Source organism: Mesocricetus auratus, unplaced genomic scaffold (genome assembly GCF_017639785.1).
Source record: "Mesocricetus auratus isolate SY011 unplaced genomic scaffold, BCM_Maur_2.0 Super-Scaffold_100024, whole genome shotgun sequence".
NCBI classification, from domain to species: domain Eukaryota; kingdom Metazoa; phylum Chordata; class Mammalia; order Rodentia; family Cricetidae; genus Mesocricetus; species Mesocricetus auratus.
The window spans coordinates 99,907-235,489 of record NW_024429205.1 but is presented as its reverse complement, the minus strand read 5'-3'; the positions used below and the strand labels follow the sequence as shown (position 1 = coordinate 235,489).

Sequence of the window (135,583 nt, the reverse complement as noted above, 5' to 3'; positions counted from 1 at the left end):
AAGCAGGGGGCATCCTACACCATCATCCTCAGTGCATCCACGTGCCTATGAAATGAGTTCTTCATGACTTAAGTAAGCAACAACTCCTTTCCACCCAATAGCCCTGATGGACTTTCTGTCCATCACAGGTGGGAGGGGGGGTTACACCAGGCTAACACAGACAAGAAGCATGAGTGCTGACGGAGGTCCTTGAAGGACCAGTGGGAGGCGGCAATGTGGTTTTGACCACCAGGAAGATGAAGGCAATTGTGGCAGCTCTTTGCTTCTGGAAGTGCATTTACTCCTTGTGACAGCTATGGGGTAGATGTCACTCTTCTTCCTTTCAATGTATTGATTTATTTATCCAATCACTCTTCATTCACTCTTCATTCATTCATCATTCATTCATTCGCTGACCACAGGCTTTTCTCAAGCTCACTAAACATCCTGCTACTCAGACCTCCGAGTTCTGAGATTATAGGCATGGGTCATAGCACTTACTTCCTGTGGTGCTGGGGATTGATCCCAGGTATTGACACGAAATTAACAAGCACTGTACCACCTGAGCTACATTACCAGCCGGTGACATTACTCTTTTGTTTTTTTTTTTTTATGGATGACGAACCTAAAACACAGCTTAATAATTTGCCCAGGGCCACAAAAAATAGGGAAATTAGGAAACAAGCGACTGACCCCAGAGCCCAAGTCATTATCCAGCTCTGTTGTAGCTGCTTCCTTCTGCTAGAGAATTCTCCAAGGTGGCAGAGAAGGAGCACACAACACAAAGACAGTCCCGAGTACCCTGTGGCACAGAGCAGCAACGTTGACATACTTGTTTGTTGAACTCACGGCCTCTTTTTGTGTTTCTAAGTTTAAATAAGTTGTAAGATTGTATGATGACAAGGGTGTAAAGTCCTGGCTCCCATTCCTCTTCAATGGAGACAGACACTGGAACTTGGGCAGTTAACGGCTTTGCCCACAGTTACAGGGGCAGAACAGCAGTGCAATCTATCCCATCATTCTGCCTCCTTGCTGGATGTGGTAGGAAGGCGGTACCCCAAATAAGTACATGTTTTAATTTCTGAAACCTAGATGTTGTATTGCATGCTAAACATTTTGCAGTGTGGTCAAGGTTATAGATCTTAAGATTGTCCTACTGGGTTAGTAGAACTGCAGGAGCTCCCCAAAGCAGAGAATGCAGGCCGTGGTATAGCACATGCATGAGAACTTGGATCCCCCCTCAGACACTCTGAAAAAAAAAAGACCCAAGAAGCAGAGAACTGTGACTGGTGTCAGAGAGGTTTAGCAAGATGGGTCAGAGGGGTTTGGAGTGAGTGACTTTCACTGAGCTGTGGTTGCAGAGCTCACTGGGAAAGCATGAGAGGTAACTGGGCAGCCTGTAGGAATGGAAAAGACCAGCCCTCAGTTACAAAGTGGACTTCAGTCCTACAACCATTCAGATGGAATTCAGCCAGAGACCAATGACCTTAGAAGTAGACCATCTCCAGAGCTTCCCCACAGGAGTGCAGACCTGTGAGAGTCTAAGCAGGGGATCCCATTGCCCCTGGACTTCTGACCCCCAGAAATAAAAATGCCGTCACAGTTGTGCCTGGATTCAACCTGCTAAACATGTGGTAATGTGCTAAGGCAGCAAATAGGAAATGGAAACATCCCTTGCTGGTGCTCGGCACAGGGCAGGTGACTGGCAGGACCCGAAGGCCACAGGCGCTTGGCAGGACCTGATCTAAAAATATCTCTTTCCTTGGCCTGCCAAACCCGCTGATATTTCCACTGTTAGAGCCACATCTTGAAAGTAAGGCATTTTCTCTAAAGGTCTTGATGCTAAACTCAGGCACAATCCGAGGTGAGGGCCTGTGAGACGGTGCAGTAAAAGGAGATCATTGCCAAGTCTGAAGGCTTGAGTTTGATCCCTGGAACTTACATGGTGGAAGGAGAGAAATGACTTTTGCAAGTTGCCCTCTTACCTACACACACACACACACACACACACACACACACACACACACACACACACACACACAGAGAGAGAGAGAGACAGAGACAGAGACAGAGAGACAGAGACAGAGAGACAGAGACAGAGAGACAGAGAGACAGAGAGAGAATTTGGAATGGCTTCAGCCTTTGAACCTCCAAGCCTACACCCAGTGATGCATCTCTTCTAACAAGGTTACACCCCTTAATCTTTCCCAAACAGTTTCACCAGTTGGGAACCAAGCATCCAAACATATAAGCCCACGGGGGACATTCTCCTTTAAACTGCCACAAGATGCAATACAAAAATTAAAAAAAAAATCTGAGGTGAAAGGGAATAGCACACTAACAGTATTATTTATTTTGGAGCTGTCTGGCCCATAGTCTGGGCCTGCAGCCCCCGTGCCAATGTCAGTCACTGTCCTCAATAGACCAGCTAATCACACAAGTGACGGTGATAAAGAGAGGACAAAAGTTATCCAATGTGGCCACACAAGGAAGAGGGGCAGAGGTTCGATGGTCTCCCCAAGTCCATCTTTGGGGTCCTTACCTGAGGGTTACATTTAAGTGGAAGGCTAGGTGTCTGCACAGCTAAGAAGTGCTGGTCGAGGTGTGCTCCTGCCCATTACTGACCACTCAGACTCTAGGTGATCTTTCAGAACTGGCTGAAATCTCTTCCTGAGAGACAACTTCCCGTACGGCTGGCACTGGGACCCCAGCATTCTCTTTCTCCCAATGGGAGATTCGGACTTCTTGGGGCTCGTTGTTTCAGTAGGGTGATAAGCAAAGGGTCTGTCTTTAGAACACCTTGATCCTGCCGGGGTGGAGGTGTTTCCCAGCACAGAGGACGGGCCAGGCTGATTGAGGACTTCCTCCAGAGGGAAGTGGGAAGGCCCTGAGCAGAATGCAGGGACCAAAGGCCACCAGTGGTAGTGACAGGAAAGATAGAAACGCAACCTCTGTTATGATTTTATCTGGAGCTGCCATTGCCACCACAGCACATCTGAAAAGAAAGCAGACTTGCTTTGGGGCAACAGCACGTCCTGGAGAGCCAGTGATGAACAGTGTAAATCTCTCCAAAAGCCTGGCAAATCCAGTGAGAGAAAGCCAAGAACCGTGCATTGAAACCATGAGCTAAAGTCCGTACCTTCTAAGTTCTTCAGGTCAGGTTTGCCGCAGCAACAAGAATATTAGCAAAGCAATCAATACATGTTGCTTTTAAAAGATATACTATGCAGCCCGCAAGGCACACGTGTAAGTCAAATATGGAGCCAGTTAGATCTAGAATTAAAGAGGTTGATGAGAGTAAATAATGGAGGTAAAACCACCAAGAAGATGATGAAGCTGCTTCGAGTCTAATGCTTTCACCACAGCTGCTCAGTGTCAGACTACATCAGCCCAGTTTGCATAAGCCTACTGTGTCAGATGCCGTTATTTGTGGGGGTCCCCGTAAACACCAAAGCAGCAGAGAAATGACCCACCCGGGGCAAGAAGGAAATGTGGTTCAGCACAATTTAGCCAGTGTTGGTTCTAACTTGTAGAGTCTGACACCAGGCAGGTTACTTTAGACATGTTTAAGTGCAGACCAATTTTGGGGAAAGGTTTCCTGGTGACAATTATCTTAATAAAGCTTAAGGCGTGGTGACATCTTGCAAAATCCATGTGACCTCTTCTGTAAGAGTGGGTTCTATATGTAGCTTAATGGCTCAAAGTACATGTGGCATCTCCCCTAAGGATGGGTTCTATTGACTAAGAAATGAAGCTGAAGACACAGGTCTAGGAAGGAAGAATTTGAGATAAACAATACTCTGGGGGATTCAGGCATGGTCTGGCCCTACAGATAGCACAGATCACCAAGTTAATAACAACGTCCACTCGGCCCCTGGGTAGAAAACAGGTACAAGTCCCTCCTGTTGAAGAGGCTGCCTATGTGGATAACACCCCTGGCCTCTCTAGTGCCCTCTATAGTCCTTCTCTTTCTACGCTTTGGGAATTGAGGGACAAAGCAGTGTAAGCTCCGGTGACTGGGAAGGCTGGAACCTGGGGTTTACAGTAAGCAGTTTGGTCTGCAGCCCCTGTTCCTCATCAAAGCTGGTTAGGAGACCTTTGGAGTCACAGGCAGTTAATGGCTGGGTGGAGGGGGGGGTCATTTCCTTCAGGGGTGTAGCCCTTGGCAATTTCCCCATATCCCAGTAACCACACCCCATGCCTCATGCAAGTTAACACTAATTAAATTCAGAAGACAAAACAAAGGAGTGTGAAAGTCAGAGGGGTACTTGTTGGGGGTGAGGGGTGACAGGGATATGTAGGATGGAAGATCCCAAATCACTGTGTGCTTGCTTAAAGTTGTCAGAGCATAAAAAATCAAACACACACAACAATCTGCAATCAGGCTCCATTTTGTGCCAAACATGCACACACACACCAGGCTCAAATGCACACACACACACACACACACACACCAGGTTCAAATGCACACACACACATAGGCACACACACACATAGGCTCACACACAGGCACACACACACACACATATGAAAGTTATTTTACTTACACACTGCACACACTGAAACAAGAAATTAAGACAAGGCGTCAAGGGTGGGTGATCAGCAATGGCTAAAGTACTTGGCATCCAATCCTGAGGACCTGAGCTCCATTCTCAGTGCCTATGTGAAAAGCCCGAGCGGGGAGAAGTGCAGACAGGCATATCACTAGGCAGAGGCCAGCAAGCCCAGCCTACTGCTTGAGTCCCAGGTCCCACTGTTGCACAAAACAAGATGAATGGCTGCCGAAGAAAAACACAATCTCGAGGTTGACTTCCGGTTTCCACCCACATGCTCTGGCACCTATGTACACGAGTGTCCCAGCCCTATGCCCCCAGATCGCTGGATGTCATAATCTGGGGAAGGACTATTGACCTAGGTTTGAGAGTGTCAGGAGGTGCATCCTTGAAATTATATGCAACTATACACGAGTGTTTCCTTTGAAAAGAAAATCCATCAGTTTTATTAACGTTCTCAGCAGATTGGAGATCGAAAAGGTGGGGGGGGGGGCTGAATGACTGATTTAGGCTCATGAATAACTTTGGTCCAGAGAAGCCATGCCATGGACTAATGGATAGAAGACAGTGACCAGGGGCTATGGAGAATAACTTGTGGGGGGTGTGTATGGATCCTTTCTAGAATATCATTGATGTGGGGAGAGCATGGTTAGGCAAGGGGAGATGTCTTAAGATGAGGGAGACTTGGGCATGTTGAAGCAAAAAGAAGAGGAAAGGATGCTTGGAGGGAGGGAGGGAGAGAGGAAGGGAGGGACAGATTGAGATTAAGCAAGGAAACTCTCCCTTAGAGCCAACATGAAGGAGCCCAGAAAGTAAAGCAAGACTTAAAAATCGAGAGGAGTTTCCCTCCCCTAGGAGTAAAGCTGGAGAGCTTTTCCCATCCGTCCTTCCCGTCTCAAGCCCACTGTGGGTCAGGCTCCACCCAGAAACCCACTGTTGCCACTGAACAGGGCCGGTGCACTGTGGAGCACCCTGGCTAATCTTGGTTGTCACCTTGACTGAAACAGGAATCTACTAGGGAGCGGGCTGCTGTGACCTCCTGTGAGGTCCTTTCTTCATCAGGTGAATTGGAGCAGGAAGCCCCATCCTAATGTGGGTGGTGCCTTCTGGTGGCAGCCCAGATAAAAACAGGATGTGGAATATGGAAATTTGGCTTTCTGCCTGCTTGCCTTCCCTCTTGTTGGCAAGCCCACCTATCCTGTTGCTGTGGCATTCTTTCACTGACGTTAGAACCAGCATCTTCAGGGCCATTAGCTCTTTAGGAATCTTTCAGGCTTTCAGGGACAGATTGGGACTCCTGAGCTTTCCGACCTTGTGAGCAGAGGAACCAGCATGTTCTTTGCCTCTAGGATGTGAGACAGCCATTGTTAGACTTAAACTACCTGTGTGTATCAGGGAAGGAGATCTAATGGATCCACTCTAAATACACATCCCTTATCTTGGCTTTATTCTCCCAGAGAATCCTAAATTCTGCAGCACCTCTCACACATCCGTCAGCCTGTCTCCATCCAGCAGACGGATGGTAGCTACCCCTTGGCGTTCTCTAAGCAAGACTTCTCCTTAAGCTCCTGGTATGGGTTTTTTCCTGCTAGCATGGTCATCCCCTCATGCCCTGTGTCCCAGCCATATTTGGGGGACATTTCGAATAGCCAAGAATGTAGTGACCATTGCTTGCTGAGACAGAAATCCAAAGTGCTCCTTGAAATCCTTCCAGGATAGTTGTACTCAACTCTGTATCATCTACTAGTTATTTAATGAGGAAGTGCTACCCTGAGTCTGGGACCAGGACAAACATGGAGAGGTGCACTTCCTTCCCTCACAGCACCTAAATTCCTGCAGGGGAGACAGGCTTTTCTTTTTTCTTTTTTTAGGTTTTTCGAGAAAGGGGTTCTCTGTGGCTTTGGAGCCTGCCCCGGAACTAGCTCTTGTAGACCAGGCTGGTCTCCAACTCAGAGATCCTCCTGTCTCTGCCTCCCAAGTGCTGGAATTAAAGGTGTGCACCACCACCGCCCAGTTGGGAGACAGGCTTTAAATACATAGGCTGTGATGACTGACTGGATGACATTAAGATGCTGCACTGGGGATGCAGCTCAGGCGGGAGAGGGCCTGCTTAGCATGCAGTAAGCCCTGGTGTCAGCTCAGTACTGCAGAAACTAAGTACGGTGACGCAGGAGACAGCTAGGTGTAGATCAGTCTGGAATACATGAGGTGCTCTCTCAAGGCAAATAAAGAAAGACAAAGAAATGATACTGTATGGCCTGTATCTTGGGCAGTGCCAGAATTTGGCTATGTTTTTTAAATGGAAAAGGTGCACACATTTCAATATTACTCATATTACACCTTTTTGCTAATGTTTGTAAGCACTAAGGTTCGCTGAAAATCAGTTGTCAGAATTAGACTTGGGGACTTTTATTCTATAAGAAAAAATGAATTTGGTTTTATAATCAGTTTATGGGAGGCTTTGTCTGAACTGAGAAAAGCAGAATGAGTTAACCTGAGTTAGGTACTAAATAATTAAGCTCTCTCTCTCTCTCTCTCTCTCTCTCTCTCTCTCTCTCTCTCTCTCTACACACACACACACACACACACACACACACACACACACACACACACTGGGAAACTAGTAACAAGGAACTAGAGATGGAGTCCCATTCACTCAGCCAGCATAGAGGAGTCACCTGGGTGCCAATCTTGCAAGAAAACTTAGAAATGAAATGATTTTGTGGTAGTTTGAATAAGGGTCTCTTCCTCCCTCCCTCCCTCCCTCCCTCCCTCCCTCCCTCCCTCCCTCCCTCCCTCCCTCCCTCCTTTCCTCCCTCTCTCTCTGTCTCATGCTTTTGGATCAGATGTAAACTCTCAGCTCCTGCTCCAGCACCTGCCTGCCTGCCTGCTGCTATGCTCCCCGCCATGATGGTCATAGAGCTCTAATTTAAATGCTTTCTTCTGTAAGTTGTTTTGCTCATGGTGTCTCCTCACAGAAATAGAAAAGTAACTAAGACAGTGAGCGAAGGTTTGGAGGATAAAGGCTATTTCATTGAGGTCTGTTGTTACAGCCACATCCTGGCACCAGTCTTGTCTTCAATGAAAACTGTAGCCTCTTGTTCCTTGGCACACAGAGGTGGGGCAGCTTCCTTACGGGGCTTCCCACACTTTTCTCTAAGGCAGTCAAACAGGGTGCAGAACTTTCTTACATCCATGAGCCTCCAAGACCTTAACCCTGACACCGACTGCAGTATGTTTTGGAGTGACACAGCCTGATCCTTTACAGAAAACCCAAGCAAAGCAGGGAGATGTGTTAGCTACCTTTCTCTTGCTGTGATAAAACTCATGACCAACATAACTTCTGGAAGACTTTACCTATGCTTAGGGTTCCAGAGAGCCATCACACCAGGGAATGGGCAACAGACAGCAGATATGACCGAACCAACAGCTGAGGATTCATTTTGCAAACCATAGCAGGGAGCAGAGAGCAAACTAGGAATGTCATCCTTCAGTGGCATACTTCCCCCAGAAAGGGCACACTCCCTGACCTGTCCAAACCAGCTAGGGACCAAGTATTCAAACATCCTAGACTGTGAGAGTTATTTCTCATTCAGACTGCCACAGAGATAATGAACTCTAAACAGCTTCTACAAGCATAACACACATTTGATGAATTCTGGGAATGTACCCAGTGGACTTGATGGACAATATGGGCAACAGCTTTTATGCTGGCTTCTTTCCTAAAGAGCACATTGATGACATTCCTCAGGATGAAGTTCCTAAGGTGAGACTTGAACAATAAATCAGATGATCCAGAGGTATTTGAGTGGAAGGGTGACGAAGGGCAGCTTAGGCAGAGTGAATTGCATAGTCTTGGGAATATAGAAGGAATGGCCCTGTCTACAGGGGAAGACTCCCAACAAGGAGACTGAGATAACAGCACTGTAGTCGTAGATTCTGTAAGGATGAAGTAGTGCCAAACTGTGAGTGGGGTTCTCCAGGTTGAGTAGTGGTAGTGTTTACATCATAACATACTTAGGAAGGCTAACACATCATTTCTTGTGCTGTGGTTGTACCTGTTGACTACCAACAAATCTGGGGACCTGTCCAACTTAAGAGTCTCTTGGGGATAAGGAGATGGCTCAGTGAGTAAAGTGTATGTCATGTAATCGTGAGGACTTGAGTTTGATCTCCAGCACACATGTAAAAGACAAGGCATTTTGGTATGTGCTTGGAATCCCAGCAGTGGGGAGGTGGATACAGAAAAATCTGTGCGGTTCACTGGCCAGTCAGCCTAGTCTAGTGAACATCAGATCTCAGTGGGAGACCCTGTCTCAAAAAACACAAGTGCTCCTGCACATAGGTGAATGCACTCCTTGCTCCACACCAAGAGTCTCCTGGGCCAGGTATGGTGGAGCACACCCTAATGCCAGTAGTTGGGAAGCAGAAGGCAGGAAAATTGTACTGGGTTTGAGGCCAGCCTGGTTTACATAATGTGGTGGTTTGAAAGAAAATGGCCCCCAAAGGGAGTGTCACTACTAGGAGGTGTTGCCTTGTTGGAGGAAGTGTGTCACAGTGTGTGTGTGGGTGTGGGTGTGTAGGATGTGTGGGGGTTGAGGTCTTTTTTGCTCAAGCTTCCCTTAGTGTGACTGTCAGTTGACTTCCTGATGCCTGCAAGATGTAGAACTCTCAGCTTCCAGCATCATGTCTGCCTATACAATGCTATGCTCCCCATCATGATGATAATGGACTGAACCTCTGAAGCTGTAAATGAGCCACCCAATTAAATGTTTCTTTCTAAGAGTTGCCATGGTCATGGTGTCTCTTCACAGCAATGAAAACCCAAACTGAGACACATAGTGAGTTCCAGGACAGTCAGGCTACACAGCAAGATGCTGATTTTGTTTTTCTGTTTTTGTTTGTTTGTCTCTCCTGGTAAAAGTGGAAACCATATACTCACTCTACTGGACTCCCTTGCAGCTAGAATGCTGGCTATTCCTGGATAAGTGATAGGCAGCCCAGTCATCTGGTTCTGCTGGAGATCTTGAGACTCAACCAACATAACCTAATATTTCCCTTCCTTCTCAGCATAGCTAAACTGGATTATACTGTTGGCAACCAAGAGTTTGGACAAATACAGGAAGGCCAATTAAGGAAATCGATTTTTAAAAAGCAGGAAAGGAGGCAGGATGGGAGCTTGGGCGTGTTCTCCAAAGTCTGAGAAGGAAATCTCTTCAGCATGGGTATTAATTAACCCACCCTAGGGTTTTTTTTTTGGCCAGGGCTGAGGTACAATAATAGGACTTTGAGTTATGTGAGAGCTTGAAGTGCTACTTCATATCGAAGATTGGGCTGTGGCAACACACAGATGAGACGGTAGCAAGGTGAACACAGGATGTTAGTCATATTTACTGCGTCTCCTCAGACTTCCAGTCATCTTCATATGGAAGGGTGCTGCTTTGTGAACCAGAAGTCTTAGGTTGTTAATGATGTGCCCTTGCATATGGAGTTCTTTTGCTTCTCCGACCCTAGGTTTCTTCACCAATTTAGTGTGGGTAACACATGGTTCTGTTTGATACAGTACCTGTGAAAAGCTTTCAGAAACTATGAAGTAATTCCTCCTACCATCTCTGTAGCTCCAAAACTGACAGAAAGAAAAAAAAATGACCCCCACCACAACAAAGGAAAAATAAGAATGCTTTTAAATAAGATTAATGTCAACGGGGACTGAAGAGATGGCTCAGTGGATAAGAATGCCTGTGACTCAAACACGAGAATCTGAGTTCAAATCCGCAGAACCCATGTAAAAAGCTAGGTATGGCCTCATATGTGCCTGTAACCTCAGCACTGTGGGGGTTAGAGACAAGAGCTGCCTGCTAGTCTGTCTCCAGGTTCAGGTAGAGAGTGATGGAGCAGGACACCCTGTATTTTTCTCTGCTCTACACATATGCACATACACAGGTATGTGCACTTTTACACACCGTGTCCACATTAGACCACACACAAAAACTCCTTTCTTTCTCCCTCTCTCTCCCTCCCTCCCCCTCTGTGTGTGCTTGTGTGTATGTGTGTGTGTGCATGTGCGTGTGTGTATGTGTGTGTGTGTGTTCAGATGGAGCTATAGCTTGTGAGCAAAAATTTTTTAAAAATTTAAAAAAAGAAACAGCAATCGATAAATAAACATAACACAGAAGTCAGGATTCTTAGGGTTGCAAATGACTCAAATCTCATGCATCAGTTTCCAAGGTAACACACATGCAATTTAGTCCCAGAGCGTCAGGCACCACAGGGGTTAAAGAGTTTGCTTTTGCTGCTGCCCATTCTCAGATAAACGCTGCCTTCTTTCTGCCTTGGTAGGTGCAGCAACTCCAGCTCTTTCTCAAGCTCGGTTTGGAGCATGTGAAGGGCATAGCTGCACCTCAGAAATCCCTGTGAAGAGCCTCTTGGCTCAACCCAAACGGCATTCTCACTTCTGATTGAGGGAAAGTGACGGCCTAATTGGACAGTTCTGAGTCACGTGTCCACATCTGGAGCCAATCGATGACTTAACCACTTGGGTTAGGAGTAGTGTGGTCAAAGCAAGGTCAAACATCCATTAGTGGTTGCTAACACATGACGTCTATGATGTCTTAAAGAAACAAAGTAGACTCACCAGGGACAGTCAGGGAATCACTCTTTAAAGCCAGCAAGAGGGACAGAGGGTAAAAGCGCTTGCCAGCAAGCCTGATGACCCAGTCTGTTCCCTGGAACCCACATGGTGGAAGGAGAGAACCAAGTGTCTCAAGTTGTCCTCTGAAACCCCCCAAACTATCTTCTAACTCCCATACGCAAGCTCCCCATCCACAAAATAAGCAAATAAATGAAAATTTAAAAAGAAAACCAGAAAGGGGGCTGAGAACTGCTGTAGAAGCAGCAAGCTCCACCTTATTTACTGTCCTGGGAGAGGCTTCATTGGAGGGGCCTTCAGGAGTTCCTGCTCTTCGGAGACCATCTGTGGAGACCTTCACAGGCTACAGCCTTCTAACTTGCCATGGCTCTCCCACATCTGTTTCTTCCTTTGATCTAAATTTAATACTCCTATGAGTCAGAAAAGTTAAGTAACTTGCTTAAAGTCACACAGCCAAGCAGAGTTTCCAGACTCCCCAGCTTTTACACAGAGGAATGGGTTCACTGGCTGGATCCTGGGTTTGCAGAGATGGCATGGAAGGTTAGGAGAAGTTCAGGCTTGTAAATAGGAGGATTATGAAGACAGTCTTGTCTCTCTGTGCAAGGTCTCAAAAGGTCCATCGTTGCACCGATACAGGTGGGCCCAGAAACTCATGGGAGGACCCATGTGGTGATGGGAACAAGGGAACCTGACTCTTTAGGGGCCATTCAGCCTGCATGTTAGTTATTAACTTGCTGTATTGTTCACTGGTAGATTGCGTGTGGCAGAAATCCAGGCCATGCTTTTCCCTGCAACAACCCAGACTGCTGGTTTTAGACACTTCTCAGGCATGTTCACCTGCACATAGGACTGTGCACACATACATGGGTGTGGGCTGGGAAGGAATGTGTCAGGGAAAGAGGAACATGTACACATGCTCACACACATGTACATGCGCACACTCAGGTGTGGGCTGGGAAGGAGTGTGACAGGGAAAGAGTTGTCAGAAGCATTAGCTCCCATGACCAACTGTGACCCCTTCATCCCCCTAGTTGGGAAAAACTATGCCTTATTTAACAAGTATCTTTGAAGCTGCTTGCTATGTGTTCTTGGCCCTAGAACAGTGGTTCTCAACCTTCCTAATGCTGCCACCCTTTAACACACTTTCTCATGCTGTGGTGACCCCCAAATATATAATTATTTCATTGCTACTTCCTAACTATAATATTGCTACTGTTATTAATTGTAAATATCTGACATGCAGGATACCGGATATGCAACCCCTGTGAATGGGAATGGGTCGTTCATCACCCAAAGGGGTCTTGACTCACAAGTAGAGAAAGGCTGCCCTACGGGCATAAAGGAAATGATCATGTTTAGGGTGTCACTCTGGTGGAGACAAATAAGTAACTGGAAAATAAAATCATGTTAAATGGTGATGAATAGTATTACAAACAAGACAAAACGCAACAACAACCGTAGGTTGCACCTGCTGGAGGCAAGGTCAGAAGGCCCTAGAGAGGGACCAGTTCCCATGGCCAGATTCCTCAGGAGTGGGAAAGTGTTAGCAGCTGTAACTTGAGAGCAGTCTCTATCTGAAGGACTTTGGAGACCTGCCCTTTGCCCCTGATTCAATCACAAAGCAAAGCAGATGTTGTCTTAATAGTTTCCCAGTCCAGTGGCCAAGAGAAAACAAACGATGTCATACATGTGGTTGTGTTTAAAGACAGGGTTATAACACATGCTCCAGAGCACTGATTGCTGTTGGAGCAAAATGAATTCTATCTGTGATCTTGGCAGTTTGTTGGGTGAACTGTAAATGAGGACCCTGTTAAGCTCAGCCAGGTCTGTCAGAGGATGCCAGCATGCACGATGCTTTCCTTTTTCCCTACCAGGCCCCAGCCTGCCAGGGTGTTTCAAAATATCAAGGTGCATTTGAGCATGGTGGCGCATGCCTTTAACCCCAGCACTCAGGAGGCAGAGGCCAACCTGGTGTACAGAGCAAGTTCTAGGATAGCTAGGGCTACATAGAGAAAGCCTGTCTCAAATAAACAAGCAAACAAAAACAGAATGGTTCATAAAATGGTTAACTGTATCACCTAAAGGAGTGAGCTTTTAAAAAACTAAACTGGCCACTTGAGGCCCATGAGCTATGCTCAGTCCGATGAGCTTCAAACGGTCCATGGCATCCATAGCTATGAACATAGAGAGAATGTGGTGCTGAAGATTAGGCTCTGCTGACTGAATCATCCACCCGGCCCCAGTATCAATGCTTTTTAATTGCAATTGGTCCATATCCAGTCTCTCGGATGGAGACTAAATTAACCCAATGAGACATAGCGCACATAAAAATGCACTCGTCCACGCCATGCTCCTTATCCATGCCTGAGAGCTGGTGAATCTATGCTTTACCAGACCAGGCAGTACCTCCGGCTTCACTTGGAAGATCCAAGACATGGTAGAGTCTTCTCAAATAGACTTCCTACTGTGTCAGGCTTCATACTGGTGATTCATAGGGGGCCAGGGTGGGAGGTGTTGAGGATGGGAGCTGATTTTAGCTCTGCTTTGGGGATTCCTGAGTTCTCTTTTATGGAAGCTGGAGAGACTGAGGGAGAACAGAGCAAGCCAAGTCCATCTAAAAGAGCTCAGTCAGGGGTGCTAGGAAGACGTCTAAGTGGGCTAGAGCACTTGCTTTACAAGCAGAAAGGCCTGGATTTGAATCTCAACACCCACATAAAAAGCTGGGCATGTGCCAGCAAGATGGCTCACTGGTTAGAGATGTTTGCCACCAAGCCTGATCCCTAGGGACACATGTAGTAGAAGAGAACCAACTCCCATAAGTTATCTTCTGACCTCTACATGGGTACCTTGAGCACATACGTGCATGCTTGCACATCACACACACACACACACACACACACACACTCAAGAAATGAAAGAATTCACTCAGATGGAGAGGTGTGGGTAGTACATTCCTGGAAGTTATAGCACCAGGAAGGCAAAGACAGGAGAATTCCTAGTTTGGGGCCAGCCTGAGTTTGAGGTCAGCTTTACTAGATAGCAAGACCTTGTCTGAGAAATAAGAAGAAGGGCTGGGAATGTGGTGATAGACTCCATCAGATAGGGCATTTGACCAGTATGCCACAGGGTCCCCTGTCCAGCGATACCAATAAACAAAATACATATATAGATACACTCATGTATGGAAGGGCTGACTCAGTGTAAAGAATCAGTCTGAGGACACTACTATAGGATCACCAAACCTTAGGTGGCTTTCTTCCCCACCAACTACAGGCTTAAGGGGACAGGGTCTTGTATGCTTGTTGAAAGAAAGGAGCTAGGACAAGCACAGCCATCTGGGCATGAGCCAGATTACAGATCTGCCACTCACTGGACGTTTAGATGTTGTGGGGCTTTGCTTCCTTATGTGTGCAACGGGTACATTACAGAGTTGTCCTACGGAAGGGAGGCACAAAGCCAGTAGAGATGTTAGGGGGCCTCCACACTGTTCTCTCCCCAGAGCTTCACGATTCCTTCCCTTCTCTGGTTGCTGCTCACAACTGTCTGCCCTCCAGCCAGTTCCCACCGTGTCGTCTGATCCCAATCTTTCACCTTCTTCCCCAGGTCAGGTATTTTTCAGGGCCACACTGGCTCTGCAGCTGTAAATCCAAGCTAATGGTAAGAGAACGCTTGGATCTCAGGCTGTTCCATGTCACTGTAGATGCCTCTAGATAATTCTCAAGAAACGTTAAAAGAGAACTCTGCTCAGCCACTGGGGAGACAGCTCAGTGTGTAAGAGCACCGGCCATGCAAGCATAAGGACTTGAATTTATATTCTCTGCACCCACATAAAAAGACAGGCACGGCTGCATGTGCCTGTAGCCTTAGGGCTGTGGAGGATAGACACAGGAAGATGGCTGGAGCTTGGCTTCCAGCCTAGCTTTAGATTTAGTGTCAGATCCTGGCTCAAGTGAGTAACACAGAGTGATGGAGCAGGAACCTGACCCCAACCCGGATACCAGCTCCTTTCTTGTGTCGGGAAGTGGTTCCCTAGTCCTTTTCTGGCTAACCCATCTTAAACTACGGTCATAGCAAGGGCCCTCAGCAGTATTTTGCCTAATAACTTCATTTGTTAGTGGTGGGAAAAAACAGAGATGGGAGTGATTTACCCCAAAGTTACGGAATTAGGAGTTGCAGGGCCAGGGTCAGCACCTCACCTCCTGGTCTCTGGGTGAGTCTTGTGTACAGGACTCACCTGTCCGACTCAAGCCTCCCAAGAATTATTCTTCCATGTTTTATTTTTGTGTATTAGTCTTTTGCTTGTATGTGTGTGTGTGTGTGCCCCATGTATGTGCTAAGTACCTGCAGAAGGCATCAGATCCCCTGAACTGGAGCTACTGATGGTAATTGCCTTGTGGGTGCTGGAAACTGAACCCAGGTCCTCTGGAAGAGTAGTTCATAACCATGGGGGAGTCATCTCTCTAGCCCCATCATTCTTAATTATACTTTCTGTCTATCTAGGACTAGATCAATCCTATCCAACAGATCTTCTGCTATGATGGAATGGCTTGGAAATGTGTTGATTAATATGGTAACTTTAAACTCCATGTAGCCACTGATCACTTGAAATATGTTTAGTGCAAAGCTACTTAATTTTTAATAACTTTCTCTTTTTAAGATAGAATCTCATACAGCCTAGGATGGCCTTTATCTCACTATGTAGCCAAGGCTGGCCTTCTTAGTGCTAGGCTTAGAAGTATGTACCACCTCCTATGACTTTACATTTATAGAGCTACATGTGGATCATAATTACTGTACTGGACAGGGAAACTCCAAAGATCAGAAGTCATTCTGATTCTACAATCCCAATGAGTATATGTTGTATGAGTAGATAACTCTTAAAATTAATTTATTGACTTTTATTTTATATGTACAAGCATTTTATCTGTACCATGCATGCAGTGCATGCAGAGGTCAAAAGAGAACATTGGATCCTTACAACAGGATTACAGGTTATTGTTAGCAGTCATTCGTGTGCTGGAAACGGACCTCAGGTCTTCTGCAAAAGCAATCAGCATTGTCAACTGCTGTGCCATCTCTTCAAATCCTATTTTTCTTGCTTGTATGTGCATGTTTACGTGTGCATGTAGGTGTATGCACATGAGTGTGAGGTCAGAGGTCAATTAGTGGTGTAACTCCTCTGGAGATATCCATCTGTTTTGTTTCGTTTTGTTTGTTTTTGGACAGAGTCTTTGTAGTGGTTTGAAAGAAAATGCCCCCCAAGAGGAGTGACACTATTAGGAGGTGTGGCTTTGCTAAAGTAGGTGTGGCCTTGTTGGAGAAAGTGTGTCACCATGGAGGCGGGCTCTCAGGTCTCATATATGGTCTAGCCACGTAAGGTTCCTATTGCCTGCGAGTCAAGATGTAAGAACTCTCAGTTGCCCCTCCAGCATCATATCTGCCTGTATGTTGCCCTGTCTCTCCATGACAATAATGGACTAAACCCATTGTGATCTGGGCAGCCTTCTTTTGGGACACTTGCAGCCATGCCTTCCCACTAAGCAAAGGGAGAGGTTTTTCCACTGAACTCCCACATTCCAATACCTGACTCAGGCTGAACAAAAGGTAAACAAAAAGGTAAACAGATGAGAAACAGGAAGAAGATGAGAGAGAGGCAATGCCATTTCAATAACAATACCAACAAAGTCCAGTCCCTAGAACTCACGAGATGGAAGGAGAGAACCAATTCTCAAAGTTGTCCTCTGACCTCCACATTTGTGTGGTGATAGGCATGCAAGCTCTGCCCTGCACGTTCCCCAAAATAAAAGAAAATATTTGAAAAGCTGCCCTTAGCTTTTCACACCCACGTCATAGCATGTGCACACCTGTGTCCATACACCACTCATAAAAACACCACACACACACATACATTAATAATGATAAAGCACAATGTTTATAAAAGAATGGAGTTGGAGGGCTCAAAGCTCCAATTCCAAAGCTTGCTGCAAAAGAGCAAGAGTGAGGGTGGGCAGCAGGGGTGAGGAGAGTGGGCAGCAACCTAACAGGTACATCAAGAATTCATAAAGAAATCCCCTCACTTCTGGTGCTCACTGTGACAGGTACCCAAGGAGAACTGTGAAACGCTGTCTTGTGAAGGCTACGGCACACATAAACTCAACCGAGGCTGCATAGACGTATACAAGATCAATCTAGTTAAAAATTCCAGCACGGAGGGAGGAGGGGCTTCCAGGGTCCACCACCAGCTGAGGAGCTGTTGGCACTCGGTGACTGCTAGGGTAGGGAGTCACTTTTCTTTGGGGGTGGCTACTGATATGTTGCCCATGTCCCAGTGAAGGACCCCATACCCAGGCATGCTTGAGCAACACTGACTTGACTCTGGGTTATTAGGAGAAATGAAGACATGATTTTGGAGGGAGGTGTGTTAGTGGGCCTAAGGGAGTTGTACAGAAGCATTGGGGGTGGATATAATCTAGATACATTTTAACATATATGAAATTTTCAAGTCATAACTAAATGTCTTTAAAGGGAGATGAAGATGATTTATTCTGGCTTAGTTTCAGAGATTTCAATGGAAGGAAAGGCAGAATATCACATCATCCAGGAAGCAGAGCAAGAGGGACAGGAATCGGCATATGACAGGACTCTTCTAGGGACAGAAAGGGGCAACAGGCTTCTGATGGAAGGACATCTTAGAGACGCACCTGCAGTCCTGTGTGTGCTAGGTAATCTCTGTACATGCAGCTATATCCCCAGCCCCCGATTACTTGGTAGTCTTTGTGAAGAATTTTCATGGGTAGTTCTTGTGTTTCAGAAGCTGGACACGTCTTTGATACATCAAGGTAGAGCCTGGCCTCTGTAAGTCCTGAATGGGGTTGAATTGCTCTGTCTGGGTTACCCACATTCAAATACATCCCTTGAATGGAATCCAGCTATCAGGCCAGCAAGATGGCTCAGTGGATAAAGGCACTTGCCACTAGGCCTGACAACCTTAGTTTGATCCTTGGGAAACCAACTTCTGTAAGTTGTCCTCTTAACTTCTCATCGTGACACACACACACACACACACACACACACACACACACACACATACTAAATTAATTGATTAATTATATAAATATATGTAATGTTTAAGAGAAGTCAGTGGCATCTGGGATCATCTCTGGGCATCCTTTCCCCAGTGGACACTGCTGCAGGAACTTGAGCTAGGAGGGGCCGTGGTCCCCCACTCTGCTTGAATTCTCTGACCTTTACTTTCTTGTTAAATGGGGATAATGCTGACTTCTCAGATTGGAGATCACCAAATGCCAAACCCTTGTAAGGTGCCTGCTGTCATCCTCCACCACTCTCTGGTGAGTGGCCCCTGCCACTCATTCGGACTCACTGCCGCTGCTTGCTGGAAGATCCAGGCTGTGCAAGGCAAGCACTTTTACCAGCTTAGTCATCTTGCCAGCTCTAGAACTGACTTCTACAGCCCAATTTCCCTCTTATTTCTACTGCCTTCTTCTGCTCCCTTAATCCCTTTGAAAGCAAAGGGGAAAATGCCTCCAAAGAGAGCGCCCTGTACTGCTCTTACAAAACAAAACACCTAAATAAGCAAGCAGCACCATTCTTCACCAACAGCTTGCTTTTGTGTTCCCAGCTGTTACTCATTAACTGCTAGGAGGCTCCTGAGTCACCACCCCGCCCTAAGCCTGGGGATGTGATGAGGATGGTGGTTGTGCCTTTATGGTCCCTTCCTTCATTCAGCCATATGGCTCCTTCAGTTCTTTGTAGAGACTAAAGACTGGGCACTGTGCAGCCCAGGACCCTGAGATAAGATCCAGATACACATCTGTAATTCCAGTCAGAGGCAGCCCCATATCTCAGGGAGACCCAGACTTGAGAGACTGGGACAGAGGGATCAAGGATCATCCTGTAGCCAAGCAGGGTGGGTAGATGCTCTGGTGTGGGGGTAGGGTGGGCAGGCTGCTGGATTGAGGTGTCCTCACCCTGGATGGCCTTGCCTCTGCATAGCAGAGCTTGCCAGTAAGTGGTCAGTGCCTCCTCCAAGCTCTGGCCTCTGAACCTGCACAGAACTCTGACCACTTGGATGGCTCATTACATTCCAGGAGGGCTGAGGTCTCCAAGCATCTTTGTGGCTGATGAGGAGAGAGAGTTAGAGGTCCTATGGGACCCCTGGGGCGCTGTTCAGGTGGTAGGGGAGAGCCCAGTCAACAAGGCCCAAAGCCTCTGATCTAGATCAGAACTCTCTTGTTTGTTTATGGCATTCCTTTGTGCCTGCAGTCATCCCACTGGGACCAGTCATCCACTCCCCTGGTCCTTGGAGATCCCTTGTGGCCTTATCTGCCCAGCAACAGGCCCTCATTAACTTGTAGTCTTTCTGGCCTCAGGCAGGGATGAGTGATGGGTGCAGGTGGCTTTGGGAATACCCTATTTGTCTGGCTGCTATCCAGCTGGGCTACTCTCTCACCTGTCCAGTAGAATTCAGAGACCAGGGATGCCTCAAGCCTTCTTCCTGCTTTCAGGGACATTTAGGGGGAACAACTTGCAGCTCACAGCAGGCCTTCCTCCCATCCATCCTCTACTCTGCCACCAAAGCTATGGGGTCACTGTGAGCTGGATCTACATAGCCTCCTTTGTCTAGCTACAAATGGTTTTCTGCTCGTTTGTTTTTATGTGCGCACACAAGTGTCTTCCCTCGTCACTTCTCCATGTTATTCTTTTATTTGAAGACAGAGACGCTCTTTCACTGAACCTGGAGCCCAGTGACTCTGCTAGACTGACTTGGCTAGCAAACCCCAGGAATCTACCCGCCCCTACCCCTGTCTGGGTTACAGTTGTGTGCCTTCACGCCTGGGTTTTTATGAGTACACTGGAGACCCAAACTTAGGTCTTCATGTTTGCCCAGCAAGCACTCCACAGGCAGCATTGTCTCTCCAGCCCCCATGCTTGAGAGTTGAGCATCATTGGCTGTGTCCTTGTAGTAATAGCTGGCGCAAGCTAGTCTATCTCAGCCCTGGCCTCTTCCCATCGCTATGTTACCTGCCCGGAGCCTGCATGCATTTGAGGTTTCCCCTCTAGCTGTCAAGGAAGGAAGAGGTAAGTATATGAGTGCATGCACAGATAGGCTCATGAATGTGTGGGTGGACGGGAAGATGGGCTACTGAGCGGTGGTCCGGAGGAGTGGGTAAGCATGAATGGGAGAATATCTGGCGTCAATCTCCGCTCTCAGGCCTGTTGGGACATTCGTGTTCTGAGCAGGGTAGAATCAGGACATGCACCTCTGCGTGAGCATCTCCGTGAAAGCACCCGGCGCCATGGCGGCAGCTGTGACCCTCGGAGCAGGAAGCTTCCCTGGTCTCCACACTTAGGCAGGAAGGAGTGCTGTGCCTGTGTGGGGGTGGAGGGTGATAAGAGAGAGAGAGAGAGAGACAAAGACAGCAGGAGCAGAGGGAAGTGGGAATGGGGCAGAGGCGTGCTGCTTAGCAACCACAGAAGAAAATTTAGAGAAGTGACAGGACCGTTTGCCTAGTGCCTCAAAGGGAGATTTTTTTAAAAAGGCCCACACACCTACACTTGCTGATCTCACTGCAGTGATTGGAGGGGAGTTACTAAGTATCATGGGGCTGTCCTGGTCATCATCATCAAGGGACCTGACCAGCCACTCTTTGGGCTCAGGAAATGTGTCCTCAGCAGCTTGGGAAGGGAACAGTCTCCAGGCCCCTCTAGGCAAGGACTGGAACCTTGCAAGCTAGATGCAAAGATAGCACTTGGTCTGAGCTATCTTTTTCTCTGATGTCAAAACTGGAAGCCTGGGAGGCACCTGGGAACTTCCCTCCCCACTCATGTCGTCTTTTCTCCCAGACCCCACTCAATGCCCCACCTCTGCTCCTTCCTCCCCAGTGAGATTCCTCTTTTGCTTTTCTTTCCTAATTTGATTTTCTCTGGCTCAGAATCAAGATCAAAGGAGGAAATTCTTTCCAGTCTTTTAGGAGTGATCCCCAGAGGCTCCCACTGCAGAGGCATACATAATTACCATAATTATTCTAAAAGCCATCTCTGTTGGTTCACTCGCCCACTTCTCCATCTCTCCTACAGGCTTGAGGGAGAGAGGACAGTGGGGGGAGGGGGCTCGGGAAGTGGGTCTGAGGCTGCAGCTGGACCAGCATACATTGTGTTCTCATAGTCAAACTGGAGCAGGCATGCTCCCTCCAGGTACACCAGAGAGCGGCGGGGGTGTGGGCAGCACCTACTCCTGGCACGTAAATGCATGGAACCTTCTAGAGGGGAAGTTGCTCCCTTTATAATTTGTTTCTGATCATCTTATTTCAGTATGTCTGAAGCCAGTGCTAGATATGACATTGACAGCTTCCTGCAAACTGCTAACTTTACTTTTAATGGCAGCAGCAATATTCCCCAGGCTTAGAGCAAGCAAAAAACAAAACAAAACACAAAAAAAGTAGATACACTTTAATAGAAGAGCTCACCCCCGACCCCTTCCTCAGCAGCTTCGCCACCAATTGGGAAACTGGGTGTTCTATCTATCTATCTATCTATCTATCTATCTATCTATCTATCTATTGGCTCAGTGGTTAAGAGCACTGGCTGCTCTCACAGAGGTCCTGAGTTCAATTCCCAGCAACCACATGGTGGCTCACGCTGAACTTTTTTTTTTTTAAATATATTTTCTTGGCATAGAACTCAGGTCCTCATGTGCGTGTGGCAAGCGTGTTACCTCCTGAGCTAATTCCCCAGTCCATTGCATGTATATTTTGTAATGTATTAAAGAGGCTTGTCATTGCAGCCTGCTTCTTAATAGACAAAGGAAAACAATGAACAGGAAGCGTGGAGAAAAGCCCAGATTGTTAATCCCTGATCAAGGCTTTCACTAGCATGCCCAGGAAAGGTTTCTGTTGGTCCGATTGGCCTACAGTTGACATGGGGAGTCTCGGGGTGTGAGGGGTGGGGGAAGTGTCCCTCAGATGACAGGTGGTTATTTTGCAGGGTGGTGAATGGAACCCAGGGCTTCCAGAATGCTCAACAACTCTTACCACTGAACAAACACCCCTGAGATTTGGGTGATGGTGTTTGGAACTTCAAAGGTTGCACCAATGTACACTTTGGGGGCGCAAGGCAGGAAGGCCAGTGGCTGCAAAGACTGTCTTAATGGTAGCCATAGCTGATGATTCCTCAGACATGGGCATCTAGTGGGAGGGACCCATCCCTGGCTATGGGACCGGTGGCCATCTGGGCCTTTCTCTCCATGTACACTCTGGTCCATCTGCAGTGATGTATGGGTCTGGGCAGTGAGAGAGGCACAGAGCCTTTTTGCTGGTAATTCCAGGGTTTGGAAATTTCCTGCTGGCTTTGAACCTAAAAGATTGAGACATTTGTCTCCCAAGGCATTTTTGTTAACACAGGAGGGAGTCAACAGTGAGGGGGATGAAAGGGGGCAAGAGGAGGAGGAGAGGGAGAGAGAAACCCAATTCTGATGGTATCGCCTCCTTCCCTGGATCCAGCTGTGCCTGAAGCTAAACTCTCTACTCACTCCCTTCAGAACTACTTCAGAGCCAGTGAATTCTCCTTTCATGCAATCCCGTTAGGTTTGGTATTCCAGAACCACAAGGGGCTTAACTGATGAAATGACTCAGTGAAAATCCTTGGCCCTGGTGACAGAGAGAACCCAGAGGCCTAGGCATAGTGGTGCTCATGATCCTGTCTCAGAGGTGGAGGGAGGAGGACCAAAGAGTTCGAGGACACCCTCAACTATGTATCCAGCTGTGAGGCCTAGTTTGGGCCAGAGACCTTGTCTCAAAAGTCCAAAGCAAAACAGAACCCAGAAATAGCTCTAGGGGCCTGCTCTACTGACACAGGAAAGTGGCAATGCCTACACATGGAAATGCTACCACAATCACAAGAAGTACCGTATGACAGTGCTCATCCACCAGGTGCAGGCTGCACTTACTTAATCTGCAACAACCCCATCATAGAAGTCTGTCTTCATCAGTGTCTTAGAGGTGAGGAAATTGAATCCCAAGGATCCTCTGCGAACCCTTGTTGTCCAGGACACTTCTGGGGCACTAATACTAACTAATCCCAACCATCAGTCATTGCATTTGTCTTTCTTTCTCTCCTTCTTTCCTCTTTCCTTCTCTCTCTCTCTCTCTCTCTCTCTCTCTCTCTCTCTTTCTTCCCTCCTTCCTTTCTTTTCTTTTGTTTTTTTGTTATTGTTGTTTTGAGACAGGACTCACAATATAGTTTGGGCTGGCTTCAAACTTGTGGTCCTTATGCTTCATCCTCCCCAGTGGTGGAATCTTAGAGATATGGGCCATTATCCAGGCAAGCGTTTGTGGTGAACAGGTAGACTGCTCACTGGCAAATGCAAAACTCTGATGAGGTATGTTTGGGGATGCTCACATAATGTGTGACAGGAAGGTCACCTTCAGCAACTGTGCAATACTCAGCCTACAGGACTATCAACATCCCTGGAAGATCCAGGCTCTGTCCAATGTTCCAAATGTAGGGCTGCACAGGAGACCCCAGGGTGAGGCAGGACACCCTGTTCATTAGCGGTATGACGTTAGATTTGTCCTTTCGTCTGCCCTCCAGTAAAGTGGAGACCCCAGCTTCCTTCGTCCCCCAGTTACGACAGGATTAAAAGGGAAGCTGATTTAGAAAGTAAAAAGAAGGGAATGTGGGAAGAGGCAGGAATCACTTTGCTCCCAGAGGTGATCAGGCATGTGTGGACAGATATAAACCACCCCCTCTACTTCCTCCCCACTCAGGGTTGGGAAGAGATAGACTGAATGGTGACCTGAAAGGAACCTTTCTGTCCCCAAAGGGAGAGAGATAAGGATTGCGAAGCAGAGAAGCTAGGCTGCTACAGGCGCTTGAGAGTTTATTTTTACCCTGTTATCTCGATCCTGAAATGTCAGGCTTGGAGCCGCCTCATGTTCCCCCAGTGTGGCAACACAGCCTGGAGACGGGCCTCTTCTCCTCTGCTTCCTTTGCCTTTCTGTGAGATTCCCAGCGCTGTGGTGATGGGAGGCATGGAAACGTTGCAAGAGAGAAGGAGGAGGCAGACCTTTTATTTGAGTTTCAAAACAGGCTCGCTTCCTCATAGGAACAGGGAGTGCAGAGCGGAGGCAATGTACGACAAGGTTTGTGAGTTGTATGTTACAAGGTGCACAAGCCCAACGGAAACCAGCTTATAATAAAGAACGCTGAAGTGGCTGAGCCCACTAAAACACCTTGCAATGGACCAGGCTTCAGGTGAGGCTGCATGCTGGCACTCGATGATGTTTCAGGACTCGGTGTTCTCTACCACTTAGCTTGGCCTTCTGTGTGCTTGGCTTATGCTCACAAGCCACTCTGTGCTCCCCCAAGACCCTACACAATTCTAGAACCTTCCCCCATGGTCACAAATAGCTGCAATGGTTCTAAGCATTGCATCTTTGTTCCCAAGGAAAAGAGAGGAGGCAGGGCCTCTTGGGTTGCCTTGGCCTCCGAGTGGGTTCTGTGCCCATCCCTCAGTCAGTTACTCTGGTGTCAAGGCAGCAAGTGAGAGATGCTTCTAAGTCACGCTGGCTCATTCCTGACGGTGGGGATGGATGCCAGGCTGCAGGCACGAGCCTGTCTTGTGGTTGATTCATGTTTTTAGTTCCATCAGTTCCTCCCAGAAAGCTTCAGAGGTTAGGAGTGATTATCCTTATTCAGAAATGTACTAGTGTTCCTTTCTTATCTTTTTGGACATAAGTTCACCTGGGAATCTCTGCTCCAAGCCTCCCAGGCCTGTGGCTGGAGAGGAGGTGGACTCAGTAAGTGCCTGCATTGTAAGCATGAGGACCCGAGTTTGGATTCCCAGAGTCATGTTTAAGAAGTCAGGCATGTTACTGCACATCCATAATCCCAAAGCTGGCAGAGAGCGGGCATGAAGGGGCAGAGAGGATTCTGGGGCTTACTGGCCAGGCAGTTGATGAACACTGTGTTCAGTGAGAGATCTCTAATTAAACACTTAAGATAGAGATAGATCAAGAAAGATACCCAGTGTTGACCTCTAACTTCTAAACACACACACACACACACACACACACACACACACACACACACACACACACACACACTTGTGCATGAGCACACAGAGATACCATATACATGTAAAAAAAGAGATTCCCAAATCTGTCTTCTCAAAATCTCATCCAGTCTACCAAATCTCCCCTGGGGAGACAGGTTAAAATGTCACATTCTTATTGGAGATGAAACCACACCCCTGGCCTGCCAGGCACATGACCCCTCACACAGGTTTAGTCACATAAGTGTCTTCGTATTCTTGCCCCCTGCCCTTCACACCTCGGGTCTCTCCATCTGCGCTTCTCCCCACCCAGAGGGTTCTTACCTCAAATCTCTGCGTGGCTGGCTTCACTTCAGAGTGAAGACTCTGTCAAAAGCCTTGTTCTTGGGCAAGGCTGGCATGTATGGTGCCATCATGTGCTATGATGGGCTGAGGATCTGTTTTGGATCATCGACTTCAGGAAGCAAGATTACACTTGACCTAGGCAACACTTAGCTTCTGAATGCTGGTTTTATGCCTGGCACGCTGTAAGTAGCCAATGTTTATCTTATCTGCAAGGCCTTATAAGAGTGTTCAGGGTAGGGTAAGTCCACCTGTTTCCTACAGTTTTAAATCCATGATTACTAAGATGATGGGTACAGAGACTAGAAAGATGGCTCGGTTGTTGAGTGCTTGTGGCTTGCTCTTCCAGAAGACTAGAGTTCAGTTCCCAGCCCCTACTGAGCAACTCACAACTCACATCCATCTACAGCTCCAGTTCCAGGGGATGTGACACCCTCTTCTGGCTTCTGAGTGTGTACCCACACAATCTTGCTCATGCACAGGTATACACATAAAATTTAAAGTTAATCCTTTCAGACTTAAAAAAAATCCAAAAGTGACCGTCACACTGAGTCAGAATGAGAAAATGTCCGGAAAGACAACAGGAAGAGTAGTTCAGCCTTCACATTGCAGACCCATAAGTGAAGGTCAAAGTCTCAGTGTGCTAGACACCCAGGTAGAGGCTCTGTTTTCTCTGTGGCCACACACTCATCCAGAGATGTACTAGCCTGTGGCTGTCCTCAGAGTAACTGGGTAAGAGTAAACACACCAGGCACAGCAGTCACCATTGGACTCTGTCCTCAGTAGGTGACTCATCACCTGGGGCAGCTCTAGGGGACACAGTCGCTCATTCTTTAGTCACCTAACCAATCCTCATCCCTCACCCAGGTTCCCCCGTATAAATTCCCCATCATTTGTAATATCTTTATTTTTATGTGATTATTTGATTAATATCCACCTTCCCCACTGGACTCCAGGCGTCTGAAGTGCAAGGACTGATCTTTCAGCCTCATGCTATACTGAATCACCCAGTGTCTTAGTCCGTGTTCTATTTCTGTGAAGTGATACCAAGACCATCACAACTTGTATAAAGGAAAGCTTTTAGCTGGGGCTTGCTTACACTTTCAGAAGTTTTAGTCCATTGTTATCATGGATGACAGCTTGGCAGCACACAGGCAGACATGGCACTTGAAAAGTCCCTGAAAGTTTTACATCTGGATTGGAAGGCAGAAGGAAGAGAGTGACACTGGGCTTGGCTTGGGCTTTTGAAACCTCAACATCCACTCCCAGTGACCTCCTTCCCCAAACAAGGCACACTTCTTAATCCTTCTCAAGGAGGGCTGCTCCCTGATAACCAAGCATTCAAATATATGAGCCTATGGGGGCCATTCCTGTTAAAACCACCACACCCACCCTTGTACCTAGCAGACTACGCCTCATAAGTACTTTGTGTATGTGTGGGTGGGTGTGTGGCTATGTGGGTGTTAGTGGAGGCTAGCTACAGGCTATCCTGGCCTCCAGTGATGCTCCTGTTCCCACCTCCCCAGCACTGAGACTGCAGCACATGCCACCACACCCAGCCTTTACACGGGTGCAGGGACCTGAATTCAGGTCCTCATACTTGTGTGGAGAGCACTTTGCCAATCAGCCATCTCTCCTGCCCCCATCATGAACACTTTTTGAATGAAAGAATGATGTGAATGGAGTCCAGAGGCAGCCAGCCTAACTCATCTGCCAGAGATAAAAGAGGCTGAAATTTTTCACTTTAAAATCAGAGCCTGACACATTGTCACCTCGAGGTCCTAGAGTAGCCTTTGGCACAGAGGAGAGAGCTATTAGATAAGGGGAATAAACAAATGAGCTAGCACTGTTCCTTCCCAGAGAGAAGGTGGGTAAGTTCATGGAAAAGGAGAATGACAGGAAGCTACAATGTGTGAATGAACCCAATCAAGTTCAAAGGTTCCATTCAGACTGAGCAGGCCTGGTTCTAGGGTCACTAAACCAAATGCCAGGAAATGGGGGAAGCTTCTAGCACAAGCTGAACTAGTTTTCAAGGGACAATGCGTCTTTGGACTTTGGTGCAGCAAGTTCTGGGTCAGATACCTAATGTTAAAGTGGGCCATGGCTCCTATGTCTATCACATAAGCTAAAAAACAAAAAAAAACAACACAAACAAAAACATGCAGGATAGGGTTGTGTCTACGAGATAACTTGGTCGCAGTCTTTGCTGCTAATTTGGGAGGATACTGAGATTTGGATTTTTTCTTCTCTGTTGTCACATTCTCCTTCCTAGGTGTACTGAGGGCAGTTTCCTTCCATCTTAAATCTCACCGAGATCCTTGGGTTTTGTCAACCCTTGTGGGTGATGAGATCACATCCATTCTTTAAGCACAAGTTGGAAACTGCATAGCCCCAATCCTGAAACATAGTGAGCACTAACAGTAAATCCCGGTGTGCAAACATGCCAGAGTCTCAAACCTCTCCAGCCAAAAGAGGTTCTGACCCCTGACCTGCAGAATCCCTTCCCAAATCAGAGGAAAGGGGGAGGGGTTTATTGAGTCCTAGGCTCTGGCTGGTTCCCAGGATGAGCTCATCAGTTATTCTTAGAGACCGGACTCAAATAAAACAAACTGTGCCTATAAATAGAGTGGGGATCCACTTGGTGTCACCAAAGGTCCTTTTTCATGGACAGACTCACTAAAACAACATTCTCAGGCTACCTGATTGATACTAAGTGGGGGAAGGATTGCATGTTTTCTTTTCAAGTGTGGTCCCGAAGGGGGAACAGCAGGCGAGCCAAACACTGGGTTTTAACCTGGTTCTGTTGTCTGGACTGGCATTCTCCCTACCCCCACCCCTGCCCCCATTCATACTGGCAGGGAAGAGGCACCTGAGAAGAGAGTTGTCACTCCTCCATCAACACCCCAGCAGGGCAGTTTGGGCAATTCCCTCTGGGAGTAGATCATGGTTCAGATTGTTTGACAGAGTGTTCTGGCCTTTTAGATGAGACTGCAAGCTTCCAATAGGAGCATTTCCTCCTTCCTTCCTCCATGCTGCCAAGCCCCAGAGAAGGCTTGGATTCCCATGGCAGACCGACCGTGGGTTATGAAGTGAAAGGACCTTCTCAAGCCTGGTATTTATGAACAGGGACAATACAGACCCCATCTTGTAGCTCTCATCTGACTTTGGATCTGACCACACTGAGGCCTGCTTGGTTGAGAAGCAGTCATGACCCATGTAGGGGCTGGAGTCACTTGGATTGACTGGGTATTCATCAGGCCATGGGGTGACAACACCAAGTGTTGAAATAACAAGAGCTATCTCTGACCCAGCCCAAGGACAAGCAATGTCAGACATTATTAAGAGCTGTATAAAAATCAATTTTGATTTTTCCCCCTAACCCCTATAAGCTAGGGACTAAAATTCTAAAATTACTAAATTCTAAAGTTGCTAAAATTCTTTCCATGGAGAGACACAAACAATATCTACCCTCCTTCAAAGGTTTCAGTGACAAACCGAGGCACAGTTCCACCAGAGTTCACTCTGAGGAACCAATGAGTTTATTAGGTGTCTACAGCGAGTTCCAGAACAGCTAGGGTTGTTACACAGAGAAACCCTATCTTGAAAAAACGAACAAACAAAAAATGTTTCCCTTGATTAGAGTTTCTGTGGTCATGATATCTCTTCAAAGCATAGAATCCCTACGACAGTGAGAGACCTTGTTGAAAGGGAATATGGTGTAGAATGGCAAAGCAGGACTGCAGCTAACTTCTTCTGGCCAGAAGAGCCCGGATCCTGTTCGAGGGAAGCCATCTTGAATATCCTTCCTTTTCCTCACTGTATAACCAACAGCTCTGGCCTGATATTGACAAAAGCAGGCTTTATGAAGTAGCGACTGTTATCCAAGAATGACTTCAGTTAAGAGTTGATTCAAAGAGTGGTGTGGTAGTTCAAGCCTGTAGTATCAGGACTCAGGAGGTTGAAGCAGGAGGATTGCAAGTTCAATGCCAGTCTAGGCTGCCTGGGAAACAAACAAAGAATACGGTTCAAAGACAAATCTCTAACCACTATGTCTGAAGACTTGCCTATTTCTAGCTACCCGCTGTTCACATTATCAGCACAAGCACTGACGACTCGCCAAGGGCCAAATGCTTTAAGGTATTTTCTGATTCAGTTCCAAGGTACCTTCTGGTGGGCCCTCCTATGATTGTCCTTACATAGGAGGACACTAAGGCCTGGGGGTATACCTTATATGAGGCTGTGGAGTCTGAAGCAGAACCCATTTTACTGGGTCTTAGAAGTCAAGACATAGACTTCTGAAGATGTGAGATTATTCCAAGGCAGGTTCAAGGAAAGCCTGTGCGGTTTTCCATGTCTTTCCCCAATGAAGATGTCTGAAAACTCTGTTTAGGTATTGATGAAAACTTTGTGTTAGTGAGAAATGAAGGCTTGTGAATCTGATGGCCTGGGTCAGCTAGGGTCTGAAATTCTGTTCCTCTCTCTCTCTCTCTCTCTCTCTCTCTCTCTCTCTCTCTCTCTCTCTCAGTTTTTTGAGGCAGCATTTCTCTGTGTAGCTCCCCACGATCCTGGAACTCACTATGTAGACCAGGCTGGCCTTGAACTCTCAGAGATCTGTCTGCTTCCGTCTCCCAAGTACTGGGATCAAAGGCGTGCGCCACCACCACCTGGCCCAAATATCAGTTTCTTAATGTGTACAAAGATGATAGTGATCCAGGCATGGTGGCACATGCCTATAGATCTAGCTGAGGCAGTAAGATCCTGGGTTCAAGGACAACCTGGGCTACAAAGTGAAAGCCTTTCTTAAATATTAGCACCCCAAAGACAGGAGTAGTAGTACATACTTGTAATCCCAGCACTGTGGAGGCAGAGACTGGCAGATCCCTGGAGCCCACTGATCAGCCAGACTCTTCTACTTGATAAGTTCCAGCCCACTAAGAGATCCTGTCTCAAAAACATTTTTAGGTGGGGTTTAACATGGCAGTGGCTGCTGGCACCAGTGGGACCATGAAGCAGCCATGAGGAGCCTGAGACAACCATGGAGGCTCCAAAGGGGAGACACAGTGGCTGAGCCCACAGTATCTCCAGAACTAAACAAACAAACAAACAAACAAACAAACAAAAGACAAATCTTATGGGAAGATGCATAACAGAGCCTCAGCTGAGAGCGGTGAAACTAGAGAGGTGGCGAAGGGTTAGCAAGGCTGCAGCAGACCAAGGAATATGCCGTGGGTGAGTAGGGCTGGTCCTCGGTGTTGTTTCTCGAGAACGGAGTGACACCATACACCAAACTCTTGCTCTATAGTTTTATTGGAGAAAACGGGAGGGGGGGTTGTAAGGGAGAGGCGTAAGGGCCTGCCTGCCTCTGCAGCGGAGTGGAGGGAAAGGGAAGGGGGACCAGGCAGAGCTTGCTTTTAAACGAGTGTACTCTGTAATACACTGCAGTTTGCAATGCCACTTTGATGAATAAATGTGATGGAGAAGTGGGAAAGATGGCAGAAAGGAACTCTACATGTACGCAGCAGAAAGAGGCAGGAGAAGAGACGTTGAAGGCTTCTGTGACACTGCTCCCAAAGAAACAGTCTAGACAGGAAGCCATTGAAGAGTGTCCTTGAAAACTGCTATGGGATGCTGCAGTGTAACTCTTCACAGTCGGTGGCTTCTGATGAGGGGAGAGGTGGGGAAGGACTCAGTTTTCTTTAAGGCGCTGACCACTAGGAGTTTGACCACTCTCCACTGAGCATATGCACAACACAAATTGGACTTGTTTTTTTTTCTTTTGGGGGAGGGCACAAGGGTGGGAGGGTGGACTTGGGAGGAAGCAAGCGTGCTCAGGTGCATTGTGTAAAGTTCCCAAATAATCAATAAAAATATTATATTGAAAGCAAAAGTGCATAACACATAAGGTTATCATCCTCTGGCTTACACACACACACACACACACACACACACACACACACACACACACCTCCCAACAACTAGTCCCTTTGATGAGTTCCTTCCCAGTTCTCACTATCACTAGATACAAAGTAAGAATGGGAAATAAACTTTGTGTTTGAAGCCTTGAGATTTTGGGGCTATTTGTTATCACAGTAGAGCATGGCCTATCCTTCCCACAACTCTGGTCACGTAAATGGAGGCCAGGCTGTTCCCAGGGACCCCAGGTAAGACATCTCCCACCACTGGTTAATGCTCCCTAAAGCCTACCCAACAGCACCAGACTGCACCCCCTCCCTGAGCTCCATATTCCTGACCACAACTTCAGAAGAAGACTTCTGCTTTATCTGAGGCTAGGCTGATTCCAGGGACAAAAGGTAAGACACTGCTGACAGCCAACTAGCACTCCCCAAAGTTGGCCCAACAACCCCCAGCTCACACCCTTTCCTGAACTCCGTATCCTAGCCCACAATCTCATCAAAAAAAAAAAAACATCTGCTGTACTAGAGCCACACTGTACAAGGGATCCCAGAGACCAAGCAAGTATCCAGAACCCCAGAGGCTACACGTTAGTCACCAATTATAACATGATAAATAAAAGACCCAAAGACTGATATTGGGGTTCAAGTTTCAAGCTGAAGATGAGAAAAGCAAAGCAGTTGACCACTAGCTTTTACACTACCTCAGACTGAAAGGCAACCTTGGCTCCTCCAAACCTCAGACTGCTGCCTCTGATCAGTGTGGCAAGAGCATTCTGAGACTTCAGTGTCTTCCTATCCTCATTGTGACTGGAGAGAGAATCTCAGGTGTTGAAGATAAGATAGAAGAAATAGATTCAAAGCTCAAAGAAAATATTAAATCTAAAGAAATCCTAATATAAGACATCCAGGAAATATGGGACATTATGAAAGTACTAAACCTAAGATAATAGGACTAGAAGAAGGAGAAGAATCCCAGCTCAAAGTCCAGAAAATATATTCAACAAAATCATAGAAGAAAAAATTCCTAACCTAAAGAAGGACATGTCTATAGAGGTATAAGAAGCTTATAGAACATCAAATAGACCTGACCGAGAAAAAAAATATTTCATGACTGCATAATAATCACAGCACTAAACATGCAGAACAAAGAAAGAATAACAGTGTAGAGACCACCTCGAATGCCTATTCCTGATAGTGAACTTGATGTCTATAACCATCCTGGAGCCTTCATCCAGTGACTGATGGAAGCAGAGGCAAACACCCACAGTTAAATACTGAACAGAACCCAAGGAACCCAGCGACACAGAGAGAGGAGCGAAGAGCAAATTGGCAAAGAATAACATCTATGCCCCAAATGCAAGAGTATATTGGTAAAAGAAACATTACTAAAGCTTAAATCATACATTGAACCTCACACATTAATTGTGAGAGACTTCAATACTCCACTGTCACCAATGGACTGGTAATCTAGAGAAATAATGGAGCTAACAGACATTATGACTCAAATGTACCTAACAGATATCTACAGAACATTTCAGCCAAACACAAAAGAATATACCTTCTTTTCAGTACCTCATGGAACATTCTCCAAAACCAACCATATACTCAGCCACAAAGCAAGTCTTAACAGATACAAGAAAATTGAAACAACCTCACGTCCCTTATCAGACCACCATGGATTAAAGCTTGATTTCAACAACAACAGAAACAACAGAAAGCCTACAAACTCATGGAAACTGAACAGCTCTTTACTAAACACCACCGGCTCAAGGAAGAAATTAAAAACTTCATAAAATTCAATGAAAATGAATGCACAACATACCCAAACTTATGGGACACAATGAAAGCTATGCTAAGAAGAATGTACATAGCACTCAGCAGGTACACAAAGAAACTAGAGAGATCTCATACTAGTGAACTAACAGCACACATGGAAGCTCTAGAACAAAAAGGAGCAAACTCACTTAGGAGGAATAAATGACAGGAAATAATCAAACTGAGGGTTGAAATTCATAAAATAGACACAAAGCAAACAATATAAAAATCATTGAAACAGAGAGTTGGTTTGATGTGGAATGCCCTTCTGTACACTGCAAATATGTGTTGCTTTTATTGGTTGATGAATAAATCTGTTTTGACCTATGGTAGGGCAGACTATTGCTAGGCGGGAAATCCAAACAGAGATAAAGGGAGAACAAAAGTGGGGTTGAGAAGAAATGACAGCAGCTGCCAGAGTAACACCATGAAGCCATGTGCTGATACACAGATTATTTTAAAATGGGTTAATTTATATGTAAGAGCTAGTCAGTGTTAAGCCTGAGCCATTGGCCAGAGGCTTATTAATATTAAGCCTCTGAGTGATTGTTTTATAAGTGACTGTGGGACTGGCAGGCAGGACAGAAAAGCACCTGCTACATTGGTTCTTTGAGAAAATCAGTAAGATAGACAAACCCTTACCCAAACTAACTAAAAGGCAGAGAAATAAAAATTATCAAAATCAGAAAGGAAAGGGGGATAACAGCAGGCACAGAGGAAATCCAAGGAATCATTACGTCACACTTAAAAAACCTGTGCTCCAAAAATTGGAAAAATCTACAAGAAATGCAAAGTTTTCTTGATAGATGTCACCACAGTTAAATCAAGATCAGATAAACAACTTAAATAGCTAAACCCCTAGTGAAATAGAAGCAGTCATTAAAAGTCTCCCAACCAAAAAAATGCCAGACTTGGTGGTTTTAGCACAGAATTCTACAGGACTTTCAAATAAGACCTAATACCAACACTACTCACATTATTCCAAAAAATAGAAACAGAAGGAAGATTGCCAAATTCATTTTATGAGGCCACAATTACCCCAATACCCAAACCGCACAAGGACTTAACAAAGAAGGAGAATTATAGACCAGTTTCCCTCATGGATATTGATGCAGTATATACAATAAAATACTGGCAAACTGAATCCAAGAACACATCAAAATGATCATCCACCATCACCAAGTAGGCTTCATCCAGAAATGCATGAAAGGTTCAGCATATGGAAATCTGTCAATGCAATTTACTATATAAACAAACTGAAAGAAAAAACTCACATGATCATCTCTCACTAGATTCTGAAAAAGTCTTTGACAAAATCCAGTACCCCTTCATTATAAAAGTCTTGGAGAGATCAACAGAAACATAGTAAAAGCAATATACAGCAACCCAATAGCCAACATCAATTTAAATGGAGAGAAACTCAAAACAATCTCACTAAAATTAGGAAAAAGACAAGGCTGTCACTCTCTCCATACCTATTCAATTGGTACTTGAAGTTTTAGCTAGAGCAATAAGACAACTAAAAGAAATCAAGGGGATACAAATAGGAAAGAAAGAAGTCAAAGTATTTTTGTTTGCAGATGATATGATAGCATACATAATAGACCACAAAAATTCTACCAGGGAACTCCTACAGCTGATAAACACCTTCATTAAAGTAGCTGGATATAAACTAAACTTAAAAAAAAGAAAAGAGAACCAGTAGTCCTCCTATATATACAAACAATAAGTGGGCTGAAAAAGAAATGAGGGAAGCAACACCCTTCACAATAGCTACAAATAATGTAAAATATCTTGGTGTAAATCTAACCAAGCAAGTGAAAGACCTGCATGACAAGAACTTTAAGTCTTTGATGAAAGAAATTGAAGAAGATATCAAAAGATGGAAAGATCGCTTGTGCTCTTGGATAGGTAGTGTTAACAGTAAAAAAATGTCCATCTTACCTAAAGCAGTCTACAGAATGAATGAAATTCCCATAAAGATTCCAACACAATTTTTACAGACCTTGAAAGAGCAATATTTTACTCCATATGGAAAAACAAAAAAAGCAGGAAAGTGAAAACAACCCTGTATAATAAAAGAACTTCTGGGGGTATCACCATGCCTGATTTCAAGCTGTACTGCAGAGCTTTGGTAATGAGAACAGCTTGTTGTTGTCATAAATATAGACAGGTGGATTAATGGGATCAAATCAAAGACCCTGACATAAATCCACACAACCATGGACACCTGATTTTTGATAAAGAAGCAAAAAATATACAATGGGAAAAATAGAGCATCTTCAATAATGAGTGCTGGTCTAACTGAATATCAGCATGTAGAAGAATGCAAATAGATCCAAGTGGATCAAAGACATCAAATAAAACCAGATACACTGAACCTGATGGAAGAGCAAGTGGGGAATAACCTTGAACACATTGGCACAGGAGACAACTTCCTAAGCAGAACACCAATAGCGCAGGAACTAAGATCAACAATTAATAAACGGGACCTCATGAAACTGAGAAGCTTCTGCAAGGCAAAGGGCACTGTCAATCAGACAGAATGACAGCTTACACAGTGAGAAGGTCTTCACCAATCCCACATCTGACAGAGAGCTAATTTCCAAAATATATAAAGAACTAAACAAACAAAATAATCCAATTTTTAAAAAATGGGGTACAGACCGAAACAGAGAATTATCAACAGAGGACTCTCAAATGACCAAGAAACACTTAAAGAAATGTTCAATAAGCTGGGTGATGGTGGGGCATGCCTTTAATCCCAGCACTCGGGAGACAGAGGCAGGGGCAGGGGCAGGGGCAGGGGCAGGGGCAGGGGCAGGGGCAGGGGCAGGGGCAGGGGCAGAGGCAGAGGCAGAGGCAGAGGCAGAGGCAGAGGCAGAGGCAGAGGCATCTCTGTGAGTTCAAGGTCAGCCTGGTCTACAAAACAAGTGGCAGGACTGCTGCACAGAGAAACGCTGTCTGAAAAAAAAAAGGAAAACAAGAGAAATGTTCAACATCCTTAGCCCTCAGGGAAAAGCAAATCAAAACAACTCAGACGTCCCATCTTATACCTGTCAGAATGGCCAAGAACCGAAACACAAGTGACAGCTCCTGATGGTTAGGATGTGGAGCTAGGGGGAACACTCCTCCACTGCTGGTGAGAGTGCATATGTGTACTGCTACTTTGTGAATCAGTATGACAGTTTCTCAGATAACTGGGAATCAGTCTACTGCAAGATCCAGCCATACCACTCTTGAGCATATACCCAAAAGATGCTCTATCATACCACAAAGACACTTGATCAATTATGTTCATGACAGCTTTATTTGTAATAGCCAGAAACTGAAAACAACCTATATGTCCTTCAACCAAAGAATGGATAAAGAAAATGTACATTTTCACAATGGAGTGTTACTCATTATTGTTAAAAAAATAACATCATGGAATTTGCAGGCTAATGGATGGAACTAGAAAAGATCGTCCTGAGTGAGGTAACCCAGACCCAGAAAGGCAAACACAGTATGCACTCACATATAGGTGGATATTAGCCGTAAAGAAAAGGATAACCAGGCTACAATCCACAGACCCAAAGAAGCTAAGCAACAGGTAGGGCTCAAGGGGGGGGGGACACATGAATCTTCCTGTGAAGGGAAATAGAATAGACATAACAGGTGGACAGGAGTGGGGAGGGTGGGTGGAGGGAAAGAACCTGGACGGGAGTGGGGTAGGCATGAGTATAGGAGGGATCAGATGGGGGAGGATGGAGGCAGAGAGTACTGGGAGAGACTATAGGAATCAGGTTCATCTCTGGGAAGAGCTAGAAACCTAGTGTGATAGAAATTCCCAGGAATCTATGAGGGTGATCCTAGCTAAGACTCCTTGTAATGGGGAGATAAAGAGCCTGAACCAGCCAGCTCCTGTAACAGGCAAGACTTCCAGTGGAGGAATTGGGACACCAGCAGGCATGAAATCTTTGACCTACAATTTGCCCTGCCTACCAGATATGCTGGAGTAAAGGTGTCAAAGAAATTTTGGGAGTGACCAACCAATGACTGGTCCAGCTTGAGACCCATATCATGAAAGGGAACCCTTCACACACATTGCCTGGTGGGCCAGGACCTAGAGGATGGACATCCCAGAGACCTAGTATAGAACTAAACATAACTGACAAAAAAAGTTAATAAAATGATTCCTAATGGAATTCTGCTATAATCGTAGATCAGTGCCTACCCCAATGGTCATCACAGAGGCTTAAGTCAGAAACCGATGGAAACAGACACAGAGACCCACAGCCAAACACTAGGTGGAACTGGGGGAAGTCTGTGGAGGACAGGGAGGAAGGATTATGGGAGCCTGAAGGGTGAAGGACACCACATGAAAATCCACAGGCTCATCTAACCAGGGCTCATGAGGCTCACAGAGGCTGAATAGCCAACCAGAGAGCTTGCATGGGACTGAGCTAGGCCCTCTGCACATGTGCTGCGGCTGTGTAGCTTTGTCTTCCTGTGGGATGGGAGCAGGGGCTGTCTCTTAACTCTGTAACCTGCTTTGGGGACCCTTTATTCCAACTGGGTTGCCTTGTCCATCCTTAAAAGGGGAGGTGGTGCCTAGTCTTACTGCAACTTGATATGCCATGCCTGACTGACATCCTTGGGAGGCCTGCCCTTTTTGAAGAGAAAGGAGGAGTAGATGGGAGGGGGTTGGGGCAGGGACTGGGAGGAGAGGAGGAAGGGATTGAGCTAGGAAAAATTGCTAATTCGTTTATTAATAAAAAACCAAGCCTATCCTGACTATAGCAATATTTGTGGAAGAAAAAGACAGAAAAGTATACCTAATTATATACCTGATTCCTCTACCCATAAGACAAGCTTTAGTTTAAAAAAAACAGACAATAATAGGTATTAGCGATGATATAGAGAAACCAGAATCCTTGTGTATCAATGCTGGGAATATAAAATGGCATGGTCACTGTGCAAAAGTTTGACAGTTTATTTAAAAAGTTAAACGTAAATGAGTTAAACAATCTAATAATTCTGTTCCAAGGTTTCTTTTTTTAATTTTTTAAAGGTTTATTTATTGCTTCCTATGGGTACTTTACCTGCATATGTGTCTGAGAACAACATTTGTGCCTAGTGCCTTGAGGAGAAGAGGGTGTCAGATTCCCTGTAACTGGAGTTACAGACAGCTGTGAGCTGCCATGTGGGTTCTGGGAATTGAACCTGGGTCCTCTGGAAGAGCAACCAGTGCTCTTAATTGTTGAGCCATCTCTCCAGCCCTGCTCCAAGGTTTCTATTCAGAAGTGAAAACATATACTCACACAAATACTTGCAGGCAAATATTTACAGCAACATTATTCATAATAGCTAAAAAAAAAACCTCTAAGTGATCCAAATGTCCATTGATTCATGAATGGATACACAATGAAATATTACTCAACAATAAAAGTGGTTAAAATACTGATACATTCTACTGTATGAATGAAGCTCAAAAACAGTCCAACAAGTGAAAGAACCCACACGGATACAAAATACTACATATTGCATAATTAAGTCTCTACAAAATTTCCCATAATGACAAATATATATAGAGAGAAGACAGATCAACAACTCCCTAGATCTAAGAGTGGGATATGGGGCTGACTACAGACAGGCATGAGTAAGTTTGGGGATGTGGTGACATATTCTAAAACTGGATTATGAAAATGACTGCCCAACTGTATAATTTTTCTGAAAATCTGTGAGTCATATATTTATTTATTATTATTTTGAGGCAGAGTCTCTTTAAAGAGTCCTGGCTGTCCTGAAACTTGCTATACAGACCAGGCTGGTTTATAACTCACAGAGATCTGCCTGCCTCTGCCTCCTAAGTGCTAGAATTAATGGCGTGTGACACTACACCCAGCCTAAATCAGGTTTTTGTAATAGGTCGGTGTTGTGGTACGTGAATTCTACTCCAATTAATCCATTTGAAAATGTTTGGCACATATTGAAAACCCTGTAAATGTTGTGTTAGTACTAATTAGTTTTGGAATGAGATAAAATTGAGGATGATTTTGCAATGATTGATTAAAAGTTTAGCTCCTAGTGCTAGGAGATGGCCTGGAGCTTAACGTGGTTTTCACACAAGCAGGAAGACCTGAGTTTGGATCATCAGGACCCATGTAAACGCTGGGTGGGTGTGGTGACCCAGCCCTAATTCCAGCCTCCAGAGGTGGACACACCCTTTGAGCAAGCTGGCTAACGAGATTAGCTATGTTAGTGAGCTCTGGGTGTGAGGGGAGACCATATCCTAGTGAAGAACAATCAAGGAAGACTCTGGATATCAACCTCAGGCCTCCCACATGAATAAGTGTGTGTTCACACATACATACACACGCACTACACATGCTACAACACATGTGTGCCCACCCATACACACAAACACTGCACACACTACACATGCTACAACACGCATGTGCGTCCACATATGCTCTCACACGCACACTGCATGCCCATACAATGAAAAGAAGAAACAGAAGTGAAGATCAGCATTCTACAAAGCAGAGGTGCCTAACGACCAGGATGCGCAAGTGCCTTTCTTCCACCACCCCAGATCTGAACTCCCTTTATGCTGGCCTCCATTAAAAAGAGGCCAGTGGACAGTCACATCTATTCCATGTAGAGGCCAGGGATCTGGAGGTCTTCTTTATGTCTTTGTGCTGAGGTCCCAGCATGCCTCCAGAGATGGCCTCCCAAAGCTCCCACTACACTTCAGCTGCTCAGGATGAACGTGGGGGTTATGTTACATCCAACCCCTATCCTCAACCCTATACTGACAGGGACAGTGTGATATTTCCCTCTGCTGTGGTCAAACCATCCGAGTGGGGGACATGGACATAGCTTTTCCACTCTGACTTGACAGTTTAATACTTTCAGCCAATGCCCATCATCTCCTCCTCTTCTTTCTCTTTCCCTTCCAATTCTTCCTTCCCCTCCTCTTCCTCTTTTTCTTTCTTCTGTTTCTCCTCCTCCTCCTCCTCCTCTTCCTCCTTCTCCTCCTCCTCCTCCTCCCTCACTCTGTAGACCACTCTCAACCTCACACTTCTGCCTGGGCCTCCCAAACACTGGAACTATGTATGTGCCTCTATGCCTGACTGGTAAACCTTCATGCTCTTAGGTGAGACTCTTGCATCAGCTTGACCAGATGCAGGAGGTGAGGAGAGATGACTGGGAAAGTTAAGGTAAGATTGCAAGTGCACTCCATGCAATCAGTCATATAAGAAACAGCCCATTCGCAAGGCTGACTCCCATTTGCAGCCGCCTGGTTCTCAGGCTGGTTCTGAAAATCCCCGTGCTTCCTCAAATAAGATGAAACCACCCAGAACCAGATACACTTAGAAGGACCAGTGTCTCCACGGCTGCTGGAAAGATGGAGGCTGGCCTCACAGTGCAGCTGTAGCTTTGTCGTCCCCAGCTGGGGTGGGATCTCAGGTGAAGCCTTTGTGTCATCTGTGCCCCTCACCAGTGCTCCCCCAAGCAATACCAGTAAACTCACTGCTTTGCCAAGCTGGATTTCGGTAGACTCAATACTTTGCCCCATCTGGGGTGAGTGGACATTATGTTATGTCTCCCCGTGAAGAGTGTCACACAGCCTTTCCACTAGGAGCTAGCTGCCTTGCGAAGTCAAGGAGGCAACAGCTAAAAGGGGGTGGTTTTATCTGAAAAGCCAGCATTTAGGTGCACAACCAGGTCCCCTCAGGGGCCGTCTTTCCTGCAGTGTCCTCGATGAGCAAGCGTATGGTGGAGAAACGGGAGGGACAGAGAAGCAGAGCAGTTCTGCTCATGTGCTGTGAGGAGAGGTGGAACTAACCGAAGAGGCAGCAGTGGTAAGGAGCAGGCTGCTGTCCGGGAACTCTGCAGCCCCACCTGGAGCCAGGGTGATGGCCAGGCCTGGGCTGCTGCTAAGAACCATGTCTGGGTCCATGGGCCTACCACATCTAGGGTCTGTGTGGATGTCTGTGGCTTCTATTACTACCAAAGGCCATGTGGATTCCTGGGGTCTGATCTGCCGTCTGAGGTCAAGTTGGTGTCTGAGAGCCAGGCTGCCACCATGCCATGTTGATCTGAGTGGCCTGAGCTGTCACTCAGGGCCATGGTGACATCTGGGCCTGAGCTGCTGCTGAGGGCCATGTTTGGTTCTGTGGTCCTGCTACAGCTGGGGTCTGTGTTGATGTCTGTGGCCCGTGTTACCACATGCAGGGGTTGGAGGACTGGTACATGCAGACCATGTGTGTTGAAATCTGAGGGCTGTGCTGAGCCAGAATCCTGTTTGCTGGCTCTGGGAGATCTGGTCCTGCTCCTCATGGGAGAGCTGGTCCCACCCCTCGCCATGGGAGTGGGAGAGCTGTCCTCTAGGGTGTGGGTGCAGGAGACCTGGCTCTACCGCTCAAATGAAGAGGGCGGTCCTGGTGGAGGCCCTGACTGACCAACTCAGCTACCACCGGGGCCCACATCCAGGGCTTTGAATTGGCCCACCCCAACATCTGCCTCATCTGTGACCTGTTGGTGCACGTGAAGACAGTGGTCCTGAGAACCATAGCTGCAGGATCTCCATGACTCAGGGCAACAGCAGGATATCCCAGAGGAGTTTTGGTGAGGGTCTAGTGTTGATGGTGTACCAGAGGCCAAGAGGTTCAAGCCAGAGGCCTTGAACAATATCAACAACTCATTACAATGAAAATTTGCAAGTAAAGCTGTTTGGACAAAAAGGTAAACTGTGTGACACACTGAGTCTCCCAAGGCCACAAAGATGAAAGAGGAGGTTATGAAGAGGTGACACTTTTGTTTTGTTTTTTAAGTTTTCTTTTGGAGGGACATTGCAAGGGTAAAGGGCTGATATAGAGGGACTGGGAAATGAGTGGGATTTGGGGTGCATAATGTGAAATTCCCAAAGAATCAATAATAAAAAATATGTTTGAAAAATGGAGAGACACTATTAGATGGCAGAAATAAAAATGTGAACGATAAAGAGAGTGAAGATAGAAACTGGAAAATCACAGAATTGATTAGATAAATCAAAGAGCAGCAAGTGTTTCTAAAAGACCACTAAAAGAGACACCTGTGAAAAAGGACCGTAGAAGTAAATAATGCCAGAATTCAAACGGGCTTCCAGACAGATGTGGGAGGCTAAAGTTGAGAGTGTTTGAATGTCACTGAGTCAAACCTGCACAGGAAGGGCAAGGTCCAAGGAGACACAAAGTTATAGAACTGATTTGAAGAAGAGAGCGAGGACACGGGGCTGAGGTATGACTTATTCGGTCAGGCTCTTCCTGTGCAAGCGTGAGGCACCATTAGGGTCTTCAGCATCATGTAAAAAGCCAGGCATAACTGCTCATCCCTGGTGATGGGAGCAGATACAGGCAGACGTTGGGAGCACACTGGCTGTCTAGCTGAGTTGGTGAGTTGCAGACTCAGTGAGACCTTGCCTTAAAAAATAAAGTGAAGACACTGAGGAAGACACTAGAAATCGACCACTGGCCTCCATGTGTGCGTGCGCACACACATGCACATACATGAACACACACGAACACCTACAGCTGGCATGGTAGAGCACACGATAACCCTGGCAGTTGGGAAATGGGGGCGGTAGTAGAAATCCACCACTGACCTACACACACACACACACACACACACACACACACACACACTCAGTCATGCATGCACACACCCACGCGCACACATGCACACATGCAGCTGGTATGGTGGGGAGTGCTATAATCCTGGCATTTGGGAAATGGAGGCAGTAGCTCAAGTTTATCCTGGACTATATTTGAGTCCCTGACTTAAAAAACAAAACAAAGACTCAGAATGGGGAGTGGGTGGGCAAACCCCTCACGTAAAGAGGGTAAGCATTTTCTCAAGGGTTTAATTGGTTCCAGAGTATAAAGAAAATAAACAACCCAATTAACTTTATAAAAGAAACTCTATGCTGATAACCAAATACCAAGAAACAGAGGAAGGGAGACATGAAAAACATAATTTGCATTTACTCAGGACTAAAGTAGTGGGTTGAGGAGTGTCCCCATGAAGGCCATATCCACCAGACCCTCAGGCTATGACTGCACTAAGAAATAGGGGTCTCTGCCATAGAATGGGAAAAGACATTCACCAACCCCACATCTGACAGAGGGCTGATCTCCAAAATCTACAAAGAACTCAAGAAGCAAGTCTCCAAAACACCAAAGGCTCCAATTAAAAAGTGGGCTACAGAACTGCATAGAGAATTCTCAGCAGAGGAGTCTAAAATGCCTGAGAGGCACTTGAGATCTAATGCCTGCTTTTGGCACCAGACACACAAGCGGTGCTTAGATGTACCTGCAGACACAACATATGTAAAGCTCAAAACAGACCTTTTAAAAAGCGAAGAAATGTCGCTGAGCACACATAAGCAAGGGAGCATGTGGGAATCATTTTCCTGTGCTCCAAGCTCAGAATGCAGTGACAGCTGCATTCAGCTCCTGCAAGTGCTTCAGTGCGGTGATAGACTTTGAGAACTGTCATCTGAAACAAACTCTTTCACCTGGCTTGTGTTTGTCAGGCTGTTATCTATCACAGTGACAGAAATGTCATCAGAACAAAGAATGATCATGAAACTCACAAGTACAGGAACAGAGAGACACACCCAGCTGCAGATGTCAGTGAAGTGTTACAAAGGTGTCAGTTGAGATCATCAGACGGGCCTGGGGCTGTAGCTCAGTGGTCCAGCGCTTTTCGAGCATGTATAAGGACCAGGGATCAATCCCAGTGTCACAAAACAGTTCAGTTAATAAAGGAAATGTTTACAACAAATGGGGCTAGCTCACCATCATGAAGATGGTCTAGGCCTCACAGGACATGCTGCTGTGTTTTTAATGGAATACACACACACACACACACACACACACACACACACACACACACACCAAGAAGTCCAGAAAAAATCTGGATTATTTTACATATTAAACAAAAGGGCACTGAAAAAACGATGAGATTTAACAGCATACACATTTAACAGGAAAGGTGAAACCAGAAAAAAAGATGCAAGAGAAGTTTAGAAAAAGGTTTGAAAGGTTTAAACAGTATTCTCAATGGTCATAATACTTACAAATGAAGGAATATTTAAAGGCTAAAAGGAGAAACGGCACCATTGGGCCATACACAGCCATGTCCAAAGCCACACTCACACACCCCAGAAGCAAGTACACACAAATGGTCACGAAATATGAAAAACGTAACATAATGAAGACGTTACAGAGTTGAATAATGAGATGTGTGGCCTTAGAGGCGATGAGAGAAGCATGGGGAGGCTGTGCTGAACAGACGCAGGAGTGCCTACACGTGATGAGCGGAAGTCAACAAACCCTTCACCCATCGGATTGCATTTCTTTATCCTATCTGTGTGGCAACCCACGTGCGTATGTGCAGAGGCCAGAGGACACCTCCTGGGAGTTGACTCTTTCTTCCATTACCTGGATCCCAGATTGAAACAGGCCCTTCGGGTCTGTGGCTAGCAACTTTACCTACTGAGCCATCTGGCCAGCCCAGTATAAAACCTTTTTGGAAGAGTCTGATTTGGAAGTCTCTCTTATCCTGAGAAAGTGGTCATGACTGTGTACAAAGCTTTACTGCAAAAGATGCTCACTTCATCTCCTTTTCCAGAAGAGAACAACCTGGAAGTGCAAATTCAACAGCTTGGATAAATAACTCCGTCAATAAAGTGCTTAAGGTGGTGATTCCTGGGCTGGTGAGAGACAGCGTTTCTAAACAAAAGGTGGATGGTGTCCAAGGAGTGACACCTGAACATATGTGCACATCTAAAAAGTGATACATAAAAACATTAACTCCAAGATTAAAACAAAACAACCCAACACTGGTAGATGCCACTGCAGAGTCAAGAGAGTCTGGTTAGTCCTGGCTTACAGCGCTTGGCCATATCAAGGGGCCCACCCACCTTTCAGGAGAATGAACACTGTCTCAAAAGGTGAGACAATTAATATGCACAGTGAAGGGCTATGATGGGATTATAGGTTTCATTCTCTTTTCCAGACTTTTGTCCATAGCTCAGATTCAACCAGATAAAGTTATGCTTATTCTGACCAAGAAAGAAAAAGCACACAGGTAGTAAATACTATGAAGCTGTCCTCTATCTGTGAATCCCCCGGAACCTCATCCCTGGATATTCCTTCTTCCTCCTCCAGCAACAGAACTTCCGTCCTGTTCTTCCCTGCTTCCTGTTTGTGTCCACATAGCTTTCTGTGAGGATGGCTTTCCCTTCTTCAAGTTCTGATCTGTCTGTGGTAAATTCATCAAAAGCACCCCCACAAACACATCCACAATAACTGTTGGCTGAAACAAGGCAGTTTGCACATTTCCTGATCAGAAAGTTTCAGCAGCTGTAGAGGGAAAGCTGAGTTTGGGGTCTTGAGACCTTATTTGTTCTTATTTCACATGTATGAGTGTTTACCTCATGTATGTCTGTGCACCGTGTGTGCAGTGTCTGCAGAGGCCAGAAGAGAGCATCAGTGCCCCTGGGAGTGGACTGACAGGGAGTTGTGAGTTGCCATGTGAGTGCTGGAAATCAAACCTGGGACTTCTGGAGAAGTAGCCAGCGCTCTTAGCCACTAGCCATTGCTCCAACTCCTTCTAGAGGTTTTTTTGTAGGACATATCACTTCAGTTCATGACATCTGACATGTTCATGTTCAGATTTCTTAAACACCTGATAATACTCTACCCAGCTGGATGTGGCTCAGTCATAAATGCCTGTCTAAAGAGGATGTGCATGGTCTTAAGCCTGATGTTCAGCACACTCCCCTAGTACATGTATGTCCAGCGGGCACACTGATCACACTAAGTAACTATATATTACTATACTGTAAAACGGTTTATCATTGGTGTATTATTTTATGGGGGGGCCAGAGCTGGCATGCCACGTGATTGTGTGGTGATCAAACAACTGTTGGTTCTCTCCTTCCACCATGTGGGGCCCAGGATTGGGCTCAAAGCTTTTAGGTTTGGCATCAAGTACATTTACCCACCGAGCCTTCTTGCAGGATCTATGGTGATTTTTTTTTGCTTTGTTTTATATTAATTTATTTTTTTACATTCCAATTCCAGTTCCCTCTCCCTATGATGATATTCTTTTAAATAACATTTGTTTGTTGTCAGCGCTAGGGATGGAGTCCAGGGCCTTGCTCATAGTCAGCAAGCACTGTACCACTGAGCTGCATGCCAGCCCAGGGTTAATGTTTCAGTATAATCTTTGTTCAATTCCATGATTCACCGGTTGGATCAAAGCGGTCTTGAAGGCTCCCCTCTCCGAGGCCTCTACACTGAACCTGGAGCTCACTGATTGGCTGGAGTTGCTGGCGAACAAGCTCCTGGGATCCACCCATCTCCCTCCCACCTCCTAGTGTTGGGGTTGCAGTATGTGTCACATTGCCAGGCTTTTTACATGGGTGCCGGGGACCCAAACTCAGGTCCTCATGCCTGAACAGCAAGCACTTTACCAAACAAGGCATCTCTCCAGCCCAGGACTTTTAACTGGGTTGGTTTTATAGATCCCTTCTTTACAATTCCCTGCTTACCAATATCTTGATATCTTGATAATAGGATCCACTATAACAATTCACTGTGGGGAAATAGACTTTCCCTCCTTTGAATTTCTTAATATGTTTCATGTCCGTCTTGACTATGAACTGCTGCTCCACTCATTTATTCCAAATGATCCCTGAGGAAGCCAAAATCTCAGCCTTTTCCAGGGAAGCAGTTTCAGTGAACCAAGCCTTCTTTAGTCTGTTTTCATGTTTCATTAAGATTTCAGATTTCCTTGCTATGATGTGAATTGAAACTTAATATATTTGAAATTTAATTAGAAATAAATTCAATTTTAAGTTTAACTCATTTAAGTCTGATATATCACAAATGGAACAGGGAAGAGATCACTGTAAATGTTTACACTTTGAAAAATAGAAGACACTCTAAAGTATCAAAATGAATAGAAGAAATAGAAGTTAATGACATGTGATGTTTTAATTTTGGTATGTAGGGGCCAGCAAGATGGCTCAGTGGTAAAGCCAGCCTGGGGAACCGAGTTCAATCTCAGGGCCCACATGGTAGAAGGTGAAAACTGACTCCCTTAAATAAGTTGTTTAGTCCAAGATAAGTTGTCCTCTGACCACCACACATGCACAGTGGAATGCATACACACATATGATAAAAAATTAAAAAGAAAAATAAAAAATTTGGTGGAGATAAATAGCACTTCATTGTGAATATTACTGTTTTACTTTGCCATTTCCCCCCATGTCTAGGATTCAACTGAGGATTTCACAGTCCTACCTTTTTAAAAAATATCCTTTAAACTCTTTATTAATTAACTCATAATTGTGTGTGTGTGTGTGTACATATGAGGTATGTGTACTGCAGCACATGTGTAGAGGTCAGAGGACAGCTTAGTGGTGTTCATTCTCTTCTCCCACATGGGTGTGGGTTCCTGTGTCCAGGTTACCAGACTCGGAAAGCACTTTTGCCACCTCTTCGTGTTTGCAGCAGTGTTTGGAGGGCAGGGACACAATGGTTGCCTGGTGCGTGTAAAGTTCTGGGTTCCACCTTGAGCATCATGGGTCGGGAAAACACAGAGAGGTAGGAAGGAAGGACCATGCCTCTAATGACCGAACTGAAGAGCAGGCGGCAGGAGGATTCCTGAGGTTTGAGGCCAGTCTTGACCACATAGTAAGTTCCAGGCTGGTCAGCACTGCATAGAGAGACCCTGTCTCAAACAATTAACAACAACAACAATTAAAAATAACAAAGTAGCATGCTACACATACGTGTACATGTTGCATTCCCTCTTGACTGTCAGTCTCAAGTGCATCAACAGGCAGAAGGCACAGCTCTCCATTACAGACCAGACTTGAATATTCCAATTAAAACCACTTGGTACCTTGCAGATTTCTGAATATTGGTTATTTGGAGATTTGGGTTTCTGCAAATTGGTTTTCTGTGAGTTGGTCATAAAATGAGTTGACTAAGAGCTATATATCCAGAATATCATTTAATTTTTCTAATAAAGTTATGCTTTCTGTACTAGTATCACCCTTTTATGAATAAAAGCAATGGGTGCTTGCATGGGTGGGCTGAGTGAGCCCAGGGCTCTTACTGTAAATCTGACTCTAGAACTGAAACTCCAGCTCCCCACTGATGAGGGATGTCCTTCTGTATATATGTTTCCCCTATTGGCTGATGAATAAAACACAGTTTGGCCAATAGAGGCAGGAAGATAGGCGGGGCTAGGGGATGAGGAGAATACTGGGGAGAGAGGAGAGGTGCTGTGAGGAGACGCCACGTAGAGACTGGGAGGATAGGATGCAGGAGGCGTTCTCTGGTAAGAAAAGGCCATGTAGAAATACATAGATTAGTAGTTATGAGTTAATAATTAAGACATAGCTATCCAATAAGAAGCCCTAGCCATGAGCGAACCGTTTAATAATTAATTAGTGTCTCTGTGAGTTCATTTGGGGCTGAAGGGCAGAGGAACCTGACGGGAAAACTCCAATTACACCCCACTGATTGCATTTTGGATGACGGTTCCATCTAGCTTTCTGCGTGAGGTCAGGCATCTCTTCCTCCACAAAGTCTTCCCTGACCTGCAGGAGGACTACACAAATGATCCTCTCTCTGTGTCCCAGAATTCTCAGTCTCAGCATTGGCACTGCTTTGAAAACTACGGACCACTACTGGGGAGGTCTGCCTTGCCAATGTACTGGGACTTCCCGAGGGACAAGGCCATTACCCCTGCATGGTGGTGGCCCCGGCCCAAGCAAGCACTCCTCCAAGGGGTGCCTGAGGCAGAGGAACTCAGATCATACCCAGCCTCGTGGACCCAAAGAAGTGTAGCTCTTCATTTTGCACTCTTAACCTGGGTGAGGGATAGCTAGCCTGGCCAGGCACACCCAGACAGCTGTTACATCAGTGCATGAGGCTTCCTTGGATGAGGGTGAGGGCGGTTTGGACTGTGGCCATATTTGCGGTCACTCCTGGATGGGAAAGAAGGAAGCGGCTCAAGGAAAGAGGCTTCTTAGTCTCTTCCACCCTCAGTCCTGCTTTCTCCACAGTCTGCAGTGCTTTTGTTCCCTCCATCCCTCCTCCTGCAAAGAAGGAATTTCTGGAAGGTTCTGTTAAAACAAATTATTAGGATTAGCATAGTAGGCAGCACAGAGCTGCAAGGCTTCAGACCCCTTGCCTGTCTCCCTGCTGTGGTGTGACTTGGGACTTCTCTAGGGACTTGGCTCAAAGCTTCTTATAGCTTTCCTAAGAGGTTATAAGGAAAACGGGGTGGGTTGGTGGTGTGAAGGGCCTGGATGGTTGTGGTGGCATACTCCTGTAATCCCAACTCCTAAATCGGGGGCAGGAGTATATCTGTGAATTCTATACTAGGCTATCTCAGAAAACAAGCCAAATAAAAATGAAAGACAAGCTGGGGAGATGGTCAGCAGATGAAGGTGCCTGTTGCCAAGTCTGAAACCTGAGTCTGACCCCTAGCACCCACATGGCCAAAAGACAGAAGTTGTTTCTGACTTGCACACATGAGGCGTGCAGTCCCTCACACAAATGCAAATACATAAATAATTGCAATTTTAAAATAAAAGATATATAAATAAAAGAATGAATGAAAGGAAGAAAGAAAATGAGGAGGGGCAAAACAAAACTCAATTGACTATAAATTCTTAAAATGTACCCTATACATCTGCTTGGTTTTTGAGGTAGGGTCTCCCTCTTTTGTCCAGGTTGGCTTGGAATGTGCAGCCCTTCTCCCTCAGCTTCCCAGAGCAGAATTACAAGCTTACACCTTCTCATGGTTTATAATTCATAAATATTTGGACATCAGTATCTAATTTATTGACATTTAAATAGAGAAGCATCAGCTAAAAGTTGTCCTAAACACATGAAGAGATGAGGGCATATGAAGTGGTAAGTTACAGGGAATCCAGGAAGCTGGCTGCCAATCCACAGATATTTAATGGTTGGGATGTCACTCAATGGAGCACTTGCTAGTATGCATGAGACCACAGGCTTGATCTTCAGCATGAGTGTGTGCTTGCAAGACCCATGAAAAGGAGTCCATTCCATCTTGCCACAAGTTCAGAGAGCTCAAATCTGTCTTATTGTCCATAAGACATTAGTTTGGCGACTACAGGATGTTCTGGCCTTGGCGGTGGATGTTTCTTTTCTAAATAATAATAGACATGGGCCCAGGTGTGTTTACTCTGACCCTGAAGACCGGATGGCAGGTGTGGCTACCAAATACCTAGAGAATTAAGGGAAGTAAATCTCTTTGCCCCTTATACGTGATAATAGAAGGCTTCTGCCATTTTGTCCCCAAGGCTGGTTGAAGACATAAGATGGTATAAGAATAAACTAAGGGCTCATTCAGTATGGACTGAATCTACCCTCCCGACAGCCATCTTGTGTCCCTGTTTTTAACACCTTTAGCTAGCCTGCTCGGATGGCTCTGATCGCAAACACAGCTACCAACAGTTGATGAATAAACCACTGATTGGCCAGTAGCCAGGCAGGCAGTGTAGGCGGGACTACCAGATAAGGAGAATTCTGAGGAGAGAATGCAGAGAGAGATGAAGGAGAGACACCATGTAGTCCCTGAAGGAATAGCATGCTAGAGCCTTCTCCAGTTAAGGCCATATAGAAATACATAAATTAATAGTTATGGGTTAATAATTAAGAGAGAGAGAGCTAGCCAATAAGAAGCCTGAGCCATCTGCCAAACAGTTTCTAATTAATGTAAGTCTCTGTGTATTTATCTGGGACCAAACAGCTGCTGGCCCTATCAGAACAGAAACTCTGTCTACAATATGTCACAATACAGACAAGGGAACTTATCACCAACACCATATCCAACAATGTCTGAGAAGGCTTCTGGGATAAACTTCTGTGATAAAAACAAACCAAAAGCAAAGGGTCAGAAAGAAGGAGATAAAATGCTCAGGACTTCAAATAAAAAAAGGTGATAAATAATACAGAAGCCACTGTTATAAATGGGATTCAGTCATGTCCCTAAGCATCACATTCAAGAAAATCTGGGTTGCATTTAACATACTAAAGCACAAAGGAGAAATTCAACAGTATCAGATCATATAAAATACCTTGAAATAATCTAGATAATACGTACCTGTGATCCCTGCTCGGAAAATGATAAAACTGTATTAAGAGAGATGCAGAGAGACATCCATCGTCTGCTCGTGGATAGTGTGAAGACTGAGTTTAGATTCAAAGCCACTGTACCTAAAGTCACAAGAAGGATTTTAAGGGGCTTGAAGAGGTGATTCTAAGTTTTATTTGGAGCCAGGAGTCACTAGGATACTTTTGAAGGAAGGCAAGAGAGAGCAATCTGGCCTACTGTATGTTAGGACTATGAGTAAAGTCTCAGGAGTGAGACAGTTGCTAGTGAAACACACCCAGGGCTGGCACGACAGCTCATAGGGGAAAGGCACCTGTCGCCAAGCACAGTGACCTGGGTTCTAGCCTCAGTAGTCACATGGTGGAAGAACAGAACCAACTCCCAAGGGTAGCTTTCCTGTTTTGTTTTGTTTTTCTATATCTTGGGGGCACGGCCTCAAAATCACCTATAAAAGATGCTTGGCATCACTGTGGAAATGCTAGCAATAATCATGTGATACTTGTTAACTCACCATTGTGCAGCATAAACTAAGCCTGACTATACCGAGTGTTGTGTCGCAGAGGATTCTTACAGCCCCGCCAATTCTCATAGTATTCTGACTTACTGTTTATAATTGGGACAGCCACTTCAAAAGTCAGTTTTAGGGCAGGTGAGATGGCTATGGGGATAAAAACACTTGCTACCGAAGCCTGATGACCCAGCCTTGATCCTGAAACACATGCAAGAGTGGAATGGAAAGAGAGAATCATTTTCTAAGCGGTGTCCTCTGACTTTGACACAAGCTCCAAGGCATGCATATAGCCATATTCACACAGACAAACAGACAGACAGACAGACAGACACACACACACACACACACACACACACAAGGTAATAATAAATAAAACTTAAAAACCGATCTGGAAGTTTCATCCCTACTGGCTAGATTTCACAGTGCTGGAAGATGCTATGCATGCTACTGGAGGAGAAAAGCAGCCAGATGATGTCTTAGCTGTGAACCCTACACGATGCAATATTGTCTGCCCTGGAAGACAGGCCTGCTAGAGCAATAGTGGTACAAACAGCATGGGAGCAACCAACAACTTTCCTCTTAGGTTGGATTTAAAGCCTACTCACTCCAGAAGGTGAAACCCATACCCAGCACCATTACTTGGCCAAGAACCTATGACTAGGCTGGTCATGGGCCCTAGAGGAGAATCTGCTACTATTATTTTGTTGAATGGACATAATATCAAACCAACTCCTAGTAGCTTAAATTATACCCATATGTTGGAACACAGTTCAAGAATGGAGTCATGTGAGGAGTATTCCGAGTGTTTGTGAGAAAACTATTACGGTTAATTCATAAAGCCTTATATATTGTTTCAGATTCTGCTTATGTTGTAGGATTTTTTCCAGCAAGAGAAATTGGTTTGATTTTGTCTTCACATTCTGTTATGCTTCCATTACTAGGGGAACTGCAACATCTGGTTAAAAAAAAACCTGCACACATTCTTTGTTTATTACCTATACGCATGCACACTCTGACCTTATTTTATTGCAGAAGGAAATAAGGCAAGATGACGCATTAACCCAGTCTATTTTTACTTTTCCAGAAGTCATTGCAGATGGATCCACTGAAACACCATGGATTCTTAGGCTCCTCTGACCCCAGATCACATCACCAGAAGTCAAGTCTACCCACCTGGGACCAAATTCAGGCCCTGTGCACCAAGGGAGAAGATATTCTGCTAATGACTCTGTGTTTATGAATGGACCTTGGGACTGCAATAGACTCATTCATCAGTCTGGAGAAGGGACTGCATTTAGTTTTTCCTTGGGATTTAAATCACTTCCTATTTGTACAGGACATCATAACATTTGTACTCCTATTAAAGCCAAATATAGGCTTATGTTCTATAAGAGACCAGAACTACTAATCATATGGGTTCTCTAGATTTTTCTACTCAATATAATAATGTAAACAATAGTACCAAACATAGTTTGGGTCTTGGTGGCAGAGTATTACACACAATACTTTCATTGTTCTATTATTCATTGTGTTTCTAATTTTCTTGCTTATAGGATACTCAGGCCTCAAATGACAATTAGATTTCTCTACAACATCTTAAGTCAAAGCCACTCTGAATATCCTGTTATTAAGAAATAAATAAGGAGGAGATGTTGGAACACTGTCCGAGAATAGTCACGTAAGGAGATTTCTGAGAAAACTCCAATAAAATAAGAATTTTGTGACCTTAGTTTCTTCAAAACATGGCATTGTTCTTAGGCTATGTTTTCCTGCCTGTCTCAGGTGTAGTGGGTTTACTTCAGATTATTCACGCAGCTGGCTATTGTTATTTGTTTATATGCCTCTATGGAAAACATGTGTCTGTCATGTGCAGCTTGCTACCATGTGTGGCTTGCTCTTGTGATTGCACACTTTACTCACGTGACTTCTCGTAGCCCTCAGAAAATGAACTGTGTGATGCTCCAAATAAAGCTTATTATTGCATGAGACTTTAGCCAACCTCATTTATTGGCTCCAGTTTTTTAGGTCCCACTGCCTCGAGAGCAGTAACACCCATAGGTTAGCGTAATCCTCAACCCTCATCAGAGAAGCTTGTCTTTGCAGATGATGGTGGGTAACACACAGACCTACAACAAGGTGCAGAGAACAAGAGGACGCAGAGTGCTCACTCATAAAAGGAACACCTCCTCCTCCTCCTCTCAAGGCTCACAGCTCACTCCTGAAGGGGCTGAAAGTGTGTAAGAGTCAGGGGTGGTGGATGACCACAACGAGAACAGCATCTCCTGGACACAGCCTGGCAGCGACACATGTGGATTCACTGCAGATGAAGTGACGATAAGTGTAAGAGTTATGCAAGCCCAAGGCAGACCACATTCCAGCATGGAGAGAGGACTTGGGTGCAGAATCCCATCCCTAGCCAAGGAGCTGTTGGAAACTACTGGAGGATGGGAGAGGGGAGTCAGTTTTCTCTAAGAATATGTCCCCTGATAGTCTTTCATGCCGTTGGAAGGCCACACTGCCCAAGACTATTTGGGGAGCACAAATTAGCCTTGAAGGATTAGAAAATAAGACACAAAGTTGGGTGAGTAGAGAAGAGAGGCAGATCCAAGAAGAGTTCTGGCTGTTGTAGGGGGCCAGTGAGTAGGTAGGCTTAGTAGGTAAAGGGCATGCCGCCAAGCCCGATGACCTGAGTTCAGCCCCTGGGACTCACATGATGGAAGGAGCAAACTGACTTTCACTGGTTGTCCTTTGGCCTCTAAATGTATGCCATGGCAAGCTGTGTGCATCCATGTGCACATGCACAAGCTAAATAAGTAATCGTAAAAAGAAAAAAAAAAGAATAAGATCACACGGGGAAGCACAGCCATTGGGATTCAGGTTAGCGATGGTTTGGAAGGAGGAGGCAGAAAGGATAGGCCATGGATACACATGCAGAGTTGGGTGTTGGTTATAATCTTGTGAACAGGAGCCAGGTAGCTTCATGGGTATTTTCTGCATTATTTAAAAGCAACGAAGTAAAGTAGGTCATACTTGGATCAATGATGTGCTTCACTGAATCCAAGAGTGTGATTACTGTAATTCTATGCACTGGTGGCCAAATTAAAACTAAAGTGAAGGCTAGATATCAACTGGAATGTGGTTAACTAGGGAAGCCTCACAAAGCTTGCCTTAGAACAGATACTGAACAATCGGTTCAAAGAGACAGGCAAAGTGTTTAGAGCCCCCTACCAACAAAATTATAAAAGTGATCTCCACAGCAGCTTCGAGGAACAAATGTCACAGGCCTACCTGCGAGCCTTCTTTTCTTTTTATGAAAATTCTCTTCCATCTTAAAACCTTTCTCCACTGCCTCAAGGGAAACCAGCCACTAGTGCTGAGACCTGAGAACTGCGTTACTCTCCCACTGGCCAGAAGACATATCTTGTGGTATTTTATCCTACACCACATTAAATGTGAAATGAGGCCTTGCCTGGCAGTTTGCCTAAGAGAAGGATCCATTTACAACTTCTGTAACCTGTTCTCACAGCACCCCAGAACCCCGCGAAGTGCATCAGAACACTGCTGGTAATCAGGGTTTGCCTGTCTGTTAAAGGTGTCCAGGACATGCTAGTGTGAGCTGGTCCTTACAGCTTGACTTCTTCAAGGAAAATAACAATCACAAATTATCTCCAGTGTGAAGTTTGTGTTCTGCTATTCTAACACACAGTAGGTACATCAGTGTTTATTGAAAGATTGGCACAGTTTTCCAAATAATAATTATGAAGATCCTGGGTTTAAATAGAAAACGCTTGTTGAGTACCAGGGAGATGACTCACTTGGTAAAATGCTTGCTTTGTAAATAAAAGGATGCGTTTGATCCCAGAACCCATGTGAAAAGAAAAAAAAACTGGCACGGTGGCACCACTTATTACCTCACCACTGGGTGGGGCACAGCGAGAGGGGACAGGCAGATCCCTGGGTATTGCTAGTCAGATATCCAGGTCTAATCAGTGAACAATATCTATGAAGTGACTTTTGAAGTCCACCTCTGGCCTAAACACACACACACACACACACACACACAGAGAGAGAGAGAGAGAGAGAGAGAGAGAGAGAGAGAGAGAGAGAGAGAGAGAGAGAGAGAGAGAAACAGAGATTTGATGACAAAGACAACCCACTTACATAAACAACCCTCTGGGCTAGAGATGGTTCTGTGGTTTGTTTGTTTGTTTGTGTTTGTTTGTTTGTTTGAGACAGGGTTTCTCTGTATTGTCTTGGAGGCTGTCCTGGAACTCACTTTGTAGACCAGGCTGGCCTCGAACTCACAGAGATCTGCCTGCCTCTGCCTCCCCAGTGCCGGGATTAAAGGCGTGCGCCACCAACGCCCAGCTTGTTTCTGTGGTTCTTGCAAAGGATTTGAGTTTGGGTTCCCAGTACCCACTTCAAGGGGCTCACACCCTCCTGTAACTCCAGTTTCGAGGATCTGATGACCTCTCTGGCCTCCTTAGGCACCTACATTCACATGCATTTCTCCTGACATAGACACACACACACACAAAATGAAATAAAAAAATGAATCTTATGTGCACATGTGTGTGTTAAAAGACAAAGGCCACATCAGAAACCATGGTGGGGGTGGGGTGGGCATGTGAAAGAGATAATTAAGTCTTTGGAGTAAGGTTAGCCATCAAACTGAAAGCAGCAAGGCCCTTTCTCACAAGGTTAGCAGTCAGGAGAAGGTGTTCCTGAGAAATACCTATTTAGAAAAAAAGAAAAGGCCTCTGTACCTATCCACTGAGGGTGTTTTACCAAAAAGCAGGAAAACCCTATATACTTTTTAGAAGCTCATACTCACATTTTTCCAATCGAAGATACTTACATTAAAAAAAAATTCTGGGATCTCTTGCCCTTCAGGGTATGAGCTCTTTAGTTAACCCCACCTTAACCCCACCTGCTATGATGCCTTTTGCTTTTTTTTTTTTCCATTTTAAGTGTGTATGTGTTCATTTCCCCCACCCAGTTTAATGGTCTTGTTGGTGTACAGGCCTCCAGGTATTCAGTAACTTCACGAGTGTGTGTTGCAAGCACAGGTGGCAGCAACCCTCCAGTGTGCTCAAGCTGCTGGCTTGACTCGAGTTCCCACTGGCACCAGAACTGGTTTCTCTGCCCCGTGGCTGCCTGGGATGGAGAGCCATGGGGTACGCTGAAGGTGCCTCGGTTTTCCGCTGCAACCTGACATTTCTACCCATGCTGACTCCAGAGCTGTCGCCAACCCTTGCCCCACTGATTTCCCTTCCCTCCAACCCAGTGAACAGGGAGTTGAGTAAAAATGAGTAGGGCGTCCACCAACCCACGCTCTAGAGGGCTAGGATTGGCACTCGGCACTTGGGTGTTGTGGTTCCTTTACACTGGCCTTTGTATGTATCTGCTCTAAATATAAGCAGCGTACATATCTCTATAGATGGGTAAGCAAGGGACCATTGGGAGTTCACAATGAATAAAGTATGCTGGGCAGCTGTTTTTCCTCCACTAAATTATCTCTCTGTCATCAGTCTGTGTCTGTCTGAAGCATTGAACATGCCACAGCCCCCTTTTTACCTTTCATTTTGAGACAGGGTCTCACCAAGTTACCCAAGTTGACCTTAAACTCAATCTGTATCTTAGTTGCTTTTTTTTTATCATTTTTTATTTTAATTTTAAATAGCTTGTTTTACATGCCAATCCCAGTTCCCTCTCCCTCCCCTCTTCCCGCACTACCCTTCCCCCCTCCCTCCCACCCTATTGCCAAATCCTTCCACATAGGGGATATCTAGAGTCTGTCATTTTACTCTTGGTAGGGTCAAGGCACTCCCCTAAGAGTCCAGGCTGAGAGAGCATCTCTCTTTGTGCTATAGGCACATGAAGACAGTTTGTATACCAGGGATAGACACTGATCCACAGCTCAGGGCCCCATAGGTTGCCCAGGCCTTTTCACTGACACTCACATTTGGGGGGGTCCAGATCAGTCCCATGCTGGCCTCCCCACTGTCGGTCTGGGGTCCAAGAGCACTCCCCTGTTCAGATCAGCTGTCTCTGCTGGTTTTGCCAGCCCATTCTTTGCCAATTTGCTCATCACTCCTCTCTCTCTGTCACTGGGTTCCTTGGGTTCAGTTCAGTGATTAGTTGTGTGTTTGCCTCTGCTTCCATCAGTCACAGGATGAAGGCTCCCGGATGGTTATAGACATCAAGTTCATTATCAGGAACGGGCATTCGAGGTGGTCCCTCCACTAAAAACAGCATCAAATATCTGGGGATAATGTTAACCAAGGAAGTGAAAGACCTGTATATCAAGAACTTTGTGTCTTTGAAGAAAGAAATCAAAGAAGATACCAGAAAATGGAAAGATCTCCCATGCTCTTGTATTGGTAGGATCAACATAATAAAAATGGCAATCTTGCCAAAAGCAGTCTATAAATTCAATGCAATCCCTATCAAAATTCCATCACAATTTTTCAAGGACCTGGAAAGAACATTAATCAACTTTATATGGAAAAACAAAAGGCCCAGGATAGCCAAAACATCCCTATACAATAAAGGAACTTCAGGACGCACCACCATACCTGACTTCAAGCTCTATTATAGAGCTATAGTCCTGAAAACAGCTTGGTATTGGCACAAAAATAGGCAGGTAGACCAATGGAACCGAATCGAAAGCCCTAATTTTAACCCACACACCTATGAACACCTGATTTTTGACAAAGAAGCTAAAACTGTACAGTGGAAAAAAGAAAGCATCTTCAACAAATGGTGCTGGCATAACTGGGTACTGGTCTGCAGAAGACTGCAGATAGATCCATGTTTATCGCCTTGTACAAAACTTAAGTCCAAATGGATCAAAGATCTCAACATACATCCAGCCACACTGAAACTTTTAGAAGAGAAAGTGGGAGATACTCTTCAACGAGTTGGTACAGGAGACCACTTCCTAAACATAACACCAGTGGCACAGGCACTGAGATTGACAATTAACAAATGGGACCTTCTGAAACTAAAAAGCTTCTGTAAGGCAAAGGACACAGTCAAAAAGACAAAAAGGCAGGCCACAGAATGGGAAAAGATATTCACTAACCCTACATCTGACAGAGGGCTAATCTCCAAAATTTACAAAGAACTCAAGAAACAAGTCTCCAAAACACCAAAGGATCCACTTGAAAGGTGGGGTACAGAGCTAAATAGAGAATTCTCAGTAGAGGAGGCTAAAATGGCCAAGAGACACTTAAGAAAGTGCTCAACATCCTTAGCCATCAGGGAAATGCAAATCAAAACAACTCTGAGATACCATTTTACTCCTGTCAGAATGGCTAGAATCAAAAACACCGAAGACAAGACAATTTATGCTGGAGAGGATGTGGAGAGAGAGGAACACTCCTCCACTGCTGGTGGGAGTGCCGACTCATACAGCCTCTTTGGAAATCAGTATGGAGATTCCGCAGGAAAATGGGAATTAATCTACCACTAGACCCAGCAATTCCACTCTTAGGCATTTATCCAAATGAGGCAGGTTCATACAACAAGGGCATCTGCTCCACTATGTTCATAGCAGCATTGTTTGTAATAGCCAGAACCTGGAAGCAACCTAGATGCCCCTCAACTGAAGAGTGGATAGAGAAAATGTGGTACATTTACACAATGGAGTATTACTCAGCAGAAAAAAACAATGGAATCTTGAAATTCGCAGGGAAATGGATAGCACTGGAAGAAACCATCCTGAGTGAGGTAACCCAGTCGCAAAAAGACAAACATGGTATGTACTCACTCATATATGGATTTTAGATATGGATCAGGATAGTGCCAGGCTGCACTTCCACAGATAGAGAGTCTGGGAAACAGGAAAGAACCTAAAAGATATGCATATATGCATAGTACCCAAGAGAAGAGGATGGAGACAAGATCCTTAGTTGCTTTTTATTTTTCCTTAGTAGCTGGGATTACAGGTCTGTGCTACCACACCTGGATAACTGTATTTCTTCTTTTAAAAACAGACAAAAATTTTAAGTTTAGTGCGGTGGTCCATGCCTGTAACCTTAGCACTCAGGAGGCTGGTGTAGGAGGATTTTTTATTTGAAACTAGTTTGGGCTGCATTTTGAGACTTTGTCTCAAAAACAAAATAAATACAAACAAAACTTACTGGTCAAATTTATATGCAGTAAGGTGCACACAGTCAGGTGTGGCTTATGGTTTTGGGTATGTGTGTCGTAGAACCATTGCTGCTAAGATCACAGACATTTCTACCTATTCTTGGTTTCTTTGCGGAGGTGGCTGATTTTTTTTTCTTCAGCATGAAAGTCTTGTTTCTGAGGTATGTGACTTCACCTAGAAGCCCAGGTTTTAACATGGGGTTGCAGACAACATTAAGAAATCCGTAGCACTTCCCCTAAATACATTTCTCCCTCAAGGGGGAACATGCTCTCTGGTTGCTGCGGAGACTCAGGACTTCTGGTCTGAGTCAGGCTTGTCCCGGGGCACACTGGAGCACTGATAAGAGGCAGGGAGTCTGCCCTCCGTTTGTTCATAATGAGTCATTCTGCTAGTCAGGAATCTCACCCCCCTTTCCCGTGTCATGCTTAGGCAAGAACTAAGGCAGATACGCCCTATTCAAAGTGTCGCCATCCTTAGGACCCAGTAAACCCAGCGCAGTGTAAGACGCGCGACTCAATGGGGACCCCTACCGGTGAGACCCGGGAGGACTGCGTGGGCGTGGAGGTCTGCTTGGAGGGCCTCAACGGCAGCGTCTGTTCCCACCCACCTTCTCCTCGGAGAGCTCTGGCATAATTTCTGTTTTGTTTTAGTTGATGAAACTTGCCTTTTGTCCCTCCTTCGCCCAGGTCTTCTTCCTTGTCTACTGCCATGTCACATGTATTTATATTTTAATTGATTCTTTTTTTTAAAATCTAGATTCTTTACATGATAGAAAAGTGATACTTGTCTCAGTCTGGCTTAAAACAAAACAAAACAAAACACGATTGTCTGCAGTTCCACCCATCTCCCTGAATTGACAGGATTCTTCTTGGTGGCCGAATGAAACATCGTATTTTCTTGATACACCAATGGCAGAACCTGGCTCTTGCCAATGATGTATGAACGTGGAGATGCAAGGGCCTCCTGGGTACTGCTCCAGACCGGTCTTAGTAAGTCAGAAATTGCAAGAGGCCCCAGGAGCAGCAGCTGGGTTCTCAGTTCAGTCCTGAACTCATCCGCCCCACCCCACTCCATCTGCTGGAGGCACGAGGGAGGCCCGAGTCTCAGCTTTCAACTTGTGTACACACTGGAGCAACTCATCACACAGTTGCTTTGGGGATGAACCTTCCCCAAGCCTCAAGCCACACCCGAGGCAGAGGTCTAAGATGTGAGCCAATTATTTTCAGGGCCGTGAGGACTGAGAAGGCCAAGTTGCAATTTTTTAACTAATGCTTTTTTTGGCTCTGATCCCAAATTTCCCTCCCATAAGTCCCGATGAGAGCAGGGCGGATGCCCCAAGTAGGATGTCACGACCACGTCAACCTGTGATTTATCTGCTGTGTGATGCATGGAAGCAGAGGGCTCTGTTTTGAGAACCAGTCACCATAGCAACCCAGCTGCCCCAGTTACAGTACTCCCAGCACCACCAAAATAAAAATCCTCACTGAGCGGCTGAATGTCGACTTTCAGTTTCCAGGTGACATCAGCCAGCACATATTGCAGTTTTGTAAGTTTATGGAAGGAGGCTTTAAGTAGTAATAATGAATCTATAATGCTGGGTTACATATATGAAGGGGTTCTAGCTGTTCCTCAGTCACCTTCAAACACCTACAGAAGCTACAGCCAAACAGCAATGCAGCGCAACACAGACACAAGGGGGGGGGCTCACTGTTATTTGCTGGGGCTTGCCAGTTCCACCCCGGTTGGGTACACATGAGAATGTAAGTGTTCCTCTTTAGAAGCAACGACTCAAACACGGTTTCTGTAGGTGTGACATGTTAGAAAAGTGAGATCCACTTTTATTTTTTCTCTACCCCAGCCCATTCTATACACACATACACACACACACACACACACACACACACACACACACACACACACACACACACGGGGGGGGAGGGCACACAGAGAGAGAGAGAGGGAGGGAGGGAGGGAGGGAGGGAGGGAGGGAGGGAGGGAGGGAGGAGGGAGGGAGAGCGCCAGCTGCAGGAGTTGGTTTGTGGATCCTGGTGAGTGAACCCAGGTGGTCAGACTTACTTGCAGTCACCCTTACCTGAGGAGCCATCTTGGTGGTCCAGTACCTTCTTTTAGTTGGCTCTGCTCCTTCGTCTTGGCCACCCGTCACCAAGACCGCCTTGCACTGATGTTTGCTGCATTCCTTCTTCTGGCCCTCACCCTTTCCAGAGATTTTCAGCCTCCCAAGCAGTGGTGTCCCCCTAGATTCTCCCACCTGTCACCCACAATGGTCACTCACCGCTGTCTGTTTTGGTTGCAGGGAAGGTTGTCCAGCACTCCCAGCGGGACCCTCTAGCATTACAGGTGCTTGCTCTCCAGTTCCCCGCCCCCTCTAGTAAGCCATTTCCTAAAGTGGTGTCTATTGGTCCTCTTGTGTTTCTTTACATTTATCAGAGGGCTTCAGCCCTGTTTCAACGCCAGCATCTGCTACATCTCCAAACGACTCTGTCTCCTGTCTCCAATTTACAATCAAATAATCAATATGGAACTGTCCTTCCCCCAGTGAAACCAGACCCTTTCCAGACTTGCTTTATTTTTGTTAGATATCCTCATCAACTCTTGAGTCCAGCCTTAACACTGGACATTACTTAGGTTTCCTTAAACATTCTGCATGGTGTGTTTGCGCATATGTGTGTGTGGGGGGGTGGATGGGTGTGGTGTGGTGCATGCATGTGTGGAGGACACAGCAGAATGTCAGGTGTCTACTGTTCTTAGCCTTGCTGCCTTGAGGCAGGGTCTCTCGTGGAACTAGAAGACTGAGCTCCACCCGTATGTTGGGCTGCAGGCATGTGCAGCCATGCCCACCTTTTTCCATGGGTCCTGGGGATTTGAACTCTCCTGAGTTCATCTTGCTTAAACAGCGAGTGTTTTTACCCACTGAGCCGAGGCTCATTTACCTCATTATGTACTGTCCATCATGCTTTCCTGTTTCCTCCATGTCTGTCTGTCTGACCCCTGGCTGTCTGGCTCCCCTTTTCTCTTTGTCCAACAGTCCTGCCTATCCCTCCTCTGCCTAGGTATTGGTCGATCAGCTTTTTATTAGACTAATCAGGCACCTTAGGCAGGTAAGGTAAAACAGCAACACATCTTTACATTGTTAAACAAATATTCTATTCCACAACAGATGATTGTGAGCCACCATGCTGGGAACTGAATCCAGGTCTATCTAGGAGAGCAGCCAGTTATCTTAACCACTGAGCCATCTCTCCAGACCCTGCTCCTATCCTTTTAAGCCAGGATTTCTCTATGAAGCTCAGGCTGGTTTTAAACTTGCTCACTATTAAGCAGACTACTCTAGAACCTGTGTTGTGTTTACTTAGCCTCCCGAATGCCTCTATCCTTCTGAATAAACCACCAGTGAGAACAACCAAGCCCAGCAACATCTCTCTCAATGGCACACTTTCCTACTTAGTAAGAAGCAGCCCCTCCTGCTAGCCCCTTCTGGCAATGCAGCCATGCTGTATCTGCTTTGCTGTTTGTGACTCTTCAAACAGCACAGCTCAGTTCCTCCTCCACTAATCTAGTTGACTGGGCCAAGTGCACCCTCCATTATCTGCCTGCTAACATCCCAGCCGTTTCCCCACTCAGCTTAAAGTCTCTGTCTGCTCTGATGCCAGGGCTGGCCCCGTGTGGCTGTCACTTCTTCGTCTGATCCCTGGAGCCCTTTTGTCTCTCCTGTGGCCTTTTGTGCCTTTAACTGTCTGCAGGACCAAGTGAGCCTTGATGACCTGGACAGTGACAGCGGAAACAGAGAGGGCTCTGTGCCCTCTGTGATAAGTGCCTGATGCAGAAAGCTGACTTGCCCAGTCACACTTCCCACGGCTGTCTCCTCAGCTGCTACTGGGTGGAGCTCTGCCCAGAAATAAAGCTGCACAGGGAGACAAATCCTGACTAGACAGGAGGTGCTCTCTCTCTGACACGGCTTCTGGACTTCAGAATGACAGCAGAAGGGTTCCAAGTGTCACATAAGATGGGAGGGGGGGTGCAACATTTCATTAGCTCTGGTTTGTTTAGAATCTTAAAACATTTTTTAAAATGGCATTTATTTATTTTGTGTATGGAAGTTAGAAGGCAGCTTCCAGGCACTGGTTCTCTCCTACCATGTGGGTCCTGGGGACTCAGGTCATCAGGCTTGGTGGCAAACACCTTTGCCGTTGTCTGGAATCCCAGGAAATCCCATTTGTCTAACAGCAAGAATGGATTTTGTTTAGCTCCAGTCCTTGGTGAGCTGTGTTCTCTAGGAGAACTAGATCCTGGAACTAGTTAAAATTCTTCCTTGTCACCCATGAACCTGTCTCTTTAACATGGATCATCTAGTGGCTCCACAGAAAAGGGCTTCTGTCAAGGCTGAGTTCTTGCAAACAGAACGAGAACAGAGACCCCACTGACACATGCCACTGAGCAAGCACCACACTGGCATCCTAAAACAAACACCATTCTTAAAATGGGCATCACTGGAGCTGCAGAGAGGGGTCGTTGCTCTTCCAACCTGAGTTTGGTTACCAGCATGCACGTCAGACAGCTGGCAGGTGCCTGGAACTTCAGCTCCACACACACACACACACACACACACACACACACACACACACACACACACATTAAAAGTAAGCATTGAACTGTAGCTTTAAATATATTAACATCTTGGTATCAAATTATACTGATGGTCACCCTCTGAAAACAGAAAGGTGTTATCTGGGGGAGGGAAGAGGACCCAGAGGGAGGAAAGATGGGTGTGGCACAAATATAAGCAAGGTGTTATGATATAGGTGTATAGCAGTGTTGTAACAAAACATCCTGTATGCTAACTAAAACATTATTCTAAAATTATGCAAATTTATTATATATTTTATTATATAAATTTATATATTTGCATAAGGCCCTGTCGTGTCTGGCGCCTTGTAACAAGTATGTGGTGGAGAACAGGGGGGGGGGGGGAAGAGAAGTGGAATGGTCCATGTGCTGCAGAGAGAGGCAGAAAGGAGGAAATGAAGACAAGAGGAGTGGACGGATGCTAGAGGTCTGCGTGGTACTGGTGGCCATGATGATGTCCTGGCCTGGCTGCTGCCAAGGACCATGTCTGGGTCCCTGGTCCTATAGCGGCCAGGGTCTGTGTTGATATCCATGGCTCGCCATCGAGAGCCATGCTGACTCCAGTGGTCTGGGCTACCTCCTGGGATTGTGTTTGGGTCGAGGAGCCACGATGCCACTGGGCCATGCCAATCTGGGTGGCCTTCACTGCCACCTGGGGCCATACTGACAACCAGACCTAGGCTGCTGCCAAGGACTACGCTTGGGTCCATGGTCCTACTGCAGTCAAGAGGTCTACGTTGATGTCCATGGCCCACATTACCACCAAAGGCCACATGAAGACTAGGGTCTGGGCCACAACCTGCATGCTTGATGGGGCCATGCTGCTGCCAGAGTCATCCTGATCTAAGTGGCCGGGGCTACCATTCGGAGCTGAGATGTGGACCAGGCAGAGCGGCTTGCTCCCTGGGGTCATGTCTGGGTCTGTGGCCCAGGTTGCTATTAGGGTCCACCCAGAAGCTTGGGATCTGTGCCGGAGCCTGTGGCCTGGCTGGAGTCTGGGGGCAATGCCACAGCAAGGGCCATACAGTTCTGGGTGGCCTGTGCTGTTACCAGAGTCCATGCTGTCATCTGGGCCCAGGCTGCTGAGGAGGGCCATGTCTGGGTCTGCGGCCTTACAGGATAGATGCATGTGGCTCCTGTTGCCACTGAGGGCCATGAGGATGCCCAAGGTCAGATCAGCCGCCTGAGTCCAGGTTGGTGTCTGAGGGCCAGGATGCATGCAGATCTGAGTGGCCTGTGCTGCCACTTGGTGGCCATGGTGGTATCTAGGCCAGAGTCGCAACTGAGGGTCATGTCCCAGTTCATGACCCTATTGCAGCCAGGATCTGTGCTGATGTCCAGGGCTCCTGTTACTATTGAAGGCAGTGCAGACACCGAGATTAGGGGCCATACTGCCACTGGTGCTTGTGCCGATCTGTGCCGGGGCTTGCACTGCCACCTGGGAAAGTGGTGACATCCAGATCCAGATGTTGCAGAGGACCATGTCTGGGTCCGTGGTCCTACTGTGGTTGTGGTCTGTGCTGAAGTCTGAGACCTGTATCGCCACTAAAGGTTACATAGAAGCCTGTGGTTGGAGCTGCATCCTTAGGCCTTCCTCGGTGGTGTCCAGTGGCCATGAGGCCACCAGGACCAACTTGACCTGAGTGGCCATTGTTTCCACCCAGATCCAGGATGTCATCTGGGTCCAAGCTGCTACTGAGGGCCATGTCTGGTTCCATAGTCCAGCTGAGGTCTGTGAGGTCTTTGGCCTATGTCACCTCGAGAGGCCTTAGGAACCATTACAGATGAAATCAGAGGGCCACACTGAGACCGCCCCACCCTTCGCTGGCCTGGCCTCTTGATGGACACTACAGCAGAGAGAGCTGGCTCTGACCCTCACAGGAGAGCTGGCCCCACCTCTCACCATGGGTGAGGGTGAAGTGACCCTGAGGGCAAGGACTGACCAGCTTAGCTACCACTCTGGCCCACAGCCTGGCTTTGGGTTAGCTCACCCTAACATCTACCCCATCTAGAACTGCTGGAGCTCGTGAAGAGATTGGTCCTGTGGAACGATACCCTCAAGATCTCCAAGACTTGGAGTGGGTCACAGGATATCACAGAGGGGTTCCAGCAAGGATCCAGTGATGATGGTGTACCAGAAACCAGAGGCCTTGAACCAGACCAATGACTCATTGCAATGAACATTTGCTAGTGTAGCTGATAGGACAAAGGAATATATTTTAGGACACACCAAGGCTCCTCACTGCCACCAAGACAAATGAAGAGGTGTTAGAAAGGCAGGGAAGAAGCAAGGGTTTTAGTTTTTTTTTTTTTTTTTTTGAGTGTGTGTGGTTGTTGTTTTGTTTTTGTGGGTTTGCTTGCTTGCTTTCTTTTCTTTTGGGGAGGTGCAGCAGGGGTAAAGGGACGGTATGGGGAGACCAGGAGGTGAGCAGAATTGGGGTATGTGATATGAAACTCCCAAAGAGTCAACAAAGATGTTAAATTTTTAAAAATTATGTATATTTACTATATTTATATATTTTGTTTATAGCATTTTATTATACATGTATTTTTAATGTAATATATTTATGCAAAATTCTATTTATATTATATAAACATAATAAATATAGAATATCTATTATAATTCCCTATTTATTAAAAACATGTTTATGCATCCTTTCAGAAGTGTATTTATTTTGTTAAATTTTATGCATCTGGGTCATTTGCCTGCATGTATGTTTGTGCACTATGTATGTGAATGGTGCAGAATAGTGTGCCAGATCCTGTGGAACTGGAGTTATAGATGGCTGTGAGTCAACATGTTAGTGCTGGGAATTGATCCTGGGTCCTCTGGAAGGGCACCCAGTGCTCTTAACCACTAAGCCATCTCTCCAGCTACAGACACGACAGTGGACACACACACACTCATCCCCCAAACAGCCCCTTTCCATGTGCCCTCCCATGCCCAAGCTTCATTATGGCTCTGAAGTCAGACTATGTGGATTTCAAGTCATGGTTTTATGAATAACTACTGGATGACACTGGGCGAGCTGTTTAAACTCTCTGGTCTCAGCTTCGTCACCATGAAGGAGGCTTACACAGTGGCACCTTCATGGCTTTGTGCTGAGGGTTAAATTGGGTAAGGAACAAGAGGTCAATTGAACAGAGGCACAGCGCTATTGGAAAGAAAAGGTTCAGCAGTTTGCCAGTCTTTATTCAGGGGGTGAAACATCAACACATAGCCAGTCACTAGAAAAGGCTGCACACGAACACTCAAAGCACAGGCAGCGGCCAGGACACCACTGTGTGACCCAATTCAAACTGTAATTAAACTGGCTAAAGAAATCATACATTCCACTGTTATCCAAAGGACAATTTGCCTCTTCCAACTTGTGAGTTAAACAGAATAAAAATACAAGAGGTGACTGCTTGTTTGGGTGCCCCAGACACACACATTTGTTGTTTTCAACAAATTGGTATTTCCAAAGGACAACGGCTTTTCTTCTCTACCCGCTTATCTGAGGAGACGTCACAGCACACAGAGAAGGGAACAACCACTGACGACCTGGAATGTGGGACACTGAGTGCAGACAGAAGCAGCAATTCAGAGCAAATCCACTTTAACCGTCTCTTCTGTATGACGAAAACCAGCACCGGGCACCGGCATGTTGCTGTAACGTATGTACGCCCTCTTACTGTGCACTGTCATTGTTACTTCCCCACACAGCTGAGGAAGATGCTGCGCGCGCGCTCGCACACACACACACACACAACACACACACACATGGACACACGCACGCACACACGTACAGACGCACACAGATATTTCCGTTTTGTCTCCCTCTCACTCAATCTTGGCTTATGCAACCATAAATTAAAACAAACAAAAAGGATCAGCCCCAAGCAACGCAGGCTACCAGGTGCCTGCCGACAAAGTCTTGTGCTGAAGCTCAGGACCAGACAGGAAATAGTTAACCTCAAAATGAGAGCCAAATAACCAAGGAAAGTGACAATTCTTGTGAAGCCTGGTTACATTTTCTTATGATTCTTTTGAGTAGACATTTCTAAGTTAAATTAAACCAACAGAGAATTTCCCCCAAGACATTCTCCAAGGCAACATGAAATCAAATTCCGCTCGAAAAGCAAAAGGCCAGAATTGAGCCTCCTTCCTCCTGGTCCCTGTATCTCAACACTTTCTGGACCCAATGGGGCTGGGTTGCGTCCAGTTCCTTATGAGCTAGGATTGTACCACGAAGCATGTGGACATGTGCAGGTTTACAGTCTAGAGATTGTCCACTAAATGGACATACTGATGGCCACCACCTTTTGTTTTTTGAGATACAGCTGCCTCTACCTCCCCAGAGCTGGGACAAGGTCTGTCAACCACCATGTTTGATGGCTACTATTAAATAGGACATCTCCTCATATAATTTTAAGAAAACACCGAGAGGTGCTAAGATTTAAGCAAGGAAACTCAAGGATAATTTCTTGTAATTTTTAGGCTCAAGGCTTTAACCATAATGCTGACCTAGCTTTTGAAGGGCTTTTAAGAGCTACCCAGGAGCTCACCAGTAAACTGGGTATTTATGATTTCTGAACAACAAAAGTCAAAGGTAGCAAAACGCTGCTGGAAAACAAAGTCAGACATTCACTCTGCAGCTTTCTGTTCCTTTAGCAAAGATTCAAAAACAAATTTGAAAAAAAATCTGAGAAAACCAAACAACTGGAGGATGTACAGGAAGGGTTCCACACCTGGAAATCATGGGGCAGTCAGGAAGAGGTGGCGGGTCTTCACCTGGGACAGCCATTCACAGTTCAAGAGAAACCACCAGTCACGGTCAGGCTCACTGGAGGCTGCGCGGCTGCTTATTCTCACGTGTCAGAGCGAGCAGCTGATGCAGGGAGCTGAGGGACGATGCAAGTCAGTGTTAAAAGACTGTTGCACTAGGCACGAGGACGCTTGGAATGGTGGCTTTGAAATTTAACCCTGAATGACACACCCATCATGGCATGCGCTATGCTCAGATCTTTGCTTTATGGAACAAGACAACAGAAAAGGGAGGCGGAATTACACAGAGAAGAGGCTATGCACCCTAACTGGGAGTGATGCCTCCATGTCAGTGAGCTGGGAAGCACGGTGAACACCTGAGTGAATGCAGTTCACCAGGCAGCTCTGTCCTAGCCAGAAGGTGAATACATTTTCATCCCTGGGATGAAACAGGTGGCTCAGATCTCTTTCCACCTTAAGCTTAATCTTTCCCCCTATTTCCCACACCACAGGGTAGAAGCCTGCAGTAATCAATTACCTGGGTCTTGATACTCTCAATTCATTCCTGAAGGACCCTGGACAGGACAGATCCTACGCTGTCCTCCACATTGTTGGATTAACCAACCAAGGACCAGAAACAAGCGCATCTCTATTAAACACGAAGACTCTCGTCCTTACCCCTTGAACAGCACAGGGGACAGCCCCTTACACACCACCTACCCTGCATCAGTTGCTGTTAGCCACCTAGAGATGGTCTGACGTTCACAGCAAACACCACCAAAGGAAGCAATCGCTCATGGACACTGAGGGACAGCTGTACTCTAAGTACCAATAAATCATGATGTCAGCAGGAAGGTTCGGTTCTAAGTGCAAGATGGCTGACACTGATGAAACCATCAACTGTGTGGCAAGGCTAGAATTCATGTCGGCATCAGCGCTCGAGGTAGGGAGTTTACTGCTTGTTACTGAACACATGAGCAGCTAGTACTTAAATATATTTTGCAAACAGCACGAGGATGCTGTGAATCCTGTGGTTAACACAGAAAGGCCAACGACATCGATCACGAGACTGGTTTGTGAGTCTTTAAACATCTATGTGCTTCTTTTGAATCCTTGTGCATTCTCCGCCTTGGTCTCCCATCTGCCTACAGTGGCTAATGTGAAGGAGACACACCCACATCTAGAAAGCACCTGGCCCTCCTCTGCTCGTATCTGGTCCTCATCCAGGTGGGAGAGGCAGTCAGCACAGGAGTGTGGGCAGGGCAGAGATGGCATGCTTCTGGGATGGCACCGGCGTCATTGATGTGTGAATGACGTCAGTGACATGTGGGTGGGAGGAGTCTGAACACTCTTTGCTGTGATTTGGGCTTAAGAGTAAGAACTTGGAGGTCAAATATTGAGAAAACCAAGAATTCTGAGGTGTCTTTCATGGCCTCATCAAATCCTGTCAACATTTTTTGCTGAAGCACTGGTTTAAACAGCCCAGTCATAGTGCATGCTATATACACGTGGTGAGCAGGAGGCTAGTGGGCTGGCTTGTCTCTGTGAGCGGGAGGTGAAGAAGCTGAAGACCACAGCTGGAGGGCATGTGAGAGCAGCAGCCCTGTCTCAGCTCTACCATACCTGTTCAGACAGTGCTGGAACACAAAGGAGTACTTTTTATCAGCCTTAATGGCAAACATTGGCTCTGCTTCCTTCAGGTGGTGTAACCCTGCCACACCTTATTTAAAATGGAGCACTGCAAGCCTAGCACAGACAGGGCACAGAGGGGCAAAAGGCAGGAGGGGAAGCAAGGACACATCTCAGGCCAGAGCTCAGGGGGAAATTGTGGGGAATAGAATGCCCATCCCTAAAGGCCCTGGGAAAGAAAGAACTGCTATGCAAATGACTGATGAGCAGCGATCTGAGTGCGGTCATTTTCTCACTCTGCCTCCGGACACCACGTCTGCATAGGCCGTGTGGAGGAAGTCGTGCAGCTGCTTGGCGTTTCCCGCATGCCCCAGGATGCTCGTGAGCTGCTCCTGGGACAGGGAGGCCAGCTCTGCGATGTTCTTCACGTGATTCATCAGGGAGCGACAGTTCTTGGCATTGATCCCAGGCATCTTTAGCACGAAGTCTTGGGGGCCGGGGTTATACTTGTCTGACTCTGGCAGCGTTTCTGAGTCTGCGGTGATGGCCATGGCCGTGGCCGCATCAGGCTGCGGCTTGTTCTGCTTCAGTTCCTCAAACAGCTCGGCTGTGGCATGAGGTGAGGGGCACCAGAGCAGCCGCAGGCGCGGGAAGTGCAGGGTGAGGAGAGTGAGCTTGGAGCTCACATCGCTGCTACTCATCTCCTGGAAGAAGGAACCGCGTGGCGCCAGGGAGAAGGGCTTGCCAGCGTCGAACTCGATGAGCAGCACTGGCCGCCGGTAGTAGCGTGACATGGCCAGGCACTGGCTGTACAGGCGGCCACTATTTAGCGATCCGATGAGGTCACTCACGCTTTTGCGCTCCACACAAAGCTCAGGCGTCAGGATGTAATCGCCTACCTCCAGGGTCACTGGCTCGATGTCGATGCCCCTACGATGGATCAGGGACGGCAGCTCACTCCGAAACTCACGCATGTCCACCACAATGCTAGGCTGTGTGCCATTACGCTCCTGGCCACCTATGAAAAGGGATATTTATATTTAGGTCATGTCACAGGGAAGAATGCTCAGAGATGAACTGATAGGTTTATATCCATTTCTTTTGTTAAACTCGCATGGATGATATAATACTTCCTACTATTCCAAAAAATAGCATTTATAGAGAAAACAGAGGTCGTTCCCCCCAAATTAAATGGAACCTATAGGAAAGTTAGACAGGGCTGGCAGTTCATGACTTACAGTGGCATGCACTCTGCTCTGGCTCCTCTCTGGTCCCTCACGGGAACACTGACCACATTTGTCTTGGGCCCTCTATCTCCGGCTCTTATGCACAGTAGCCTGCCTTCTGAGCTGCTGGGTCTAAGGAAGAGGCTGGGAACAGCTTCTTACACTGATGTGCATACCTGGGCCAAGCTAGCAAGCAGATTCTGAACTCCACAGGTATGGCATCAAAGGCTCCCAAACTTCACTTCCAACAGCCCCTAGGGGTGATAATGCTGTTGTTTTAGGACAACTTTATTTGTGGTATATGCGCACGTGTGTCTGTGTATGCTTGTGTGTAGCTATGTGGAACCCTTGTATGGAGGCCAGAGGAAGGAGGTAAGTGTCCAATCTGTCATTCTTCCATCTTATTCTCTCCAGACAGGATCTGTCACTGAACCTGAATCCAGGCCAGCAGTCAACAAGCCCCAGGGATCCTCCTGTCGTAGCAGTGGTTGTGAAGGCCCCATCAGTGCCGGGGATTTGAACTCAGGTTTTTATACTTATATAGCAAGCATTCCTACCCACCGCAGCATCTGCTCAACTCCAAGGGCACTCTTGAGTGTTTAAGGCTTTTATTGGCAGAATTATATCCCCCAAGTGTCTGCACCCCAATCACTGCTCAGTGGGGTTACCTAGAACAGTAAGAGGGGCTTTGAGAATGGGATTCAGGTAAGCTTTGGGAGGCTGGGTCGCCCTGGGCCATATGAGGTTATGATTTGGACATGTAATGTCCCCAGAGGCTCACTGTGCTTCAAGGTTTGCTCCTGTGGTCATGCTCAGGGGGATCTGTGCCTCACAGAGGATTACTGCACAGATGAAGTCACAGCCGAACGGTCTGCTGGGAGATAGGGCCAAATCACTGGTGCGTGCCGCTGAGGGCTGTCCTGCACTTACCCTCTGGTTTTCTGTGTTTGCTGCCATAGATGAACAGCTTTCCGTCCCACACCCTTCCACCATGGTGTTCCACCTCATCACAGGCCTGGGAACAACGAAGCTGGCTGAGTGTAGACGGGAACCTCTTGACAAGAGCCCAAACAACCCTTCCCTTAAGTTGCCTCATCTGACATTCATCAGAGCAACAGAGAACTAAGACACCTGGGTAAGCCCAGAGGCACATGGGAGAGAACGGGGGAGGCACCAGGGTCAGAGAAGACATCAGTATGGTTTTGAAGGCAGAGGGAGGGGCCACGAGCCAAGAATGCAGGGAATACCTAAGGCACTGTGACAAACAAGGATAGGTCTCTTCGATGAACTTCCAGGAAGAAAACAGCCCTGTGAGCACCCTGACACTAGCTCAATGGCATCCAGTTAAGATTCTGGCCAGCATACAGACCTGTTAGGAGGGCAATGGGTGCTTTTCAAGTCACCAAGGTTGTGTAATGTTTTGCAGCAGCGATAGGAACCTCAGACAGAGGCTTCCAGAGGGCAGATCCCTAGGAAGTATTTTGTGTGCCAATACGTATAGCTTGACTCTCCCTCCTCTACCCTGCCTTATGGGATGTAGTTCCTCCTAAAAAAAAAAAGTCACCAAGCTAGACAGAGTTAAGAATCTGCCTCAAAAAAAAAAAAAAAAAAAAAAAAAAAGGCACAGATGCTCTGAAGCCGTGCTCCCCAGAGTGCGCGGTGCAAGGTCCTTCTCACCCACAGCAGCGGAATTTCTACGTGAGAAGCCAGTAAGTCACATGTACATAGCACGTGTGGAAATCAGAGGTTATTCTCAGTAGTGGCTTCTCTCCTGCCACCTAGTGGGATGGGACACGGGACTCAGATAGTCAGGCCTTCATGCAAGTGTTTCTAATTTACCTCAGAGCCATTTCTCCAGCCCTCTCCCCGGGCCCTGACAATACCTAATAAAACAGCCTAAGGGAGGAAGAATTCACTTTGGCTCAGGTTTCCATCTACAGGCAGTTGGCTCCATTGTTTCTGAGTCTGTGGCAGGCACAGTGCCACAGGAAAGGCACGGGCATGGAAGCTATCACCTTAGGTCCACAGGACTGTGACTACACTGATTGCACCAGAGACTAAATCAGCTTTAACCCTCTCCTGCTGCTTGCTGATGGCAGCTGGCATGGGAAATGGCATTCCTTGTGAAATCCAGCAGGCCTTGTGGCATGCCGAACACCTGGGACTGGAGAGACAGCAACAGGCAGAAAGCGCTCAGAGTAGGGAGGGCACGTGTACCCTAAGAAGTCCCAGCAATGTGTGAACCCGAGAGGACAGGCAGAGGAAGTTAGGGAAAGCTTCCTTCAGTTGTCGTACGAGTCATCGGGCTTCCCTGGGTCACAGAACCTACCCAGCTGACCCAAGGCATCACTGGCAGAGTTCATCTGGAATCTTCCCCAATCATTTCCTTTTCTTTATCAAATATTTATTATTTTTATTTATTTGGATGTGTGTGTGTGTGTGTGTGTGTGCCTGCATGAGTTTATATACACCACAGGAGAGCAGGTCCTTGGAGAGGCCACAAGATGGTGCTGAAGTTACAGGTAGTTATAAGCTGACTGACATGGGTGCTGGGAACTGAACTCAAGTTCTCTGCAAGAGCAGCCAAGTGCTTCTAACAGGTGAGCAACCTCCCCAGCCATATCTATGTTTTTAAGAGTTTATCTAGAGAAACTCATCTATGTAGCTCTGAGCTTCACAGTGTCCTCTAAGGGCAAAAGTGGCCCCAGGTCCAGGGCCGGACTTACCAGCTTTCCGAGTGTCAGTGGGAGCATCTGTGGACACTGTGCCTCTTGCTAAGTCCAGGTTGGTTTCATCTCTGCCTTCCCGTTCTTCAGGGACAACCATGCTAGCCTTTTCCCTGGGGGAACAAATATCGTGGCATCATTTGACTAATCTCAACATTCTAGATGAATCTTTTGAAAAGTCCAATATCTAAGGCGATCTACATGCACTAGGGGTGCATACCTGTAATGCTCACACTTAGGAGGCTGAGGCAGGAGGATGGCCTATGACACTGACTGCAATGGTGAAAGTGAATACAAGGGAATACATCCGAAATAAGCAAGCAAATGGGAAGAATTGGAGCCGGAAGTCACGTGGCTGGGCTTTCCAGAGTTCAAATAAGCTCTTTTTGTTTCTTTATGTGACTGAGATTGCCTGAGTCTGCTGTAAGGCGGAGGCATTATCAATATCGAAAAACAAATCATTTAAAGTCAGATATTTTCAGGATCATAATTAGGGAGGGTTCGGCCAATGATTAAGAAAAAGAAAATGAAAACAGACACGACAGAACCCTGACTGGAAACCCTCCAGGTCGGAGGCCCCCATCAACCACCATTAGTTTCAAAGGAGAAGCAAGGTCAATACAAGAATAAAATTTCTGTCAGGGTTCAAAACAGGTAACCAACATCTGGGAAAGAGCTGGGAACAGCAACCACTCCTGTGGGTTTGCTTGAAAGCACTGGGAGTGTTCCCTGTATAAGAGTGACCACTGGGCTGGCAAGAAGGCCCAGTGGGTAAAGGCGCTTGCCGGACTATCCAAGTCCAAGCTCCAGAACACACCTGGTGAAGAAGAGAACTGACTCCCGCAAGTTGCCCTCTGACCACCACATAGTGTACATGCACACTTGTATGGATACAGACAGACATGCATGAAACAAATAAACACATGTAACAAAAATGACCGTATAGTCCTTCTAGTCGTCAGAGTAACCCAGTGTCTCACACACACGGCTCAGGAGAACTGCTAAGTCACCTGCTAAGACTTGACAGACATCATTATTGCAAGTAAGTCCCCACAGTGAGCTGGGGGTTCTGCATCTTTGAAGCCACTAAGCATGTGACAGCTAACTCACGAGACCGTTAAGTACTAAGGGTGCCTGCTGTGACAGAACATTCTCCTGAGACCTGCAGCAGAGTTGAGGAAGTAAAGCCGGCAACGTGAACAAACCACAGACTGACAACTTCAGCAGAGACTGGGGCTAGGGAAGCAGAAGGAGCGGCCAAGACAGATGTGTCTCCCCCAGGGTCAGAACAACACCTACTTCCTGGAGACGCAGCAGAGCAGGACTCCACTTGAACACTACAAAGAACAGCGTGTATGTAGTCTACAGAGGCACATGTGGCCCGGAGAGTGTAACTGGGAACCCTACACGGTGTGGAACAAGCCCCGGGTACAGAGCTGCTGCGAGCCCAGCATGTGGGGACAGACGAGGGCTTGCTCTCCTCACTGTCCTGTAGGCCAGGTCAAGGGCTCTGTGATGCAAACCCTTGCCCAGCAGCACCTCCTGGCCACACCCAGAGGACCCGAGAGGAGGGCCAGATACTCGAACACTAGCAGACCCTCAGTATCTTTTTCTCTAACATTTTTGCTTTGTCCTCTTTATTTTTACCACTTTCCCATGTTAAGCTGCAGGTCACACAGTGGGGGGTGGGCACCCCAGCTTCCTGACGAATCAGCTGTGGGTAGACAGTGTACTCAGGAGCAGGGACCTAGTTCTTATTGGCAGTGTGATCTGGAATCATTCAGTTGCTCCTTGCCTCAGTTTTAAAAAAAAATCTGTAAAATGGGAATAATGCCGATAAAATCTACCTGAAAAGGCTGACTACAGGGTGCACTAATGTCTGAGGAGTAGTTCTTGGCATTGCGCATCTGCCACAGTAAGTGAAACCCTCAGGGCCACTGGCCCGCTTTTGGTTTTCTAGGGTCACATTAAGAAGCTACAGGTCTGCTGGCAAAGGAGGCTGGCACTGTTTCCACTTCTGAGAGTACTTACACTCCTGAAAGGAACTAGTAACCATGAAGAAAGCAAGTTGCTGAGCAGGCGCAAATTCCTTCAGCGGGTATTTACTGTAATCAGAAGCATCCATCCCTTGTACACATCACTCAACACAACTACTCTAGCTGCCTGTGGCAGACACGAGACAGTTAAATTCCAGACCTCTTTCCACCGTATCCTCAGGACTGACGGTTTCTGTTGTTGCTTTAATATTTTCAATATTTTTCTTCCTATGTACCCAGGCTTGCCTGGAGTGCTGGGATTTTCAGTGGTATGTGAATGGCTCTAAATGTGATGTGCGGAGGAAGAAGAGCCCAGGAGTCTTTGGATGTCCTCTTCAGCAAAGCCAAGTAATCCTGACCTTTCACCGAGAGCCACGGACCTGCCCAACAGGCGGCATCTTGCCCTCACTCTCCAGCAGCTCAATCTAATTATCTCTAAGCCAGCTAAGCGGTCCTTGTTCGCTGCCAGTCCTCCCTGGTTATTTTAAACAGCAGCCAAGCTTTTGTTCTTACAGCATCACCCATGGAGGCCTTGGCAAGAGTCTGTTCTCTTCCTGTCACAGTAAATTTTCTCCCGGTTCAGGCGAAGTGCAAATGCCCTATTGGCAGTGAACCCCAAATGTTCCTTTGTGTTTTTAAAACAAACACCATTCAAATTTCCCCTCTTCTGGGAAAGTGAGAGTCCTAAGATGCTGAGCAGTGTAACCACTTGACTTCTGTGCGAAGCAGAAGACTATAACAAGTAGGTACTGAGTTTAGAAAAAAGTGATGCTAAGTTTTAGGTAAAATATCGCTAAAATGGATGTGTAATTTCTTGTGGGCTGGGGACTAACTCAGGACACATACATGCTACACAGATCTTCTACCCCGATGATGCCCCATCCCTGATAAACACAATCATTTGTACAAGCCGGGAGAGGCATGAGGGTGCACAACACATTACCACTATTGACTTCAAGCACCCTGGAGACAGCAAGGTGAAGCATTAACTGAGCAGGGTGCAGCTGCTGGAAAGTCCCAAGAAAGGCCTTCATGCTCAAAGCTGGGCCATAGCTCGGTCCTGGGGATGAGCACGGAGCCTGTGGAACAGCGCCTGGCAGAGGACTGCTGTGTCTGAGGCATTGGGTCACAGGTAACAGTGACTGGTGGAGATTGCCTGATTTCGCTTTGGCAGGCTGCAGTTGGAGAGGTCAAGTCAGTCACATGGGCGCTGTGTCTGTGAGACCGAGCCTCAATGAGAACTGTGGACATCTTTACAAACGCATGCGCCTCATGCCACCTAGAATGTTTAGTGCTGCCCCAGAGTCCTAAGGTTCTGGGCCTTCTGAACCTCTGGGCTCTCCTACATACCTCTGCTCAACATGATCCCTTTATCACTGCATTTGCATAGACTAGAGCCCAATGAATAACTTCACTGTTGGAGACTCAGTAGCTGATGGTCTAGAGGACAGACAGGAGGCTCTGAGAACTGTGACTAAGAAGCGGTTGTCTGTATAATAACTGCTGTTATACTACTACTTCTGAAACAGCTAGCTTTTCAACACACACACACACGCACAAACACACACACACACACACACACACACCCCATAATACACAATAGGAACAATCATGATGCATCTCTATAGGCTAAGAGGACCAAGTAACAAAACTGTACAGCTAGCAGCTTCAAGGAAACACCGCTATTCTAGAAGATATGAAGGGAAGGGTGCTATTCACACACCACGATAAACTCCTCCAATGGGACCAGAGGCACCCACCTGTGAATACCCATTTTTAGAAATGTCTGTGTTGGACTACCCTGGGAATCCAGAGGCTGAGCATCCACAGATAGCTCTGTAGGACACTGTCCATTCTTAGATTCTGCCTAGCTCAGTGCCAGGCTTACTGCCACTGTACACTGCCAATGGTGAAGGCATGGAAAGCCAGTTATGAAGACGTACCCCATTGTCTTCTCTGGACTAGGCTTCTCTGGCTTAGCTCTATGATGCCTGGTCTAACCCTGGCTTCTTAGTCCCTTGGGTCATCAGTGCACTGCAGTCTATTGACATGGCTCCTGGTGGGTCATCTGATCTCCCTAGGTGCTTAGGGGTGAAGTTTGTGATTATTCCATAAACAGCTCCTGTTAAACTGAACAACATCTTCTACCAGGATTGGTAACATGACATCCACTCTCAAAAACATGTCACAGATTAAGAAAAATAGCACATCCTTAAAAAAAAAAAAAACCTTAGAATGATTCTAGCTACAGTGATCAGAACTGGGGGTGGGGCATAAAATACTTCCCAGCTCATGATAATGTAGCTGCTCACCTGCAGACAAGCAAGATTTTAGGAGGGAAACCCCACAATTCAAAAAGAAGGCCCCTTGAGCAGAGGTGCAAGGTTGAGAGCTTCTGTCCTACAGCAGTGCCTTGTGGAATGTCTGATGCTACACACTATAGATGAAAATCAGTTTCTCTCACATATTTCTGATATGGAACATGTGAAACTCAAAATGCTAAAAAAAAAAAAAAAAAGCCAAGTGTTTGGCTGGTCAACACGGCAGCACAGGAGAAAAATTCCATGCCCAATCCTGTGCTGAAGGAACCTGCAGACATGCCCAACTTGCTGCCTCCAACAACTTTCAAGGCCACAGGTCTAACAGACACATTGACATGCTCATGACTGGATCCTGTCACTAACACATCTTACTACATATATGAAAATATTACAACATTTGAAATACTTCTGGTTCCAAGTATTTCAGGTAAGGGATACAATGAGAGATCCTACTCACTAACCCCACATTAAGCAACTGCAGCGGGAAGAGAGAGGGAAGGGAAGTGTGGGGGGGCAGGTCCCCAATACCAGCCATCCCCCCCTTCATGACCCTCCCTTCCCTGTTTTTCCTCCTCTCTCTTCCCAGGGTGCTCCAGAGAAGATACTGGCTGTCCACAGATCCTGGGAAGGCTAGGCTAAGTTTGGCTCCCATGAGCCGCGTCTTACCTTATGAGCTTTTCAAATGCTTCCTTTTCCTTCCGCAGAGCGGTCAGGTAACGCTGTTCTTCCGTGGAGCCTCCGTATATAAGAAAGTAAACCCTGTGGGTTCAGACAGAACTCTTTTAGGTTGCAAAACTGTAATTCCTAATCCCCGGGAGGCCAGCACAATCTAGTGTCTGAGAGCAGTAGCCCTGGACACTCAGGAACAGCAACTTGAGAAAGAGTGAGGAGCTCACTGCTCAGTTCCAAGGCTCAGATGGAGCTACACAAACCCTACCAGCTAAGGGTTCTAGGGCTGTTAACCCATGAGGTTTCTTTTTCTTTCCACCAAATAAAGGTAAATACTGAACTATAGCTAGAGGATAGAAGAATTCTTTTTTTCATAACTATAAACAAATAAAAAAGAAGCCCACAAAATCTCTTAGAGGCTTCTTTTTCAACTCTTTCCTTTGTACTTCTGCCAAACTAAAGCTTAAAAGTTGGACGATCATCATTAGAATCAGCTTAGGGAAATTCAATGCTGGTGACAGCAAACACCTTTACCCTTACCGTACTTTCTCAGTTCCCTTTATTCATTTCGCAACAGACTGGAGCCAGAAACGTTTTAAATAAACACATGGACAGTATCAGGAATCTCAATTTTTTTATATATATATTTTGTCTCAAAAGGGCTTTGCTCTGGGGCTAAAGAGATGGCTTGTTGGTTAAGAGTGTTTCCTGCTCTTCCAGAGGACCAGAGTTCAGTTCCCAGCACCAACGTTGGGTGGCTTACAGCTGCTTTCCCCATGCCATACCCTGCATCTTTGGCGACTGGTGCACACATATACATCCATCATTAAAAACAGTGTATAATAAAACCAGGGAGCGTGGGTTTTCTCATCTGTGGCTAAGGCTGAGTTAAGCGCCACCGTCCACCTCCCTCCCCCATTAGAGTTCACCGTTATGCCCTCTTTACTTTTAGCACACATCTTCCCAACTGTCTCACTTGGAAGCACAGAGAGGGGAAAGGCCCCTGGGGTGAGTCAGGAGATTTCAGCTGCCCCATGGATGTGTCATGTGGCCGAAGCCAAATCAACTTCCATTTCTGGGCCTTAGTTTCCCGCTGATGGAGTGAACAGCTGAGTTCCAAGGTCTCTTCTGCTCTGGACATTTTGATTTCAAACAGGATAGTGTCCTGTTGTTGGGCAAAAAGATTGCTACATGTATACTGCCTGGGAACCAATGCCTTTATCCCGCGTTCTTCTGAGCCAGCCCCCTGGTCTGAAAGGCTGCTGTAGTTACCCTGTTGCTGGTTCAGACTGAGTTCAGGGTATTAACTTTGGTGTTTATTTCCCCTTAGCCAGCTGGGAAGTGAGAACACTGTATTCTCTGGAGGCATCACTTTCTTACCTGATAGATTGGCAGATTTTAAAGAGATATTTCTAGAAACCCAAGAAAACTCGGTACAATAATTCCTAAAACACTTTAGTTTTATAAGTATGAAGTCTAGAGTCACTTTAGAGACTTCCTGTCTGAGTGCAATCCCTGGAGCCCACAAAAAGAGGGAAGGCATCAACCAACTCCTGCCAATTGTCATGATGTTCCCACACCACACACATTATTAAGAATGCTTAAAATTTTACAGGGTGTTTTAGACGATTAAAAACATTTGGCTAAGTCATTAGTATATTACACAGAACGTTATTAATTTCCTAGACTTTCCAGATACCGTACCCTGTAAGAGACACACTCAGACAAAAAGAAAAAATATGAGCAGGACAGGGAAAACTCCAGGGTTGCTGGAAGCTTGCAGTTTAGGAGGGGTGGCTGACTTCTGCATGCTGCGCTTCCTCTCATTTATCACAAAGCAGCGTCAAACCAGCCTCACGGTGGGTTAAAGGTAAGAAAACCACTATGCAGACCAGACAGCTTTTTGTCCTAAATCCCGCAGAACCGCCAAGCACGGACTTGCCTCAGCGGTTTCCCGGGCCTGCTGGCCCTGTAGATCTCCAGCTGCCTGACAAAAGTGAGCTCAGCATCGTACAGAACCACGTATCTGGGCTCCACCTCGTGCAGTACCCGCGTCAGGGCATAGGGGTCGCTGCACCCCACAAGCGGATGGATGATGGTCAGGGGTTCTTTCAGGATGCCATAGGCCGAGTCAGATGACAAATTTAAATCAAAAGCTTCATGCTGAATCTCTCCCCCGCAGCCTTCTGGGTTACTGGTGGCTTGTTTGTGCTGACCTTCCTCTGCAGGCCCTTCCTCTGGCGGCTCCTCAGCAGTCCCCAGCACTTGCGTCAGAGTCAGCTCTCGCTTCTTCCTTTTAGGAGCCCCCTTTTTGGTAGAGGCACGCTCTTTGTTTCGGGTGTCTTTGGGTCTTTTGCCATATTTCATAGTTCTCTTTGGGCCGTCCCCCTTTCTACAATTCACCCACACTTCTTCGGCTTTGCTGTCCTTCTCAAAGGTTTTCCTGTAGAGCCGCAGCAGGAAGGCCTCCGCCCCTGCGGTCAGGTAGTCTCTCAGCTGGCAGCAAGTCCGGTCATCGCTTGCACAGATCAGCACCTGGCCTGCAATCAGAACATATGCTGGCTTGCTCACTCACATTCTCTGCTCCTTTGGGTCACCCTGGGTCCCCTTCTATGGAAAGGCATCTTACCCTCGTTAGAGAACCCAGTTTACAATTGGGTCAGAAAGGGGCTGGGGCCCCAGTCCCACGCTGTCACCTACGGGCTGATTCACAGAGTAAAGTTGAAGCCACAGTTATTTAGTCTAATGAAAGCAGAGCCAAGGCACAATGCAAGCTTTAAAGACACGTCTATTGACTAATTTTCTAATTTTCTAGAGGCTCCGAGACTCCAAAATACATTCCAAATGTCCAATCTTCAATCATAAAGGATGGCTTCTCTTTACCTCTAAGATGGAGGTGATCTAGTCTTAAAAGTAGAAAATTGGTCTCAGAGATTATTATATATAAAGGTTGATTTTAGAGTAATAAAACCAGCATTAGAAAGTCTGGAGACATAATCAGCAGATAAATTGGTGTGGTTTAAATAGGCCAAGGCAGCTAAGACAATATGCGTCAGAGATGGGGCTGAGGACAAGGGTTAGCCCTAATAGCATCTGAGATGTCTTCTCAGATTAATGAAGCTGTTATGTATGTGTAAAGTGTGTATACAGCTATACAAAAATACAGAGGATTTCCAGTTAGCTAGCTGAGTAGAATGAAAATGGCTATCATAAAAACCAATGCCACAACAAGCCCATAACCCCAGCACTGAGGACGCAGAAGCAGGACTATTCCAAATCCAGGGACAGTCTGGATTACAAGACCAGTTTGTAGTTAGCCACTTGAGAACTGTGCAACCAAGTTATAAACATGTCACAAAACCCCTCAGTTTTTAAAATTAAGTTTTGATTGCATTTATTTACTTAGTGTGTTTATAGGTCAGAAACCCTTTCTATACCCCTCCACTATGCGGTTTCCAGGGAACAAACTTAGGTTGTCTAGATGGCATCTCACCAGCCCCCTCCTAATGCTCTAAGTGTAAGTTTTGTGTTGGTCCATAAGCCCAGCAAGCCAAGGGATGGGCACATCCAGATGACGTTAACAACGTGAAATAGAAAACGTGAAAGAAGCCTAGAAGGAAATACACTAATGTCAACACCACATCATCTGGCATCAGAAAATCTTGCCCCCCTCCATTTCATTATTCTTTTCACTTTATCTAAGTGAGCATTTGTGACCAGGATCTACTCATATAATGATCAAATGCCTTTTAAAACAGGATTTATTTCTTTGTGTCTGTGCCCAAGTTTGAGTGTGAACATGCAGATGCCTTGAGGCCAGAAGGCACCAGATCCCCTGGAGCTAGAGTTACAAATAGTTGTGAGCTGCCTAACGTGGGTGCTGGGATTGAACCTGCAGCCTTCCCAAGAGCAGCAAGCGCTCTTAACTGCTGAGCCATCTCTCCAGCCCCTTTAGAGACTTTAGAGAAACTAAGCATTGGTTTCACTGTGGCATTTTATAGTGTCACTGCACTTTGTCCCCTTGTCACCCTGCTTGCCTTCTGACCTTTACTACCTTGCAGGTCAAAGATTCAGTCAGTATTTTCAAACATGTAGATTTATTCTCTACCTAGTTTTACTTTGAATTTACAGTTCTGTTAGCACATTCATGCTTGAAGGTAGAGGTCTAGAACTTGGAATTGTTTTTCTAGGGCTCAATCAATAGAAACATTTAAACTTCTTTGGAAAAACCCTTGGCTGGGGGGGGGCAGTATAAAACAGAAAAAAAACCCATTAGCCAATTAATAGATATTCCATATTTAAAACTAATGACTATATACATGGAAATTTGCTGATTCTTTAACAGAGGTTCCAAGAGACCAAGCAGTGAAGATTGCGCTTCGTGAATACACAATGACTCAGTCTGGAGAAAAGCACAACAAACTGAAGAGGTCTTGGGAGCCAGGAGATTGACATCTAATGTCAGTGTGCTGTGTGGGGTCTGGTGGCACCTGCCTGGAATCCACTACTAGGAAGTAAAGGGAGGGAAAACCAGAATGTCAAGGCCAGCCTCAGATGTACAGCAAGCTCAAAGCCAATCTGGACCAATGAGATCTTGTCTCAGAAACAAAAACAAACATTAAGCCAACGTCGCCATCTCCCTTTGTTCCTACCTGGGCCACCAAGAGCTTCACTCTCCTTATTTTCTGCTTCGATTTCCTTCAGGACTTCGCTTAACGCCTCCCACTTTGGGTTGCTTTCTAGGACCAGTTCCTTTTTTGTTTCTGTATAGAAATAAAATAGAACCACATCCTGCATGATGTTTAGCCAAAACCACGCAACAGAAAACTAGCATCGACGGGAATGGACACGTCCTTGGGCCTCAACCATGCCACACAGGCCCTGCCACCCTGGAAAAGCATGCTGACAGGTCTGTGGAATGTGTGGAGGTGACGGGACACACAGCTGACAGAGACAGTTCTGTGTTGTCACTTGTGACACTGTACACAGGCAGTTACACAAGGCAAGGAATAGGTGCTACCAATATTTATTCTTTTGTAAATAACAATTTTTAAACTTTATTTTTATTTCATGTGCATTGGTGTTCTGCCTGCATGTATGTCTGTGTGAGCATATCAGATCCTCTGGAACTGGAGTTACAGACAGTTGTGAGCTGCCATGTGGGTGCTGGGAGTTGAACCCAGGTCCTCTGGAAGAGCAGCCAGTGCTCTTAACTGCTGAGCCATTTCTACAACCCCTATTATTTCTAATACGCTTGTACTTTCTACAATCCTGAACATGGCTAAAGGCAGGTAACAACTATTTTTTTCTATAGTATTCAAACTGATTATGAACATACTGTTTTGAACAGACCTTTGAACTAGGAAGAAACAAGTGTTAACTATCCCATCCCAGGCCTTAGAAAAAAATGACACTTGATGCTTACTAGACAGAAACTAGAATGAAACCAACACTTACTTCTGTCTAGTGATTTTATAGTATTTAAAAGTTGCAAAGAATGCTAAATGCTTCATTAAGACTTTAAGTGTCCAAAATAGTAATGGTTGAAATGTTTCTTATGTAGCAGTGAGAACATTTTGACTGGTGTCTGGCCTAGCCACTGGCGTTCTCTGGCAATGGATCTCATCCTGGTTTTAGCACATACTCTTCCCACAATGCATGCGTTTTAAGTTTGCTGTAAGCGGACACCTGCTTCCACTCCAATGTGAACAGAGAGCGTTTAAGGCCTGACCTTGCCCTTCTGCACTCTCAGACATTTTGGCCTTTTTGTTCAGTTTCACATCTGGAACACGGTAAACTCGTGCACGAGCGTTCACGAACATGGAGGTGCTAGCATCCAGGAAAAGCCAACCTAATATGATGGTTTAAAAAAGGCTTCAATTAGTGGTAATTTTAAACATGGTCACATAACCCACACAGACCACTAGCTGCCATCTTGTTTCCCTAGCAACTATGTCTTAGTTTGTCTTATTACTGTGGCCTCTGCTTGATTAGACCAGTGGTTTTCAAAGCATGCGCTCTACCACGGTGCTATATTCCTGCTCCTGTATTTGTTAAAGAATGTCTGGAAGAAGCAGTAAAAATTATGAATTGCCGATCATTAGACCCTAGGGCTCAAGGGTCTTGAGTGGTTAGCATGACAGTCACCGTACATGTTTACATCTCTCAACAAATCTCTTAAGTCTTTGGTACTCTAGCAGATGAAACACATGCCTTGAGGTCTCTTTGAGAAAAACTAATTTTAAGTTCCTACCAAGTAAATTTCCAGAACACAACCTATTTCCAAGTTGGAGACTGTCTGTACTACAAAGTCTTTTCTGGAAATAAAACTGCCAGGAATGGATATGAATATTTATTCTACAGAACAGAAGCTAAGTAGGAGGGAACATTAGCTTTCAATAAAGCTCTACACCCTTGTGCAGGGAACATGAAATTCAATTTATAACATGCAGTTGAATATAGCACTCCTCCCAATAACACTTTATTCAAAACAGCTCCTAGAATAATATTAGTATTTTTATCTCACACCTGAATTCTGACCAAAGACCTTCTCTGTTGCTCTCAGAGATTCCAGAAGATTAAGAAATGTAACACAATCATACTGAGAGAGATACTGCAGTAGGGTTCTTAGTATCTTCAGATCCTGTACCAAGGATTTAGTCTTGGCTCCAAGCTGGTGCCATAAAGGGTCCAAGTAATGGCGGATTGTCTGAAAAAGAATACAATTTACTTTTGCTAAAATATATTCATTATAGCTTTTCTTAACACAGCCATACTTTCAATAAAGGCTGTTCATTGTATATGTAAAAACATATTTAAAACGCTGTATGTTTTTTATTTATATTTTATTACAATAAGATTCCCTAAATATTTCCTTCCAAGAAAATGGCTAGAAAGTTTCAGGTTGCCAAATCCTAATACTGTTTTAAAAGGATAATGTCATATTACTCTATTTTTTATAATGGGATGAGTTAATGCCCCTTAATTCTTAATAACATTATCAGATGGCTCAGTGGGTAAGAATGTCCACTGTGCAAGGTGGACCTGAGTTCAAATCCCCAGCACCCACATAAAATGATGGGCATGTGTCTACAACATCAGAGCTATGAAGGACAAAGAACAGAAAGATCTCTCGGACATTCCAGCTGTCAGCTTAGTTCTAGATCCAGTGAAGACCCTTTTCTCAAGGAAACGAGGCAAAGGAAGTGATAGAGAGGTCATTCCATGTCCTCCTCTGGCATCTGTACATTCAGGAGCATGTCTACCATCCAGCACACACACACACACGGGTGCATGCACATGTGTACAGACATACAAAAAACATGCATGTTACTATATACCATAGACAAGAAAGGACTATTCTATCAGAAAGCCAGCAACTTGTTCTTATGAACAGTGATCTCGTGTAGGTATCTAATCTGACAAAGCACACACTGGGCAGAAGTGGCACCTAGTGACCTTATAATTCATGCTCCAGACTGGGATGCATGTGACAGGGTAAGAGCAGGGGTAGAGCCCTTCTACACCCACAGACCACTTCTGTTAAAAGACAGACTGAACCTCAAGCGTTTGCTTTATCTTATGCAAGCTCTGTCTATATTTGGATGTGGCTAATGCAAGAATGCCCAAAACAATCCTTGACTCTCACCAGCCAGTAACATCAGACAGAAATCAGTGTTCAATAAAGCATTTTGCTGTTCTAGGACAACATCTATTCCATTCAAACAATATGAAGATTTGTCACCACCATGCACTAAGTTACACACATGTTAAGATAAAGGAAGACAGGACACAACACATGGAATCCATTCCACGCATGAGTATTTCATAGTAGTCAGGCCTTTCCTTCTGTTCCCAGTGACACCAAGACTGATTCAGAGTTTAAAAGGCAGTAACATGAGCTGAGTGTGGTGGCACCTGTCTTTAATTCTAACACTTGGGAGGCAGAGGCAGGCATATTTCTGTGTATCTCTATGAGTTCTAGGCCAGCCAGGGCTACACAGTGAGACTGTTTCAAAACAAAACCAAAAATACTCCCCCTTCCCCCAAAATGTACCCAACTTTCTATCTTAAAAAGATGGCAAATTTAGGGATGTATAATTACTAAGCATTCATGTGTAGACTCTGTGTCTACAGATACCCAGATATTGTCAATTTGGAACGAAGACATTGATTACACTTACAATAAGACATTTACTCACTATGTAACTGAAAAAGCTAGCCTCATGCTTACATGCCAAACACAGATGTCACTGCAAATTACTACTTCCAATAAGTAAAGCAGTCCCACTTTAAACCACCTTCAGTTTAATTTTTGCAACGGACACGGTGAATATTAAAATGCCTTGCACTCTTTAAAATGACAACCTAATCAGCTGTGCTTCAAAAGGAAGAAAAAAAGGAAGTGGACCTTGTCAAACGGCTTCCCAAGAGCATTTTCTAGTGACAAGTCTTCCACTTCTAGCGATGGGTTGTGGCTCTTCAGCTCCTTCAGACACGCATTTAAGATGTCTAGTATGGCTGTCTGGATGGAAAGCATGGCGGGTGTCATAGACACGTGAATCTCTACTACTTCAGGCTTGTGTTGTTCCAAGAACGAGTTGACTGCTACATGGAACCTAAGGAGACAGAGTTTCCAAATCAACAGCTACAAACACAATGCAAGCAAAATGGCAATGCCCAAGAACACACTGGGCCTTGCTGAGTAGGCTCATCACTCAAGCAAGGCAGGCTTAGAAAGCTAGTACAGGCCCAATCCAGGACCTACTTTTGTATAGCGTGAGGGAACATGGCCCTAACCACTGGGTTCCTATTACCTACAACAAAACAAAACAAAACAACCAAAAACCCAATCACCCTTATTTTGTGTGCACATGCTACAGTGCATGTGTGTGGTCGGAGGACCACCATGTGGGTCCTGGGGACTGAACTTGAGTCATCAAGGTTAGTAGTTAGCACTTTTACCCACTGAGCAATCTTGTCACCCTTACTCCAATACTTTTAAAAGTTACATGTATTTATTTACTTGTGGTGTGCCTGAGTGTTCAGAGCTCAGAAGACAGCCCATAGTCAGTTCTCTCCTTCCATGTGGGTCCTCAGGATTGAACTCAGCTTCTCAGGGTTTAGCAGCAAGCACCTTTACCCCTTGAGTGATCTTGTTGTCTCTGTTTCTGTGCTTCTAAGAGCAAGGTTGAGCTAAGTGAGCCTCCACTACCAAAACACTTACTAGCTGGTCATTCATAGGCATGTTTTGCTTCTGAAATAAGGAACAATTAAATAAAGAATAACTATACAGCTAGTATTCTGCATAAAATTGATAGGCACATGCATAAATATATTTTTTAAAAAGGTCCTTATGGACAGAATGGCAGATTTTACATGTATTCTATCAACTGCATGAAAGTGCAGCTAAGTTAAGACTAGGACTCTTCTGTTCACAAAGCGGCCCCACAAGGTCATTACCTTGGCCACAGGTAGAGCTTCCTCACAAAAAGGTTCCTCATTACTCTTTCCACATGACAAAAGCCAGTGTCAAAGGCAACAGGGTTGTCTGTGAAAGCTTTGATGAAGCCGCGCTTGTTTTTCTGGCGGAAGAGACGCAGGATGAAGGCTTCTTGGCAGGACTCGATGATCCTGTGTGCTCTGTACACCAGGATGCCTGTGGGGAGTTGTACTAGTCAGGTTCTCTAGAGGACAGGACTCTAAGATGGATCTCCACGTAAAGAAAGGGTTTACTAGAGTGCAATCATAACCCAAGGAAGACAGGGGCTGGGGTGCACACAGGGGATCCCTATGCTCATTCTGGCTTGGCCCCTTTCTTGGAACATCTGCTCGAAAACTGGCAGGCCCTGCTGTAGGCTGGGTGCAGATGTAAATCCCTGTTCTTTTGTGGAACTTAAAATAACGCAATCAAAGTATTTAGTTTTACAAGTGCTAACCAAAACCAAAACCAAAACAAACAAAAACAAATCAGAGGGAGTGTGTCCAAGGGTGGGGTGTCCTAGTTAGGGTTACTATTGCTGTGATAAAACACAATGACCAAAAGTAAGTCCACATCACTGTTCATCATTGAAGGAAGTCAGGGTTGGAACTCACACAGGACGGGATCCTGGAGGCAGAAGCTGATGCAGAGGCCATGGAGGGGTGCAGCTCACTGCCTTGTTCTTCCTAAGTTTCTCAGAACCCAGGACTACCAGCCCAGAATGGGTACCACCCACAGTCTTCCTCCATGGATCACTAAGAAAATGACCTCCAGGCTTGTCTACAGCCTGACCTTCCTGAGGAATGTTCTTCATTGAGGCTCTTGTCTCCAATGACTCTAGCTTGTCAGCTTCAGTGATGAGAGTGCAAACAGAAAGTGAAGGTGAGGAGTGAGTCCCCTGAGCCATTTGGACCACGAGCGTCTGGACCACAAAGGGGCCAGGTCGAGCAAAAGATAAGGAGCAGAGGTCTTAAAGGCGCAGCATGGACACATGGACTACACAAAACAGCTCAACTTTACAAGTCTGGGCAGCTTCTGCATCCTGCTAGATAAAGTCAGCATCAAGGATGCAGTCAATAAGGAGGTAACACTATTTGAAACAAAAGCCTTTAATGAGCAAGCTTAATACAACATTTTGTTTTGTTTGTAGAGGCAGGCACTTGATATTTAACTTAGTCTGGCCAAACTTATGATCCTCCTGCTTCAGCCTCCCGAGTATTGGGATTACAGGCCTGCACCACCATGCCTGGCAACACATGACTTTGGTGATCTGTTTGGTACGATGCCCCTGAATCTTAGAAACAAGAACAAGGGATAAAGCATTTGCCATGTGCTGCTAGAACCCACATGACAGCTATGCAGCACCGGGAAGGAAGGAAGAGGCATAGGATCCCCTGAGCAAGTTGCTAGCTGAATTAACAAGGATTGGCAAGCTGCAGCTTTAGCAAGAGACACTGTCTCAATAGAGAGAGAAGAAGACATCTGATGTCAACTTTGGGCCTCCAAACACGTGCACACATGTGCACACTTACACACATCTGAGCACACACACATACATGCACATAAAAGATAATTATAAATGTTTCTTAGTTTTAAATATAAGATACTAAAACGGAGACCTTTAATGCACTACCGTTCATATTACATTCGTGTGTGTGTGTGTGTGCGTGTGTGTGTGTGTGTGTGTGTGTGTGTGTGTCACAGGTGAAGGTTAGAGGACAGCTTCTAGGATTGGTTCTCTCCTACTACGTGGATTCTGGCGATAGAACTCAGGTCAGGCTTGGAGGCAGAGTGCCTTTACCCACTGCCTGCTGGTACCATTTTGATAATGTGTATTTAGTGACAAAATAATAGAGAAGCAGGAGATCTAACAGAGGCCAGGTGTCATTTCTGGGTCAAACTCTCCATTGTATGATGATGCTCAGTCTTTTAGACGTAGATCAAGTACACACATGCACTTGGTTTTGGATCTGTTCTCCTCACTCATTGGGTCCTGAAAAGAATATAGTGATCCATGTGCCCTCCTTGTCATTCAATAACTCACTACATATTCTATTTATTTTGAAATTCTGGACTAAGGTGGCTGACACTAAAACGTAACTCTCCCTAATCAACAAGCAAGTACGTGAAAATTCATTTACAAGTTTACAGACCTTTAAAGACCTTTCCATCATACTGGAGCACGAGGCGTACTCACTGCTCAGAAAATATTCTAAACCTAGCAGGTGGTTTTCCCAAGGATCCCACAGGCCACAGTGGTTAGCCTGTGTCGAAGCATTATTACACAGGGGGCTGGGAGGCAGCCCCAGAGCATTTGATGCATGAGAACAGGGACCTGGTTTCAACTCCTCAGCACCCACATACAAAGCTGGCATGGCCACCTGTGCATACTGGTTGCTCCAGGGCTGTAGGGACAGAGACAGGAGGATCACTGTGGCTTGCTGACTGCCAACCTGCCTCCAAGTTCAGTGAGTGACCCTGTCCCAGGGATGTAAGATACAGAGTGATAGAGTAGGATGCTCAATATCCTCCTCTGGCCCATGTAAGTGAGCAGGTGCACAGAACCACACACACATGCATATGTATACCACACACATGCATATACACATCACACACAATAGAAATTGAACATAGAATTGAAAACAATAAAACAGGACTTTCAAACTATAGATGAGCCTTAAATTAGGACAATGTGTTCCAAGAGGCTGTCATTATTTTGGAATCCAAAAGAAAGGAGAAAGCTAATAGGCACAGGCTTTGTGAATGGGATTCAAGTAAGCTAAGGCTGGGTTATCGTGGGTCATCTGATGTTATGATTTGTATATGAAATGTCCCCAGAGGTTCACTGTGCATCAAGGTTTGCTCCTACACCTATGCTCAGGGGGCTCTATGTATGTGTTTTCATGTAGGGATTATTTTAAGATTTAAAGGGGGGGGCAGCCTGAGGGTTGACTGGGGCCTACCACGTGCTTCCTGATGAGTGAAGCCCCTTGGGGCCTTGTAAACCAGCATCATCAGTATAGAGGGTGTGTGGAGGGGGCTTCAGTGCTATGGGAGGCTCTAGTGAGACAGGATAGCATGGACCAGAATGGACTTGACTTTGGATTTAGTCAAGACCCCCACCTGAGCTGGGAGAGGATGTTGAGTCAGAGACTGTGCAGGCCTAGTCAGGGTGACTGATGGTGCAATACTGACATCTAGTGGTAGTTTCCAGGCAATGTTCTCATGTTAGCAACTTGAAAATCCAAGGTTACACAACATGGAGCAGTAAGATTCGGATGAACGGTTATCTCCAGCTATACAAGAGCAACTATTGGTACAATTTTTAGGTTTTTCTGTGTACAAGCTATCATCCTAAGAGGCACTGACATACATACTTATGTGTGTGTGTATACTCATCTGTGTTCCATATGCATTCAGTGTTCTTGGAGACCAGAAGAGGGTACCAGATTGCCTGGAACTAGAGCAATAGATGGTGAGAGCCACCATGTGTTTGCTGGGAATTGAACCTGGATCCTCTGCAAGAGCAGCCAGTGCTCTTAACCACTGAGCTATCTCTCCAGTTCTGGAGGCACTATTTTCTTGATTTAAGAAATGAAAAAAATAGATTAAAGATGGATATCAACAACATCAGAAACAACAGAGAGCTTACAAATTCATAGAAACTATACATCTGTCATGTAGCAGCAAGGGCAGGGGAGAAATGCGTCCCCCTCCAACACCTAAGGTGGGTGGGAGAGCTGGCCCTGAGGTCATCAGAGCAGGAGAGCTGTCCCAGGCCATCATCAGCTGCAGCACTCAGGAGAGTGGCCTGTACACCACTTCTGGGCAACACAGTAGAACTGGTCCTGAAGGTACAGGTGTGGGAGGGAGAAATGACTGGGGCCATAAAAGCAGGAGAACTCTCCCTGGGTGAGGACAAGGGAGAGCTAGTGGGCTGACCAACCCTGCAACTACCCAGGCCCAGAACCAGGGTTATGAGGTGGCCCATCCCAACATCCACCCCAACTGTGATCTGCTGGAGTATGTGAAGAACCTGGTCTGCAGGATCTCCACAACACAGAGCAATGACAGGATAACCAAGAGGAGCTCCAGTGGGGGCCCAGCATCCACAGCGTAGCAGAAACCAAAGGCCTCGATACAGACCAATGACTCTTCGCAATGAACACTTACAAGTAAAGACATATGGATACAGGGTTTACTGTATGATTCACTGTGCCACACTACAGTGTTTATGACAAGTTTGATTTTTCATTTTCATTTTTTTTCCTCTTAAATTTTATTTTAATTTGAGGGGTAGGTTGCAAGGGCAGAGGGCAGATATGAAAGGTTGGGAAATGAATGGGATGGAGAGGCATGATGTCAAAGACTAAATATAAAATATTTTGGTTTAACTCTAACCAAGCAAGTAAAGACCTATATGACAAGAACTCAAGTCTTTGAAGAAAGAAATTGAAGAAGATATCAAAAAATGGAAGATCTCTCATGCTCATGGATTTGTAGGATTAACAGAGTAAAAATGGCAATTTTACCAAAAGCAATCTACAGATTCAATGCAATCCCCATCAAAATTCCAACGCAATTCTTTACAGATCTTGAAAAAAATATTCAATTAAATATGGAAAAACAAAAAATCCAGGATAGCTAAAACAATCCTGTATAGTAAAAGAACTTCTGGAGTTATCACCATCCCTGATTCCAAACCGTACTGCAGAGCTATACTAACAAGAACAGTGCGGTATTGGCATAAAAATAGACCGTTGGATCAATGGAATCAAATCAAAGACCCTGACATAAATCCACACACCTACAGACAACTAATTTTTAACAAAGAAGCCAAAATTATACAATGGGAAAAAGACACCATCATCAACAAATGGTGCTGGTCTAACTGGCTGCATGTAGAAGAATACAAATCAATCCATTATCTATCACTCTGCACAAAACTCAAGTTCAAGTGGATCAAAGACCTCAACATAAATCTATTCACACTGAACCTGATAGAACAGAAATTGGGAAATAATTTTAAGTGCACTGGCACAGAAGACAACTTCCTGAACAGAATACCAATAGCACAGGCACTGAGACCAACAACCTCACAAAACAAAAGACACCATCACAGGACAAGACAGCAGCCTATGGAATGGGAAAAGATCGTCACCAACCCCACATTTCATAGAGGGCTGATCTCCAATATATATATATATATATCCCTCAAGAAATTAGATATCAACATACCAAATAATACAATTAAAAATGGAATACAGATCTAAATAAAGATTTCTCAACAGAGGAATCTCAAATGGCTGAGAAACATTTAAGGAATTGCTCAACATCCTTAGCCATCAGGGAAATGCAAATCAAAATGACTCTGAGATTCTATCTTACCTGGTCAGAATAGCTAAGATCAGAAACACAACAACAGCTCATGCTACAGAGAATGTGGAGCACTGTTGCACTCCTCCACTGTTGGTGAGAGTTCAAACTTGTACAGCCACTTTGGAAGTCAGTGTGGCGGTTTCTCAGAAAAATTGTATTCAACCTACCAAAAGACCCAGCTATATTGCTTTTGGGCTCAACTATGTTCATAGCAGCTTTATTTGTAATAGCCAGAACCTGGAATCAACCTAGATGTTCCTCAACTGAGAGACAGATATAGGAAATGTGGTAGACTTATACAATGGAGTATTACACAACTGTTAAAAACAAGGACACCAGGAAATTTGAAGGAAAATGGATGGAATTAAAATACATATATATCATCCTAGGTGATATAACCCAGACTGAGAAAGACAAATATGGCATATACTCATTTATAAGTGGATATTAGGTGCAAAATAAAGGATAACTTCTATAATCCACAGAAGACCCAGAGAGACTAGGTAACAAGGTGGGTTCCTAGGGGGGCACCCAAATCTCCCTGGGAAGGGGAAATAAGAGATTTTGTGAGTGGACTGAAGGCGGGTGGGGATGGAACATGAGTAATCAGGTTCGGGGGGCAGAGAGGAGAGGAGTACTGGAAGGAGGAGCATTTTGGGGTCAGGTAAAAACCTGGCACAAGGGAATCTCCCAGGAATCTCCAAGGAAGACCCAGCTTACTCTTAGCAATAGCAGATACACAGCCTAAAAAGGCCAAATCCTGTGACCAGACTGTGGTGCCTAGCCCAATTGTCATCAGAGAGGCTTCATCTAGAAACTGATGAAAACAGATGCAGACCCACAACCAGACATTAGGAAGAGTTTGGGGATCCTGCAGAAGAGAAGAAAGACCTGTGGGAGCCAGAGGATCGACTCTGGAAGAAAATCTACAGAATCAACTAACCTGGGCTCATAGGGGCTCACCAAGGCTGAACTGACAACCAGGGAGCCTGCATGGGACTGACCTATGCCCTCTGCATACATGTTACAGTTATGTAGCTTGGTCCTCTTATGAGATTCCTAACAGTGGTAACAGGGACAGTCTCCAACTCTTATAGGACCCTACTCCTCACACTGGGTTACCTTACCCAGCCTTAATACAAGGGGAGATGCTAAGTCTTACTGCAATTTGCTATACCATGTTTTTTTATATCCATGGGAGACCATCCTTTCCTAAACAGAAACACACCATGGTTTGTTGATTTTTTTAAAAAATCCTGAAGAGACTGGGGACATACCTAAACATAATAAAGGCAATTCACAACAAGCCTATAGTCAACATCAAATTAAATGGAGAGAAACAAAAAGCAATTCCACTACAATCAGGAACAAGACAAGATTGTCCACCCTTTCCATACCTATTCAAGTCTCAGATAGAGCAACAAAGACAACTGAAGGAGATAAAGGGGATACAAATTGGAAAGGAAGAAGTCAAAGTACCATTATTCACAGATGATATGATAGTATACATAAGTGACCCTAAAAATTCCACTGGGACACTCCTATAGCTGATAAACACTTTCAGTATAGTGATTGGATACAAGAATAACTTAAAAAAAAAAGCAATGCTCCGACATACAAATGACAAATGGACTGAGGGAAACAATACCCTTCACATTCAGCACAAACAATATTAAATATCTCAGGGTTAACTCTAACCAAGCAAGTGAAAGCCCTATATGATAAGAACTTCAAGTCTTTGAAGAGAGAAATTGAGGAAGACGTCAGAAGATGGGTAACTCCCCATGCTTACGATCAATAAGATTAACATAGTAAAGTTGTGGGTTTTTTTTTTGAAAGATTTCTTTATTTGTTATATATACACACACCAGAAGAAGGCATCAGATTCCATTATAGAAGGTTGTGGGCCACCATGTGGTTGCTGGGAATTGAACTCAGGACCTTTGGAAGAGCAGCCAGTGCTCTTAACCTCTGAGCCATCTCTCCAGCCTGATTAACATAGTAAAAATGGCAATCCTACCAAATTCATCTACAGACTCAATGCAAGCCCCATCAGAGTTCCAACACAATTCTTTACAGACCTTGAAAGGACAATTCTCAACTTCATATGGAAAAACAAAAAACCTGGGATATCCAAAACAATCCTGAATAATGAAAGAACTCCTGGAGGTATCACCACCCCGATTTCAAGTTGTACTACGGAACTATAATAATAAAAACTTCATGGTATTGGCATAAAAACGACAGGTGGATCAATAGAACTGAACTGAAAGCTCAGACATAATTCCACACACCTAAGGACATACTAGGGGAAAAAAGACAGCACTTTCAACAATTGGTGCTGGTCAAACTGGACGGCTGCATGCGGAAGAATGCAGATAGATCTCCATGTGTCGCTCTGCACAAAACTCAAGTCCAGTGCATCAAAGACCTCAACACTGCTCCATATACACTGAACATGACAGAAGAGAAAGTGGGAATAGCCTGGAAGTCACTGGCAAAGGAGACAACTTCCTGAACAGAACACTGATATAGCAAAGGCACTAAGATAAACAATTAGTAAATGGGGACCTCATGAAGCTGAGAAGCTTCTGTAAGACAAAGGACACAGTCAATCAGATGAAATGGCAGCCAGCAGAATGGGAAAAGATTCTTATCAACGCCACATCCAACAGAGGTCTCATATCCAAAATTATATAGAGAACTCAAGAAGCTAGACAGTAAAATACAATCCAATTAAAAAATGGGGTACAGATCTAAATGGGGAATTCTCAATAAAGGAATCTCAAATGACTGAGAAGCACTTAAAGAAATGTTCAGCATTCTTAGCCATCAGGGAAATGTAAATCAAAATGACTGAGATTCTATCTTACATTTGCAGAGTGGCCAAGATTAATAACACAAGTGACAGCTCATGCTGGTGAAGTTGATCGCTGGTGGGGTAAGGGGAACACCCCTCCATTGCTGCTGGGAGCGCAAACTTGTACAGCCACTATGGAAATCAGCATAGCAGTTCCTCAGAAAATTGGGCGTTGATCTACCTCAGGACCCAGCTATACCACTTTTGGGCATATACTCAAAGGATGCTCCATCCTACCACAAGGACAGTTGCTCAACAATGTTCACTGTGGCTTTATTCTTAATAACCCAAAACCGGAAACAACCTAGATGTCCCTCAACTGGAAAATGGGAAGAAAATATGGTACATTTACACAATGGAATATTACTCATCGATTAAAAAAAATCATGAAATTTTCAGGCAAATGGATCCAATTAGAAAGAATCGTCTTAGGTTAGGTAACCTAGACAAATGTGGTATGTATTTACTTATAAGTAGATATTAGCAAATAATGAAGCTAAAATCCATAGACCCAGAGAGGTTAGGTAAACAGGAGGGCTGGTGGCGGGGGTGGGGCACTGATGTCCCTTGGAAGAGGAAACAGAATAGATTCTGTGGGTGGACTGGGGGTGGGTGAAGATGGGAGCAGAGGGGTCAGGAGGAGGCAGGGGTGAGGTGAAAAGGGCTCTATAGCTGGAGAGGGAGGCTTTTGAGGGGGGATGGTATGGAAACCTAGTGCAATAGAAACTTCCTAGAATCTATGAGGGGGCCCTTAGTGAGGACTCCTAGTAATGGAGGATACGGAGTCTGAACTGGCCATTTTTTGTAGCCAGGCAAGTCTTCAGTGGTGAGACTGCATTACATTCAGTTGAGATGTTTGCTGAGGAGGTCCCGTGGAGATCCCTAAGCAACCCGGACTGAGCCACGTGGTGGTGACACAGGTCTGTAATCCCAGGAAGACAGAGGCAGGTGGATCTTTGTGAATTTGAGGCCAGTGTGGTCTACAGAGCAAGCTCCAACACAGCCAAGGATATACAGAGAAACTCTGTCTCAAAAAACAAACAAAACAAAATTGACAACAAAAGAATAACCCAGACTGCTGCTAGGACAGAGACAGGCCTCTGAAAACTGACAGTGGGGTCTCACTGTTGAGGACAACTTCCACTCAGCCCACTGGACGTAGAGGTCAAGCTGGTGCAGGTTTGGAGCCTTCACCCTACATTCTAGTCTCCTTGACCTAAGAAGGTACTCTGCAAGCTATGGAAGGAGAAACCTAGACACCAAACCAGGACCAAAGACCTTGACCTACAATCTGTCCTGCTTGCAAGATGTGCTGAGGCAATGGTGGTGGAGACCTTGTGGGAGTGGCCAAACAATGTCTGATTTAACTTGAGACCCACGCCACAAGAGGGGACCCAGGCCCGACACTGCTTAGATGGACAGAAACCTTAAAAAGCCTTTTTAAAAAATCAACGAAATGATTCCTAATGATATTCTGCTACACTCGTAGATTGGTACCTATTTAGTTTAATTTAAATCATGGGAAAAGGAAGGACAGCAAATTCATTTGGAGATCTATGAGGAGTATTGATAAACACATCAAGTCTAGCTGTACTCAAAAGGCAAATGCCGGTCAACATTAGTGAAAGTAAGATTCAGAGACAAGGAGGCACATCTTACACAAAGTCACACATTGCATAATGATGCTTCAATTGGCAATGGACCTAAAGGTTAGAACAGAGCTGGAAAGTACCCACGTTCCAGTAGTTCACCTTATGACTCTTTATGGGTTTGTATGCTGATACAAAGACTGGCTGGAGAGGGCTCAGTGGTTAAGAACACTTACTCTTTCAGAGGACCCAGGTTTGATTCCCAGAACCCACATGGTAGCTCACAACCATCTGTAACTCTAGTTCCAGGAATCTAATGATCTCTTCTGACCTCTGCAGGTATCAGACATGCATGTGGTACACACACACACACACACACACACACACACACACACACACACACACACGCAAAACATCCCTAAACATAAAAAATAGAAATATCTAAAACAAATACACCACTGTGTCACTAGTCACATAAGCATACAACATGTGCAATTATGTGCAGTACATATAATACTCAGTAATACAGCAAAGGACTGTTTGGTTAATTTTCTATACTGTGCTTTTCTTCCTTATTTTGGAGGTCCCCTTCTACTTATAAAAACAAATCAACCATAAAACAGCATGCTGTGTTAATGGTGGCAGCATCAGGCCCAAACAGCTCATGTTTACTATGTCTCTTAGCTGCATCAAAAGGTCAACATCTAATTGAGTTATAACATCTAGGATTTTTTAAAATTTATTTTTACTTTAAAAATTATGTTTATATGTTTGTGTGTATATGATGGGGGAGAGGCGTGTTTGTGAGTGTTGAGTGCCCTGCTCTCTGAGGGCCAAAGAGGGTATCAGATCCCCTGGAACCACCATGTGGGTGCTTGCCTTCTGCAAGAGCAGTGTGCAACCTTAACCTCTGACCCACCTCTCTAGCCTATCCATACATGTTCTTGTATGTAAGCTCTAAGGTCGTCATACAATAGCTCATCATTCAGCCTGAGAACTGGTGGCTGTTGAGTGATATGTAACCATACTTCCTCATGTCATAAATATTTATGGAACATCTACAATGTGTCAGATGTTATGCCAACAGTTTAACTACAATGATGAATAAGAGCCAGTTTAGCAGTTAGCAGAGACAGACACAAATAAAAATGCTCACATTGTAGACAAGTTAAGATTTCAAATTCTTACCCGTTATTAAATCTGCAGGTATTCTATCAGTCAAGAAATCAACCACAAGTATCCGGCTTGTTGCAAATATAATACCACCTTGTGTGTACACTTCATAGCGACTGTTACTCGTGATTTCATTTGTCACACGTCGAGGGAGGTGTTCAACTCCTTCTATCTTCAATTGATTGATAAAATATTCCTAAATCAGATTAAATTCATTAGTAAGCTATTTAATAGGGGCAGAGTACTATTAAAATAGGATGCAGGGATTGAAAATGATGTCTCTACTCTCAGATTTGTGACCATCATAGCAAATATGCAAACTAAGTTATTCTGGGTTACATTAAGGATTTTGCTGGAAAAAAAAAAAGGATTTTGCTTAGTTGTGCAAATAATTAATTGTGCTTCAGTTATCTGCTCCCAACCAGAATCCTTTAAAACCCTGGGGTAAAAGTTCTCTACTACCTAGAAATTACTTCCCACCAAAGCCACGCTTTCAGCCAATATCCTCTGTAATAAGGGATTCCTCTCTCCAGACAACGCTTTAGGCTGTTAGTGCTGTATTATTAGTTACAGCAGTACTGATGCATCCTAGAGAGACTTCAGAACGTCCATAGTTTCCATGACTGACAGCCTCTCCGTTCAACGTCACTTTCCTGGGCATCTTACAAGTCCCAAGCCAGGCACTGGAGATACCCAGAGGAGTCCAAAAGAGCTTCTTCTCAGCTGACACTTTCTTCCTGGCCCATCACTGTCCTTTTAGGGACCCCACTCTGCTGCCCCCAGAAATACCCATAATACTTAACTTCTAGGCTCACACATTACCTTACAGCTTTACTCTGTATTATTCTGACAGCTTCCCTACTTTTCACTGCAACCCAATCCACCACCCTACCTTAAATGTGTACCCTAGTCGCCCTCTCTTTTTCACTGTCAGAGAGTGTGTGGGAGCCGTATTCTCAAGCTGTGGGCCCTGTATCTCTCCCAAAGAGCTCTACTCAATGGCCTAGCTGTCAAGCAAGGAAGTCAAGACTTCCTGGGGTCGCGTTCCCTCCCGCAGTGTTGGAGCCCTAGATCTCCTTCAAGGACCCTTGCTCAGTGCCCTCCCAAGTCGCGACAGGCACTTGGACTTCCCAGGGTTCCCTTCCCTCCTTCACAGTGTCCAAGGATTATGTAGGTGCCCCGAATCTCCCTCAGGGACCTCAAATCATTCCCTTTCTGTTCCGTTTGAGACCTGCGCTGGCTCGGGGACCCTGCGACCGCACAGCTTCGCGTTCCCGCCGCGCCGGTCTCGGCTCGGATGTCCCCACGCCCTCGGGTCCACCCATCTCGCAGTCGCACCTCCTCTGCTGGCTGCGTGTTGAGCACCAGCACCAGACAGGCCGGGTGGCAGTGCAGCCGCAGGAAATGGTAGAGGAGCCGGTCGGCGCCGAGCCCGCGGGCACACACCACCAGCCCGTCGCTGTCGAGGAGTTCCAGCACCAGTTGTCTCTCGTACTCCAGCAGCGGCGCCATTGCTTTGCGAACGGCGGGTAGGACCCGCTCCATGGGCGCCCTTCCGGGGCCTCGGCCGGACGGGGGCGGAAAGAGCCGAGCCGAGCCGAGCCGAGCCGAGCCGAGCCGAGCCGAGCCGAGCCGAGCCGAGCCGAGCCGAGCCGAGCCGAGCCGAGCCGAGCCGAGCCGAGCCGAGCCGAGCCGAGCCGAGCCGAGCGCTGCCTCATCGTGACGGAGGAACTCCGAGGTCCGACGAACGCGGGACGAAGATAGTGACAACAGCCGTGTCTGAGACGAGAGTGCGCTGGACGAAGCCGAAGGGAGTCCAAGAGGAGAGCCAACCGATTGTAGCCAAAGAAGAATCCAGGTTGGAACAAATGTGTCCCGAATGAAGCCGAGCCAGAGGGCCGGAGGTAGCCGAACTTAGCCGAGAGGCGCCGAAAGCAGTCGAAGGCGTTAGCGCGCGGAAGCGTTAACGCGTAGAAAGTTGTCTCGTTCAGGTGGTAACCAGGTGACTTCGGAATTTGCTTCTTTAGATCTAGAACATAAACTAGCAAACTGCAAACAGAGAAGTCTATTAGCATAACCCTCCAATATCGACAGTTCAGAATGTTAGCTGTCAATATTCCAAGAGCACCCAGAATCGGCACCGCTTGCCGGAACAGCATACAGTTTTCTCTACTTTTGTGATTATTCCCTTCAAAATTTTTTGAATAAGCACAATATTTTATGAATTTCTGCTTCTTGTTTGCAAAACTCGTGAATAACATGCTGTTTCACAAAGTCTCAATCAGGTACCTGCCAGTTGCAGCCGCGTTCCGCCTTCCACTAGAGGGACACCTTGGGTCGTGTTTGTAACTGCCTAGAACTGGTAGGTAAGCACATCTAGAACTGTTCTCGCTCCGAATCCCCCAGTCCCCTTTATTGTTAGCCCATAAGAAATACTCACGCTCACACGCACACACACGCACACACCTTTTATCTGTATGCAATAATAAATAACCTGAGTTTGGTCTTATACAGGTGGCATAGGCTGCAATCCTGGCTATTCCAGATGCTGAAGCAAATTCAAGGTCAGCCTGAGTTACAGATGGGGACCCTCCAACACGAAGTATAAAGAGTGCTGGTATTAGATCAGTGGTAGACACCCCCCCGGAATTTGTCACTGATATTTCAGGAATTTCTGATGTAATAATCTTTCAAAGTCCTTCATATGGTAGAGTTTTCTGTAACGTGGATGCATGTGCTTATTTATCTAATTACTTATTTGAGAACAATTAGTCAGCTCCCTCCACCAGCGTTAAGCATAGCTAGCATTTCACTAGCTGCTTTGTAGAGAAGTTCAACCAAACCCTCGAGGTACCTTTCTGGAAGTGGATGATTAGTGGGATTAAAAAGGAAATATTTATCTGAGTTTTCATTACCTTTATTACATTGCCTCCCAGAAAGCCTGCCGATTTCCCTTCACATCAGCAGCCTATAAGAGTTTCTCTACTGTTTCCTCCAGTGTTTTCCTTACATGGAAGTGGAAGCAGACACTTCACATACAGCATTCCCTGTGAGCCATGCAGTTCTGCAAGCGGGTTACATAACCAGGCAAGGCCACAGAGCCAGGTGATATATTTCCTAGCTTTTGTTCAGGATGCAGTAAGTAGGGAGTCAACACATGCGTGGGTGACAATGCTGATATTTACACCCAGTTCCTCCCACACTGACAGGCAGAATAATGCAACCCAAAAGATGCCCGCATTGAATTCCCAGAACCTTTTATGTTGTTTTTCGTGACAAGGAGGAATTTGTAGGTTTGTTTAAGCTAAACTCTTGAGATGGAGCAATGGATGGGAAATTATCCGAGTGTGCCCAATATAACCATAAAGGTGTTTACAGGCAAGGGGGAGGCTGGAGGGTTAGTCAAAGGAGATGTCAAGGGGGAAACAGGTCAGAGTGAGGTATGAAGGACCAGGAATGCAGGCTTTAGAAGCTGGAGAAACATGGTTTCTTCTCTGGACCCTCAAGAAATATAACAGCCACCTCCTACAATCCATTTTGGACATCTGGTGCCTACAGCTGGAAGAAACTGCATTTGTGTTATTTTAACCCCTGGGTTTGGGGTAATTTGCCACAACAATAATAGGAAATGAATACACAAGTGTTTCTTATTTTGACTACACTGAACTCTGAAGATTAAGTTCTCATCTTATAAAAAACAAACCAGCAAACACCATAGATAAGGGGGCTGGAGAGATGGCTCAGAGGTTAAGAGCACTGGCTCCTGTTCCAGAGGTCCTGAGTTCAATACCTAGCAACCACATGATGGCTCACAACCATCTATTTTGAGGTCTGGTGCCCTTTTCTGGTGTGCAAGCATACATTCATGCAGAACACTGTATACATAATAAACAAATCTTTAAAAACCCAAACTGTAGATAAGAATATATAAGGAAACAATTGTTTAGAAGGTCAAGATTTACTGAAAATTCAAGCATATGTATAGAGTGACTGGGGTATAGCTAGCAGGGAAAGTGCTTACTGTGAAAGAATGGGTACCTGTGTGTCAAGAATGGGTACCTGTGTATCAAGAATGGGTACCTGTGTGTCAAGAATGGGTACCTGTGTGTAGTCCTAGAACCAATGTAAAAGAACTGGAGAGTTCCATTGCTGGGAGGTAGTGACAGGTAGGTCCTGAGGCTTGTCATCCAGGTCAGTGAGACAAGTCTATTTCCAACACAGGGTAGTTGTCAAGAGGGCTCAGTGGGTAAGATGTTTGTCACTAAGCCAGACTCTCTTTGGTCTTAGGGCTTCAGATGCTGAAGTTGTTCTTTGCCCTCCACGTGTATGCTGTGGCTTGAACCCCTCATAAATAAATGCATGCATTGAAAAAACAACCAAGGTGAACAGTTACTGAGAATTGACACTCAAGGTTAACCTCTGGTCACAACACGTGTGTGCACACAATACATATACATGTGTGAGTGCACACATGCACACTCACAATAACCATATGGATGTATAAATGCATTAGTATTTATTCTTCCAAAGAATGTTAATTAGGTATACAATGTGTCAGGTCCTGTACCAAGGGTCTTACCAGGGAATAAATCAGGCAAAATCCCTGCCTTATTTTCTTCTGTGGAGCTAATGTATGAAGAAATCTATCGATCATTTCGTTATGTGAACGGTGGTTATTTCTGGAAAATTTTTCTTAATTGTTCCATCACAAGAAAGTACTTGAAAACTTTTGATTCATCCCTAGTAAGCTGACTATCAGAGAGCTATTAAAATCTGAATGTGGAAAGGGACCAATATCTAATATATACTGAAAAAAAGAAAAAATTGTAAAGCAAAAATGGATAGCATGGTCCCACTTATATCAATAGTTATTTTCCCAGGACTGCACATAAAGTGCTGGAAAGAAACCAAATCTCTCAGCACAAGCAGGCGTCTTTTAGGGGAGTTAAGGGGTGTGTGGGGAGGCAGTTAGCATCACCTTTGAAACTTTACTAATTCTGTTTATTCCCTTCTGTACTGTTTGCCTTCCTTCCCTGGTACTTACATTGCATGTATAATAAAAATGAAAGTAGAAACTTCCCAGATACTGTGTAAACACTTCATCAGCACCAAAAATTTTACCCTGTGAAGTCTATATTTAATATGTGCGTGGTGGGCAACAGCTAATGTCTCATGCTGGCATCTGAGGCGGTAGATCTTTGTACATTTCGACAGGTCCTTCATAAGCAGAGTGATGGTTTCCCTCCCATGTTATTATCACAATGATTCTCCAAGCCTGTATTTCTTAGCCCGATTTCCCTTCCTTCCCATTCTCCTCTACTCCTTCTTTCCCCTTTCTTTCCCCTCCCTCTCCCTTGGACCCTTTCTCTCTCCAGACCTACTTCTTTCTTATTTTGTCCACGAGGATATAGGCAGGCCCTCACTGGCCTTTGACATAAGGCTAGCAATGAGATTAAGCATCATTTTTCTCCTACACTCACCAGTCTCATGTCAACTGCCAGAGCCAGGCACTGACATCTCTCTCAGCATGTAGTCTTCAAACTATATGTAGTCTTCCCTTGATATTCATGGGGATTGGCTCGAGCTCCCCTCCCCCAACACTGTCAAAATAAGCAGATGCTCAAGTCCATTGTATAAAGGGGTACAGTGGACTGGAAACATGTGCTTACCGAGCATGTGCAAAGCTGTTCTGGTCCCTGCCATGGAGTAAAACTGTGAACTTGAAATGGGGAAGTCTTTGCATAGAACCTCAGCAGTCCTGCTGCAGTTTGAACCATCACTGGAGACTTGTGATACCTAATATTACAAGGGCTGCATAAACATTGGCTATAGTACATTGTTAGGGAGAATATTTTGACAAGAAAAAGTCTGTTCAGGTCCATTCTTTAATTACTTACAGTTGCCATTTTTTTCCTGTCTGTGATTGGTTAGATGCATGGATGTGCAGTTTAGAGATACAGGGTGGTGGTACATCAGATCTCATTAAATCTAGGCCGTTCTGGGATTCCCATTCCTGGAGTTCTCACTCAAAAAGAGGGTGATAATCAAATGTTTTAATTTTGTCTCTGTTGCTATGATAAAACATCCTATCGAAAAGTAACTTAGGGGAGAAACAATTTATTCAGTTCATAGTTCCAGGTCACAGCCCACCTCTGTGGGGAAGACAAGGCAGGAGCTCCATTCCATCACACTATCGGGAGCAGAACGTAATTAGTGCATGCTCATTTTCTTGCTTATTGTACTCAAATCCAGTTCTTTACTCACAGAACCCTGTCTACGGAATGGTATCACCCACATCAATTAACTTAACTAAGACCAAGCTCCCACAGATATCCAGAGGCCAACCCAGTGTAGATAATCCTTCTCTGAACATCTCTTCTGGGTGATTCTAGATTTAGGATGTTCATGGAGGGCAACAATTAATGTCACATGTTGGTGTTTGTGCCAAGTTGGCAATTAAACATAACAAAAATAATCCAATATTAACAATTGGGTTCAGAGGTCTCAGAGTGCTTCATAAGGGCTCCTCCAGTCTGGTTGTCTATGATGGCTTGTCAAAGGAGGTAGTGTCTGAGCACAACTTTGAGACCTGGCTAAATAGGGTAAGGAGAGAAAAACGTGTCTTGGTTAGAGGAACCAGAAGCATAAATCCTCTTAAGACAGAAAGGAGAGCAACTAGGGGGCAATTGATCGATGGACTTGCCTCAGTCTAGGGCCAGGTCACCATGGGGCTTCCTAGCACTTGCTTGCTGTGGGGTGGGATTAGCACAAGGTGAATGTTGGGTGATAAGGCTGTCATGTTACTTGATTCTTGGTAGACAAGTCTTTATCAGGCTCCTCTGTAGGGCATGGGCAGGAAATAATGATAACAACAAATATGCTAGCAGCGCTCTGTGAGAGGCTTACTATGTATCAGAGAGGAGGCAAAGCACATGCCCTGAGTCTCTGCAAAGGTAGGGAGTGTTATTCTCTTCACTTGTCAAGCAACGAGAGTTCCACTCAAAGATATTAAATAGGGTTCCTACGTCTACCTGGCTAAACATGGAACACAGAGTCCACGATGCCTGCCATATCTGTTACCCACCCTTTCCTACTTGCTGCCTTGGATGTCTGCCTTCAATCAATTGCCTTTTAGACTTGAACTCAAGACTCAGGTTGTTTCCATCCTCTTCTTGCTTAAGTATCCCTTTAGTATGAAGTCAGAATGGTTTGGACCAACATGTCATGACTAGTGTTGAAATTTTATGTCCACTGATGTCTACATGACTTTTAAAAATGATTTATTTTACATCTCTATGTTGCCTGCACTACATATGTGTAATACCCAAGGATGTCAGAAAAAGGCATCCAATCCCTTTGAAATTGAGTTACAGTCATGCGGGTGCTGGGAACTGAACCTGGGTCCTCTGCAAGTACATCATGTAAATACTATTAATTGCTCAGGGATGCCTACAGTACCGTGATGTCATAGGACTTTTACATGAGTTAGCAACACTCATATAGATTGCAGTAAAATGTGGGAGGAGACTCTGGCTAAAGCACAGCATGTATATGTAACAGTAAATAAAATAGGAAGAAGCACCCTCACAGATACATCTAGAATAATATTCCACCAAGCATCTGGTCACACAGCAGCATGGTCAGGCTAACAGAAAATGAACCATTGTAAATTGCAATGCCTTTGAAGCTCTGGCCAGGGTTGGAGGGTCACAGGAGACCTTGCTGTGTGCACCGTTTACATGAGTTCTCTGAAAATGGGGGGACCCAGTGATGTGCATCATAGTAATTCTCTGTAGAGAAAGTCACCTGCACACTGACCTGTGTCCACTAAAAGGAGATGTAGAGGAGATTTAATCACTAAGTCTTTTCTTGGAAATAAGGTCTTCTGATGACTAATTAAACATTTTTACACTGTTTAACAAGCCATTTATCATTAACAGAAAAGGGGAGAGAAAGGCATGAATGAAGCTGAGTAAGACACCAGTCACCTTCCCTCTTGGGAACATGGCAGTGTTCTTATGGATTAGGAGTTAACCTGTACAGATTCAAAGGACGCCTCGAGGAAGCTTTTCTGTGCAGAAAATAATGCCCAAGGCAGGCAGGCAGGCTTTGTGAAGTGTTTTCCTTTGTTTGGGGAGCATTGTTTTCCCTCCCTGCTTTGTCCTTCTTGGCATTTATTCTGAGAAGAGGCAGAGGGAAGAACTATGGAGCTCAGTTCAATATGAAAAATGCAGGGTATCCTGTTAAAAATAATTGTTCAAGGAGATGGCTCATTCATTAGGGTGCCTCTCTTGTAAGCATGGGAACTTGATTTATTCCAGTTCCCAGAACCCACACTAAAAATTCTGGGCACATTGTTGGGGACATGGAGGTAAGAGAATCCCTGGGACTCCACTGGTTAGTGAGTCTAGTCTGCTTGGGGTGCTCCAGGCCCATGAGAGCGCCTGTCTCAAAAAACAAAGGGAATGGCTCTTGTGAAGCAATAAGGTCATCCTCTGACCATCACATCTCTCTCTCTCTCTCTCTCTCTCTCTCTCTCTCTCTCTCTCTCTCTCTCTCTCTCTCTCTCTGTGTGTGTGTGTCTCTCTCTCTCTTAGACACACACACTGATATTTTCATGATAGTGACAACAGAGTAATTAATTGAACAAAGGTCCTCTCTGAATGTGACTACACATGTTACTCACCTTGAAGACCATTTCTATGACAGATGAAAGAAGATTCATGTATCAGATCCACCAAGTGTTAAGGACAGGGACTGCTGCCTTGATAGACTGAGAACGTGACTTGTGGATGGTACAGATGAGACATAGCTAAGTGAGGGTAGCCTGTAGGCTAGCATCATCCAGTACACAATCCAACCCCAAGGGAATCACCAGTCTATGGTGCATCACATACACAGGAAGAACAGGTGTTGGAAACAAGGGGTGGTTCCAGTGACTGAATCTTGTGGATTTAGTGGTCCACATTCCCAAGATGGAATACTTACACTAGAGGGAACAGTAAAAGTCATCACAATGTTCTTTGGCTTCTTGTGCTAAGAGTAAAGAGAGTGAGCAATGACAGGGGCCAATTTTCACAGGTATAGCTGAACTTATGTGATACAACAAGGGCAGAGGAGAATGCCGTTGACACAAGGTAATGATTTCCATGGGTGTCTTTTGTTGCTATTGCTCCACTTTTGCTGGATGACCAAGTGGTTGGACCTCTTGGTGATGGGAATCTCTGTCTTCTCAAGCAGATGTACTATCTGTGGTGGGGAATCACGAATAGCTTCTGGAGGTAGGAATAAGGGATGGAGGGAAGGAAGGAAGAATGAGGAAGGGAAGGAAGAAGGAAGGTGGAAATAAGGTAGGAAGATGGAGAGAAAGAAGGAAGAGTGGGGAAATGAAGGGAAGAAGCAAGGAAGGAAGGAGGGAAGGGGAGAAGAAAGAGGTAAAGAAGGAAGTGGGTTAGGAATGGAAAGAAGGAAGGAAGTTTTATTGGTAGATGGAGTCATTATAGCTCATTGCATTAACCATCCTCTTCCAAATTCATCCCAGAAAAGATGCCCAGTGGAATCTTGGACGAGCTATTTCCAGATTTGATTATGTGAAGCACACAACCGAGCAGGAGAAGCAGTAGACAGTTGTGGGTACTGCACAGCACTGAGCAGATTGCTCCACTCTGGCAGTGCAAAATAATTCCCTCAGCTGCTTGGCTTTTGGCAGCTGCAAGCTCTCTTAGCCAAACTCTTTTCAAAGATTTGCCTTCAGCTAAAAAGTGCTTGGCTCATGATTAGGGGTAGGCCATATATAATGCCCTGTTTATATGAGTGTTAAGCTGTGGTTCCCATCCCAATTCAGGGTGACGGAAGGGTCAGTTCAAGTTCAGAGTCGCTCCTGAAGTCTTTGTGACTGTGTCTTAGTTCACTGGACTAGTTCTGGGTCTCTATTTCCTCATGGGTGTTGAGAATTCCCCAATGAAATTCCTGTATGCAAACTTGTTTCACAGAATCAGCTTTTGGGAGACTGTGATAGTGAGTGAATACATTTATCAATTATTAAACACAGTTTATCATTACCATATACATTCATGCTGCACAATAATTAGAAAATACAGAACAGTAAAAGGAAGAGGATAAAGTCAGCCATAATCATTGCTGTGTGGGCAGTTTTTATTTTTATTTAAATGATACCATAAATACTGTATTCTATTTTGTCTAGTGACATTTGGGAGTTAGTTGAGACAGATGCTGAATGGCTAGCAACTAAAATGGATCCTGGTTTATTAAAAAGCTCAGGAGTTTGTGGCAAGCTATTGTGTGGATCACATAATTTCCAAGAAGATGAAGAACCAGGTCACTTAAAAAGAACCAGGCTGGACAGATAGCTTATTCAGTCAAGTGCTTGCAGCACAAGTATGGGTATTTCAGTTTGATCCACAGAACCTGTGTCATAAAACTGGGTGCAGTGGTAAGCACTGGGGAGGTGGGAATGAGTGCGTCCCCGGGACTCTGGACAGTTATTCTAGCCTAATTGATGACCTGCAAACTGTCAAGAGACCCTGTCTCAAAACATAAGGTGGAGATTCCTCGGAAAGATGGGAGTCAGTCTCCCACGGGATCCAGCGGTTCCACTCTTGGGCATGTGCCCAGGGGATGCACATTCATGCAACAGGGACATCTGTTCAGCTATGTTCATAGCAGCATTGTTTGTGGTGGCCCCAGTCTGGAGGCTACCTGGGTGCCCATCGACTGGGGAGTGGATGGAGAGGGTGTGGTGCATTTGCACGATGGAGGAGTGCTACCCAGCGGAGAGAAATGGTAGAGTTTTGAAGTTTGCTGGCAAATGGATGGCACTGGAGGAGACCATCCTGGGTGAGGTGACCCAGCCATGGAAGGGCAGGCATGGTGTGTGCAGGTGAGTGCTAGCCTGCAATCCCCAGCCGGAGAGTCTGGGGGACCCGGAGGACCCTGGGAGAGATGTGCTTGGTAACCCAGGGAGGGGGAACAGGAGGGAATCTTCTGGGGGGGGGGTTAGGGGCACTGGGGGAGGGGTGAAGAGACTGGGAGGGGGAGAGTGGGTAGGGTAGGGGAATACATGGGGGAGCAGGATAGTTGAGTGGGGGGAGGAATGCAGGAGAGCAGGATGAGAGATGTGGTGATAGAAGGAGCCATTGTGGGTTTGAGGAAAGATCTGGTACAGGTGGGATGTCCAGGGGGCCTGCAGGGATGACACCAGCTGGCAGTGTAACCAGTGCTGGGGGTGCTGCCTTGGATGCCCTTCCCTGATGATGCGATTGATGGCTTCCTTGTGTGCTATACGGGAGCCTTCATCCAGTGGCTGGGGTGGGGGGGTTGGGGGTAGAGGCAGAAGCCCGCAGCTGGACTGGGTTGAACTCCTGGGGCCCGGATGCGGAGAGGGGGGAGTGATGGGGGGTTATGACTTGGCGGGTGAGGCCCACGGAGGCGGCTGACCTGGGCAGGGGGGAGCTCGTGGACCCCAGACTGGTGGCTGGGGGACCGGCGTGGGACTGACCCAGGCCCCCTGAACATGGGTGTCCGTGGAGAGGCCTCAGCATCCTTTGAGGCCTCTGGTAGTGTGTCAGCGTTTAGCCTTGTCATCGGATGGACTTTGGGAACCCATTCCACGTGGAGGGGTGCTGTCTCTGCCTGGATTCGTGGAGGAGGGCCTAGGCCCTGCCCCAGATCATGTGGTGGACTTTCAAGGTCCCCCGTGAAGTGGGGGTTGGGGGAGGGTTGAGGGGGGGCGGGAGAGGAGGGGAGGGAGAGGGATTGACATGTGAAGCAAACTTGTTTCTAATTTAAATTAAATAGAAAGAATTAGAAAAAACAAACAAACAAAAAACAAACATAAGGTGGATAGGTGGCTAGCTAAGCAATGACAGAGGATCTGAAATGATTCTCTGGTCTCTACACAATGTGAATATGCACGTGTACCTCCCCTTGCACGCGCGCGCGTGCGCGCGCGCGCACGCACGCACGCACGCACACACACACACACACAAGAGAGGGAGGGAGGGAGGGAGGGAGGGAGGGAGGGAGGGAGGGAGGGAGGGAGGGAGGGAGGAGACAAAGACAATAGAGATCAGATGGAGGACACAGTCTTCTCTGCCTCTTAGTATCTTGCTTCAGATTTGAGAGTCTGTGTGGAAGTGTCTGTGAATAAACCAACAGCCAGGGAGTGGGGGAAACTTCTAAATGGATTTTTTTAGGGTCTGGAAAGAGAAGTAGTAGCCATTTTTTGTTTTCTAGAAGTTTCTTTTCTTTGGTTCCATCTTACCTATTGGAGGCTGGCTAATGTGTCTGGAGACCTGTGACTCTGTTTACAGAAAAGGACAGAAGTTACTGGCTCACCTGATCCCGCAGCTGTTTAGTCCGAAATAAATACACAGAGGCGTATATAATTATAAACTGTTTGTTCTATGGCTCAGGCTTTTTACTGGCTAGCTGTCTCTAAATTATTAACCCATTTCTATTAATCTATGTATCTCCACATGCTCTTGGCTTACAGGTGATACCAAGGTTCTTTTCTTCCTCAGCAGCTATATGGCATCTCTCTGGCAACTGTTCTCTCCATTCCTCTTCCCAGAATTCTCCTAGTCTGGTAGCCCCACCTATACTTCCTGCCTGGCTACATCCTGCCTATCCATTGGCCAAGACAACTTTATTCATTAACCAATAAGAGAAACATATATTCACAGCATACAGAAGGGCATCCCCCATCAGTAGCCTTCCAGCTCTCTGCATACACGGAGCTTCCTTACCTCTTGGTTTTGCTGAGGGATCTCTGGGCCTCCCGCCTCTAGCATTTTCCTCTTGAACAGGTTTGTTCCTGTGAAGATGGATCCACTAACTTAACTATGGCTCCCATGACTGTGGACTTTGGCCATCCACTTTCTGCAGATCTGAGTTTAATGTCGGTCATGCTTCCCCCTGCCTCTAGGACTGGTCACTTTCACTTCTGTGTGCTTCTGCTCTGAGATAGTTTCATATGCTACAGTTCTCCTTTTTAAGGTATATAAACTGGGAATGGATATTGAATGTTATAAAATATCTTCAATTACTATGGTCAAGTGAATCTTCTTTTGACATATCATGGACATGGGATGTGTTTTGAATGTTCTAATATTAATCCATACTTGATTACAGTGTTGTAACGATAGTATTCAATAAGTTACACGTGTAGATTCTTACACACTTTTGTATCATTAGTTTTCAATAAATTACACGTGTAGTTTGTCATAGAGAGTTGTATAGTTAGTTTTCAAATAGTAGTTTCTCACACAGTGTTGTATCGTTAGTTTTCAAGAAGCGACACATATAGATTCTCACACAGTCTTGTATCAGTAGTTTTCAAGAAGATACACATGTGGCTTCTCATACATTTTTGTATCATTAGTTTTCAAGAAATTACACATGTAGTTTCTACCACACTGTTGTATCATTAGTTATCAATAAGTTACACGTGTAGATTCTCACAAAGTGTTGTATCGTTGGATTTCAATAAGTTTCATATGTAGTTTCGCATAGACAGTTGTATAGTTATTTTTCAAGAAGTTAAGCATTTAGTTTCTCACACAGTGTTGGATAATTAGTTTTCAAGAAGTTATACATATACATTCTCACACAGTGTTGTATCTACTTTACAAGAGGTAAAGCTTATAGAGCTCACACAGTGTTGTATTGTTTGTTTTCAATGAGTGTCACATGTAGTTTCTCACAAAGTGTTGTATCGTTTGTTTTCAATCAGATAAGCATTTAGTTTCTCATAGAGAGTTGCATAGTTTTTGTCAAAGAGTTATGCATGTAGTTTCTCACACAGTATTAGATCATTAGTTTTCAAGAACTTACCCACGTAGGTTCTCATTGAGCATTGTATAGTTTGTTTTCAAGAAGATACGCATGCAGTATCTCACAAAGAGTTGTATTGTTAATTTTCAAGAAGTTTGCCGAGTACTTTCTAACACGGTGTTGTATCGATTGCTTTCAAGTAGTTATGCGTATAGATTCTCACACAGTGTTGTATCGTTAATTTTCAAGAAGTTATGCCCTAACAGAGAGGGAGGACTGATGATCAAAGGAGTTAAGACTGGGCTGGTTTAACCCCAGAAACAGCTGACCTGACAAGGGTTAACTCTTGAATCCCAGGCTGATGCCTGGGAATCCAACATGGGACTGATCAAGACCCCCTGAATGGGTGTGTCAGTGAGGAGGCCTAGGTAATCTATTGAGCCTTGGGCAGTAGATCAGTATTCATCCCAAGTATACACATGGACTTTGGACTCCCATCCAACAATGTGAGATGAACTCTCACGCTGAACTCTTGGTGGGAGGGTCTAGGCCCTGCCCTGGATGAAATGACAGTCTATGGACACCCCTATGGAGGGCCTCACCCTCCCTGGGGAAATGAGGGGATAATGGGGGAGTTGGGGGAAGGGCATGGGAGGAGGGGAGGGAAAGGGAGAGGGACCTGGAACTGACTTGTGAACCAACCATGTTTCTAATCTAAATTTAAACTTAAAAATAAAAAAAATTAATAATAAAAAAGAAGTTATGCCCATAGATTCTAACATAGTTTTGTGTCGTTAGTTTTCAATAAGTTATGCATATAGATTCTCACACAGTGTTGTATCGTTAGTTTTCAAGAAGTTACACATGTAGTTTCTCCCACAGTGTTGTATCGTTATTATTAAATAAGTTACACGAGCGGCGGTGGTGCACGCCTTTAATCCCAGTACTCGGGAGGCAGAGGCAGGCGGATCTCTGTGAGTTCGAGGCCGGGCTAGACCGATAGCCTCCAAAACAATACAGAGAAACCCTGTCTCATAAAAACCAATAATAATAATAATAATAATAATAAGTTACACGTGGAGATTCTCACACACTTTTGTGTTACTTATCAATAAGTTACATGTGTAGTGTCTCACACAGTGTTGTCTCATTAGTTTTCATTAAGTTACACATGTAGTTTCTCATAGAGAGTTGTATAGTTTGTTTTCAAGAAGTAACGGATGTAGTTTCTCACAAAGTGTTGGATCATTAGTTTTCAAGAAGTTACACATGTAGTTTCTCCCACAGAGTTGTATCGTTAGTTTTAAATAAGGTACATGTGTATTTTCTCACACAGTGTTGTATCATTAGTTTTCAAGAAGTTACACATGTAGTTTCTCCCACAGTGTTGTATTAGTTTTCAAGAAGTTAGACATGTAGTTTCTCCCACAGTGTTGTATTGTTTGTTTTCAATGAGTTACACATGTAGTTTCTCATAGAGAGTTGTATAGTTAGTTTTCAAGACGATACAAACGTAGTTTCTAACACAGTGTTTGATGGTTAGTTTTCAAGATTAAGAAGGATCTCACACAGTGTTGTATCATTTCTTTTCAAAGAGTTATGCAGGTAGTTTCTCACACAGTGTTGGATCATTAGTTTTCAAGAAGTTACCCTGGTAGGTTCTCATAGAGTGTTGTATTGTTAGTTCTCAAGGAGTTACGAATGTAGTTTCTCATATAGAGTTGTATCATTAGTTTCCAAGAAGTTTCATGTGTATTTACTCTCACAGTGTTGTATCCTTTGTTTTCAAAAAGTTACGATTATAGATTCTCACAGTGTTGTATCATCAGTTTTCAAAAAGTTATACATGTAGTTTCTCCCACAGTGTTTTATCGTTAGCTTACAGTAAGTTACAGGTGTAGATTCTCACACAGTGTTGTAGCTTTAGTTTTCAATAAGTAACACGTGTAGTTTCTCACACATTGTTGTATTGTTAGTTTTCAAGAAGTTACACATGTAGTTTCTCCCACAGTGTTGTATCGTTAGTTTTCAATATGTTACACATGTAGATTCTCACAGAGTGTTGCATAGTAAGTTTTCAATAAGTTACACGTATAGTTTCTCACACAGTGTTGGATTGTTAGTTTTCCATAAGTTACACACGTAGTTTCTCATAGAGAGTTGTATAGATAATTTTTGAGAAGTTAACCATGGAGTTTCTCATACAGTGTTGGACTGTAATTTTTCAAGAAGTTTCCCAGGTAGGTTCTCAAAGAGTGTTGTATAGTTAGTTTTCAAGAAATTATGCATGTAGATTCTCACACAGAGTTGTATCGTTAGTTTTCAAAAAGTAACTTGCATAGTTTCACACACAGTGTTGTATCGTTACTATTTAGGAGGTTACATGTATAGATTCTCACACAGATTTGTATCTTTTGTTTTCAATGAGTTATGCATGTAGTTTCTCACACAGTGTTGTTTCGTTTGTATTCAATGTGTTACACATGTAGTTTCTCATAGAGAGTTGTATATTTAGTTTTCAAGAAGTTACACACGTAGTTTCTTACACGGTGTTGGATGGTTAGTTTTCAAGAAGTTACTTACGAAGGTTCTCATAGAGTGTTGTATAGTTAGTTTTCAAGATGTTATGCATGTAGTTTCTGACACAGTGATTTTTCTTTAGTTTTCAACAATTTACACATGTAGTTTCTCCCACAGAGTTGTAGCATTACTTTTAAATTAATTACACGTGTATTTTCTCACACAGTGTTGTATCATTAGTTTTCAAGAAGTTACACATGTAGTTCTTCCACAGTGTTATATCGTTAGTTTTCAATATGTTACATGTGAAGATTCTTACACGGTGTTGTATAGTAAGTTTTCAATAAGTTATAGGTGTAGATTCTCACACAGTGTTTTATCATTAGTTTTCAATAAGTCACACGTGTAGTTTCTCATAGCGAGTTGTTTAGTTTTCAAGAAGTTATGCATGCAGTTTCTCACACAGTGTTGAATCGTTTGTTTTCCATGAGTTATGCAAGTATTATATCACACAGTGTTGTATCATTTGTTTTCAGTGTATTACACATGTAGTTTCTCATAGCGAGTTGTTGATATAACATTGTTTTACCAATGTTATATCGTTATTTTTCAAGAAGTTACACATGTAGTTTCTCACACACTTTTGTGTTGTTTGTTTTCAAGACGTTACGTGTATAGATTTTCACACAGTGTTGTATCGTTAGTTTTCAAGAAGTTACGGATGTATCACACGGTGTTGTATAGTTTGTTTTCAAAGTGTTACACATGTGGTTTCTCATAGAGAGTTGTATAGTTAGTTTTCAAGTAGTTACACATGTAGTTTCTCACACAGTGTTGTATCGTTAGTTTTCAATGAGATACGCATGTAGTTTATCACACAGTTTTGTATTGTTTTCAATGACTTACGCATGCAGTTTATCACAGTTTTGTATCGTTTGTTTTCAATGAGTTTCACATGTAGTTTATGACACAGTGTTCTATTGTTTGTTTTCAAGGAGTTACACATGTAATTTCTCATAGAGAGTTGAATAGTTAGTTTTCTAGAAGTTACGAATGCAGTTTCTCACACAGTGATGGATCCTTCGTTTTCAAGATGTATAGTTAGTTTTCAAGTAGTTTCCCACACAGTGTTGTATCGTTAGTCTCCAAGAAGTTAAGCATGTAGTTTCTCACTCAGTGTTGTATCGTTTTTTCAATGAGTTATGCCTGTAGTTTCTCATAGAGTGTTGTATAGTTAGTTTTCAAGAAATTACACATGTAGTTTCTCAAACACTTTAGGATCGTTAGTTTTCAAAAGTTACCCTCGTAGGTTTTCATAGAGTTTGTATAGTTAGTTTTCAAGAAGTAACAAAAGTAGTTTCTCACACAAAGCTGTATCGTTTTCACACAGTGTTGGATCATTAGATTTCAATAAGTTACGCGTATAGGTTCTCACACAGTGTTGTTAGATTTCAAAGTTACACATCTAGTTTCTCCTATAGCTTTGTATCGTTAGTTTTCAATATGGTACACATGTAGATTCTCACACAATGCTGTATCGTTAGTTGTCAATAATTTAGCCATGTAGATTCTCACACAGAGTACTATCGTTAGTTTTCAAGAAGTTATGCGTATAGATTCTCATACAGTGTTGTATTGTCAGGTTTCAAGAAGTTATACATGTAGTTTCTCAAAGAGTGTTGTATTGTCAATTTTCAAGAATTTATGCGTAAAACTCTCATACAGTGTTGTATAGTTAGTTTTCAATAAGTTAAGTGTATTGATTCTCACACAGGGTTGTATCTTAGTTTTCAAGATGTTACGCATGTAGTTTTTCATACAGTGTTGTATCTCTTGTTTTCAATGAGTTACACAATTATTTTATCACACGGTGTTGTATAGTTTGTTTTCAAAGTGTTACACATGTGGTTTCTCATAGAGAGTTGTATAGTTAGTTTTCAAGTAGTTACACATGTAGTTTCTCACACAGAGTTGTATCGTTAATTTTCAAGAAGTTACTCATGTAGTTTATGAATGTGTTGTATCGTTAGTTTTCAATGAGTTACGCATGTAGTTTATCACACAGTGTTGTATCATTTGTTTTCAATGAGTTACGCATGTACTTTATCACCCAGTGTTGTATCATTTGTTTTCAATGAGTTACGTACGTAGTTTCTCATAGAGAGTTGTATACTTAGTTTTCAAGAAGTTGCACATGTAGTTTCTCACACAGTGATGGATCGTTCATTTTCAAGAAGTTACACATATAGATTCTCACAGAGTTTTGTATCATTATTTTTCAAGAAATTATGCATGTAGTTTCTAACACAGTGTTGGATTGTTAGTTTTGAAGAAGTTACCCACGTAGGTACTCATTGTGTGTAGTATAGTTAGTTTTCAATAGTTACTCATGTAGTTTCTCACACAGTGTTGTATTGTTAGTTTTCGAGAAGATACTCATATACATTCTCACACAGTGTTGTATCATTAGTTGTCAAGAATTTACACATGTAGTTTCTCACACAGTGTTGTATCGATTGGGTTCAAAGAGTTATGCATGTAGTTTCTCATAGAGATTTGTATAGTTAGTTTTCAAGAATTTACACATGTAGTTTCTCACACAGTGTTGGATCGTTAATTTTCAAGAAGTTACACAGGGATTTTCTCATAGAGTGCTGTATAGTTAGTTTTCAAGAATTTAGGAATGTAGTTTCTCACACAGTGTTGTATCGTTTGTTTTTAAGAAGTTATGCATATAGATTCTCACCCAGTCTCGTATCCTTAGTTTTCCATAAGTTACACATGTAGATTCTCACACATAGTTGTATCGTTAGTTTTCAAGAAGTTACACATGTAGTTTCTCCCACAGTGTTGTATCGTTAGTTTTCAATAAGTTACATGTGTAGATTCTCACACAGTGTTGTATCATTAGTTTTCAAGAAGTTACCCATGTAGGTTCTCATAGAGTCTTGTATAGTTAGTTTTCAAGATGTTACCATGTAATTTCTTGAAAGAGTTGTATTGTTAGTTTTCAAGAAGTTTCGCGAGTATTTTCTCACACAGATTTTTATCGTTAGTTTTCAAGAAGGTATTCGTGTAGATACTCACACCGTTTTGGATCGTTAGTTTTCAAAAAGTTACACATGTAGTTTCTCCCACAGTGTTGTATCGTTAGAGTGCAATAAGTTACACATGTAGATTCTCACACAGTGTTGTATAGTTAGTTTCCCATAAGTTAAACGTACAAATTCTCACACAGTGTTGTATAGTTTGTTTTCAATGAGTTACACATGTAGTTTCTCATAGAGAAAGAATTTAGGCGTGTAGATTCTCACAGAGTGAGGTACTCATATAGTGATGTATAGATAGTTTTCAAGTAGTTACGCATGTAGTTTCTCACACAGTGTTGGATCGTGAGTTTTCAAGAAGTTACCCGTATGTATTCTCAGTCAGTGTTGTCTCAATAGTTTTCAATGAGTTATGCATGTAGTTTCTAATAGAGAATTGTATCATTAGTTTCCAAGAAGTTATGCATGTACTTTCTCACACATGTCGTTTCTCACAGAGTTGTATCGTTAGTTTTCAATAATTTACACGTAGAAATTCTCACAAGTGTTGTATCATTAGTTTTCAAGAAGTTACGCATGTAGTTTCTCACACTGTTGTTAGTTTTCAAGAAGTTGGCATGTAGTTTCTCACACAGTGTTCTATGGTGAATTTTCAAGAAGTTATGTGTATAGATTCACATAGAGTGTTGTATCGCCAGTTTTCAAGAAGTTAGCCATGTAGATTCTCACACACTGTTGTATCGTCAGTTTTCAAGAGGTTACACAAGAAGTTAAGCGTATAGATTCTCACACAGGGTTGTATCGTTTGTTTTCAATGAGTTATGCAAATATTATATCACACAGTGTTATATAGTTTGTTTTCAGTGTGTTACACATGTAGATTCTCATAGCAAGTTGTATAGTTAGTTTTCAAAGTTATGCATGTAGTTTCTCACAGTGTTGTATCGTCTGTTTTCAATGTTTTACACATGTGGTTTCTCATATAAAGTTGTAAAGTTAGTTTTCAAAAAATTACGAATACAGTTTTTCACACTGTGATTGATCATTAATTTTGAAGAATTTATGCGTATAGATTCTCACACAGTGTTGTATCGCTAGTTTTCAAGAAGTTACGTGTATATAAACTCACACACTGTTGTATCATCAGTTTTCAAGAAGTTACGCATATAGATTCACATACACTGTTGTATCATCAGTTTTCAATAAGTTACGCTTATAGATTCTCACCCAGGGTTGTATGGCTATTTATCAATGAGTTATGCAAGTATTTTATTACACAGTATTGTATCGTTTGTTTTCAATGTGTTACACATGTAGTTTCTCATAGCGAGTTGTATAGTTAGTTTTCAAAAGTTATGAATGTAGTTTCTCACAATGTGTTTTATCGTGTGTTTTCAAGAAGTTACACATATAGATTCTCACACAGTGTTGTATTGTTAGTTTTCAAGAAGTTACATGTATACATTCTTAAACAGCATTGTATTGTTAGTTTTCAAGAAGTTATGCATGTACATTCTCACACAGTATTGTATCCTTAGTTTCAAGAAGTTATGCATATAGATCATCACATAGTGTTGTTCCTTAGTTTTCAAGAAGTTACGTATGTAGTTTCTCCTATAGTGTTGATAGTTCGTTTTCATAAAGTTACACGTATAGATTCTCACTCAGAGTTATATCGTTAGTTTTCAATGAGTTACACATGTAGTTTCTCATAGAGAGTTGCATATTTAGTTTTCAAGAAGTAATGCTTGTAGTTTTTCACACAGAGTTATATCATTAGTTTTCAAGAAGTTACGTGTATAGTTTCTCACACAGTGTTGTGCCATTAGTTTTCAAGAAGTTACACATGTAGTTTCTCACACAGTGTTGGATCGTTAGTTTTCAATAAGTTACGTATGTAGTTTATGACACAGTGTTGTATTGTTAGTTTTCAAGAAGTCACATGTATAAATTCTCAAACAGCGTTGTATCATTAGTTTTCTTTTTTTGTTTTTAGTGGTTTTTTTTTTTGGTTTTTGAGACAGGGTTTCTCTGTATTGTTTTGGCTTCTGTTGGTCCAGCCCGGCCTCGAACTCACAGAGATCCGCCTGCCTCTGCCTCCCGAGTGCTGGGATTAAAGGCGTGTGCCACCACCACCTGGAGTATCATTAGTTTTCAAGAAGTGACGCATGTAGTTTCTCACACAATGTTGTATCATTTGTTTTCAAGAAGTCACATGTATAAATTCTCAAACAGCGTTGTATCATTAGTTTTCAAGAAGTTACACATGTAGTTTCTCACACAGTGTTGTATCGTTAGTTTTCAATGAGTTATTAATGTAATTTATCACACAGTGTTGTATCGTTTGTTTTCAATGAATTTTGCATGTAGTTTCTCATAGAGAGTTGTATAGTTAATTTTCAAGATGTTATGCATTTAGTTTCTCACAGTGTTGGATAGTTAGTTTTCAAGAAGTTATGCGTATAGATTCTCACACATTGTTGTATCGTTAGTTTTCAAGAAGTTACGCATATAGATTCTTACACAGTGTTGTATCCTTAGTTTTCAAGAAGTTACAAATGTAGTTTCTCACAGTGTCCTATCGTGAATTTTCAAGAAGTTATGCATATAGATTCCTATACATATTTTATCGTCAGTTTTCAAGAAGTTATGAGCATAGATACTCATACAGTGTTGTATCTTCAGTTCTCAAGAAGTTAGGCATGTAGATTCTCACACTCTGTTGTATTGTCAGTTTTCAAGAAGTTACGCATATAGATACTCATACAGTGTTGTATCATCAGTTTTCAAGAAGTTAAGCATATAGATTCTCACACAGGGTTGTATCATTTGTTTTCAAAGAGTTATGCAAGTATTTTATCACACAGTGTTGTTTCATTTGTTTTCAATGTGTTACAAATGTGGTTTCTCACAGATAGTTGTATAGTTAGTATTCAAGAAGTTATGCATGTAGTGTCTCACACAGTGCTGGATCATTTGTTTCCAATGAGTTATGAAAATATTTTATCACACAGTGTTGTATCGTTTGTTTTCAATGTGTTACACATGTGGTTTCTCCTAGAGAGTTGTATAGTTAGTTTTCAAGAAGTTACGAGTAAATATCCTCATACTGAGTTGTATCATTAGATTTCAAGAAGTTACACGTGTAGTTTATGGCAGTGTTGTATCGTTACTTTTCAATGAGTTATGCAAGTACTTTGTCACACATTCTTGTATCGTTTGTTTTCAAGAAGTAACGCGTAAAGATTCTCTCAAGTGTTGTATCATTAGTTTTCAATGAGATACGCATGTAGTTTCTCATAGAGAGTTGTACAGTTAGTTTTCAAGAAGTTATGCATGTACTTTCTCACACAGTGTTGTATTGTTAGTTTTGAAGAAATTATTCATATAGATTCTCACACAGTGTTGTTTCATTAATTTTCAAGAAGTTACGCATGTAGTTTCTCACACAGTGTTGCATCGTTTTTTTTCAAAATCTTACACATATACATTCGTACACAGTGTTGTATCATTAGTTTTCAAGATGTTACATGTATAGATTCTCATACAGTGTTGTATCATTAGTTTTCAAGAAGTTACGGATGTAGTTTCTCACACAGAGTTGGATCGTTAGTTTTCAAGCATTTACGCGTATAGATTATCATACAGTGTTGTGTTGTTAGTTTTCAAATTTACACATGTACTTTCTTCTACAGTGTTGTATCATTAGTTTTCAAGAAGTTAGTCGTATAGTTTCTTACACAGTGTTCTATCGTGAATTTTCTAGAAGTAATGAGTATAGATTCTTATAGAGTGTTGTATTGTCGGTTTTCAAGAAGTTAGGGATGTAGATTCTCACACACAGTCGTAGCGTCAGTTTTCAAGAAGTTACGCATATAGATTCTCACACTGAGTTGTATCGTTAGTTTTCAAGAAGTTACACATGTAGTTTATGGCAGTGTTGTATCGCTAGTTTTCAATAAGTTAATCATGTACTTTCTCACACAGTGTTGTATCGTTTGTTTTCAATGAGTTTTGCATGTAGTTACTCATAGAGAGTTGTATAGTTAGTTTTCAAGAAGTTATGCGAATAGATTCTCATACAGTGTTGTATCGTCAGTTTTCAAGAAGTTACGCATATAGATTCTCATACAGTGTTGTGTTATCAGTTTTCAATAAGTTATGCGTATAGATTCTCATGCAGGGTTGTATCATTAGTTTTCAATGAGTTACACATGTAGTTTCTCATAGAGAGTGTATAGTTAGTTTTCAAGAAGTCATGCATGTAGTTTCTAACACAGTGTTGGATCGTTAGTTTTGAAGAAGTTACGTGTATAGATTCTCACACAGTGTTGTATCTTTGTTTTCAAAAAGTTACACATGTAGTTTCTCACACAGTGTTGTATCATTAGTTTTCAAGAAGTTACACGTATAGATACACACACAGTGTTGTATCATTAGTTTTCAAGATGTTAAGCTTATCAACCGCACACAAAATCCCACTCAACCCGTAAAAATTAAGTCTGGATGAGAATTTTAAATATTTGAAAATTTGTAAGAGCTACTATGTTAACATTATAAATTATTTGGAACATATTTCTTCCAATTGAATAGTTTTGATGACTATTTTGATCATATTAAATAGGATGTTGAATTTCAATTGCCAAAGAATTTTATTAACTTTATGTTCAAATAATATTCATTAATGCCCATTGTCAGTTATATGTTGGATAAACAAATCAAATATTAATTTATGTATGTGATATTTTCTGTTTCAGTTTTTATGAACTGCATGGAAATAAAATATTTGATAATGTTTTTTTCAGTCATAAGAAATGTTACTCATTAAAACAATGACAGATTTTCAATGTTTGTGGCTGTGTTGTATATTTTGTTTAAATTTCACATCATGTTCAATCTGACATATGTCAGTAATTTGTTAGAGAAACTATTTTCTGTCACTAAACTTTGTGTCAGAAGGAAATATAGATGGTGCTTATAATTCTGCCAATCTCAAATTTTGTTAGCCAAAACTAAATTTGTGTGGTGATTTGTATTTTAATATTAGTATCTTTGGGTTTTTGTTGTGTGGATTTTGATCACATTTGCATATCAGAATACTCCTTTGTGATCTGCTTTCTATATTCTATTTAATTAAGTGTGTCTTTACCCCTCACTCTCTCTCTCCCTAGCTAAACACACACACACACACACACACAGAAACACACAATTTTAAACCTGCAAATCCTTGCACAAATATGTATTCACAAATTCAAGTCAGAAATTTTGAAAATAAAATCTTCCCAGGCATCTCTTCTACCTTCTTTTTGTCCTTTATTCCTAGATACTTTTGTTCTATCCCTTTGCCAACCTAACCATTTATCATCCATTTGCACTCATTATTCTCTAATACTCAATTTATTTCTGTCTGGATATGCAGGAAACTATGTAGTCAGCAAGAATTTAGCCTGCATTCTGTTGGTAAAGTGAGAGAATAGTATGTGTTCTATTCAAAGATCAAAATTTTATACACCAGCAAAATCTTAAGAGAAAATAGGTAGTTATAGTAGGCAAAGTCTTCTAAGTTGCTTGTGGAGTACAATCTGTTGAGCAACAAAAAGCATTCCCAGAAATAAAAGGGCAATTTCCCAGTTAACCAGAGATAGCTATCTACCCTGCATACATTTGGCAATGAATTTAAATGAGCACAGTGGATAATTTGTTTTGGTTTCTCCCTCACCATTAATTCTGTTTTCTTTCTTTTGTGTTTTTCAAATGTCCTCCTTATGGAGAGATAAAGTAGGAATACAAGGACCAACTATAATGAGATAATGATTCTGTGACAATAATCTTTTTATGAGCAATAATTCTTTGGTGAACTTTGGCATTGTATGAAGATTATACATTTGTTTTAGCTAGTGCATTTGTATCAGAGGGGTGTGTCTTTCTTCAGGGTAAAGTGAGCAGAATCAAGGATCTCCTTATGAGTATAGTATGACACTTAAGTCCAGTGAATCAGAAGTCTTTTAGTCTTCAGGTGATAATCTTTGTGGCTGGCATGCCTAGTAAACATACATACTGTAAACACATTTACTTTTTGCTCTCCTAAAAATTCACAATACCTTAGTCAATATTCCCAGGTGATTCTGCATTGTCAAGTTTGAGAAATGCAACCAGACATCCTTTCCAAGTCAAGGCATCCTGCCTTGAAAAGTTACTTCTTGATCACAGGAGTAAGTATTTGTAGCATTCAGTCTTACAGAAAACTGTATTACAGACAAAGATTCTGAAATTCCATGAAATGCTTAGTGAGTATACCCTCAGTGCCTGGCAGAGAGGAAGCCAAAGAATACATCATCAGAACACATGCCAAGTGAAATTGGCATGGGAGAGCACATCACAAATTACCCCCTATAATATTAGATATAGGAGAAAGAGTGTTTTATGGTACAAGGACTTACAGTGTCTATAGAAAAAAATCCTCAACAAAAGACCCGACTGACATAATGTATAGTGCAAGGATCACAAAATAGAGGTGCACACTCTTTTCATGTTTGATTATCTGTTCTTGTTCATTAGAAGGCATGATCTTTGTCTGGAACAATAGAGACAAAATGTGATCACTCATTTTGAATTTCATATCCTGCTTCTGGGGAAAACTCAAAGTAGATTCACATTAGGGAACTCTCATGTTCTCAGCAAAGAACCACTTTTGATACTAGTTGGTACCAATGGAGAATAGGACATCTGCAAGCCACAGAAGGAGTGATCATTTTCAAAAGGAAATCACCAAAGTTCTCAAGAGTAAGGAGGTATCTTCTGAAATGTTAGACAGTTAGAAAGATGACAATTCTTTGGGGTTATTAAAAGAACTTCCAAAGTAAAAGGGGAAATTTCCTCAGAAATCAGAGATAAGTATCTTTCTTGGTAAATGGTGGTCAGGAATCTTTGGGAGCATGATTGTTGTTAGCATAATTGCTGTTTTAAATTTTGTGTTTGTGTGCAAATGTGTGTTAGTTTGATGAAAACGTTTTACCTCCACATACTTCATGAAAGACAACAGGATGAAGTTATATTGAGTTCATGTGAATAGGAAGGGCTGAAGAAGGCAGAGACATAAGAGTGTTGTTTGTACCCAGTCTGGAGATATGTTGTGTGAAGTATCTGGAATAATTCAAAGGACCCATTAATATCCATAAGTGACATTTTATTGGCTTCCCTTGAACATATGCTTTGTTGCATCCATACTTGTCTGCAATGTGGAATGAGAAATAAAAAGAGTAATAATTCATTGTTGTGTTTCATTTGGAGAAAATAAGTCTATAGGGATGGGTCATGAGTGGGTGGATTGTATAAAGTCCAAAGTTGTATCATATTGGGAAAGATTGTGAGATAATAAATGTTGGCTGACAACACCATCAATATTTTTAGGAGCAATAACATGGGCTCAATGAATAGGGTTCAGCTGAGAATCAGTGTTGGGGTTACATGTATTCCTAAAACAACAAAAGTATTCTTTACAAAATTTTATTTCCAGATATTTTGTTTGTGGTGCTCCCAATCAAGTCTTTGAACAAGTATTGGAAAGTGGCATTAATCAGAAACTATAACTCAAGACAATGTACTTGATAGCTAAGGCTAAATCCTTTAGGTGGTTGTTTTCTTCTCCTCTAAGAATTTACTCTCTGGAGAAAGGAGCTCATGGCCTAAGAGGAATGTACAACAGAGTAAGTATTTTTTCTGATGACCTCCCTTTAGCAACATTTGAAGCTATTTCTTGAGCTAGGCTGGCATTAAATGACAGGTGATTTGCTTTCCTGGGGTAATTGGCAATCTTATTCTATTTGATTGTTATTTGAATGATGGAACCACGGTGTCAATATTATCTAATAAGAGAGGTTTTATTATGTTTCACATTCAAACTTGGTATAAGTTCACACCATCAGACTTTGTATCACTGTAGAAGTCAAGATGTTGCTGTTACAAACAGAAATCTCTGTGTGTCAACATCAAAGGTTTTCTATCTGAGGCTCCTGAGCATTTTGCCAAACATGAATGTAATTCCACTCACTTTAATGCATATGGTCTCTCACAGAACAGGTAGTATCATTACCACTAAAGGAAAGGAAGAGGTATATGTAAATGGATATACTGTAAAATCCTCAATCACAAGGCTGTTCCATGGATATTAGCTCAAAAGGTTTCTTTGGTCACATTTATTTTTTTTAAAGATTTATTTATTTATTACATATACAGTGTATATGCCAGAAGAGGACACCAGATTGAATTGTAGATGATTGTGAGCCACCATGTGGTTGCTGGGAATTGAACTCAGGACCCCTGGAAGAGTAGTCAGTGCTCCTAACCTCTGAGCCACCTCTCCAGCCCCTTTGGTCACATTTAAAAAAGGTAGTCTGTTATTACATAGGAATTTTTTAGTAGTCAACTAACTGATGGGCAGTGCTCAGCAGACTGTCCTCTGAGTAGACCTAGGATAAAAAATGGTTGGCGTTCTTGGTGATTAATAACCTAGAAGCATGGATTTGTTTGCTAATGCAGTATTTTATTTCATCCTATGTTTTTTCTCATAGCTTGTGATGAGGAAGTTTTGTTGCTTTAGTGAAAATTCACCCCTCACACTCTCATAAGATGTAACACTCTTACAGCGGGTGGCATTATTGGATGTAGATTTGTGCTATTGGGGGAATCTTGTAAATAGGTGTGGGCTATGAAGACTCAGATGTACAAAAAGTTATAATACAATGCTTGGTAATTCCCTGCAAACATCTGAGATACATAAAGAGCACAAAGTCTGCCTATGTGAATCTTTGCTTTCCGCCATGAAGACACTGGAGGAAAGTGCAGAAATATAAGTGCCCTTAATGAAATATTTTCGTTTATAAAATACAGTCACCATGTCTCCTCACGCGAATAAAATCATATCAAAGACAGAGAAATTTAGCTTTCTCCAGAAGAATGCCAAGATTCTTATCTCTTAGCAAGACACAGGTATTTAAGGTATACTGACCCTTTTCGACTTGGCATTCTTCATATAATATTATGGTTCACATTGTGGTATAAAGAAAAACATAATAATATGTGTCCAAAACTATATATATATGGAGCTTGGGCAGGGAGACACCTTGCCTCTTCTGCCTTTCTGTTCTCCTAGCATAAAAGAGAGATCCAAAATTCACAGATACACATTCCATGTCCCTATATACATTTTAACCTTTCCATATCCACTCATTCCACATTTTCTAAGGACATAAATGTACTGGTTTTCCTTTCCCCTTTCCTTAGAGTAGGGAAAACAGTGATTCCACTGAAAGGCATTCTTTCATTTATATTTGATATTACATTATGGTTTTATATATATATATATGTATATATATATATATTTGGTTTTACGAGACAGGGTTTCTCTGTATTGTTTCGGAGGCTGTCGGTCCAGCCTAGCCTCGAACACACAGAGATCCGCCTGTCTCTGCCTCCTGAGTGCTGGGATTAAAGGTGTGCGCCACCACCGCCCAGCAATTATTAGATATTTATACCTGTCTTTGCTTCTTCTAAAACATTACTTTTATACCCATTCTCTCTTCATCATTAATATATTCCCAAACTGACAGTCTGAACATTAGCTGAAAATGGAGAAATTTAGATTTGTTAATGTGGATGGTAGAAACACTGGGAGGTCTCAACAATTCACAACAAACTACAGAACATCAAAAGAGCTCATAGTGGGAAAATAGTATTCTGCAGGGATGTAGAAAAGTGTTAATTCTACATTATTGTACTTTTATTTTGAAATTATTCAGGAATTTTATTAAACTGTGCTACGTTTCAAGCATGAAAGTCCACCTATATACTGTTTCTTTGAAAAGCATGGCTATATTCAGTTTACTTGTTATTACATATGCCATTATGCATAGAATTAAACATTGCAAATGGAGTAAATAAAAATGTCGTTCTTACCTGCCTTTCAATTCTTCCCTTTTCACTGACTGCTTTCTTTGCTAATTTCTTCCTTCCCTATATACTTCATTATTCTCTACTCATTTTCATATCTGCCTTTCACATTTATTTGTTTTGGATTTATTTCTCATGTTCTAATTAGTCTGAGTTTCTGGTAATATTTATGGACAAACTACCAGACAAAGATACGGAAGAAGATCACATCACAGTTATTACTAAAATGTGTTGGGACAACTTTATGATAGTCCTAATGCTAGGAATTGATTTACCTAGTAGATGTCCTACATCAAGGATGATAAGGCTGTGTATGTCCTCATAGTGAAATGAGGAGAAACAAAAACCTACATCGAGGGAGTGAATGCTTATTTATATGAGTGAAATAGGAAGCATTTAATGTGTTAAAATCTTATTGAGTTTGTGGCTTACAAAGCAATCAGGCATCCTGCAATAGCTGATTGTTTTTTTTTTAATCTGGTGGAACTTCACTGCCAGTTTGTGCACCAGAGAGGATGCTAAACCTACATATTTGCTTAAGACATGGTGTAGAGGAGACAGTTGAAGGTTCTGTACTACTATTGTTCAAGTTAGATGTTGATATTTCATGAAGAGGAGACTTGGTTTCTGAATCTGGATTCCATGTCAGTAGATTTGTTTTTTGGATTTATAGACTAATTTCCAGGCAAGAGAGTTTTATTAATTTTTCTCTATGTATGTTCTCAGAACAATTGTGTGGTGACACTTCCATCAGAGGAAAGGCTCAGTTTCTTGGAATGATAATACAAAAAATATTGAAATGAAATATCACTTCTTTGCACTGACACAATATGAAGACACATCCCTTGTCAGAATTGATTAACATTCTTAGATAATACCGAGTAATCTTGTGGTTCACTGCCAGTTTGTGGGTGTTGCTCAGTTGACAATCTATTGACTGAAACTCTGTTAAAAGCAGCTTGATATTCTATTTGAAATATTATCCAGAAGCAGAATTATCTTACTAATGTACATAGTACAGTACATTTTGTCTTGTTTTGTTCTTGGGGATTCAGATAATTCTATTTCCTCCCAAAACAGATAAAATTTAGAGATCACAGATGTGGAGGTTCTCCTCTTAATATAGTAGTTTACACTTTTGACTGACTACATAAGAATGTATTTAATTCAGACAGTAGCAGGTATGTAGTAGGTATATTTTTTACCGTCCATAATATTTATTAAATAAATGAGACCCGAATTCCAAAATGTGTACACACATGACACATAATTTAATTAACAGTAACTAAACTGGTCATAGGTAAATTTTCACCTATGTTATTTTTTTATATATATTTTATTTTCCAGTTTAAATTTAGATAAGAAACGAGGTTGCTTCACAAGTCAGTTCCAGGTCCCTCTCCCATTCCCTCCCTTCCTCCCTTGCCCTCCCCCCAACCCCCCCGCCGTTATCCCCTCATTCCCCCAGGGAGGGTGAGGCCCTCCATGGGGGTGTCCATAGTCTGTCATTTCATATAGGGCAGGGCCTAGACCCTTCCCCAAGAGTTCAGGGTGAGAGTGCACCTCACATTGTTCTATGGGAGTCCAAAGTCCGTGTGTATACTTGGGATGGGTACTGATCTGCTGCCCAAGGCTCAATAGATTCCCTAGGCCTACTCACTGACACCCAGATTCAGGGTGTCTTGATCAGTCCCATGCTGGATTCCCAGGCTGATGCCTGGGATTCAAGAGTTAACCTTTGTCTGGTCAGCTGTTTCTGGGGGTTAAACCAGCCCAGTCTTAATCCCTTTGATCACCAGTCCTCCCTCTCTGTTACTGGCTTTCTTGAGTTCAGCTCAGTACTTAGCCAAGGGAGTCTGCCTCTTCTTGGATCAGCCACTAAATGAAGTTTCTGTTTCCCAGACTCTCTGGCCATAGGATTGTAGGCTGGCACTCCCCTCCCCATCTATGTCTAAAATCCATATATGAGAGAGTACATGCCATGTTTCTCTTTTTGTGACTGGGTTACCTCACTCAGGATGGTTTCTTCTAGTGTCATCCATTTGCCTGCGAATCTCATGATTCCATTATTTTTTTTCTGCTGAATAGTACTCCATTGTGTAAATGTACCACATTTTCTCTATCCACTCTTCGGGTGAGGGACATCTAGGTTGTTTCCAAGTTCTGGCTATTACAAATAAAGCTGCTATGAACATAGTGGAACAGACATCTTTGTTGTATGAATGGGCATCTTTTGGATATATGCCTAAGAGTGGAGTTGCTGGGTCTTGTGGTAGGTTTATTCCCATTTTTCTGAGGAATCTCCATACTGATTTCCAAAGTGGCTGACCCAGTTGGCACTCCCACCAGCAATGGAGGAGTGTCCCCCTTTCACCACATCCTCTCCAGCATAAATTGTCATTGGTGTTTTTGATTTTAGCCATTCTGACAGGAGTGAGATGGTATCTCAGGGTTGTTTTGATTTGCATTTCCCAGATGGCTAAGGATGTTGAGCACTTTCTCAAGTGCCTCTCAGCCGTTTTAGACTCCTCTATTGAAAGCTCTCTATTTAGTTCTGCAGCCCACTTTTTAATAGGGTGTAGGTATATTAAAGCAGGTCTTCTTATTCTCCATACATATTTAAACTTGGAATAAGAATTGATTTAGGAAGCCTCTTCCAAATACATCCCTCATCAAGAGCAAATGTTGACATTAGTTATAGTGTTTGGATTACAGAGAAGTGTAATCTCCTCATCTCAGGGTAGTTGAATATTCTTCTGTCTTAGTATTTAACAGATTTTTTCATAACTAAGTAGACAGCAATTGATCACTCATTTGAATTACATATCTTGACCACACCCTTCATCAAATAAGAATTCAGATCAGGTTGACATTTAGGGAGCGATTTGCCATCAACAATGGTGTCCCCTTGATTCTGATTGGTATAAATGTGCTTCAATGGCACAGAGAGAGTGAACTTTTTATGTGGAAAATACCAAAGATACCAACAAGGTGACAAACTCCTCTTCAGGGTCAGTGCTTCCAGAACACCTGGCTTAATGTTGGTATGTAAAAGCATTTTCCATATGCACAGGGCAATTTCTCAGGAATCCAGAAATATCTGCACCAGTTATTTGTGAAAGTAAATGTATGTGAGCCTGTGTTTTTGCTTTCTGTGTATTTTATTTCCATATTGAGTGTCCGTTTGTGTGTGTGTGTGTGTGTGTGTGTGTGTGTGTGCACAAAGGATACAGTACAAAAATAATATGTTCCATTGGTGTGGGAAGGCGATGAGTATGAAAGAGACCATAGACTGGTGCTGGTCTACAGTTTGGACTTATGAGAATTGGTACATTGAATACCTATGTTCTAATAATCCTTTCAAATGGCATCATAATACCTTTATTTGCTTGTGTGCAGTACTTTAGGCAAAGATTTCACCCAAGGTTAGAAGTATAAATATGTTAACAGCTCACAGTCAGATTTAAGTCATTTGGGGATAGCAAACATGTATATATTGTGTGATATTGTGTTGGAGGTGTGAGTCTTGAGTAGTGACATGTAGTAGATTCTTGTTTCTTAGAAAGTAAAATGAGATTATTTTTGTTCCATATAATTAACCTCACATGCATGGAGTATCTAATCTTTAGAGATGTTTCTATCTCTAATTAGTGCCCTAGTACAAATTATAATTTCAGCATATGTGGGGTGGGGGTGATCCCAATGAAGCCTTGATAAACCACACACTAAGAGCTAAAGGAGATTAAGGAATATTGTGTTGGAGAAATGGTCTTCCCCTGGGAAGAAACATTTGACTATACAATATTTCCCTCTTTTGAGATTATGATATAGTTATAGAAATTATCCTTTACATTTGTCACTACAAAACAATTTGCTTTCCATTCTTTGCACATTCGTGGACTTTATTCTGATAAGTACCTAGGTATATACAAAAGAATACGCATCCCTAACTCCATAGATTCCTGCTCATCTGTAACCTTTTCTGGTCTTCCTTTTGTTCTCCCTTTTTCTTTATTTTCCCCATGCCTTCCTACCCACTTCCATTCATTTATTTCTTTCACCAACCAATTTTAATGCTCTTCTCTTCTGTCATTTTGGCCTTATTGTCCTTTCTTTTGTTTGTGCTTTTTTCCCTTTTAAATATTCTTTCTTTCTATTTTTTTCTATTTTTCAATTCTGTCATTTATTGGTGCTACAGATTAAATTCATGGATCAACAATCCCTCAGAAAATATTTCTGTAAAGCCAAAAGACATCAATTAATAATGAAATGTTTTGGGGGCACTGCATGTTAGTATGCAGTGAGACATCTTGTTTATATAGTAGAAATATACCAGTAAGGAGAAGAATGTGCTGTCTTTATGGAGGATCAAAATCAGAAGCACATATGTTCAGACATTAATGGGATCATTCTTAAAACAAATGGAATAGGAAAATTTTCTTGCGTCCATATTGCATTACATTTGTGGATTAACTAGAAAATACCCACTTACCTATAGCTGACTCACAGTTAATCTCCTGGCACCTTTCTCCAACTTTGTCATTGCCTAGTGGAGAATTGCCGAGATTAAGTTTGAGAAAGACTATGGACATCCCTTTTAAAACAATTTGTCTGTGCTTGGTAAAATTATCCATGATCAGCAGTTGAAGGGATAACATAGGGCACACTTGTAATCCATTATAGGGATATGCATTGGAGATTCCAAGACCTGGTGAAGGAAAATGAAATATGTATTTCTCCCCTACAAAGTAAGCCAGGCCTCAAAATATTGAGAAGACATGGCAGGATATAGCACGTATGTAGTAGATGTGGTACAGAATATGTACCAATTGTCCCCTCCAAGTTTAAACAAGGGTTATATATTCATTTTTGTTGAAGTCCCATACAGATACAGCTACCAAATAGAATAAATTTCAACACAGGATAAAACTCAGAGATCACAGAGGTGAAGGTTCTCCTCTTAATATAGTAGTTTACACTTTTGACTGACTACATAAGAATGTATTAATTCACATTTACACCTTGTGAAGCATCATCATGACAATGGCAATTCTTATAAAGGAAAACATTTACTTTGTGCTGGCTTACAATTTAGAGTTTTAGAGATGTCATCAAATGTTGTCAGTGTCAGGAAATATAACATTTCGTCTTCCTTCAAAAGTATGTATTGATTATAATACTGTCAATATAGTCAAAATTCAAACCTCAAAAACCCTTCTCAGACTGATGAACATACCTTAACTGTAACCAAAAACCCTTCTCAGACTGATGAACATACCTTAACTGTAACCAACTATAAAATCTGAAGCAAAAGTTAAATTACATTCTTCTAACATAAAATGCCACAGAATACAGATTGCAGGTGACAAGGGAGCATAATGAGCCTACTGCTTACTGGAACAATGCAAGACTAAGGAGTAGCTAGAAGAACTCCAAATTCTGCCTCATCATATAACATCCCAAAGTGTTCACACTGTTCAGTACAGTGTGGTGGGTCACACTTTTCTAATCACTGGCCAGAAGAAGGGGGAAGATCTCAGAATGTCATGACATGCTGGCCTATTTATCCCTTTTTAGAATAGGCAAGCTTATGAAGTGAAGGA

General features: G+C 44.0%; 1 protein-coding gene and 3 long non-coding RNA genes across 5 annotated transcripts; 2 read left to right on the top strand and 2 right to left on the bottom strand.

Annotated features, from left to right (window-relative positions):
• Nucleotides 1–20,197: 20,197 nt before the first annotated feature.
• Nucleotides 20,198–54,017, top strand: LOC121133801. The gene is made up of 2 exons (XR_005870790.1): nt 20,198–20,280; nt 53,118–54,017. It is a non-coding gene; the product is annotated as an uncharacterized LOC121133801 (long non-coding RNA).
• LOC121133800 lies at nt 29,100–62,524 on the bottom strand. Its single transcript, XR_005870789.1, has 2 exons — nt 62,284–62,524; nt 29,100–29,594 (listed from the first exon to the last, which is right to left on the bottom strand). It is a non-coding gene; the product is annotated as an uncharacterized LOC121133800 (long non-coding RNA).
• Nucleotides 62,525–67,993: 5,469 nt separating this feature from the next.
• Ercc4 (ERCC excision repair 4, endonuclease catalytic subunit) lies at nt 67,994–102,216 on the bottom strand. The gene is made up of 11 exons (XM_005087807.4): nt 102,010–102,216; nt 100,687–100,867; nt 89,652–89,847; nt 88,600–88,807; nt 86,718–86,898; nt 85,921–86,040; nt 84,842–84,952; nt 82,132–82,729; nt 80,187–80,279; nt 75,164–75,276; nt 67,994–72,229 (listed from the first exon to the last, which is right to left on the bottom strand). Exons 1-11 carry the CDS (start codon nt 102,214–102,216, stop codon nt 71,496–71,498), a joined length of 2,742 nt encoding a protein of 913 aa, XP_005087864.1. The 3' UTR covers nt 67,994–71,495.
• Nucleotides 102,217–102,256: 40 nt separating this feature from the next.
• LOC110339635 lies at nt 102,257–105,753 on the top strand. 2 transcript variants are annotated; one of them, XR_005870758.1, is made up of 2 exons: nt 102,257–103,033; nt 103,186–105,753. It is a non-coding gene; the product is annotated as an uncharacterized LOC110339635 (long non-coding RNA). The 2 variants fall into 2 exon arrangements; XR_002381672.2 differs by having other exon boundaries at nt 102,257–103,037.
• The last annotated feature ends 29,830 nt before the right edge of the window (nt 105,754–135,583 follow it).

Coding starts and splice junctions, on each gene's coding strand:
- Ercc4 (XM_005087807.4), bottom strand. CDS start 102,216: ATGGAGCGGGTCCTACCCGCCGTTCGCAAAGCAATGGCGCCGCTGCTG. Junction 88,808..89,651: donor AAGCTCTACCTGTGGCCAAG/GTAATGACCTTG, acceptor CTGTCTCCTTAG/GTTCCATGTAGCAGTCAACT. Junction 82,730..84,841: donor TGAAGCTCTTGGTGGCCCAG/GTAGGAACAAAG, acceptor TTCTGATTGCAG/GCCAGGTGCTGATCTGTGCA.